Source organism: Acipenser ruthenus, chromosome 3, assembly GCF_902713425.1.
Source record: "Acipenser ruthenus chromosome 3, fAciRut3.2 maternal haplotype, whole genome shotgun sequence".
Classification (NCBI taxonomy): domain Eukaryota; kingdom Metazoa; phylum Chordata; class Actinopteri; order Acipenseriformes; family Acipenseridae; genus Acipenser; species Acipenser ruthenus.
This window is the reverse complement of record NC_081191.1, coordinates 96,962,427-97,106,605: the sequence shown is the minus strand read 5'-3', so window position 1 is coordinate 97,106,605 and position 144,179 is coordinate 96,962,427. Positions and strand designations below refer to the sequence as shown.

The following is a 144,179-nucleotide window of genomic DNA, read 5'->3' as shown; positions in this document are numbered from 1 at the left end:
TACACTCAGGAGAACACTTTGTGATTCAAAATTATCAGAATCAGTAACCAGGAGTGTAGAAAAGAACATTTAACATTGCATAAGGTAAGATTCATCTCTGCAATGTGTAGTCTCTCCTCATATAATATTCTGTACAAATACGTTAACCAGTAACACAGGGCATTTCACGTATTCTGAAATTCATTTTAAAAATATATGTGTCCTTCAGTTGCTGTATGAGCTCTGAATAACAGGGTTTGAGCATATTGCTTATATCCATGTGCAACATCAACTGACCATGAAAAAAGACAACTGATACAATCCATCTAACTGCATTCACAGTGCTAATCCAGTTCTACAGCAGTTAGATCTTATCTAGTATTTAAAATTATCACTGTCGACTGAAACAGGTACAAGCCAAAAGTGCACTATAACCTATTAGACCTGCACGATTTATTCAGTTTCCATTAAAGAGATCAGCTGCCACAAAACAAACCAATGCACTGGCTTTTTAACTGTCCTGCTCTAAAACCTAATTGAGCGCTGCCCACAGGCCCCATGGGTTTATAGGATCACTCTTTGTTCATTTTCCACTAAGGGAACCATATTGAAGGAACATAAATCAATTACCCTCTCCCCCACTTGAAAAAGCTTTCCTTTGTCCAGAGGTCAGATTATTGGTTAGCGGTTGAGTTATGAATTCATGAGCTTTAAATCATAGAGCCACTTTTCCATTATAACACTTATTAAAATATATATTTTTGCAAGACAGGTTTTCATTTTGTTTTTTAAATTTACAATTTGGATTAAGGTCCTTCATACTTCCTGTTGCTTCACTGAGCAGCAAAAAGTTATTTGAAAGCAATTTACAAACCTTATTTTGCACCAGTTGGTTTTCATTGATTTGGATGCACATATTTTAGTGTACATGGATCCTGTGCCACTGACACATGCCAGAGGTACTTTGCTTCATTTACTTCAAAATTGGGCGCCACTAGAACTAGAAAGTGGATTGAATGTAAAAGAAGAAAAAGGTGTTAGTGCAGACACTCAACATGTGAGTCATAACTTACAGGAAACCCTTTTCATCTAAACTGCTCCAAAAATTTGAAAAGGTTAATATGAACAAGCGTTTGGATGATTCTGGTTGAACACCTCCAATTATGGTAAGAGTGCCTTGACCTTTATAGGTCCTGGTTTCTGCAATACAGAAAACTGAAGAGCTTGGTGAGGTATCATCTTGAATTAATCAATTCAAATATTTTTTTCTTTTTTTTTTGATCCTTTAGACCATGCAGAATTCAACAAATAACATAAGTATCAGTGTGTGGCAAAGAAATTAATCAAGGGTTTCCGTGTGGCCTCATTTGTTGGTGTTCTAGTGCAGAACAACCTATTAACTGCCATTAAGGCCTTCCATTTATAATGGATTTAGTGTCAGAGTAGCTTACTGACGTGAGTGCCTTCCATAAAGAAGGTAGTGGGTTCTCTAAATAACAAAGCTTTTAATGACCTCCTAGTGTAAAGACAGGTGTACCTAAAGTACTGACCACGGTACCCTTTTACATATCAAGGCAACATAAAAGAGCAGCTTGCAGATGAGACTTCTTGCAGGCTTCTTCGAACACTAATTTAACACTCCTTTCCGCTATGAATGTCTTTGTCTTTGCATTTGCTTAAAAACAGGTCCATTGATGTTGCGTAACTGGTATCCATCAGCTCAGGAGGTTCATTTAAAGTGGTGGTAGATAATGAAATAAATATAGTGTTATGTACTTCACTATACAGGTCTCCTTTGGACAAACATGTATTGTCATTTTTATGTGCTATAACATGTGAAATGAGTAGATAGTTGTACAAATAAATTAAGTTTTGGTGTTTGTGTGCAAAATTGTTAGAATTGTGTTATAATTATCGATACATGTGCTTCAGCAATTGATTAAAAAATGGGGTGTCTTTCAAAACTGCACGAGACCGCCACTTAGTGTATTCGGTGTATGCTTGTTACACGGGCTGATGAAAGATGTCAAAGTTCTATGCACATTTCTTTGCCTCCTGTATCTACAGTCATTTCAGTGGACTAATTGTTGGGATTGATAAGGGAAAGCGACAACAAACGTCAAACTATTTATTCACAAAACTGGGCGATTTCACAGTTGTTGAGTATGATACAGACGAAAGTTTCGGTATTCACCCTAGCAGTGCAGCAAATTATTAATAGTGCAGATTGTTTTCACGTTATAACTTATAACTTATCAGCAAAGCAACACTTTACAAATAAGTAAAAAACACTTACTGGTAGATAAGTCCTCCCATATTAAGTGTTTACTGCCATTAGACCATGCTTTTTTTTATTTATATTAAAATATGAACTATTACCATTTAATTTACTGAGGTTTTAAAACACACTAATGACTTTTGCCATCGGTTGTTTAGGACCACCTAGCTGCAATGCGCCTGTGTTTGTTTACATCCGTGATGCAATGTTATAATCAATGGTGCTATTTTCTAAAATGGCATCATCTGACAGCACATCTGAGTTCAGGCAGAGTTTTGATAATAAAGTGAGTTGGTAAACAAAAAGCAAGATGACAACAACTTTTTTTTTAACGAGAGAACAGTACAGCAGCACGTTGCAATTTGTGAAGGAGACGAAAGTGAAGCAAAATAAAGAAACTCAAGACTATAGAAGGGTGGCAAGGTATGATGTGCTTGTTGTTGGCGTACAGGAGAAGGTGATAAAACCGCTTAGCGAAAACAACTCAAACATACAGTATTATGTTACCATTGACAAGCTTTTCGATGGTATACATAGTACTTGTGTTTCAATTGGACATGGTGGAAGAAAACCAAATGGTACAGGAGATTAAAAACAAATACTGTAACATCACTAAAGATATGATTATGGTTTATTCAAACTTTTGCAAGCCATGCCAGCAAAAAAAAAAGGTCTGGTTTCTAAGCCAATTTTAAGCAACTACCTTGTTCTTGCAAAACGAAGTGTTCTACCAATAAGTGTACACGTAAAGCTAGCTAATGGCAAACTATGGTATTCTAAGTGTCACGGTAGTCTTTCATGCTGCAATAACTAGCCTACACTGAAAAGAAAGACAAATTGTGGTGCTGTTATAAAAAAAAAAATGTTCTTGCAAAACGAAGTTTTACCAATAAGTGTACGTAAAAAAAAAAAAACTAATGGCAAACTGTGCAACTGTAAGTGTCATAGTAACCTGTCATGCTGCAATAAGTACACTGTAAAGAAAAAATGTTGTGTTATAAAAAAAAAAAAGGTCAATCGTGTTGATTTTAACACTAGCTCTGTGTCATTGGTTCTATTAATATTCAATACATTTGGTTGAATACAGCTATATTGTATAAAGTATAAAACACTTCTACACACTGTACTTTGCCAAATCTCATTTTTGGTATTTAAAATGAAAGATGTTATCAGAGCATTATTTGGTTGAATAAAGCAATACTTTTTTTTTTTTTTTTAGTCGTAATAATATGATTTTTTCAACACTTCTGGGCAATGTCATCATTACCCGGCCAATGTTGTTATTTAGGTCTTTATAACAACATTGACCGACAAAATTGGGCAATGACGTCGATGCCCGGTAAATGCTGTCATTGGCCGCTGCTCTTGGGCACTGACAACAATGAGTGAGTGAGAGAGAGAGAGAGAGAGAGAGAGAGAGAGAGAGAGAGAGAGAGAGAGAGAGAGAGAGATGCTATTACGAAAGGTGACCACATTCTTACTGTGATGTGCAAGGTGACCACATTCTTACTGTGATGTGCAAACATCACTAGCAGTAATTTTTGTAACTGCACAACCTCAGCTTGACACTTTTATGATTATCCAATCCTCCCAGAGTGCTGCAAGCAAGAAGTGTTTCCCAAGCACCTATTGCAAAAATATATAGGTTTGACATCTACATCTTATAGATGTCGGTTGCAAAATGAAGAAAAAAAAAACATTTCCAATTGAGTAAAGCTGCCTATGACAGCAATAAATTGTATCTTAGCTCCCTATGTCTCCGTCACATAGCTGACATTTCACTCCTACTTCAACAAATATGTAATTTTCCCAACCCCCCCCCCCCCACAGTAGGATCAAATGGTGCATTCCAGGTTTAGGAAACTGGCAGATCAACTAAATTGCTGGCATTTTAGGGGAGGCTGAAGAGCTGCAGGCCATAGCTGTTGAACTATACAAGTCTGGATAGGTCCTTGAGTATTGAATGAATTGTAATGTAAAGGACTAGAAGCTAATAAATGTATTGGATACGTTGCAGCTATTCTCTTATACGAATAGTATGTATAATAGGGGACGAAGAAAGAACCACACTTTATGGGGTACCTATATTATATAAAGTTCTTGGGAAGTTTTGGTTCGGTGTTACAAAGCTAATTATGTGTTATACTGCTGCTGCCTGTATTTCATAAAAAAAAAAAGAAAAGACATGTGCATCTGATTAGTACAGGCTACTGAAGAATACAAAGGCATGTGTATAAACCCTGTTGTTTGGGGACCTATATAAATTAATCATGCATAAAAATTGTATATTTTTGCCTATAATTACTAATTTGAAAATTATAGAGCTCTGTATAGTCCATGCAGTTCTACCCCTGGTTCTTTTCTACACTTATTATCTTCTAAAAATGGCCAATGATAGTGGATATCTGGTATACAAAGAACAAAAGCAGCAGGGTTCTCCCCCACACTATGGGCATATATTCCACTTAAAGCCTATGTGTAACATCATAGTGAAATGTGTGTGAGATGAAAACCAATGACACTCGCATCCAAACATGCACTTGCTTGTTCTAGCTTTGCATTATCCACTTGTAGATATCTGGCATCTTTCCAAGCACTGACATTTTGAAAAAGCAAGGCATTTTTGTGTCTCCTATCTTAAACGAATAAGCGTGCATTGTCTCTGAAGACATCATTTCACTTTCCTCAATGTGCCACTGCGACTATATGTCATTTGTAGTACACCATGATGGTATGCTGGTAAACTGGCATATATTTTAATTTAAAACATAAATAAATAAATACAATTAGCTTGAACAGCAGTTCTAAGATAAAACAAAAAAAATAAATAAATAATTTGTTCGGTGACTGCAAAAAATTGCAAATGTATGCCATTATTTTATTGATATTTTTTAATTGAATAACTGTCATTGAGGTTGTTTATCTATTCTATGTAAGTTAATTTAAATAAATCTGGCTAGATTAATTACTTGGTGATTTGCTTATTTCTTGCAGCTAATGGATTCAGTCAATTTATATTAATCATCAAGGAATGAATTTCATTGTTGTTAACTTAAAAGTGATTTTAAAAGCTCATGCATTTTTCATTACCTAAGTGGTAGTATCTTAAAAAGTATTTTTGGGAACCATTTTTACATGTAAAGGAAAAATATGTGATCACAACTAACCTAGAGGAAGTCACAAGCTTATGCAATGTTTCACAAAGCTTTATCCTCTGGTTCATTTTGAATCATAATTAAGGAAAGGAAGCACAGTCCTGAAGAAATGCCTGTTTCTGTTTTTCTTTGATTTTAACTTTGTTTAAACTGTTTATCAAGGTTGGGCACTGTTGATGTTCCCAGACCAGCCTTTTTTGTGTTCAGGACAATTATAGTATTAGATTGCAGAAACACCCGACTCTCATCACCACACCTGCAAATGGTTGATAGCATGCAAACCCGAAAAATACATTTCTATTTGCTGAAGAATAAACCATCCATTCCTGTTCCCTATTCAATACATGCTTCCAAGCCTGAGGCCATGCACAGCCATGTCTCATCTAGTTTGAACAGATCTAGACTAGCTGATAGATATATTTTTTACAACTATATTTCTTTCCAGAATACAGCCCTTCTCAAAATGCCCTTGGTAATAAACAAAATTGAAGCCTCCAAAAACAATGTTGTAGGTATGTCTAGAGTGGGTTTATGTTTCTTTATTTTAACATTAGAAATAATGGGGGAACTGTACGGTACATTTTAAGCACCATAGCAAATAAGTGAAATTGTAATCAGTTTTACCAATCCATGCTAATTCATTATAAGAATGTATTTGACATCTGATGTGGTTATTTGGTTATCCCTTCTTGTGTAATCATGCTGTACTAGAACATGTCTATACCAGCAGGTAGGGTTGAAAGGAAGCCATGAATAATATTTCATATATTTGATATGAAGTAAATGGCACTGCAATAACAATATTTCTATTGTTTGAATGATATAAAAAAAAGCCTCTATAGGCACAAATCTGCTTAATTTGTGTCAGTTTTCTACCACACACCCTCAATTCCCACCCCCCTCGCTAATCCTAACAAAACAATAACTGCTTTATCTCTGTTGTTCACTGGTTGGAAGCGTACAGAGGCCCTTTATTATTCATACAAATGGAATTTCTAACACACCCATGTTATTGTATCCCTTGCTATGTTAAATGTTTATTTTGTAAGTTATTTTCCCAGTCCACAGTTGATGTAAGTGTTTTCAATCAGTTTCATTCATATACTTGGGTGAAACCGAAAGCTTCATGATAATGCTGAGGTTTTCAAAAACATGTTTTATATCAATTGCTGAATTACCAATACTGCCAACACAACTATTAAAACATTTAACACAAAAACTAAAACAGTGCATTTACAAAACTTAACATTAGGTGTATATTTCAAATGTATTCACACACTGAAACATAAATAACACATCAATTCTTCAAATTTACGATGCACAAACACACATGACTGAACTTGAGAACACTATCTGCTAAACTTTAACCCTCTTTGTCATTGTTATTGTATGGGCGGATTGGGCAGCTGATGATGACAGGGTATTTGGGACATGGCAGTGCACTAGTGATGTCATGTCCACAGTGGCATGCTGTCTGATCAGGTTTCATCATCATTGCTGCTTTTTGTTTAAGTCAAAACCGACAAGAAGATGAAGATGTCTTGAAGAAGCTTCCTGTTTGCATTGGGCTTCATCATTCTTTGTGTGCAAAATTGCTGTTACAAAAAAATGTAGTTATATTTCTTAACATACTGTACAAGACTAATGCATGCAATGAATGATGACTTGGTCAGTAATTGCTGCCCATAGTTTGTTTGAAACAGCATTACGCTATTGTTTTATCAGGCCTGGCTCTCCACTGAATGACAATGAGTCCTATATCAACACTCACAAATGCATCCATCTTCTCCTGGCTGCTCCATGGCTCAACAAAGTTGGGTTTTTCCTTTTAAAGGTTTATATCAGCAGTTCATAGGTCCCAAGTTTCATCAACTCGAATGCTGCTCCAGACTATTATCTGCAGATGAGTGGGGTGGTGGGGGATGGGGGGCAGGGTATCCCCCTTCCTTGAGAAAATTTGGGATATTGATTAATCTGACTTAAATGATTACAATTACATTTTGAATCAAAAAACGAAAAAGAACACAACACTAGTTCATTTAAAATGATATCATTTGCAACTTGAATTAAGAACCCATCAATGAATGGAGTGTACATACAATCATTTGTTGATATTTAAAATCAGTTTTTAATATTACCAAAATAGTTTAGCCAGGATTGAGCTTATGTTTTATTTTGTTGTGCAATGACTGTGGTGGGTCTGCTGGTTTTAATATCAGTTTGCGGGTCTGACCCACGACATGTGGGTGACTTGGGTGGGCTGCAGTTCTAATTTTCTAGCTGGGACCCCTCTGAAGTGAGTAAGGACTGGGACGAAACCCATGATAAAAAAAAATCAGTTACTAAAACATTTTGTATTATTTCACAACCATTATTTCTCAACACTTTCTTCACAATTTATAACAGGCCTACTTGGAAGTGAAACTGGGACACTGTTTAAAGGCTTTTCTAATTATATAACAGCGATGCAGTAACTGCTTCTCAGTTTCATTTTCTTTTTACAGTTCATTCATTCCAGATCACTCTAGGGTAATGTAATGTGTTTTCTTTTATTTAATGCTGATTTCTATATGTTGCAAGTTATAGAAATCACTCTATGCATCCACTCTTGTATGGCAGCAAAAAAAGAGTTAAAAGCGAGGCTTTTAGTCTTACAAGTTTGTAGCACACGTTTTTATTTTAAGTACTCTCTCAGTTATACATTCCAGTAAATTTAAGGGAGGTTTAAAAAATGCATTTTATATTGATTCTGTTTTACATTAATGTCACCCTAATATATAGAACTAGTGACACATGAATTGATTCATATTTTAAAGGAAGGCACAGGCTTTGATCCACAATGCTTTTTCTTTTGAAATTATATCAATTACTGACATGTATTAAATTGCTATCAGAATCGGTTGGCTTAGAAAGCAATATTTTTCTTTCGTACCAAGTTAATTTAATCAGTATTGCAATATCTATTCATACACAATGTCCAGATGGACAGTGACCACATCATGTGTTGGTAGCAGATACCACGGAATTGAAAGAGCATATTGCAAAAGAACCTTTGTTTTAACATGTAATAATTATACTTACCCTGAATGACTGAGCAGTTTACAATGAATGCTGAAGGAAATGTTTTGGATGTTCATATTTCAGCGCACACAAATAAAACAATAAATCGCATTGGTCGGTTATATGATGTCATCATTAGTGCAGTGGCATAGTCCAAGCTACACATTATATTTGAAGCGGTTATAGGTCCACGTGTACTCTGTGCTAGAGTTCCAGTAAAGCATGTTGCATTCCAAAAGGAAGACCTAAATACATCAAAACAAAACAATTCTTTTTCAAGACCATCTTATTCTTTAAACTTCCACGTTCCTCAGCTGGTTTCATGTACTTGACATACAGAGCTGAACATAACTGGAATACATCAATTGTGAACAATAAAAATGCTCTTGGTGATTTTATGAGTACCGTTATGTTAATTATTGACCTAAATAAGCCATTTACAGCTGTTATGGTGGGCTCACCTCTAAGTGCGGCAGGACATGGCAGATTGCGCACTGTGAATGGAAAGTTGACAGGTAATGTGTATGTATTGGTAAGGCCTGTGTGAACACCCTGTCTGTTTTGATTCTCCTTTGTTATGCTGTCATTCAGGATACCATATTATGTGGCTAACTAAACTACTATAAAAATTATTGAAAGAGACTCATTTAAATAACACAAATAACACAACAAACAATTTAAAAAAAAGACTTTAACTAGGCTTTAGTCATTGATCATTTGATAAATTAAATTTAAACAATATAAAGAAAATGAAAAGTCGTCTCACGGTGTATCCATTTCTCAGTTTTGTTACATTAACATGGAATGTTCTCATTTAATAAAAGAGGAGTAGCTTTTGGAAATATTGTCTAGTGAATGAAACACTATCGAGGAATAATCCAATCAGATTACTGTCTCAGTGGACAGCAAGTTCATGCTGCCATCCCCAAATCAGGGTTCACTGGCCTTGGGCCTAATCACCACCCAGGCATGCATATATTTCATGAGAACCGACCGTGGTTTATACATTCCATATATTAGGGGTTTTAATCAATTCATGATTAATAGACTGAGCACACATGTGGGCTTTGATCGATTACAAAAAGAATGAATAAAAAATCAATGCAAAAGGGCAACTGGAAGGTATACCCAATATTTCACATCTCAAAAAGAAGAAAAAAGACTGCAATTTGCAACATTTACTCATCAGTGCTTTCCGTACGCAGCAGTATTACGAGTTCATCGTATTATCTTAGTCACAAGTATGTTTTTTTCAATGTATTTCTTTCAAACGGTATCAGAAAATTAATATTGAAAAACATGTTTGTCTAAAAAACTTAGTGATCTGACTACAGTGTATATAGTTAGTGTTTGCTGTTTGGAGCATTAAAACTTAAGCTGGAGAAAGCTAAAGAAATGTCCAATGCTGGACACGTTTTTTTTAACTTTTAATTAAAAAGAGCCAGGTGTGAATCCTCCCAGCCCATAAAATACCACAAACAGCAACTCAAAACTAAGTTACTACTTTAAATGACTTTTAAATTCCAATTACATAGCAAATATTTTCAAACTGTCAAATTACATGTAATGAAATATATGCATGTTAAACATTAGCTGGCACTGTCAAACATTTACAGTAAATAGCATTATGTTAATACTTTGTATTACTTGTAATTGTCTTTCGATACCGTTTCGTATCAATAGCAACAGGTGTGATTAATCGACCACGTAGAGTGGATGATTAATCTATCAATAGGAAATGTCAAGATTAAAAACCCCAATATAAATATATATATATACAGGTAGTGGACAAAAAAATGGAAACACCAATGTAAAGTCACTTAATAAGGCGTTGGGCCACTATGGTATCCCGCTCTGTGGAGTTCTCGGCGGACCGTTTTTTGATGAAACTGGCTGCTCGCACCCCAGGTTGAAATTTGCAGTCAATTGATCTGCAGTTCTTCACCTGTTTTGCCTTGCACTTCGAATTAATGCACGGATATCACGATCCTGGAGTATGCGCTTCCGCCTACTGTTGTCCTTTGCTGATGATGTCTTTCCCTCGGAGTTCCATGCCGACATCACCTTAGACACCGTTGCTCGTGAAACAACAGCAAGTTGAGCTGTCTTGGTCACTGAAGCTCCTGCCAAACGCGCCCCAACAATCACCCCTCTTTCAAAGTCCCTGAGGTCTCCTCTTGCAGCCATGGTAGCCATAATTATAGGCAACCAGGCCTGTCCAGCATTTTTATACATGACCCTAAGCATGCTGGGATGTTATTTGCTTAATTAACGCATGAGCCACACCTGTGTGGAAGCCCTTGCTTTCAATATACTTGGTGTATATATATATTGCTTTTTCTCACCTTAACTTGAAAGCTACTTTTATTTACTTACTCTCCTGAGCTTGCACTGCACTGGTGAGCCCCAGACAGGGCGAAACATGTATGCAGGTCCTGTACTCTGACTTTTAAAATGCTGTGAATGTAGAAACCTTTTGTCAACTTTCACGCTTTGATTGGCTCCCGTAATGCTGAAATTACACGGTATTCACATGTATGTGATATGCAGGCTTGTTATAAAATGTTGTTAGGGTGAAGATTTCTAGCCTAGAGCACTCTGAGTTACTGATAAAAACTACCCTCAGTGTATAGCATCAAATTACACATTTCCTTTAATGGCATTTATATCTTTTGTGGAAAATATATACAGTTTATGCAAAATAAAGAAAATAACGATTATGTGGCAATTTATTTGTAAAATTCTCTTGGGACTGTCATACAGAACATTGTGTGGTTTGTTATAAATTAAATATTCCATTTGGATTGACTCCAGCTGGTTTCATAGTGCTTCCACTGAACAATGAAAAGGTCACGCAGCATCATTCTAATCAAACAAAATGTACTACTGTGCAGTTCCTGTCTCAACATATTTGTGCTGTAAAACGGTCTGCAGTGTAACTTTGGTTAACCATTTACAACCACCCATTGAAGAGCATTACAGTAAACGTGAATTAATTCTAACTATATCTCACTGTATTTTATTGTGTTTAATTATTGCTTTTGTGCCTCATAATCACTGCTTTTGTGTATGTATAATTAAAAAGCATTTCCATTCTCAGTAAGAAGTATTATTAAACAATCCAAAAATATACTACAAAATACCTCAGTGTGAACTCATTTAAAACAGTTACAAATGCATGCGGATATACTCATGGATATATAATCTGGTTAAATGCATAAACTGCTGATATTCTTGTGTCTTGCATACAAATGTTAAGCAAAAACTGCTTTAGAAAGTCTGTGCGTGTGTCCTTTGCATAGAATGGGACATTACAGACATACCTAAACAAGTTTGTTCACAAATACATGGGGGAGCCATCATCACTATACCGTGGGAAAATGCATGGTACCATAGTATAGCTAGTGGGCGATTCCAGGTGTGTCACTGTAGTGACATCATCTTGCATGTGAATGGGTGTATTCAAGGCAGTACCTGAATACTGAAGCCGATTGGATACTGGCGAATGTGGGTGGACATGTCTTAAAGAGAAGCTTGTAAACTATTAAGATTGAGTTGAAACACAGCCTGGTTATTGGATGATGGATTCATTACAGTTCCCTTGAAAGTGAAACTGGCTGGGTTCTCTTGATATCAAATGGATCGACAAAAATGGAATCAGCTAAACAATACCTGTATATCATTATGCAAAGCTCTGTTTGTGCATTCACTTAAATTACAGGCATTGTTCTTGTTTAGTTTGTTTTCCAATCCGAAGCATCAAGAGCTGTTTATTGACTGATACATATTTACAATGCATATCCTCTGTGTGGTTTTGGAGCAGGCAAAATCCACTCTAACTGCAGATTTTTGCCCTGCAGACAAAGATTAAGAACATGCGAGAAATGTTGGGTATGCTGCTAAGGTATGAACATACCATCCTTTACACAGATACTCCACTTTTGATATAAGCCACATTCATGATTTAGTTTGCATGAAAGAACTGGTAAACAAACTGCTCACTTATCAGGAATCAGCTTAATCTGCAACAGCCATTTAGCCTACAAATCTCTAGTGCTTTTGTTTGCAGTTCAATAGAAACAAGTTGTTCACTGCTGAGTCAATATTTACAGCCTAATGGAATGTGTGTTCCTATGTTTGTTTTTTTTTTTTTTTTTAACACAGATGTGTAGTTTCTCCACATGTCCTCTGGGGATTTACCAGCCTTTTCACCAGTGTATCGCTCCAATCAAACTCAGTATTGTAAACAAATACAAAAGTGGATTGCCTTATATGGCAATAGCTGGGCTCTCGGTGGATGTGTCTGGCTGCCCACATGAACACCAGAGTGCATGCAGTCATGAATGATACTACCGCTAAATAACACTGCTTAAAAAAAGTACTCTGTTACTCAATTGTAATAGTCTTCACTGCATAGAAATAGTTCACAGATGAGATCACTACATTTTTTTTTTAGAAGTATCAAGTATCATTTGAAGGTGGTGGATAGTTGAAATGGGTGAAACCAATGTTTTTTTTGTAATAGTCTGAGAAAAATCCCTGCCTGCATGTGTTGACTTCCTTGGGGCTCTGCTTGTTTCTTCCAAAGTGCTGTATTATTTCCATACCATCTGAGATGAGGATATTAACAGGAGTAGCAAGTGTGTTCATTTTCATGGAAATCATGATGAGGGTATGCAAAAAAAAATTCCTTGGGGAAATTTGTCAGAATGGCAGGGCGACTTCTGTCATGACCCTTTGTCTCATAGGCAAGCGCAGCACCTTCTAATCCCCCAACTAATACCCAGCCTATGTATAATGTAACTATTTTGCACTTGACCTTTTTCCCCTTCTGTGTTTCCCCAGCTGGAAAATCAATGCATATAAAGGCTACAATGTGACCATTAGTTTTGCCATTTATGTTCTGCCTGGAGAGCAGCATTTTATGCTAAGAAAAAATCTGGACAGTTCTTGTTGACCTCATCAATTACATATTATCTGAAACTCCCATATTTGCCGTACTAAACTATTTACTATGTATACCATTCTTTTGTTAGCTTAATTTGTATACCTATGTGTGTCTCGCCAAAGTATCTTGACTTAGCAAAGCAATGGGACTATGATGGTTCTGTATAGGGTAGCAATGCTATAAGCCATTAGTAGATTGGCCCCACAATGTATCCATTTTCATACCAATAGTATCACAATGGTATGTTTTAACCAAGGGGGGTCAAACTCCAGTCCTCGAGGGCAGCAGTCTTCTGGTTTTCTTTCTTCATTAAGCTCTCAATTAACTTAAGGGTGTCCGGAAGTATGGGGCAAGGGACCGTACCCAGAGGCACCAGACTGAATCTCAGGGGTGGTAGTTGGGGCTGTGGTGGAGGTGGTCTCCTCACCTCCTCCCCCTTCTCTGTAGCCAACAGCAGCAACTGCTGCTCCACCACAGGCAATTCTTGCTCTGCTGCCGGCGGTTTTTGCTCCACCCCCAGTGACTCTTGCTCCTGCAGCGGTAAATCTTGCGCCGGAGGCTGCAACTCTTGCTGTGGTGCAGGCCACACCACTCTTTCCAGCAGCAGCTCCAGCTCCGACACCTCCGGTTCTGGCAACCCCCTCTCTTATCTCCATTCCCAGTTGGCCTCTTTTTGTGCTGCCGTGGCTTTGATCATTCCTTTTATGTCCATTTTTATTTCTACTGGGTCCGTAGGGCTTTTTTCCTCCGCCACCATATGTGAAAGATTTCACTGATTTTAAGGTTTGATTGCCCTTTTTATGCAGACCCAGACACAGAAATGGAAGGTTTTTAAGCACTTTCGTGCAATTTTATTATTTACAGAAATAAAAAGAAATAAACAAAGCAAAAACTAACTCCCACATGGCGTACTAACTAACACTTTACGTGAATTCTTCTAAACTAACACTATGGACAGCTAAGATGTTTACCAGACACAAAAACACTTTATATTCAGGTTACAAAAACAAACACAAACAAAAAGGTTTACACACTACCTTTTTTTTTCTTTTATTAAACCACACAGGTCTCTTCAAAATGACAGCCTCTTGTCTTCACACCGACTGCAGACTGCCCTGAACAAACATTTGTGAACTTATTTTATACCTGCCTGCTTAATCACAGGCAGCTGACACATTAATTATTAGAGCCGGGTGAGTCTCATTCTGGCTCCCTCCCATGGCATTCTGGGGGAGCCCCTCCTGGATTACATATGTCTCCCCTTCTTCCCCCTAGTCCGCCACTGTTCTGTGTTTTATTTAGCACCAGTTTAATCAAAGCCTTGGTGATTTATTTCTGATAAAGCATGAGTGCTGTTACTGGTAGACTAAAAGAAAAAAACAATTGTATTTCAAAACAGTGACCGAGGGCACTGCCTGTGGGTGGCAGGCAATCACTTCACCCTCAATAAACACTTTTTTTTTTTGCAGACTTCTAATGTAGCTTGTTGCACTCCGGTGTTTCTTCAATAATCTCCTGCTTTGCTAAAACAAAAACACACAAGACATAGCTGTAGTCCAAGAAAGTATGTATTTTCAGTTAAAGCTACAGTGTCCCACTATCATGTACAATTTCACAATAAAATAATAAAATACTGTGTGATTCTTGGAGAGACTGTTATACACACTCAGGAACCAGACATTGTTGGCTTGCCATTCTGTTTAGTTTTAGCTGAAGACACACTTAGGCTTCCTCCATTTATGAAGCTTCCGGGCTTTTCTGTTACGTACAGTGACAGGGTGTATTAATGTAACCGACTCTTTTAAGCTCAGGGAAACAAACACAAAAAAGAAGAACCATGGAAAAGGGGAATTCTTTTTGAATACTGATAACATTTTACAAGAAACACATATAAAGCTTACATTTTCAACCCTTTGAGGTAACATCCTTCTTAAAGAGCAAGAATTTTCTTTACATGCCCTTTGCGAATGCATGGTGTTTGCCATCATTCTTACTGGCTCTGGGTTGTCCAACATTGAAAATGGAAGCTACGTAGTTTATATTGTTATAAAAAAACAAAAAAAAATAGGCATTTCCATGATACTGGTTGCAGCATTTGTTCATGACTTCATCAAGCTCTATATAAATATCAGCAATGAACACCTTATGTTTTATTGGGAATACCAGTGGAGCCATGGGGCAATACCATAAATGGAATAAAATAGTTCAGTTGCTAATATAATGATGCCAGCAAAGCATTTGTGTTGCTATCCTACATTAATCAGTTGAACTTGTTTTAACGTCCTGTAAACATCTACAGTACATTGAACTTGTATAACAATACACATACAATTATTTATACATATCTTGAAACACTGGAGACATAATAACATGATTCAATTTAAGGAAAAAAGATACACTAGGCATATGTATGTGGGCAAAATCCTCCTCTGCTTCTATTTACATTTGTAATAGTAAAAATCATGCCAGTTTTATTATGTATTATTTCACATTTAACATCAAAAAGACGCTTACGTACCCTGCAATCTTATGAGACACTTACAACACTTAATGGCTCGTCTGCTTGTTATTGACATGAGGCAGTCTTAATAATTGAGTGATGGGTTTGATATGCCATTTTATAGTATTGCTTAAGCCACAAGTACTGTAGGGCTAGAATGTTTTAAATTGCAACTATGAGTTTGCAGAATGTGTGATTTCTATACTATATAGGGCTTCTTTTAAAGAATCAGTTCCCTTATATCATGTATTATTTTGCAACATCTGTTTCACACCTTTATCACAACATGGATTTATCTGAACGGATAACACGTCGACATATGGAATAACAGATTTCATTAAAATAAAGAAATGATCCAGAAAAGCAATTCTTCCATTGTCATGTCACATATGATAATCCTTCTCGGTCAGGTTGCTGTTGTAAATGTTCAGGTCTGGTTTCCCTGTCATCTCTTTCCACTACACTGTGCACAGGTACCACTCTAAATGCATGCTGTCACCACACTGTACAAAATGTATTGCAGCAGATGCTGGAGGCTTTGTTAATACAAGACATTGCATTGCTGTTGCTTGGTTCTGGAAAGCCAACTATGTCATAAGTCTCTAGAGGTTAAGGGATTTGAACTCTGCAGTTTGAACAATTTAACATTATTATTATTTACAAAAGGTTTACCTAGAGGAGTCCAGCTGGGTAGAACAAAGCATAAGCAGACACAGTGAGTTACCATAGCAACATAACCAGCTGAACAGTGATTCAGAAACAGATACCACACCAGCCCCTAGACCATGATTGACAGATCATAAATACATTGGGGAAAAAAAAAACATATTCCCAAACATGTGTAAATGCATTCCAAGCTTGGAGGGTGTAGGTCTCTTCCCAGTGTTGTCACAGTTTTGCATTCACCGCTGCTATTGTGTCATCACTAGTTCAGCCCTTTTTCATCTAATTTGTCATTGCCTCATATGACCAATCTACAGTGCTTTGAAAAAGTCTTCACACCCTTGAACATTTTTCACATTCTGCTGCCTAAAAAATACAATTCAAAATGCATTAAAGTAGGAGTATATTTCACTGATCTACACAACACCATCTACACTTTCAACGTGAAAGAACAATTATAGGAATATTCAAAAAAGCCATTAAAAATAAAAAAACAAGAAGTCTTGATTGCATAAGTCTTCACACCCTTTCTCATAGCAAACCCAAATTAGCTCAGGTACAACAAATTGCCTTAACAAGGTACATAATAAGTTAAATAGAGCCCACCTGTGTCCAATCACAGTAGTTCAACTGATTCAAATACTCCTGGATGAAGAATCAAGCTGTTTCTGTTGTATGAAGTGAATTTGAAGCAAATGGCAAAACATGCCGAACAAGGAGCTGCCAAAAGAACTCTGGGATAAAGTTATTTAAAGTTACAGATTGGGGGAAAGCTATAAGAAACTTTCAATGTCTTTAATATCCCTTGGTGCACTGTCAGGTCCATCATTGTAAAGTGGAAACAGTTTGGCACCACCAAGACACTGCCTCGATCAGGCCGTCCCTCCAAAGTCAGTAGCCGTGGCTTAAGGAAACTGCTGAGGGAGGTCACTGTGAGGCCTAAGATTACTTTAAAAGAACTACAGAGGTCTCTGGCTGAGATTGGGGAAAATGTTGACTGTTCAACAATTTCAAGAGGACTCCACAAACATGGCCTGTATGGGAGGGTGGCAAGAAGGAAGCCACTGCTGAAAAAAAGCCATATGATGTGCCGCATAGCTTTTGCACAGAAACACTTAGGGGACACTGCACGCATGTGGGAGAAGGTTTTGTGGTCTGATGAGACCAAAGTGGAACTTGTTGTTCTCAATGCTAACCGATATGTGTGGTTTAAACCAAACACGGCACATCATCCTGCTAACACCATCCCTACAGTAAAGCATGGTGGTGGCAGCATTATGTTTTGAGGATGCTTTGTAGCAGCAGGGACAGGGAGGCTTGTGAAGATTGAGGGAAAGATGGATGGTGCAAAGTACAGGCAGATCCTGGAGGAAAACCTGTTCCAGTCTGCCAGAGACCTGGGACTGGGGTGAAGATTCACCTTTCAGCAGGACAATGATCCTAAGCACAAAGCAAAATCAACAATGGAGTGGCTCAGCAAGAAGAAAGTGAATGTCCTCGAGTGGCCTAGTCAAAGCCCAGACCTGAATCCTATAGAAAATCTGTGGCAAGACTTGAAGACTGCAGTCCACAGACAATCCCCAGTGTGGAGTAGTGGTTAGGGCTCTGGACTCTTGACCGGAGGGTCGTGGGTTCAATCCCCAGTCGGAGACACTGCTGTTGTACCCTTGAGCAAGGTACTTTACCTAGATTGCTCCAGTAAAAACCCAACTGTATAAATGGGTAATTGTATGTAAAAATAATGTGTAAAAAAATAATGTAATTGTATGTAAAAATAAAAATGTGGTATCTTGTAACAATTGTAAGTCACCCTGGATAAGGGCGTCTGCTAATAAATAATAATAATAACTTGAAAGAGCTTGAGCTATTCTGACAAGAAGAATGGGCAAAAACTGCACATCACGCTGTGCTAAGTTGGTAGACACTTATCCAAAATGACTCATGGCTGTTATTGCTGCAAAAGGGGCTTGCACCAAGTATTGACTCAAGGAGTGTGAAGACTTATGCAATCAAGACTTTTTGGTTTTTAATGTTTAATTACTTTTTGAATATTTCTATAATTGTTCTTTCACGTTGAAAGTGTGGATGATGTTGTGTAGATCAGTGAAACAAACTCCTACTTTAATGCATTTTGAATTGTATTTTTTAGGCAGCAGAATGTGAAAAATGTTCAAGAGTGTGAAGACTTTTTCAAGGCACTGTATGCCCAGCCACAGCTAGATTTTATTAGAGCATCTCACAGCACTGGAGGCATCAGCCACCTCTATATACTGCAAGGTTACCCCTAAAAATAAGTGGCTGATACAATCCAGGGTGATAACCCAATGTTGTAAAAAAAAAAAACTTTAAAATATCCAGCTTTGGCCGATCCTATCAGGGTACCAGCACCATTGTATTACTTATTTGTATAATGTCCCCACAGTAGAAATATTTTCATATTTTGACACACCAATGATATCAACCAATACCAAATGGAGCACCATGGTACCTTATCAGTACCAGTTTAACAGGCAGTGTTGTGAGAGGTCCATCATAACTGCAAACTGTACTGCATCCATGGCTTGCACTGCTGTAAGTGGGCAGTGCCAATGAATCCCACTCTGACACCAGGGTGGTGAAATTCACTGGACACAACACAGTGGTAAAGGTTTTGAACACCCCGCAGGGGTGTATTTTATTAATTCTACCACAAGGTGGCACTGCACTGCTGGCTCACTCGAATACCATCAATGGTAAACGAGGAGCCAATGATTAACGCACACACACACACACATGTGCGTCAAAATAATAATACAAACAAAAAGCAAAAGCAAAAAGGGAAAATAAAACACAGTAACAAAACTATGAATAAAAGTTGCTGCTTTTGCAGTGTTGCCCCACCATCGCTACCTATACGGCTTGGGTCTTCAGCCTGCGCTCTGGTATTCCTTAGCTATACTTTATGGAGTTGCCCAGGGTTTCCCCGTTAACTATTTCAGACCGCCTGGTCTTCTATTCACGGCTGTCTTGCCTGTCTGTCTCTCCTCCTCGCTCCAGACACTGGTGTTTTCGTAGGGTATGGACCGCAGTTTCCAACCAGAGCTCCCGCTGTTATGCTTCCTAAAGGGGCAGAGCTGAGGAATAGCAGAGCATTATTTTTATAATGCAAGGCCAGCCTCCCAACCACTCAGAGAGAGAGAGACAGAGCCTTCACCCAACCTCTTCGTGTCACTGCCATGATTGACAGGCAGACTCTTCCCAAGCTCCTCCTGCAGAATCATGCACGCATCAGAGCCAGCACAGATCTCACCCTGTTACATAGACCAATTATATTTTTCTTATGCAAGCATGGCAGCAGCATATATCTGATGATGACTAAGATATCATTCAATTCATATCTTAGTTTTGCATTACTTTTCTGATCAGAGGTATTCTGTAAATGTCGTCCTTTCACATCTACACAGTATAGTATGTACTGCTATATTTTATGGCTAATTACAGGCACTGCTATATTGGGGTGTATATAATGTGGGTTAGAATGACTTCTGTACAAGGATGATATACTGTAAGTTACCTGCAAATGGATTGTGGAGTTTAAGCTATTGTTTTAAGCATGCAGATACTTTTTTTTTTTAGAATGAAATATGTTGAAGTGTACTGTACATATCAGGCAATGTATTACTTTTAAATTGTTGCAATAGAAAATATATACCATACTGTGAATGTGGCATTTTAGATCACTTTGAGCAAAACACTTAAAAAAAAAACGGACATGTCTTAACTGAGTGTGTTGCGGAATTAGAAGACCACACCAGACAAAATCAATACTCTACCACAAACCACAAAATAGTATGAGTCAATGTCACACGAACCCAGAGGATGGAACTATTGCCTTATATGTACAGTTTAGAAAGTCTTATTTACTATAATGCACTGCATCTTTGTATGCAGGCTGTTATTTATTACAGTTCTGATTTCAAAACATTGTCGTTCAGTACAGGCTTAGTTTTAGGACTGTTATATTCTCCAGTTTCTAGGAGAATACAGATACATGTAAATATTACTATACATATATATGTTTTTATTTCATAAGAAATGCTCACAGAAAACACAAGCTGCACCTCCGAGACTACCCAGTACTATGGTACAATTGCTTTAGTTTTATTCATGATCAGTGCCATACTGTACTGATATTGGTGATCATTGCAATATATTATTTATCAACCTAAAATTATTGAAATATTATTAAAGCACTTTGAGTATCTTGGTAATTATTTGATTCACTTGCCAATGTGATATCTATCAAGCAGTTAAACTTGTTTTAAGCCTGAATTAACGTATAGCTATTGCGCCGCCATACCCTGTTTTTTTCGGACACTTTCCCAAAGTGGTGCAAAGAGTTTGGCAGAGTTGTATTGTGAGAAAAATTAGAGCTTTCAACAGGAATAAAAGATATGTTTTGTTAAAGAATGCATATGGTGCCTTTGCTTTAAATGAACTACTCCCTCCTTTCATGTTTGTCCAGTGCAGTGTGTTCTCAGTAACCACAGGTGATGTAATATATTTACATTTCACTGGTGACTTCATTGTCTCAAAGAGATGCAAATATTAACACTCCTGATGAGAACCTGCAATTATATTACTTTGCATTATGTTTCATGTGATCGACTTTGAACAGGTGTTCCCAAAAAAAGAAAATGAGCTCATCGCTGATTACCTCACCATCTTAGCACAGGACAGATGATTAAAACAAACATTGACTGAACAGAATTCTCCAGAAGCCACCTGCATAATCAATACAAATTACACACACTAACTCAAAATTCAAAGGGGAGTTTATTGCTGTCTATCCACCCTGTATCTCACAAACACAGAGGTCATTCACACGGTTAAACACTCAAGGTAACAGAACACCGGACCAATTCTCTCTTTTCAGCGTTCTAACTATGATCCAGTATGTCTAAACTTGTATACCCTAATAGGGGTAGGGGGTTCTATTGCTTCATTTGGAGGTCATGCCTGTAATATTTAGCAAGACACAGTGTAAATGCTATGTTAATGTTTTTGTTCTGTATAAGGTAAAGTCTGCCTGTACCAGAACGCATGATTCTAATAATTTGTGTAATATTACAACTATACAATAGTACTACATATTAACAAGCAGAGAAGTGCAAAGTTTGTATTCTCTTTGACATATACATTTGCATTGTCGATCAAAAGGGGATTTTTAATTCAAAACACAGCTAGTTTGTATTTTTAAATAGAAAACTAAGGAGACAGGTGCGTTCTGAGAAGTTGCAGAAATTGTGTGGGTTCCCAGTTTGCAGTTTCTCTTACGCAGCATCAAATAAAACAATTCCTGAAATTTTGGGGAACTGAAGTTGCAATCAGACCCACTTTTATTTCAATAAAAGAAGTGGAACTGCACAGACACCTGTGTTAGTAGCATGGCAAAAGCAGAAGGGAAGAAAACATGTATTTTACTGACAATTTAATCACTGATATTTATATATTTAGAAGTATACTATCCTCTTAATTATGGCTGTAGGCTAGATTACCTTTACTTTGTAGAATAATAATAGGTTGTCTCAAGGACTTGAAAAAAGACAACAACGGAGAGTTCCCAAAACCCATAATTTGTAGCAACCGAGAGTTTATTTGGATACTGCCTCTTTAAACAGTTAACCCTGTAATGCCCATTTCTGTATCAGCTCTGATGCAATGTTTAGCCACCCCTCTATATTATATATTTTTTTAATCCAGCCTCACAAGCCAGAATTTTTCACATGCAGTACATTATGTGTCCAATTACTAACAGACACACGTGAGGTTACTAACACACCTTGTGAGAGTCATGAAACTAGCAGGGTTTATCGTTGCAGGTGCACCCCCAGCACCCCTAGTGCCCACGCCTCTGAATGTCTGGAAACACCACCCATCACTTGCACACATTCACTTATCTGGTGTGGATCAACTTCAAAGGTTTACCAAGAAGAGATTGTCTGTGTCCCTTTGGAATATCCCAGACTAGAATACTGATTTAATGCCCCTGGAAGATGTATCTATTACACTTTGCTTGGCTGACACAGGTCCTGTAATCATTAATCCTACATGAAAATCTCTATTTTCATATAATCAGTATTTAAAGTAGTATTCCTGTCTGGCAGAACCACAAAAAAATACATTATTCCCACAAAATTCATCATTCCCCTAATCCGATTTTTTAAAAACCTGTCTATTAAGGCCATTTATCAGAAAATAGAAGACAGCTACTGTTAATGAATTTCCAATAGATTGTGTTTTCACATAACCATTGTTTAAAAACACGCTGTGATGGAAATAATTGTCTCTGTAACTACAAATGATTTAAGCAACATGTTTGAAAAGCTTAAAAGATAAATATAAGATGCCAACCACAATGTTTTATTAGTTAGTTAGAAAAGCTATCAAACTTTTTATTTACATTAATGCATTCACTTATACAATCTCTCCATATGCTTACGTAGCATATATATTCCCATAGCAACAAGACCAGCTAATTTTTTTTTTTTTTTTACAAGGTTTTTATAATGGGGCACAAAAATCGGCAGTAATTCAAAACAAGGAATACATTTTTTTTCTAAATAAATGTGGCTTTTTATTTCATTTATTTTATATATTGTTTTGTATCAGGAGTAAAAAGTAACTTTCCTCAGAAACATTGCCAGTATTTGCTGTACTGCTTAGTGCCTGCCATCTCTTGGGAGATGGTAAAGTGCTTCTGATGACTTATTTTCTAGGAATCTCACTGATTAAGTAAAGAATCCTTCATTTATGATACAAACCAGACGATCCGCTAGAGAGCTAATGCATGTACTAAACCTGACATAAGATGAGTTAAAATAAATACTATCTGTAAATAAAAATGTCTTGGTTTGGAACACAGCACAGGTTTCATGCAATTAAAGTGGAGTTCCTCATCATGTCTCCCATTTAGACAGTGCCTGGGGATTACACTTTTAATTTGTGATATCATAGATCAAAATTAATCTTCACCACTTGCAACAATACTGTAATAATTCAGAGGTACCTTCATGGATAAAAAAAGTCGGGGGGCCACTAGACTAATTTTGGACGAATAGACCTGTGCATAAAGACCCTTAATTGACTTAATGAGCATTTCTTTTTACCCCAGAAAAAAAGGGCAAAGTTTTATTCGTTTCATTTTATACAAAACTGCAGGCACTTATCAAAATAAACAGACTACCGCAGGTTTGTTTCTTAACAGTAAAACAAACGTGGTCATGCAAACCTTGACATGATACTTTCTATCACTGTTTAAATCTGAATCGATTAGTATTTGTGTCTCACAATGATATAAATAAATAAATCTAGTGGCGACACTGGTAGGCTTATTTACTGCAATTGTACTTTTCTGTCTGCTCTTAATCGCTCTCAATCATCACTCTCCTGCTCTGACATATTCCCCTGCCTTATACCCTCCCAGCCTAAGCCCACCCCCTGACCCACTCTCTCACCAATCACTGCAGCACATCACTCTCCCCGGCTGCCTGGCAATGACTGGACTGCTATAAACTCACGAACCTTCCCCACAGACACACACACACACACACACACACACCCACACACCCTCCCTTTCCCCTTCATTAACCCTCACCTAGCTACTTCCTCTCTCCCCCTATTCTAACCCCCCCCCCCCCAACATGGTCCCATCCCAGACAATACATGCAGCTATTTAACAACAAACAGACAAACAACATGGAAGAGTGCCTTCATGGCGCAGCGCCCTCTACAGTCCCTCAGGTATATATATATATATATATATATATATATATATATATATCCACTTTCTGTCATGCAGATCAGTACTGCTGATTTAACCTGCTGCCCGCCTGGTGTTCTCTCTGCCTTGCTTCGCCCACGCTACTCCACTACTCCGCTCGCTCCACTGGCTCCCGATCACCGCTCGCATCCAGTTCAAGACTCTTGTACTAGTCTACAGATGCCTTGACCAGACTGCACCCAGCTACCTCCAGACCCTCATCTCTCCCTACACCCCCACTCGACCTCTCCGCTCCGCCTGCACTAGAAGACTGGCTCTACCTCCGCTACGCTCCCCTGCCTCCAGAGCCCGCTCCTTCTCCACCCTTGCTCCGCAGTGGTGGAATGACCTTCCTACAGATGTCAGGACTGCCCAGTCCCTGACCACATTCCGGCGCCTCCTTAAGACTCACCTCTTCAAACAGTACCTGTAGAACTCCTCTGTTTGTATCCTGGGACACTATCACCCTTCATTTAAATGTGCTTTATTTTGCTCTTATCTGCCCCCTATTTTACTGCATTTAATTCTGTACTTCAGAATACTGTAATCTGCCAAGTATTTAACCTGTAGTATTTTGTATTTAATCATATCCTGATGTAACTATCACTATTTAATCATATCCTGATGTAACTATCACTATTATCTGCTGTATTATTGAATTGTGGTTTGTCACACTTGAACAAAAGTTATTGTATTTCTTGCTCTTATTGTATTACTTGTATTGTAACACTTGAAATGTATTTGCTTACGATTGTAAGTCGCCCTGGATAAGGGCATCTGCTAAGAAATAAATAAAAATAATAATAATAATAATAATAATAATAATAATAATAATAATAATAATAATAATAATAATAACCTGGCCAAATCCCACTAAGAACCTGTTATGTTCACTTCCGTTTTCCTTTCCCATAGCCAATGGTGGTCTATGACCATAAAAAGTGTGTTCTAATTTAAATTAACCAACTAGGTATGCTGTAACTGGGTTGTAATTTAGTTTAATAATAGGCCTTGTGTGCGTAGGTTTAATTTGAGGAGCACTGATACTAAACCCTTAAATATTACAGAACATGTAGATGTGGCCATGTATTTAAAACGTTGACCTAAATTTTATAATCTCCACTGCCCAATTGGCACTGGGAGCACTTTAATGCATTTTAAACAGCAAAACCATGTGCTGCTGTACAAGTTAGGAGTAATAGGCTTTTTATTCATGTTAAATTGTGCTAATAGAAATAGGTAAGCTTAAGTACTCACTAGAAACACAAGAAGTTATGTTGCTATAAAAGAAGGCTTAATAAAACCACTTGAATTTCAATTGAAAGCCTTTGTACCATTTGTTAAGAACTTTGATTATACTGTGGTTTATACAGTACATGTTTATCATGCCCATAAAATAAATAAAAACATGACCTCTAATACATAGTAATTGAATACCTGATAGTTACATCAACAAGAAAATGAAGGGATGCTTAACTGAGTCCCTGCTTCACTGAATCATTAGCTTGATAAAAAGTGATAAAAGTGAAGGAGTACAATTGTGATAACATTAGGAGATTTTTACTGTAGTTATAGTTTGACAAAACTTTTCACGTAGCTGAAATCAAATCCAGTATTATTTTTGAAACTATAATAACCCTATAAATAGAGAAAGGCTACAGTTTAGGTCACGGTTTTCCCAAGACTGAACATGTCATCTTACAAGGAATGTAGTACAACTGTTTATAAACATAACCTTCATCTAAATGAATTGAAAGCTCCTGGATCCACTACACACAGATGGGTCTGATTACTGTTAACCATGAGCACAAGATCTCACACAGAATAGCAGAAGGATATGACTACAATAAATACATCAGTTAGTGTTTGTTTCATGGGAGTTTAGCTGTTTGTCGTGATAAATGTTGGTCTATATTAGTGGTGACAGTTGTTGATAAATTGGGCTGTTATGTTTTAGAGAACCATTTTTTAAGGATCCGTTGCTTATTTATCAAATTATTCTCATGTGAACTTCCTGTGAATAGGCTTCAGATGAAACACGCAAATCACAATGACAAATGTTGGCATGTGGATCGGATTTAACACATTGCAGTACAAGGAAATAAACCTGCCTGGCTTACGTGGTCCATCTTAATATTGCTTTCCATTCCATTTAATATAGTCCTGACACATACTGTACCTTTAAGTAGCAAGACTCATATACAATTAATAAGGGTTATTGTAACACAACTAGTAAGTCAAGTAAATTTGTATCACTGAGTTCATCATATGCATGTCATATGAATCCAAACTTGGCATTGCTTCAATGTTAATTTTTTATGAGCTTTAAGTGCTGAAATCCATTGGCGGGAATGTTCCCTTTCAATTCAAAGATGACCACCAAACAATACTCTTGGGACATGCCTGCCACGGGTCAGGTATTGACTGAGTATTTTATATCAAAGCTGCCGATAGGCCCCTCCATGGAGTGACGTCCTCGGTCTCGCCTACCGAGGGAATAAGTAGTCACTCTGCGGAGCTCAAATCCTCTTTTGCTTCTCACAATCAGGTAAGTAAGCTGGACATAAACTAACCTGTTTCCAGTTGTTGATTGTCTCTTTTTAAGAGCCCTTCTCTCTGAGTTCTTTGTCAATTTTATTGCTGGAAGTCAGCTTGCCACTTCCCTGGACTCAGAACTTGGCAGCTGAAGCCTGAGTGAAACACTGCGCAACAGCGCTCCATTTTAAAATAATTATTTTCAACAGCCTACATCGCCTAGCGACTGTAGTCTGCCTTTACTAACTTTGCAGTTGCAGCCTGTGTTTTCTATTTTCCACTGCCCTTGGCAGCTTTTGAAAAATACCGGAGAGAGAGACGTTTTCCTCCAGTGAGACCCAGCTCTGCTGTGTCCGCTGTTGAGTTGAGTACTCTGGGCCACCTTGGCTCACTGTGCACGGCCTAGTCTACCCCTAGAAGTTGTTGATTACTATGTATTACTGCTCACAGAAAGAAAGAGAAAAAACCCTTACACTCCAGCTTGCTGTTGAATGTCTGTGTGTGTTACTTGCAGTAAAAAAAAAACAACAACAACCGTGTGCTCCCTCCATTAGGCATGGTAGTACCTGGTACTACTGTTGAGTAGTTTCGTTCTTTCTTTTTTTCTTTTTTTCTCTCTGTCTCTCTTTTTCTCATGCCTGTAGGCTGTTCCTCCCCGATGCAAGCTACGCGCTGCACTGGCTGAGTACTGCACGCGATCCAGACTGTACCATCTGAGGACTGCTCCACTCTACTGTAAGCTTTGCGCTGCACTGGTTGACTGATTGGCCGGTTGACTGCACGCAGACCAGACTGCAACTGTCTGTAGGCTACACTCCACACCATTGCGTCGACGCACTAGCCAACGAGTGGCCCAAGGCACTTTTGTACGCATTCCCACCACTACCTCTATTCCTCGCCTTCCTCGAGAAGATCCGGAGAGACAAGGTGACAGTTCTCCTGGTGGCCCCCAGATGGCCCAGGAGAATCTGCTGCAGGGCCAACCACGGGAGATCCCGCTAAGCATGGATCTCCTCTCACCTGAAAGCCGGAGTACAAGGAGGTGAAGTGACTTGTTCAGGGTCACACAATGAGTCAGTGGCTGAGGTGAGATTTGAACCGGGGACCTCCTGGTTACAAGCCCTTTTCTTTAACCACTGGACCACACAGCCACCTCAGGAAATGTATTATATTAAAATGAATAATACATTTCCTAATCATTAACACATAATTGCCCAGTTGTGTTATTATTATTATTATTATTATTATTATTATTATTATTATTATTATTATTACTATTATTATTATTATTATTATTATTATTATTGATGTTTTATTTAACTGCCTGTTTTCTCACAACATGTAAGATACAAAATAGATACAAAAAAAAAAGTTTATGTTTACACACCATGCTTAGGGGGTGAATAATGATTACAGTAGTTATAGTGATTTTGAGAGTAATGATTAAAAATGAAACCAGCATAGCGGATTTGGGAGCTAGTCCCCCCAAGTTTAAGTGTATTTCAGGTAGGTTTATTTGTACATTTTATTGTTGTTGTGGACTATTTGGCTGTCACTGTAGTTGCTGTTCTGTCTCGATGGCAGCACGCTGTCTTTATTCATTTTTAGAAAGGGAAACGGTGATGCAGTTTGATTGCAGTTTTCTAATGTGACAGTGTAGGTGCTGTGAAACTCAGCAAATAACAAAAATGAGGCACTCTGATAGGCTGAAACACTTTACAGCACGATGATGCAGAGTCGTTATCGGCATGAGATGGGATGTCGGTGTAGTTCAGTTTTGCGTACCATGTGAAAGGTTTCTGGGGGCACTCCTGAACAGTGGCATATCTAAATATTACTGCTATTTAACTTTGCAGTAACCATGAAAACATTACTACAAGTACATACAATAAGAATACATTGTAGGCTGGCAGTACTGAAACCCTCCCCAGTTTAAATCAATAACATAGAGCCTGTATATTGTGGTTTGGTATGATAGTAACAACACATCACACTCAAAAGGAAAGTGCCATATCATTTTTTAAATATCCAAACGGTATTTTAAATCCCCAAATATTTTATTGTATTCATTTCTTTAGAGTAGTTTATTTTTTTTAAAGAAAAATTACATTTAATAAATAACAAGGGGTAAATATAAAGGACTGGTGAACAATGCAGCATGAACATTGCAGTGCAATGCAGGTCGTGCAATGCTGTACATCTTTATTCTCCTACAGTAACAAGGGGTAAATATACAGGAGTGACATCTGCAAGATCCTCTTTGAAGCTTACATCACTTTTCATGTGGTTATTCTTTCCTTCAAGAAAGGAATAGCATTGGGAATTGACTAGAAGTGAGATTTTTTCAATATTTCATCTGCAATTAAATGTGGCTTCCAGGCATGCATTTGGCTTGATCCTTGAATAAGAACTTTGCTATTCATAACTAAGACCTGCTTTAGAAAGATAATCAGGATGTGCTTGCAGTATACATCAGGCTGCAACACAATTTTCAACATTTCATGTCTCACTATCCATGTCATCATACAGTAGCTTGGCTTGTCATAGTAGCTCTACTATCTCCCATACATGCATCATGCATATGGGTGTAGCTACCACTATAATAACAGTACAGCGCATGTTAGTCTGCTGCAATACACTGTTGAATGCTGCTCTTTATTAAAAAGTGTTTAAACAGTACTGTTTGAATATACAGTACCCATGTGTGTTAGAAATAGACAATCTGGCTTTGGACACATTTTTGTGGGTAATGTTAATGGTACAGACACCTCACTGGCAGAAGTGTTACTAACTTGCATTAACTTTGAATGGACATTTGTTGCAAGAACTATTTAACAATCTCCAGTACATTTGACTGTAAATAAAATTTTTAACATTGCACACTGTTCTCTCTCTCTTTCCCTGTGGGTGGAGAATACTGCTATGCTACATTAACATACAGATTTCCATATGTATGTAGTTGAACAGAGAGCGTGCACTGCAGTAAATAAGACACAATCATACTGCAGTATATTATACAGTGCAGATCTTACACGTTTACAGTTATGTGTGTGTCATGCAGTTTAGAACACTAGACTCAGCAGGATTTTCTTAACCCGAGTTCTCTCAGCAGCCACTGTGTTTTCAGCAGAACCTAAATGGCTAGCTTAGGTTCACAAGGGGTTGTAGACATGAGGACTTTCAATCTGAGAAACCGAATGCACATTTTATACATTTACTGCAGAGCCCATGAAGGCACACTAAATGGGCAGCTAGGGCAGCAGTGTGGAGTAGTGGTTAGGGCTCTGGACTCTTGACTGGAGGGTTATGGGTTCAATCTCAGGTGGGGGACACTGCTGCTGTACCCTTGAGCAAGGTACTTTACCTAGATTGCTCCAGTAAAAACCCAACTGTATAAATGGGTAATTGTATGTAAAAAAATAATGTGTAAAAAATAATGTAATTGTATGTAAAATAATGTGATATCTTGTAACAATTGTAAGACGCCCTGGATAAGGTCGTCTGCTAAGAAATAAATAATAATAATAATAATAAATGAACACTCAGCAGTGATTACTGTAAAAAACCCTGTTAATCAACATTCAGAAGCCCCCCAGACTTCCTGTATGTTTTAATGAACACCGATATTATAGCAAACCCTTATTTACTGGTACCTAAACTAATGAGCAATCGATTTGAGTTCCACTTTGGCATCCTGAAATGCTAAGCGATGAAAATGAAGCCAGCACTGATATATGTGTAGGCATTTTGTAGAAGTGATTGGATATGGAATGTTTTTTAAAAATAATATTTGAAAAAAAGATCATTTCAGGGAATTTCCTACCAGTATTTTGTTACTATTGATTGAGCATATTAGCTAAGGATATCATTCATGAATATATGCTGTTAAATTCAAATCCAAAGATTTTCTGAATATTCACATACACTGGAAGATGCTTGATTTTCATAATCTTGTTACACAAATAACTTTTAATGATGGAAGCATAGGCAGAACTTATATCCAGTGAAGTTTAGATTAATGTAATTGACCCCAATACTGTATGTGTCTGTGTAACATTTTAATAGGAAGCTAAGTGTAATATATTTACAGGAGCTACAATTATCTTATAAATTGCTGGATTAAAAAAAAGAAAAACTGTACAAAAGAAGGTATTTTTGTATGGGACATAATCTACAGGAAGTGGCAACTAAATACAAGAACATGCAAGTTGTAATGCTGAAACACTTGTATCAACCCTTTCTAGTTATGATTTTCAAAGCCTATCAATTATTCAAAACCATTAATGTGCATATGACCAATTAGCAAGCCTCGGAAGCACTCTGTGTCACGAAGCATTGTATTTCCATTAGCATTTGACATAACAGCAATTAGCATGCATACCACAGCATCGAATTATAGATACCATGTTTTTAACATAATTATATCCAAATGGATATAAAACCTGTGCTATCTGGGGTTAATCTCAAGATCTTTGAGCTTTTAAAAAGTAAGGATGAGAGAGTGCATTTATCAATACTGGATGAAAAGGAAGGGGGGGGGGTGTTTGTTGCTTTTGTCCAGGAACTTTGGCAATAATATACCTTGTTTGAATGGCATTTCTCAGAATCATGTTTTGTTGAGAAAGGTGAATTGATTCAAGGGAAACATGGAAGGAAGAGATGAGTTTAACGCCTGTGAGTGTGAAGTGTTATTTTTTTATTTATTTTTTTAATGTAGTTTTTTTTAACAATTACAACAAAAGAACATAAGAACATAAGAATGTTTACAAACGAGAGGAGGCCATTTGGCCCATCTTGCTCTTTTATTTGTTAGTAGCTTATTGATCCCAGATGTGTTAGCTCTCTGAATGTACCGATTATTCTTATAAGTGGATTGCTTGATTCTTACAAGCAGATTATTTTACATTGGTTAGTATAGAAATAAGAACATAAGAAAGTTTACAAACGAGAGGAGGCCATTCAGCCCATCTTGCTCGTTTGGTTGTTAGTAGCTTATTGATCCCAGAATCTCATCAAGCAGCTTCTTGAAGGATCCCAGGGTGTCAGCTTCAACAACATTACTGGGGAGTTGGTTCCAGACCCTCACAATTCTCTGTGTAAAAAAGTGCCTCCTATTTTCTGATTTGGATCCAGTGGTTTTGATCACTATATGTGGTTGATTCTTATATCAGTGATTCTTATAAACGGAGTGCACTGTATTTCAAGCCAGTGGAGCTTAGAGTTTGATGGATTTCTGATTGTGACCCACGCTGTGGACACAGTGCAAACTATTTCAAGCCAGTAGAGCTTGGATTTTGATGGATTTCCTAAAACCACCACGCACTAATGTTGTCAAGGTCACTCTAGTTCAAGCAGGGCTGCTAACTGTACAGATTTACAGTGGCATGCGTCACTGATGCTAGCATTCGGTCTGCACATTACAATGTTTCATGACCATGCATGTTGTGTTATGTTTAGCATAAATGAGTAGAATGAGACTACAATAGGCTAACTGTGCATCTACCTCAGTTATATCCATAGTCTCTTATAAGTACAGTGCATGGTACTGCACAAAAGAAAAAGCAAATATAAGGCTTGCATTCACAATAGTTGATCAGTTATGGTTATGTTTTGTAAAATCAGAGCCAGTTGCAGCCATGCAGCATCCATTACTTAAGCCAGTACCAATTAACTGTACATGAATAATGACCTGATTAGTAACATTTCTTTGAATTCTATTGAATTCTATCACTGAAACCTTATCTCTGTAAAAACACTTGTTCCTATTCTTAATTTGTAGAGGGTGTCACCAGTGACGAAGTGTCACAATGGTATTTGAAAAATGTACAATAGCATTATTGGTAGGACACTGACATACATTATTTTCCTGCTTTCAGAGAAAGTTAAAATTGAATTAAAGCAATAACATTTTTTTAATCTGAAATTGCTTAAATTCGTTACTGCTGTCTGTACTAATAGAAACATTATCCCCAAGTACTGCTGTAGACTATTGTCACTAATTTAATTAACTGCTTGAATTTAATTTAACCAATGCATATTGAAAAGAAAAGCTAAAAGCTATTTCAGATTACTCAGATGTTATGCCAAAGAGAGCATTAAATGCTTATGATAATTGAAGCCCCATTAATTATGTTTTACTTAAAAAGATTTCCAAAATTAAAAAAAAAGAATGTTAACCAAATATATCCATTTATACAACGTGTGTGAGGACACATTTCCACAGATACACCATGTTATTCATCATAATAGAAGTACGTTTTGATCCAGATTAGATAGATTTTGAATGTATTTCAGTTTAATACTGTAAAACTGGAAACATATGTGGAAGCTACTGTAAATCAAAGTCAGTACATTAGGCCTAGAAACAAAAATGTTATCCCTTCCTTATAAGATCCGATACATTTGTGTTTACAAATGAACCCCTGCTTTTCCGGGTTTCAACTGACTTTCTGATGTTTCCATGTATCCACTATGATTTTATGCACATTACTTTTATAATGGTACACAGCAGTAACTTTTTATTAGCAGACATAAAAGGATTTCCAGATCTGAGGTGCCCTTGTCTTAGTGTGGGGCCAGGCTCCATCAAACATAAACATCCAGGAAGCTGAGAAAGATTCAGTTGATACCCATGCTATTGTTGACTTTTGCACTTCTGTTTCCTTTAGAAAAACTGGAATCCTCCATGCTAAATAAAAAGCATGTATAATTCATACTTCTATTTATTTGCCATAAACAGCAAAAAAAAAAAAAGTAAACATGTATAAAAATATATCTGCAATATACTATTCTTCCAGCATTACTGATACCCGAGCAGAATCCATTTTTAAGGTTCAGTGATTCGCCTTCTGATATGAAAGGATATGCTTGAAAGAAGGAATAACAAGCCCATTTCCTGGTGTGACAGGTTGTCATGGAGATGTGAAGAAACAGCCATTCTTCTTTTCTGAAAAGTGTTTCATGACTCGACGTCTACAAAGAAAAGGAAAGCTCCATAAAAAAAGGAAAAAAAAATGGACAAATTATCTAATGGCCTATAAAACATAAAGATAACCTGGAACTGTTCTGTATGGCTGCTGTTAAAAGTTCTGAAAGCCATTAAATACATTAGAAAATTAACTCCAGTTGTATTCCGCACATACTGTAGTGTAAAGTATATTAGCTGATGCTAAGAGTAATATAATAGAGGTCGGGCTTGACCAAAATAACTGTTATAACACATTTACACCATCTCACACAGCCCATAACATAAGTTCATACGCAATGTAGACTTAGTGCTTAGATAGGCCTTTATTGTAATTGGGGGAAATTAGTTATACACTTCTTTGCATTCTAATACCAACATATATCATCTGTGTGTCTGTGGGGTCCTTTTCAATGAAAACGGACATGTGGCCTGGTGAATGAAAGTTTGTAGTGCACCTAGTGCTCTGTGCAAGGCTGACCCCTGCAGTTTAAAGGAGGAAGTGCACCTACGGTAATACTTCAGGTCTATAGCTGCTCAATCCTTACAAAGCCGGGTCTTTGGTACAGTGGTTAAGATGTGGGCTGGTAAGAGCAGATATCAGCCACCTCACCTGGGAATTCTGTTGCCTTGGTCTATCAATTCCCATGACTGCATTAGAAACACTGGCATCTGGTGGATCTCCTAGCAGCTCATGACTTCATGATAAGCCGTCTTTGAACTGCATGGTTTGTGCTTTGCCTCCAGCCCTTGCCTTTCTGTTCAATGTAATGGGCTGAGGTGCCAGTGTTGGTAGTAGCACAGTTATTTCCATGTTATTACATGCATGTAAACCACTATTGTTCAGAATATTATCTGCAGAATTGCCCACATGTGCAGCTTGTACAGAATAACATGTGTATTGCACACTCTCCCTAGAAACATATTTGCACATCTCCCAGTAAAGGCAGTGTATTTGTATACATATCTAAATATTGACTCACAGGAAACACATGCTATCTGTGTGACTATATTGTTCTTCACCAATATACCACAGCTACCATGTCCTGAATTTTACAAAAGTACAGTATCAAATAAACAAAATCAAAAGCAAAATACAATAAGCCAATGTGTCCCTAAGACATCATTTGATTGAAATGGTTGGTTTGCTTCTGTAAAGAAAAGGATTCTTGGGAGTTACACAATGAACATTTTAATACCAAGGACATGTTTACATCTACTTTTGAACTGACATGGTATCCAAGGCAACGGGATGCTCGCTATTGGAATCACTCCCTTTGTATGTGTCTACCATCCCTGATTCTGTGGGATAGCAGTTCAAATATTACAGCTTTGGGCTGGTGGCTACAACTGCTCTCATTTTGATCTCTTATCTAGTCTAACCCTAATGCCAGTGGGAATGTGAAAGCATATCAATGCATTTTCTCTTGTGGAAAAATACTGCATGATGCCCTGAATCATAACATAGTGCCTTACATGATAGCATCTTTCAGGCATAGTTTAATATGTATCACATATTTTAAAAATACCATTTATGAATATTACCACAGATAACAATACCATTTATGAATATTACCACAGATAACAATACCATTTATGAATAATACATTTTAAGCGTGTTATATCAGTACATAGTCTCTCCAAAAGCCTTGTCTAGATATCAAGAAAGTATTTTTAGTATCTGTTTTATTCCCAGTAGTAATACATATATGGTAGATCTCTACCAATGTTTTGTAATATTTGTAAAGACACTGTGTCTTACATACCATTGATGATGGTGCAGTAAAGCATAATTAATGTGTTATATAGCATTATACAAGCACGGTAAAATGGGAGAAATGTTTATGAAAATAATATATCATAATATAGAACCAACTTTTATTAGGAAATTGCTATGCGAGGATGAAAAATATATTTACACTATATTCAGCAAACCTGATTAAACATGAGTAACTATAACCACGGCAAAGGTCATTCAGCCGTATTGCATTTTGCATTCAAGAATTTATGAACTTGAAGAACCAAGTGTGGATAGGACTGTGTGGCAGTAAATGATAGAAACAGGAGGGCAGTCAGCCTCCAGACACCAAAGGTGAAGAACACGAATACGCCTTTTCTTTAATCACTGGCAGTAATGCCATATACAGTAAAAGCAGGAACATATTTTGACCTTTGACTTTTGTTGTGTTATCCATGTTTGTGTTTTGTATGCGCTGTTCAAGTTTGACAAGTTTGACTCATAAAAATATGACAGTTGATCCTATCTTGTCCTGTGGGTCAATATAACCCTTTTTCATGCATACCTTCAATTATTATTATTATTATTTTATTGTGTTCCAAAAAACCTGAAAGAAAAAAAATATATATTTATGAAGAAAGGAATTACTTCTATGACTAATGTTTTAAGCAGTTATTAATTAATGGGAATTATATATTTTACAAAGAAATAATCTGTAATAGTTTGGGGTTCTGATAAATACAAATACAATTATTAACACTGGAGGTCACAATTAATGATAAAGTGCAGTGGTACGCATAAATGTGGAGCGACAAAGGGTGGACCTTTTACTGACCATAAGCTCATGTTTTAGAGATGCAAAATAATGTATACACGTCATGCATTGTGAAACAGGTTGGTATTAGATGATGCAATCTCAAAAGACTGAATGGTACTATGGTTGTAGTGTGTACTAATTTACATTTCTGAAGTGCATGAGCCTATAAAAACACAGTATTTTCAGCCTATTTGCTTTCCAATGTGCAGTCATTGTTCAAACAACATCTATGCACTGCCTTATTTTGCAATTAAAGCTACAGCCATCAAGAAATAGTTACCCCCAGTATGCAGAAATGACTCACCTACTGTAAATGTCTAAGAATTCCCGAAACTTACCTTTATATCATGTCAACATTTCATTGTGAAAAAGAGGCTTTGTAGCTGACCTGTGAACACCAGTGCATTGCATAACAGTGCAATTACATTCAGTCTCCAACACACCTTTCCCTTCAGAAAGGCTTTACAAGACACACACATGCTGCGTGCCAAAAAGTACATGATTTAATTTAATTATGCATGATGCACATAAGATATTGAAGTTTGCCCCAGGTTTTCCATGGCCGGAGATGACCTGGACAGGTTTTTTGCAGGTAAGAATATAATTTGATAAATGACACACATAGTGGTTAACCCTACACAGCTGCTAGTAAGATAGTCTATCCCTCATATCTTAACCCTGTTAGCACCCTTTGGGACAGGGGTTCATGTGTGCTTGATCGCACCGGATCTCAGATCCGCTACCTTTTTTACAATTGAGAATTTTTAAATGATGAACCGTATGAAGATTATGTTAAAACATGGTGAGGCAAAGGTCAGTTTGTAGTTACCAACACCAACAATAAGGCATGAAACCCCGATCCGCAGGCAGACGAGAACTTGAAGCATATACGGGAGCTGTGACAAGATAGAGTTGTGGGCCCAGATGTTACTGGCAGGGAAGGAGGCTGAGACACAGAAAAACTGCAGTTTAAGCACTTCAGCGCACTTTGTTTAAGCACTTCAGCGCGAATGAGGTGAGATTACGTTTTACAGGCTGGTTTCATGGTGCTTATGGAAATGTGGCATATGTATATGCATGTGGTTGTAAATCCTTTTTCAGTATAATAAAAACAAAATAACATTTTTAAAAAACATCATAAGACAGCTGGGCAGCAGAGAGACTGGCATAGGACTTTTTACATTTATGGTTTAAGGTTTTTTGAATGTATATACAGGGGTCATGTAAAGGTAAATTACAATGTGATTTTGACTTTGAAGTATAGTTTGACTAAAAACTGCATATAAATCAGCATATTTTTAACATAGATTTAACAGTATATTCAGGGCTCCGAACCACTTTTTTTTTTTTTTAAATACCCACATTCTTGTATTCCAGATTTAAAATCAATAAAAAGGGCTACTGTCACTGATGTATTTTTTCATACTATTTTATACTTCTATATATCAGGGCTAGAACCACTGTTTTTATGTATGTATATATGCTTGTATATGTTTGATGATAAAACTGTTTACATGTAAATATGTTGTCCACTAATGTTTTGGTTCAAATACTTATTGAAACAGGTGGTTAACTAGATTATGTTTTCACAGTATTTAATCTGTGCCCTATTAAAGTTACTTGATTAGTTTCTTCCATATATAAATTATTTTAACTGCATACTAAAACCTCTTGGGACATGTTTTCGTTCTGGCATAAATTAATTGTGTGCAATATGTAGCCTAGAGGCCCTTAAACATCACTCTTATTAAGAGCACAGCGACTACAAACATTGAGGCTGATTCAGACATGACAGATAAACCGTGGGGTTGCAGCCACTTGCCTGAATGACTTAAAGGCATAGGTTGCGCCCCCGTATAATTGCCTATTGGGAATTTTAATACCAGCCAATTAGTTGAGAGTTGTCATGCTAAGTAATTACCATATTATTGGAAGAGGCAGGTGTGTGTGAGAAGGGGGGAGTATAAAATAAACACATCCTCACACATGAGTCACACTTCCTTAAAACATCTATTGAATTTGTGAAATCTGGTTTTAAATAGTTCAATAAAGGGGGGGGGGGGGGGGGGGGCAAACCTTCCTGTAAACATCTGTTAAAAGAGCATTAACAGATATCCAAATATACTTTCTAGAACTAACCCCTAAGGAGCAGACAAGTATGTAATGAAATCCAAGGTCTCATTTGAATCATTTAAAGCATTTTGTTTTAGGTGTAAAATATATTGAAAGTGAATTGCAACTGTGGTGCCAGATTTAGTGCATTGATAATAATGAACGGCTCAGATTCAAATTATTTTGCAGTGCTGCCTTCAAGGACACTGAACTGTGGGGAGGGAGACTCCACAATGCATGGCTCTCTATACAATATCATGTCAGGTACCCCCCATCCCTAGGTTTAGGTTGGTTTCCATGGAAACCTAGACACCATCTGAAAGACTAAGTGCCCTACTTTTTTAAATAGACTTCCAATTGTGTTCATTTTTGTTATATAGTACATGCCAGTTATAGCAATTATTCTTAAACACAAGTAACATGCATATTAGACAGTCTGTTAAATTCACAGGACTGCTGTTTTCTTATTAAATCACTGTATCAAATAGAATACACAGACTTAATATCTGTTTTAGCTTTCATAACGAATATAAGGTTGTAAATACTTCACAGTGTTCATAATTTTAGACATAACTCTATACAGCAGTCTCCAGCACGGTTACTAAATATATTATATTTTGTATGATAAATGGGGTTTACCCTTAATTATACTATCTGTAATACGGTATACTAAAACTGTTTTTATAAAATAGTGTGAGACGTCATTATAAAAACTGGGAATGTACTCCAAAGATGATAGAAGTATATTGTATAAATGTAGTTGATGCTGTAGATATATAGCTTGGTGTTTGGGTGCAAAGCCATCATTTTGTCCATGAGAATCATGTGATCTATCGCTGATCATCTATTATGTATATAATAATCTTATAATAATAATAATAAAGTTCTGTATTATTTATATTTTAAGACCAAATGGGTACCTTGGTTATATCATGTAATGTAGTGGAGGAGTTCTGTGATCCTTTTAATTTCTTTTCACAAAATAAAATTCCCAAATGCTATCTGTCAACCAGTCTCTTAAACCTTTAAATACAAATGAAAAAAAATCTATTAATGGTAAATGTAAAGTTTGTTTACTACAGCACATAATCACCAATAATTGAACCAAAAAACCTGTATACATACAGCCCACAGAATGGGGAGTATGGAGGGCCGATGTAATTATATTATCCTGTCTTGATTGCAAAGAGATGACCAAGAGGGATAATGAGTTGGTTTATTACGTTTAAAAGAAAGGAATAATCTTGGTTCAGATCTGAGGCACACCACCGAGTCTGGAGGTGGGATGTGGGAGGGGGTAGTCCATTGATTCCATTGTGCATTGAACCACTGTTTCATCCCAAACTGATTATCACAGAGACTCAATACACTTTGCATGCAAATCCACTACTTCTAAATAAATGTCTTTCCTTTAATTGACCTGGTCCTGCATTTCAGCAGCATCTACAGAGTGATGAGTCTATTCCAGCTTTAGAACAGGAAGAGGAGAGTATTTTAACAGTATGCTCTAAATGACTTGTAGAAAACCACTGACAACAGAAATGTCTTAGTCTGGCTTCCATAGCAACCTATTTACATAACTATTGGACCATTATATTACTAGAAGTAATAATAATAAAAAAAAGATTCTCATTAAAATGTTGGAATGCAGCTCAATATTCCCACATAAGCCATTTATCATATAGCTAATAAATACATTCCTACTACATACTATACAACTCCACTTCTCATTTTCCAAGTCACATTTATATTCCTGTAGAAAAGAATAATGCAATTTTATAATGCAGTCAATGTTTTATTTCACTGCTGTAATACATGTCTACAGCTCCAAGCATATTAGCCTCTAAGGAATCTAACTACATAGCTTCACAATGCATGTCATGACGTTTTCTATTCCTATCTGTAGGGCTCAAAGCTGCACAGAACCTGAGCTTCATAATTCTTTCTCAGTCTATCCTCTGCAGGCTTTTTAATGATACTTTGTACAGTTCTGTCTGCATGTGTTACAAAGGAATACTGACCAGAATTATTTTTTGTAGTTACAAGGGATGTATTGCCAGAATCAAGTACAGTGCCTTACTCTACAGCATATACAAAGCATGAACATCCAACACTTTCATACATTATCTTGACATGTATCTAAATGTTTAATATTTTTCCACTTTGTGTGTAATTGCTACAGAGGGATGTTACAGACGGGTAGGCAGCTTAGGTATAGTGGCTTTTGATTAACGGTATTAATAATTATTATTATTATTTGTTTATTTAGCAGACGCCTTTATCCAAGGCGACTTACAGAGACTAGGGTGTGTGAACTATGCATCAGCTGCAGAGTCACTTACAATTACGTCTCACCCGAAAGTCGGAGCACAAGGAGGTTAAGTAACTTGCTCAGGGTCACACTTGCTCAGTGCCTTTGACACTGTCGATCACTCTATCCTACTATCCTCTCTTGCTGACCTGGGAATCTCTGGAACTGCTCTGACCTGGTTCTCCTCCTACCTCTCCAATCGCACTTACCAGGTAACCTGGCGTGGAGCAACCTCCACAACTCGCCCTCTCTCAACAGGAGTTCCCCAAGGGTCAGTCTTGGGTCCTCTCCTGTTCTCTCTCTACACCCGCTCCCTGGGCTCCCTCATCGCATCCTATAGTTTCTCATACCATTTCTATGCTGATGATGCTCAGATTTTCCTCTCCTTCCCCACCTCTGACTCCACCATCCCCTCCCGTATCTCTACCTGTCTGTCTGCTATCTCCTCCTGGATGCACTTGCATTACCTCAAACTCAACCTCTCTAAATCTGACCTCCTTTTCTTTCCCTCCTCCTCCTCCCCCTCCTCTGATCTCTCTATCTCTGTTCCTCTGGAATCTACCACACTCTCTCCCTCTTCCTCCGCTAAGAACCTCGGAGTCACCCTGGACCCCTGCCTCTCTTATTCCCAGCACATCTCCACTCTGGCACGCACTTGCCGATTCTTCCTGAGCAACATCCAAAGAATCCGACCCTTCCTCACCAACTACGCCACCCAGCTCCTGGTCCAGGCCTTGGTACTCTCCCGCCTAGACTACTGCAACTCCCTCCTGGCTGGCCTCCCTGCGTCTGCCACCCGTCCGCTCCAGCTCATCCAGAACTCCGCTGCCCGCCTGGTGTTCTCTCTGCCTCGCTTCTCCCACGCAACTCCACTGCTCCACTCACTCCACTGGCTCCCGATCACCGCTCGCATCCAGTTCAAGACTCTTGTACTAGCCTACAGATGCCTTGACCAGACTGCACCCAGCTACCTCCAGACCCTCATCTCGCCCTACACCCCCACTCGACCTCTCCGCTCCGCCTGCACTAGAAGACTGGCTCTACCTCCTCTACGCCCTCTACGCTCCCCTGCCTCCAGAGCCCGCTCCTTCTCCACCCTCGCCCCGCAGTGGTGGAATGACCTTCCTACAGATGTCAGGACTGCCCAGTCTCTGACCACATTCCGGCGCCTCCTCAAGACTCATCTCTTCAGAAAGCACCTGTAGAACTCCTCTGTTCTTCGCCTGGGACACTTATCACCCTTCCTTAAATGCGCTTATCTGCCCCCTATTTTACTGCATTTAATCCTGTACTTCAGAGTACTGTAATCTGCCAAGTGTTTAATCTGTAGTATTTTGTATTTAATCATATCCTGATGTAACTATCACTGACACTTATCTGCTGTATCATTGAATTGTATTTTGTACACTTGTACTTGCTTGAACCAAAGTCATTGTATTTATCTTGCTCTTAATTGTATTATTACTTGTACTGTGATACTTGAAATGTATTTGCTTTCGATTGTAAGTCGCCTTGGATAAGGGCGTCTGCTAAGAAATAAATAAAAAAATAAAAAATAAAAAAACACAACAAGTCAGTGGCTGAGGTGGGATTTGACCGGGGACCTTCTGGTTACAAGCCCTTTTTTTAACCACTGAAGCACACAGCATGGTCGTTAATTGTGTCTGTAGTTACTAGGCTTTCAGCAGTAGATATTTTGAATCTTTCAGTTGTCTCTCAGTTTCATTCTCACTCACACTAAGAGAGGAGGAGAGGGAATGGGGGGAAGGGGAGTAGTGGGATTGAATGCTTAGAATCAAAATGTTGCCCTATTAGTAATCTGTGTCTCTAATGCATGATTAGTTACAGTGGTGTACATGTTGTCCCTTATAAGTAACATATGGAATTATCCTTTACATAGGGGCAATGGCAATCATAAGAGCAGATGCAATGGTATGAGCTATTTGTAGCCATAGTTGTAACATTTTTATATTCTGCGTCTTTTTATCCAGTGTATAGTGTGGCACAGTAGGGGAGAGAAGAAGCAAATATAGTCCTGGCAAGTGGAGAGACTGCATTACCCAGAAGGACACGGGGCTGAAAAGCCTATAAGAACATAAGAACATAAGAAAGCTTACAAACGAGAGGAGGCCATTCGGCCCATCTTGCTCGTTGTTGTTAGTAACTTATTGATTCCAGAATCTAATCAAGAAGCTTCTTAAAGGATCCCAGGGTGTCAGCATCAACAACATTACTGGGGAGTTGGTTCCAGACCCACAATTCTTTGTGTAAAAAAGTGCCTCCTATTTTCTGTTCTGAATGCCCCTTTATCTAATCTGCAGTTGTGACTCCTGGTCCTTGTTTCTTTTTTCAGGTCGAAAAAGTCCCTTGAGTTGACATTATCAATACCTTTTAGAATTTTGAATGCTTGAATCAGATCGCCGCGTAGTCTTCTTTGTTCAAGACTGAATAGATTCAATTATTTTAGCCTGTCTGCATATGACATGCCTTTTAAACATTCTGGTCGCTCTTCTTTGTACTCTTTCTAGAGCATCAATAATCTTTTCGTAACGAGGTGACCAGTACTTAACACAATATTCTAGGTGAGGTCTTACTAATGCATTGTAAAGTTTTAACATTACTTCCCTTGATTTCAATTCAACACTTTTCACTATATATCCAAGCATCTTGTTGGACTTTTTTTTATCTCTTGCTTGGCCTTTCTAACTTCCTTTTTGACTTGCATTTGCAGTTACAAGTACTCTTTCTGTGTACTTTGTTCTTGGTCCCTTTTAAACGCTCTATAAAGTGCCCTTTTCTCTGAATATTTTATTTTAATTTATCTATTAAACCATTTTGGCCATTTTGTTTTAGATTTTGATTTGTCCACTGTATAATTTGTTAATTGTGTATTCAGTGTTAATTATAATGACCAGCTGGCGATCATTGAATATTTGAGCCAGCTACAGAGAATAAAAAGATAGAAGCCATTCTGTTGTGGGTGGCTGCATAGTGAGAAGCCTGGTTGTGAGGGTGCAACTGTAAAGAAAAGAAGTAGGAAAACCTGTCTGTTTGTGTGGGAAAACTGTGTTTGTGAAGTGTATTTGTGAAACCGGTAAGCAGAGTAGCTGCCCGGTTTGAGAGGAAGGTTCTAGAAAAAAAGTGTTTAGTTGGTGCTAGGTTTGTTTTTGTTTTGTTTTATTTTTGTGTTTTGTAAATAAAATAGTGCAACCTTGCTGTTAAAACAAGTTCCTGTGTGTTGGGTCAGTGTTTACGTGCTGGAAAAGAGAGAGTGTGAGTCTTTCACAATAGCCATAGTACTATACCAATACCAGTGTTTTACAGAATCAGAGCCAATTTTCATGTTCATTCCAAACATGTTTCAGCATTCATTTAGTGTTAGAGTAATCAAGGGACTAAGGGTATACAAGGAGAGCATGATAAAATGGCCAGGCAGTGTATATTTCACTTTAACATTGTGATAGGTAATTGTAATTCATATACCCTTTTTAACACGGGGTCTCGGTCTCCTGTTTTGGGGATGTGGTTTGTAATACAAGAAAATAATTATTTCTCATTACCAGTACATGCTGTGGAAATGTATGGAGATCTGATAACTTCCAGCTTTACGTTAACCCCTGAGATAACCTGTCACCTGACCTTTGCTAACAGTTTACATCTGCTTACCACTGCATATTCACCTCTGATCATGGCTATGAATACTGATGGCAAGTTTTGTTTATGAATGCTGAGTGACTTCATGATAGCAGGTTCAATCTAGCTATTACTTTCTCTGATGAGCCTTTTGTTAGGAATGCCTGAAGTTTGGATTCCTTAATCAACATGAAGTCATATACTAGCATCTGGAATGTAATTAAGAAATACCAAATATAATTTCATTTGGTTAAAGAACATTGAATGGTAATCACTATGGATTGTCTTTGCTGATAAGGAACCCACAGGATGATTCAGAATTCACCCAAATTATTAGATTTGTTCATTTAGTTTCCTGGATTGCATTAGAGTTCATAGAAATTGCCAATGTCTTAACTCTCAACAAGGAATTGGAAGTCCTTTGGGTAGCCAGCACATCCAACTCAATAATGTCTATGAAATCTGCTGTTTGGTTTAGAAGCAGATCGAAATAATTTACACATTTAATACATCTAGTATTTGTTTCCTAACTCAATATAAACACTTAAATTATCAACAGTGAAAATACGGAATCTCCCATAAATGTGGCTTCTGTTTTTCGGTTTTTGTTAATTTAATTTTTCTGCTGCTTGTTTTGAGCTATTTTCGAGCTATATGTATTTTTTTTTCGGGGCTTTCGCTTTTTATATACTGTATGAAATTATTGTTTTCAGTTACTTTGTTTTTTTTTCTGTCACAATATTCAGCAGTGTGGAGTAGTGGTTAGGGCTCTGGACTCTTGACCGGAGGGTTGTGGGTTCAATCCCTGGTAGGGGACACTGCTGCTGTACCCTTGAGCAAGGTACTTTACCTAAATTGCTCCAGTAAAAACCCAAATGTATAAATGGGTAATTGCATGTAAAAATAATGTGTTATCTTGTAACAATTGTCGGTCGCCCTGGATGAGGGCGTCTGCTAAGAAATAAATAATAATATTGTAGTGTTTCAGCAGGAGGCAGAAAACAGGAGAGACATGCTTTATTCTTGGTTCCAATATTGACAATGTTGACCCAGGGGGCTTTTTCTACCTGAAAAAAGAAACAAGGACCAGGGGTCACAAATGGAGATTAGATAAAGGGGCATTAAGAACAGAAAATAGGAAGCACTTTTTTACACAGATAATTGTGAGGGTCTGGAACCAACTCCCCAGTAATGTTGTTGAAGTTGACACCTAGGGATCCTTCAAGAAGCTGCTTGATGAGATTCTGGGATCAATAAGCTACTAACAACCAAATGAGCAAGATGGGCCAAATGGCCTCCTCTCGTTTGTAAACTTTCTTATGTTCTTATATTCACTTTTATTTTCTCTGGATGGTCTGTCAGCACCCAAGCAAGAGTCCACTGCTCTGCCCGCTTCACAGCATACACAAATTCAGACATTATCTCAGCGCCTGCCAGAGTCCACTGCTCTGCCCGCTTCACAGCATACACAAATTCAGACATTATCTCAGCGCCTGCCAGAGTCCACTGCTCTGCCCGCTTCACAGCATACACAAATTCAGACATTATCTCAGCACCCACCAGAGTCCACTGCTCTGTCTGCTTCACAGCATACACAAATTCATACATTATCTCAGCGCTCGCCAGAGTCCACTGCTCTGCCCGCTTCACAGCATACAGAAATTCAGACACTATCTCAGCACCCAAGCAAGAGTCCACTGCTCTGTCTGCTTCACGACATGCAATACAGTAATACAGGAACACAAGAATCATGGCAACCAGAACAACAAAATGGTGACGCAGCGCCTTTTTAGAACTTTAGCTCCGACCCTTTATTCAAATAGGGTACCAGAGCTTACACACATCCCGTTGGTCCCCAGCCGCACAATAGGACCAATGGGCACAAACAAACAACAGCCAATAAAGACAGACAAACAACAACCAATTACAGGGGAGACACAAAAGGCACAACACACGGGCTAGACGGTGGTAAACACACCAGCGACAAGAAACACAGAGCGGAAGGGGAACACAAACACAGTAGCCCAGATAGCTACAATATGTACAGTAATTCGACAGTACTTGCACACTTTTTCAATTGTACCTTATTACCTTTGCTGTCTTCCACAACAAAACCCCTTTGGTCACGGTCATATTCTTCTGGGGTTTCTGTGTGTTTAGGCATTTCTTTTTACATTTCACCACAATTTGCAATTCTGTTTTAAATTCTACGAGCATGTAAATATTCTCTATCAAACTGTAATATAGCTTTAAATCTCGTGAGCATGAACAATCCTCAGTTTCTTGTTATCTTGTTTTAAATCTCGCGAGCGTGTTACAATCATAAGAACATAAGAAAGATTACAAACGAGAGGAGGCCGTTCGGCCCATCATGCTCATTTGGTTGTTAGCAGTTTATTGATCCCAAAGTTTTTTGTGCAGGTTATTTATTTTTTCAATCAATCAATCAATCTTTATTTTATATAGCGCCTTTCATAGTGGACCACCATCAATAAGCGCTTTACAAGATACAGTGTAAAAAAAAAAGCATAATGCATGAAATACAGTGAAAAACAAGGCATAATACATAAATACAAGGCTAGGGTATAAAAAGAATTCTAAAACATTGTGGATGCAAGAGAAAAAAAAGTAGCAACAACACAACAGCTAACAACAGATATCAGGGTTAAAGAGCATGAAAGCAAGAGAGAACAAATGGGTCTTGAGAATTGATTTAAAGTGAACGACAGTGGGAGCATCAGGCACCAAAGCTGGGAGAGAGTTCCAAAGAGTCTCAGCCATGAAGCTAAACGAGCGATCTCGAAGTGTGGTGCACTTGTACTTATGGATAACAAGCAGGCCAGAGTGGGAGGACCTGAGCTTGCAGCAGGAACATAGCGGATCCGCAGGTTGAGGAGGTACACAGGGAAAGGGGGTCAAGTCACCCTGAATTGCGTAACCATTTCCAGTGTTTTTCCGGTGTTTATTGGCTATACACCAGTTTCATTTACTTATTTAATTTTTTGTATCAGGGGTGTTTTATCAATTTGTATCGGTTAAAACTGAATATCAGAAGCCCTGATTATAAACAAACAGAATATAACAGATACTGAGTTTACACTAAGCCTTTATCACATGTGTATCTGCACCTGGGGTATTGTTGGCATTAGGGTGTTGGGGTCAAAAACACACTCAGTAAAACATTTCCCTCACCCACACCCAAGAAATAGCATTTGTAAATAAGGTACAATTTGAATGCTGTATAACTGTATTTTACACAACATATTAATACAGTCACTGTGTCTGTAATCATGCAATCAAAGAAACTACAAAATGATATTGCAAAAGTCTACCGGAAGCTATAACAGTAGGACAGTGTTTAGATTTCGAAATATCCCATTTTTCTATTTGTCAGTTTTTCATTAAGTATATGGAAAACTAGAAAGCGCTACGTAATTCAATATGTTAACGTAACATTATTCAGCTGGTTTCTTTCGACTTTAGGAAGCAAACTTAGTTAATTCTATAGGATGATGCAAAACGTTTAGCCATAGCTGTATATATACAGTAAACACAAATGCAAACATACGGTATTATATAATTTCATACAAAATAAAACTGTATTCATTTACAACAATATTACTGACCACATTTTCTTTAGAACAATGTTACTGCATTTCAGCCTATAGCTCTCTGCTGCCTCCTAGTGTCAAATGATGAGTAAACACTTTTATTTTAACCAGTATTTAAAAACGAGCTCTTCTTCTTCTTCTTCTTCTTCTTCTCAGTAACTGAATTTACAGTGTGGAGTCAGAATAAATGGGATTCAGTAGAGAGAAAATAACGTTGCCATGCTGTTTTTTTTCTTTCTCTGCAGTCAAGTGGCATCCCATGGGCATGTGTCCGCTACACAAACACACCACACAATTCAGCACAATTAGTCAGTCCCTGATTTATTTGTTCACGATGGAGGGGTTTCCATGCAAAAATAAAAAATAAGCCGCACCTTTTTCTCACACTATTTAAATGGTTCTGTTGAAGAACTGCAGTGCAGCCTGACTCATTTGTCCACCACAAAAATATAATACAAAAAGCAAGGGAAACAAAACCAAACCCCAGACATAGCATTACATACAATAAATAAATACATAAATAAATACATAAATAAATAATAACCTTTAATGATCACTAAGTGCACAAAAAAAGTTTACATAGGCACTGCATACACCCCCCTTTCTCACAGTAAAATCTACCCTGAAAGAACAGCACTATTAGTGTTTGCATTCTTGTATTGGTCGCATTACAATGATTGTGTGTATGCTGGCTATTGCACATACAGTAGATAGTAGCCTTGCATCACTAGGGTTGTCAGGAGGCAGGGGAAAGTGGCATTATCACTATGCTTGTCAGGAGGCAGGGGGAAAGTGAAATTATCACTAGGGTTGTCAGGAGGCAGGGGAAAGTGAAATTATCACTAGGGTTGTCAGGAGGCGAGGGGAAGTGAAATTATCACTATGGTTGTCAGGAGGCAGGGGGAAGTGACATTATCACTAGGGTTGTCAGGAAGCAGGGGGAAGTGAGGTAAATCCAGTGTCTGGGTAAAGAGGGTAGAGGAAGCAGAATCCAGTAAAGTTTTAAGGTTAAAAAGCAATAATAGTGATAACAGGGAAAATGATGTCATTGTGTTTATTTCAAATGAGCTCATTTTTAAATTGCGCGATTCATTGCTGCTCCTTTTCTTTTTTTTCCGGCAGCAGTTTGGTAAGATATAGAACTAATATTGTTGCGTACTGTTTGAAGTTGCAATCATGTTGCCTGGGTCTGGAGTTGAAGTGCTACATGTATTTTTTACAAATCAAGAGGCCACTGAGGTTTGATGGTTTCTCCAATATACTAACGTGTGCATTTTTTTTTTTTTTTTTTTTTTTTTTTTACAATAAATAATGTAAACACAGTTATTCGTTGATAAGTCAAGTGTGACAGACAGACCCAATATACCCGCCTACCCCGACTCCCGCCCCGATAAATTTTGATATCCTAAAAGACTTATCGGAATAGAACAATCAATAGTTTTTCCAGATAAATGCAAAACTATAAAGTGTGACACATGTACAGACGGACACAGATTCTGGGCTATACTATGGAGGAAAGTCTAGCATATTTTGAAGCCATTTGTAAAAATAGCTGTTTGTGAGTTCCTTGCTCAACAAACTTAAGAGAAGTCCGCGCTCACGGGTGTTGATGACATTCAGGTAGCACGTAGAAGGTCATCACCACCCTCACATAACTTTGTTTTCTTTGCAATATTTACTTTCTGTCAGTAGAGGGCAATTTCAGATCAAATAGGATTATCGGCATGTGAGCGTTATGTGAGCAATAGCCAATGGGTTCCGTTGTACTATTCATATCTGGCCAATTGGAATTGAAAATACTACGAGGTCTCTGTAAAGTGACAGCTGCAGAGAAGCATGCGACAGTACTGCATGTGTTACATATAGAGATTAGTATTTCCGTGCAGTGAAGTGTAAATTTAGAAATGCGTATATTTAAATGAGTTACAGACCGTCTTCAGTGTCTAACTGGTGTCGTTACGTCTCCACAATGTTTAGGCAAACGACAGGTTTGTTAAAGCAGCCTAGATATTTAAGGTGAGTGTGTACTGTACTTGAAATACTACGTCTTATCAAACTTATTCACATCATCCTTTCTGTACAAACGTTGGGGCTTTGAATGAGAGAAATATACGCAATGAAACTCTGTCTCGCTTCTACAAACCACTGTAGAGTTTGTTAGAACGAAACATCGTGATTGTGTTTCATACTGTATTGTTTTGTGTTATGGTGTATATTGTCTCGTATTGCATTTGTCAACCTGTGAATCTATATAATATATGCATGCGCTGCTATGTTTGCTAATTATATTTGAACACGTGTGCTCCTTTTTTAAACAGTTTTTTAGGTCAGAAACCATGGAGGTTCAACAGTAGTTCTGCCAAAGAAAGAGCATTGCTGTACAAAGCTGGGGAGAAAATCCATGGGTTTACAGTGAATCAGGTATTTCATGTTCTTTTGTCTCTCTGATATGAATGGTTGAAGGAAGCTGAATAATATAAAATGAGTAAAAAATAAATAAAATAAAAAAAGCAGATACCATTTAGGTTCTATAGAACCAATCTTCTACAATTTAGAGGTACAGTCAGATGAGAAAATAAATCAAAGATGGTTTTATGATCCGTTATTTAGGGTGAGACTGTCTGAAATGTGTTTAGGCTGAGGAGATTTGGAGCCATGATAATCGTGTGTAAACAGTTCAAGGAGGAAGAGCCTAGGGGCATACTGCACTGTAGAACTCAGTGTGCTGGCCTTGAGTGTGCGGCTCTTAACTGTGTGACTGCTGGAACCGATATTACTAGTCTTGAAGTTGTTTACCTTGTTCTGTTGTCATAGCTGAATTACTTTGTGTGTGTTGAGGGAGGGAGGGAGGATCTGCACTGGACCTACCACAGAGCTGTCCATAGAGACAGTTTCTCTTGGTACTTTAGTGATTTGTGCAGTCTTGAATACTATGAAATTCTGTCAAATCTACTGTCTTAATTGACAAATCCACAAGCAAATGACCTCCTTCATAGTAAATGATTCACATGGACGGTTTGTCCAGGGTGGTACACAGTTTTTTTCTACGATTATCTCAAAGTTGTATTACAGGTGATGTCCAGTGAACATTTACCATTTCAGTGCCACATTCTTTTAATCTCTGACCATATTAATGATACGGACCACTCATGTTCTCAGACAGTATCTTTACAAACTGTATTCTGTGATTATCTCAATAAAGTTCAGTTACAGATGGCGTCCAGTAGAAATGAACCCTTTCACTGCCACATTGTTTTTAGCCTCTGTAGTACAGTGATGCAGTCTTTGACACATTTTATTTTAAGTAATGTTTACAAACCATTCTATCCGATATGCCGTACTCCATAGATTATGTGACTGGGCACACTTTGTTTTTGTTTTCCAAAACTCCCATTTCCTTTAATTTGCTGTCACCATAAGCTTTGATGTATTAGTATCCAAAGAAGATTTGATATGGTAATGGCCCCAATCCTTGGGTTTTATTTTCATGGGTAAAACTTTAAAAAGGCTAATTTATTTAATTGTTTATCTTACAGGTGACTGATGTTCCTGACTTGTTTCTTACTGCTGTAAAACTGACCCATGATAACACCGGAGCCCGGTATCTGCATGTTGCAAGAGATGATTCCAACAATCTGTTCAGGTAGAAATTCCAAATATTCCTGTGCCTACAAGAAAGCTCTATTGCGCTGGAGTGACTGAAACCAGAAGGGTAAAGGCGTGGCAGGCTTACAACTGTAAATTTGTTTTAGCAAATATAAAATGGCAACTGTAAATAAGAAAAAAAGAGAAGTGTGTTACCAATGGCAGGCTGCATGGAATAACTTTTATATTAGAAAGTTTCACCTTCAGACCTTTTAAAATGTGTTTTGCAGTGTGCAGTTCAGGACCACTCCAATGGATAGTACTGGAGTACCTCATATTCTAGAGCACACAGTACTATGTGGCTCTGAGAAGTTTCCCTGTAGGGACCCCTTCTTCAAAATGCTGAACAGATCCCTCTCTACCTTTATGAATGCATTTACAGGTTAGTATTCAGATTCTCACTCTGGTACCATGTGGATGCCCAAAGTTTGGGATCCAATACATAGATGTCCTTTCTAATTATGTTTTCTTTTACTTGTAGCCAGCGACTACACAATGTATCCATTTTCTACACAAAATGGCAAGGATTTTCAAAACCTTCTCTCTGTGTATCTGGATGCTGTCTTTTTCCCTTGTCTCCGAGAACTAGATTTTTGGTAAGGCTTTTGTAAAGACGTTTCTCCATTATTATAGAGGCAGCTGCACATTTGTCACAATTTAGAGTTTCACATACATCTAGAGAGCCACTTTTGTAAGTGTGAGCTAAGTTGGTTAGGGTATCGAAAGAATGTGTGCAACAAACCTCAAATGTACATTGTGTGTGTTCCTTGGCTTAACCGTGGGGGTCTTGCATACATCCTGTGACATAATAATTGCTGTATTTTATTTACTATATTTTTGTTGTTCCAGGCAGGAAGGTTGGAGGCTAGAACATGAAAATCCTACAGATCCAAATGCACCTTTAGTGTTCAAAGGAGTGGTCTTTAATGAAATGAAGGGATCATTTGTGAGTAATCCGTCAAGATATGCAGCTTTCTTATCTGTTGCTTGGAATGTTTGTAAATAGTTAATCACTAATTGTGATGATGTGTGCTGTCACTGTTGTTGTTTTGATAAGTGTGTGTTTATGCTGTTTGACTTGGTGTCAGCTGCTCTTCTGTTCTTGTTGCCAGCAATAGACATGTGTGAAATAGGCTTGAAAGACAGTCAAAGTGTCTTTCAAGCACCACTGACATAGAATAGTGCACTGGAAAACAGAACTGAAGAGCAGCTTCTGAACTCCTTTCTAAGCACTTTGAATACAACAGGAACCACATGATTTCAAACAGCATAAAAGGAAAGTGACAATGCATGAACAAAGTATGAACATTCAATTTGAAACTAATTTTTGATAATAAACCAAAAAATAAACACCTGTTTTGTTTTTAATCATTGAAGACCGATAATGAGAGACTATATGCACAACACCTCCAAAATAAACTGTATCCTGACCACACTTACTCGGTGGTATCAGGCGGTGAGCCTCTTGACATCCCGGAGCTCTCCTGGGAACAGCTAAAACAGTTCCATGCCACACACTACCATCCCAGCAATGCCAGGTACTGTACAGTGTCAGAGCAACATATTTACTTGTGTTCCAATTTGTATTAGTATTGCTAATACTTTTGATATGTATTTTGTGGTCTTTTTCAAGTATACATTTTGCATTTCACTTTCTTTTTGTTGCCTTTGCAATCTTTAAGAATTAAACGTCATTGTGTTTAAACTAACCTAATTCAATATCTTTTTTCATCAATAAAACTTGCTATTTAGTGTTAAATACACAGCATGCATTTATAGTGAATTCTTTATGGTAGTTTTCATTTAATTAACTATTTAATTTTTTTGAATAGTTCAGGGGTGTTTGGGTGTGTGTATAAAATTCCTTTCACTTTAAACAGCGATATTTCATTTCCCAGGTTCTTTACCTACGGGAATCTACCTCTAGAGCAGCACTTGAAGCAAATCCAGGAAGAAGCTCTGTCCAGATTTCAGCGCACAGAGCCACAAACAGCTGTCCCACCACAGACGCATTGGAGCAACCCTGTACGTGAATGAGTCCACATCCGACATAGCATAACCTTGAACACACATTTTAGATGTATAGTTTGTGTATTAAGTTCCATGACTAAGGTATATATTAGATACAAACACTTGCAATGTACATACGGTGAGCTAATTAAGTGTGTGTGTGTGATATATTGCTGTGTTGTGTAAAATGTTATTGTGTTTAAAATGTTTTACAGAGGGAGCACCATGTGACCTGTGGGCCAGATTCACTTGCTCCTGATCCTTCCAAACAGAATACAGTCTGTGTCAGTTACCTGCTTGGAGAGTAAGTAAATACAGTGTAATCTGTCTACAGTGACCACCAAAGAAACTAAAGGTCTCCCTGTATTAGGACCAACTTTCTATTGAGACCGTTTTAGTTCATCTGCTTGATGTAATATAAAAAAAATGATTTGAGTTTAGTTTCTTGTTTCACTTGACAAGCATGAAGTCAGATCTATAAAGCGTTGGTTATAACTGGCTCTTTATTGGCAGGGGTTCACATGCAAATCATTGGGTATTCTCGCATGTGAATCATCAGAATGGTTTGGTCCATTTGAGATCAGAATAATAATAACAATGAGATCAAACTGCCCTGTTTAATGGGAGCTCCCAGGGGGCGGCGCACAATTTTCCGGGTGCTGCCCGTGGGTGGGGGGTGGGGTGGGTGTGGGGGGGTGTCCTCGGCTCACCGCACACCGGTGACCCCTGTAGTCTGGCCGGGCGCCTGCGGGCTTGCCTGTAAGCTGCCCAGAGCTGCGTTGTCCTCCGATGCTATAGCTCTGAGGTAGCTGCACAGTGAGTGCAGTGTGAAAAAAAGCTGACGGCACATACTTTAGAGGACAGCGTGTGTTCGTCTTCGCCGCTCCCGAGTCAGCGCGAGGGTGGTAGTCTATTTTTTAACTCTGGCCTACATGCGGACCTGTGGGCCCCGTGTTTGAATCCCTGTTTGTTGTCCTTCATGTGCTTATTTAAGAGCCCTTGACAGAGAAGCAGTATGTTTCATGATACTTTCTTGTTTAGTATTACAGATACCTTTGAAGCCTTCACATTAAATCTTTTGTCTTCCCTGATGGTTACTGGACCCAACTCCCCATTTTACAAAGCCCTGATTGAGGCCAAGATTGGAACAGACTTCTCTTCCGTTGTTGGGTATGTGGCAAAAATGATGTTCAAAAGAGAGGACATAACACTCAAAAAAAAAAAAAAAAAAGTAAACCTTGTATTGCCTGGTGTGAATGATAACAGCAGCAGCTGAGAAAACAAATTACTGTTTCTTTTCCTTTCTGTTAGTTTTGATGGCAGCATCAAAGAGGCCTCCTTCAGTGTGGGCATGCAGGGGATTGCAGAAAAAGACATCGAAACAGTTAAAGAAATAATCTTCAAAACGGTTAATGAAATTATTGCGTAAGTAATCTACATGGTAAAGTAGTACTGTACACATTAAAAACAGAATTACAATAACTTTCTTAAAATAAAGTCTCAAATTAAATTTCCTGTCTAATATCCTGTCGTGTGTTCTGTGTGACTAATTATTGTTCTGCCTAGTGTAGATCATTAATTTCCATTATTGCTGTATCTACACATCTCTGGCTGTAATAAATTGAAATGAAATGCCTGTACCTGTGTTTTATCTAAGCAATGGATTCGAGGAGGAAAGGATAGAAGCACTTCTTCACAAGATTGAAATCCAGATGAAGCATCAGAGCACCAGTTTTGGTCTTTCCTTGGCATGTGTAAGTTGTGGTTTTATTTATTTTTTTTTAAATGATGTAACATAATGATAAACAGCACCCTCTTCTCCAATGTTTTAGTAATAGCCGTAGCTTTAAATAAATGTGTTACATTCTCTAAATAATGTTATTTTCCTCTAAGGTGATATAATGGAATGGTGGAATGCTTCTTTTTTTATTTGCATACTTTTTTAGTATATTGCTACTTGCTGGAACCATGATGGGGACCCAGTGGAGCTTTTAAAGATCACTGACAAAGTGACCAGGTTCAGGCAATGCCTTCAGGATAATCCACACTTTCTTCAAGAGAAGGTCAAACAGTACTTCAAGGTAAATGTACTATGTGTAGCTCTATACAGATCATATAAAATGGGCATGCTCAATAGTGACAGGATATTGCTATAGATTATTCCAATTTCATGACGTATCTAATCTCTAACTAGGATAACCCTCATCGGCTGACCTTGTCAATGAGTCCAGATGAGTCTTACTTTGAGAAGCAAGCTCAGGCAGAGGAAGAAAAGCTCAAACAAAAAGTCAGTGCCTTGTCTGAAGAGGACAAAAAGCTAATCTACGAAAAAGGCAAGTCAAAGAAGCACAAAGTTAAAACTGCAAGATACTACCTGCTACAGACTTGGTCTTTTCACCCTGACGGGGAAGTAGTGTATGGGATAATACAGTAGTGGGATATGTTTTCAGATGTAGCTAATTTAACACAGCACTGCAGAATGTAGATTATGACATGATGGGACAAAGACATTTGACATTTGTGTTGCTGTGTACATTATGCTTGTTAATTGTGTCTCCCAGGTTTACAGTTGATGGCTGCTCAGAGTACAACCCAAGACGCCTCTTGTCTGCCCGCATTGAAAGTGTCTGATATTCTGCCAACTATTCCATTTACACCTGTGGAAATGGGAAATGCAGGTACTTTTAAAACAGTTTGGTAAAGGAGAAAACAGTGATTTAGAGCAGAAATATTTTGTAGGCAATGAACCCTTACTAGTGGTGCTTTATAACTACTGGCCAAAGGGAAAACTGTCAGAAAACTCGAAATTCCTGCCAAAACCAACAACAATGCAGTGCAATGACCTGAATGAGAGGCACCAGCTAGTTACTGTTACCAGCACCTTTTGTTAGATTGATTTGGGGGTTACCGAAGGTCTTCTGTGGTGGCACAAACTCCTTGTGGTGGCATTTGAAAAACACAGTTTTAGGGACATGGTCCATTCATAATTCATGGATGAGGCACAGGCGATGCTAGAAGAGGAACACGGTTTGGTTTATTCCACACTTGAAATCTATAAAGAATAACCAGTAATTTGATTTCTCAGGTAAAACTAACAGCTGGAAAATATATATTGTACTAGTTTGCTTCCCAGTCATTTCTCATTTCTAGTGGTTAGAAAAAGTTCCCTGATAAAAGCTTTAGGGTTAAAACCTGTGTCTACTACTCCACTTAGTATGTGATCGTTTTTACCTGAGAAATTGAATGGCCTGTTACTCAAGCTCACTATTCCACAGCATATGTTTGGAGAAAAGGTGCTTTTGTTAAAAATCCTCAAAAAGACCAAGTTAAAAGATCTGGATGTAAGCGTGCATATTGAGTGCCAGTGGGATTGTGCTCGGATGTTTAATATAACTCCTCCTTCACACCTGCAGGTGATGTCCCAGTACAGTACTGTGCCCAGCCCACAAATGGCATGGTTTATTTCAGGGCAATGTGCAGCCTGAACACACTTCCCGAGGAGCTCAAAATATATGTTCCACTTTTCTGCAATGTCATAACTAAGTAAGTAGGTTAAGACCTTCAAGCACTCGCATTCTTAACTGATTAAAGTAGCTATTCTTAACATAAATTTTAAAAAGGTTTTTCAAATGAATGTAGTGTTTGTCCTCAGGAGTTTAATTAAATCCTATAATAATGCTAAATAAATTAATCGCCACACCAATGAAACCACGAAATATTAGCATTGACTAAAGGCCAAAATAAGGCCAGTGTAAACCACAGCTGCTTCATCCTCCATTTCGGATCTTGGTATTTTGGAAAAGTGTTTTTAGACATAAAAACAAATACTTGATTAAAGAAGTCAGTGAGGAATGTTGAGTGGTTTGGCACGCAAGGCATTTTGCCGCCTGTATCACTGCCGTTGCTGTCATGCGGTGTTGGACAGATTAGCGGGGGACGATACTGCTAGTCCCATGGTGACGCTGAGCGGTACCGCTCAAATCAAATCCAGAGCAATATTTTTTTTTTTTTTTGCCTGCTGTGCGGTACCGTCAGTGGATTAACCAATCACAGCCAAGTGCTGACAATACGTGCTTGCCAGGAAAAATCATGAATGAAACTGTTGTCTACGGAGGTGTCCAAGCACTCTGAAGTGTTTGATCCCTCCTATATTTCATAAAAGGACAGGCAAGTGAGTATTTTATTCATCACCCCTGATAAGCATCCTTCCTGCCTTTGTTTTATTATTTCTATAGTTCACTAAGTTTTTTTTATTAAATAACTGGCTATAAAATTATATATTTTCTAACACTTTAGTAGCAGGCTACTTGCTGTCAGCAATGTATTGTGTGTTTCTTTGGTAAGTTCAGATCGCTCATTCCATACACCTGCATATAGATGACAGAAAAATAAAGTTGAAAAACAAGCCAGTGTTTTTATTTAGTAGATTTATACAGGGGGGGCATTACACCTATGGCCAAAAGTTTTGCATCACACCCTATAAAATTAATAATGTTGCGTTGACACATTAAAATTACACATCGCTTTGTAGTTTTCTAAAAATTGAAAAATGTGAAATTTCAGAAACTAACATGAAATACTGTACCACTATTTGTTGTTTTGGCCATATATGTAAATTTATATTAGAGTACAATAGTGTACGGTGTGGTACTGACAGCTACTGTATTAGACCATTACATTTTTCTATATTGTAAGAAAAGTCAGTCGCGCAGTGCATACTGCTGCTGCGTGCCACGCCTGTCTGTCTCGGGCTTTAGTCTAAGTATAATACTCTGATGTTAAAAATGTTATTCATTTCAGGCTCGGATGTGGAGTCATGGACTACAGACAGCAGTCTCAGCAAATTGAGCTGAAGACTGGAGGAATGTCGGTTTCTCCCCAAATTATTCCAGATGCCACCGACCTAGATGTGTATGAACAGGTAATGTAATAGATACAATAGAAGCAAAACAATGTACTGTATGTTGTTTCATTGAGTTGAACTGTATGTTACACATTTCCCCAACAGGGGGTGCTACTCTCTTCTTCTAGTCTGGAGAGGAATGTGCCTGATATGATGCGACTCTGGAGTGAGATTATTAACACGTGAGGTTCCCTTTTGCTTTATCTTTAGCAGGTTTCATAATGTCAACAAAGTCCTTCTGGGGAATTTTAAATGAAGAGGACCAGATTACAGTGTTGCACTAGTGCTAGAATTATTGTTTAACATATCTAGAATGTTTTGTCAAGTTGCATTGCAATGTATACTTGATTGTGGTCCCTAGTGCTTCCATTACTATTGTATATTTTTGTCATTTTTCTAAATATGCATTTATTTATTTATTTATGTATTTTCTTTATGTAAAGGTGTTTTTTTTCTTCTAGTTAAATTAAAAAGATTCAAATTTGCTTTAATACAAACATAAACTGTAAATAATATTTGGGACAACATACCAAGTGTATCTATTTAATTTCTCAGAAGACTTGCTGCTCTTTCTGTTGCAGTGCCTGTTTTGATGATGAGGAGCGGCTGCGAGTGCTGGTTATGATGTCAGCTCAGGAACTCGCCAATGGGATTCCAGATTCCGGACACACGTATGCAATGATTCGAGCTGCTAGAAACCTCACTCCAGCAGGAGACTTACAAGAAACATTTGATGGCATGGACCAAGTAAGACATTAACAGAATGCATTTTAAGCACTGGCTTGGTCATTACTTACACCCTTAATTTTGAGTTTTGATGATCGAGAGTACAGGTTAAGAGTCTTTTAAAGTCTGAATGTAGGCATGGCGACAGAACAGCAGAGATAATAACACAGCAAGTCTGCTTTTTTTTTTTCCCATCAAGGTGAATATTATGAAGAGAATTGCAGAGATGTCCAATCTCACCCCAATACTGCGCAAGTTTCCGCGCATAAAGAAACATTTATTCAACCCAGAGAACATGAGGTAAGTACCATGTGACAGGGTGAGTGGCATCCCCCTTCTCATATTATCTTGTTAAAGACTAGTGGTTGCAAAGCCAGACCATGTGCAACAGGCAGCGTAAGTGTGTATATATGGCAGCAGGGTGCCTGCTCCCACACAGATACAGCTGGGCAGAGCTGTGTGACAGTGAGGAGGCAGAGAAAGCTGTAGTGTGTGGCAGAACAATAAACTCAACAGTGCAAAAATTTGTTACTCTCAGTATTTTAGTAATTACAGATGTGACTGTGAATATCACATTACTGTCTTTCCCGTGTTAGTCCGGTCCTGTAATTAGTGCCTGCGTGCACTGTGTTATTGTTGTTATTATTATTGTTGCCATTGTTAATAATGTGGTACTGCTAATAATTATGATATTTATGTGTCTTCTATTTGTACCAGTATAGTAATTGCATGTAGTTGAAGCTCACTATACAAGTCATTCATCAAATCTAAACAAAAGGGTCAGCTAACATCATATGCTGCTACTGCCCATATTAAGTTGAACAGCGACACCTGGGGTTGTTCATAGGGATTTTCACTGAGGAGCTGGTCTCTCCTGTATCATCATGGTCAGTCACATTTTAAATATAAGCATGTATATATGACTGTTTGTTTATTGGTGACAGAGGATTGGCGTGTATTTGAATGGTGGTTATTGTTATTGTTTCACAGTTCCACTGTTGTTTTAATGCTTTTAAGCACCTTCAGGAGTGTGCTAGGTTGTATAAAAGGTGTGGAAATAGAGCCCTAGGGATCAGTGTTGATCAGCCCGCGGGCAGAGCTGGACCAGGCTGTGTTAAACGCAATCGGTGAAGAGGTCAGAGTGGGCTGGTCCGATACAGTTGCTGGGGTTAGCTTCACGCTCCATTCAATTTTGTTACTGCTGCAATTTTAAACTTTTTTTCTTCGTGTTTAATTTTTTGTTGTTGATGTTGTGCACATGGAATAAGATGATGAACGTCTATGGGCTTAAACTTTTTTTTTTTTTTTTTTTTTCTTTTTTAAAACCACCACACTACTGCGTTGTTCCCCAATTTACTATATGTTACAAAGAAACAGCGACTGCACGGCAGAAGGTTCCTGTGACAAAAGACCACAAAAATATGCTGTTGGTTTTTATTTTTTTAAAGCTGCAATTCATGTGTCATATGGCTTTATAATCTTCTGATTCAGAATTTGGATTCTTATTTAAAAACATATTCATTAACTTTTTTTTACTGTTAATATTAACACTCAAAGTATGTATCATACCTATATCTCTGACAGAAACTATTTTCAAATTGCAGAGTAACGCTTTGCTGTTAATAGTATTTGCATAAGCATATTATAAATTCTGTTCTGTTTATTTTGACAGATGTGCTGTTAATGCCACTCCTCAGATGATGTCAGAAGCATCCTTGGAAGTGGAGAAGTTAATGAATTTAATTGCTCGGAAGAAAAAGGAAAGAAAACATGTTCAACCCAACATTATTGAGGTATCTGTTTTAAACTTACCTAAAGTATTGTATTACATAACTTATCTGTCACTGCATATCTTATTTGCAAAAAGTTTTTATCTAGCTGAAACATATATGATTTACAGAACTGTGTGTACAATTTATTTTCTGAACCAGGTCTTGCTCCATATATATGTTATACATCTATTGCAGTAAAACTGAGGCCAATGAGATTATATGTATACTGTTCTTGTTGATCATTTAATACACAGGAATTACCAGATAGAAGATGAAGCTTTTCCAACACAGAGGCAGCAATCCTGTAAAAGTTACTTTTATTGAAAGACCTGTTCATGTAATATTGAATGAGAAACTGCCACATCACAAGCAGACCAACTCAGTTCTTTCTTTTACTTTTTGTATACCTGCTCAGTCAATTGCAGTGATTTTTTTTGTAGAGTTGATGAAAGTTATGTGATATGGAATAATAATTAACAATATATCTACAAAATATATTAAGGGACTTCATTATATCATGTACCTTAACTAGCGTTATTTACAGATGCTAGTTAACTAGGCCATTTCTGGATGAATGCGGGAAGCATGAACTGTAAGGTATAAATTGCCCTTTGGTGTCCGCATCTGTCCTGACGGATTCCAAGGCAGGAGAGGATGGGGCAACACACCCATAAGGAGACATTGTTGGAGAGGTTGCAGAAGGAAGGCTTTGATGAAAAGCAATGCAGGTGGAAAACCAAGGCATGCTACAGGTTTAAATAAGGAGACTTGTTACAATGCCTTCAGAACCACATGAAGGTTATCACCAAAAGTAGTCACAGTCTGAATTATAAGGACGCACTATACAGAACAACCGATGTGAAACTTTCCTGTTTCCAATAAACCTTTATTTTTACAGAAACCACTGGATCCACTGGTTGGAAGCAGTTTTAGTCCAGGTCCTAGCAGGAAACTCATTTCTGTAAGTACTGGCAGAATAAGGATACTACATTTACCCTAAACTAGCCAGTTCTTTCTTCCTACCTCATACAGTACTTTCAGGGTGGCTATGAAGTTAATAGGCCACTCTGTTATAATGTTTGTCATTCTTTTAAAATGTGGATCACATTTTTAGAAATTGATTTTACTGTCGTGAGTAAAGTTGATGAGATGGAATTGACACAATTGACATATACAAGTCTAAAGGCCGGCACACATGAGACGCAATGCGATTTTTCATTAGGTGACCAGATACTTTCGCAGCGACATGATCATACACACCAGAAGTGACACAGAGGCGATGCAACAGATTAGAAAACTGCCAGATCAATAAAATGATATAAAAAAGACTGGTCCATATTCGTCAACATGATGTAGTAGTTATGAGTGCCTTCTCTGAAGGTATTTCAACATATGCCAATAAATCACACATACCAGGCTTATCCAGTGCCTTCGAAATGGACTCCCATATATTACCTTTCAAATCTGTATCTTTATAATTGCGAAGTAATATTTTTACCTCCGTCATTTTGGATACAGCTTCATCCTGCTGGACTACATGCATTGAAGCTGTTGTCTGATTGGTCAGTTCAGTAGCTGTCGCATGACAAATTGGTGTCGCCTTTCGTGTCACGTGTGGTGTGAAAGATACTAATCAAAAGTGTAGGTTCTATTCATTTTGTCACATCGTTGCTCAGTTTCGGTTGTTGCTTTGTGTCCTGTATGGTGCAGCCTTAAAGATATAGGTCTATTGAGAAACGTTTAGAATTACTGTACCTGTGCCTCCACAACTACGATTTACTATTCTCTCATAAACCATTTTAGCTCCAACTTCAGGTTCCATTACAGGTAGTAATGTCACTGTACATGTCACTGTCGCTTCTTCATACATCCATTTTACTACATGTTATAAACCATTTGATCTAAAGCCATTCTCCTTAGTTTCTGTTTAATTGTCTTTAACAGCATGATTTACATATTTATTCACATTTTAGGACCCAACTTTTAAACCCTGCCAGATGAAAACATATTTTCAGCTTCCTTTCCCTGTGAATTATGTGAGCGAATGTATTCGTGCTGTTCCTTTTGCAGACCCGGATTATGCCAGGTAACTGTTTTAATAAATAATAAAAATAATCTTTATATAGTGCAATTCAGCACATCTCAAAGTGCTTTACAATCTAAAAACACACTAACACATAATCATAAATAATGACACAGACTATACATATTAAAACATAGCGCACAGAACACACATACTCTACAAATTCATAAAAGCAGATCCCCTACATAGGCTGATATGCCAATTTAAAGAGATGTGTTTTTTAAGTGACTTCTAAAAATATCAACATTTTTTTTAATCCTTAATTGTCTGTGGAAGGGCATTCCATAACATGGGTGCATAACAGCAAAATGCTCTATCTTCCACAGACCAGAGCCAAGTCCTGTACTAAAATAAAACAGTATTTTGTTAAATAAAATTATGACCCTTAATGTAATAGATTACCTGTTTCTTACTGATTTTTATTTGTTTTAAGTCTTCAAATACTTGCACGACTGATGACAGCAAAGTTTCTGCATGGGGAAATCCGAGAGAAAGGGGGTGCTTATGGAGGAGGAGCAAAGATGGGTCAGGGTGGATTATTTGCTTTCTACTCTTACAGGTAATAAAACATTTGTGTGATAAAAAGCAACATATTATGCAGAGAAGTGTATACAGTTCAAATTATAAACCATGAGTGTTCTTTCCCTCTTATTGCCATTGCATAGTGAGGTCAGTCTTGCTCTGAGCTTTAATGTAGTGTTTGAATAAACATACTATACTTCCCAAGCAAAGTAGCATATTGGCGTCTTGTGACTTACAGATTGCTGGATGATGGAGACTTAGTGCTTCTGAGATTGGCTTCACAACTGTATTATGTAATTCTATAGGTCAATTTTGATAGTGGTTTTTATACAAGAAAAATCAACTCAACCTGGTCAGTAATTTTACAAACCTGCCACCACCACTGTCAAAGCATCATATCGCATATATCCTGTATGCTAAATTTGCTGGTGACCTTGGACTTGACCTCTGAGCTGTAATAGCTACCATATTGAGGTAATGTAGTGCCACATGGTTTAATCATGGTCAATTAATTATACAGATATTTTTTACATATCCATTTCCTTTTATTTAAAAAAAAAAATTGGATCAGATATACCATTTTTTTGTTGCTTGTGTTAATAAACTGTTTCAACAGATTTTACATTTCAGCAGGTCTATACAAGCAACAACTAAGTAGTATGGTATTCAAGTTTATTAGTTGCTTCCAATGCATTTTATACTGGATGTGTTTTGTTTAATATAATTGATAGTGAAAAAAATATATAGCTTGTAAGTTGGTTTACCTTGAGACATAACAAATAATTATATTTAAATGTAGGGACCCAAACTCTATAGCAACACTGACTGCCTTCAGGAAGGGGGTAGAGTGGGCCAAAGCTGGAAAATTCACACAGCAGGACATTGATGAAGCCAAACTGTCAGTGTTTTCAGCTGTTGATGCACCTATAGCTCCTTCCAACAAAGGTACTGTATACACATTTTCTTCTCACAGATCGGTTTGTCCAATATATACAGTGCCTTGCAAAAGTATTCAGACCCCTGACCAATTCTCTCATATTACTGAATTACAAATGGTACATTGAAATTTCGTTCTGTTTGATATTTTATTTTAAAACACTGAAACTCAAAATCAATTATTGTAAGGTGACATTGGTTTTATGTTGGGAAATATTTTTAAGAAAAATAAAAAACTGAAATATCTTGCTTCCATAAGTATTCAACCCCGACACATTAATATTTGGTAGAGCCACCTTTCGCTGCAATAACAGCTTTAAGTCTTTTGGGGTAAGTATGTACCAGCTTTGCACACAGTGTCGGAGTGATTTTGGCCCATTCTTCTTGGCAGATTTGCTCCAGGTTGTTCAGGTTGGTTGGACGACGCTTGTGGACCGCAATTTTCAAATAGTGCCACAGATTCTCAATGGGATTGAGATCAGGACTTTGACTGGGCCACTGTAGGACATTCACCTTTTTGTTCTTGAGCCACTCCAATGTTGATTTGGCCTTGTGCTTGGGATCATTGTCCTGCTGAAAGGTGAATTTCCTCCCAAGCTTCAGTTTTTTTGCGGACTGAAGCAGGTTCTCTTGCAGTATTTCCCTGTATTTTGCTCCATCCATTCTTCCTTCAATTTTAACAAGATTATTATTATTATTATTTATTTCTTAGCAGACGCCCTTATCCAGGGCGACTTACAATCGTAAGCAAAAACATTTCAAGCGTTACAATACAAGTAATACAATAAGAGCAAGAAATACAATAACTTTTGTTCAAGTAAAGTACAAGTTTGACAAACCACAATTCAATAATACAGCAGGTAATAGTGATAGTTACATCAGGATATGATTAAATAGTGATAGTTACATCAGGATGTGATTAAATACAAAGTACTACAGGTTAAACACTTGGCAGATTACAGTATTCTGAAGTACAGGATTAAATGCAGTAAAATAGGGGCTGATAAGAGCAAAATAAAGCACATTTACATGAAGGGTGATAGTGTCCCAGGATACAAACAGAGGAGTTCTACAGGTGCTCTTTGAAGAGGTGAGTCTTAAGGAGGCGCCGGAATGTGGTCAGGGACTGGGCAGTCCTGACATCTGTAGGAAGGTCATTCCACCACTGCGGAGCAAGGGTGGAGAAGGAGCGGGCTTTGGAGGCAGGGGAGCGTAGCGGTGGTAGAGCTAGTCTTCTAGTGCAGGCGGAGCGGAGAGGTCGAGTGGGGGTGTAGGGAGAGATGAGGGTCTGGAGGTAGCTGGGTGCAGACTGGTTAAGGCATCTGTAGGCTAGTACAAGAGTCTTGAACTGGATGCGAGCGGTGATCGGGAGCCAGTGGAGCGAGCGGAGTAGTGGAGTAGCGTGGGCGAAGCGAGGCAGAGAGAACACTAGGCGGGCAGCAGAGTTCTGGATGAGCTGGAGCGGACGGGTGGCGGACGCAGGGAGGCCAGCCAGGAGGGAGTTGCAGTAGTCTAGGCGGGAGAGTACCAGGGCCTGGACCAGGAGCTGGGTAGCATAGTTGGTGAGGAAGGGTCGGATTCTTCGGATGTTGCTCAGGAAGAATCGGCAAGTGCGTGCCAGAGTGGAGATGTGCTGGGAATAAGAGAGGCAGGGGTCCAGGGTGACTCCAAGGTTCTTAGCTGAGGAAGAGGGAGAGAGTGTGGTAGATTCCAGAGGAACAGAGATGGAGAGATCAGAGGAGGGGGAGGAGGAGGGAAAGAAAAGGAGGTCAGATTTAGAGAGGTTGAGTTTGAGGTGATGCGAGTGCATCCAGGAGGAAATAGCAGACAGACAGGTAGAGATACGGGAGGAGATGGTGGAGTCAGAGGTGGGGAAGGAGAGGAAAATCTGAGCATCATCAGCATAGAAATGGTATGAGAAACCATAGGATGCGATGAGGGGGCCCAGGGAGCGGGTGTAGAGAGAGAACAGGAGAGGACCCAAGACTGACCCTTGGGGGACTCCAGTTAAGAGAGGGTGAGGTGTGGAGGTTGCTCCACGCCAGGTTACCTGGTAAGTGCGGTTGGAGAGGTAGGAGGAGAACCAGGCCAGAGCAGTGCCAGAGATCCCCAGGTCAGCAAGAGATGATAGTAGAATAGAGTGATCAACAGTGTCAAAGGCAGCAGAGAGGTCGAGGAGAATTAGGACAGAGGAGAGAGAGACAGCTCGGGCACATTTAAGTGAGTTGGTGACAGACAGGAGGGCGGTTTCAGTAGAGTGAGCAGAGCGGAAGCCAGATTGGAGAGGGTCAAGCAGAGAGTGGTTGGACAGGAAAGCAGAGAGCTGGCGGTGAACAGTCCGCTCGAGGGTTTTGGAGAGGAAGGGTAGGAGGGAGACAGGATGGTAGCTCTGGAGGGAGGTGGGGTCGAGGGTAGGTTTTTTGAGGAGGGGAGTGATAGAGGCTTTTTTGAAGGCAGAGGGGAAGATACCAGAAAGTAGAGAGGTGTTGAGGAGGGAGGAGATGAAGGGGAGTAGAGCAGGAGCAGCAGCTTGAAAGAGGTGAGTGGGGAGGGGGTCCAAGGCACACGTGGTGGGTTTGTGACCCTAGAGCAGGGAGGAGAGGTCAGAGTCTGAGATGCCCAGTCCCTGCTGATGAGAAGCATCCCCACAGCATGATGCTGCCACCACCATACTTCACTGTAGGGATGGTGTGTCTTGAGGCATGGGCAGTGTTAGGTTTGCGCCACACATAGCGCTTTGAGTTTTGGCCAAAAAAGCTCTATCTTGGTCTCATCTGACCACAAAACCTTTTCCCACACCGCAGCTGGGTCACTCTCATGCTTTCTGGCAAACTCCAGACGTGCTTTCAGATGGTACTTTTTGAGTAACGGCTTCTTTCTTGCCACCCTCCCATACAGGCCAGTGTTATGCAGAGTTCTTGATATGGTTGACTGGTGCACCATTACTCCACTCCCAGCCACTGAACTCTGTAGCTCCTTCAAAGTGATTGTTGGCCTCTCTCTGGCTTCTCTCACAAGTCTCCTTGTTTGAGCGCTGAGTTTTGAGGGACAGCCTTTTTTTGGCAGTGCCTGGGTGGTGTGATGCAGCTTCCACTTCCTGATTATTGATCCAACTGTGCTCACTGGGATATCCAAACACTTGGATATTATTTTGTACCCTTTCCCTAATCTATGCATTTGTATTACTTTATCTCCAACTTTTGTAGAATGCTTTTTGGTCTTCATTTTCCTTCAGATTCACAGCCTGACCAATGATCCTTCAACAGTGGGGTTTTTATCCAGAAAATGTGAGAGCAACTTTAGTGGTTCACAGGTGGAGGCCAATGGTAAGGTAATTGTGTCCTCGTTAGGGCAATTTCTTTCATCGGTGTAAACCTGGGAGCTTCCACAGCACAGGGGTTGAATACTTATGCAAGCAAGATATTTCAGTTTTTTATTTCTCTTAAAAATATTTCCCAACATAAAACCAATGTCATCTTACAATAATTGATTTTGAGTTTCAGTGTTTTAAAATAAAATATCAAACAGAACGAAATTTCAATATACCATTTGTAATTCAGTAATGAGAGAGAATTGGTCAGGGGTCTGAATACTTTTGCAAGACACTGTGTGTGTGTGTGTATATATATATATATATATATATATATATATATATATAATTAGTGACCTAGGTGTTGCTTGTTTTTAAAACATGGTATTTAATTACCCTGTATTAAGTGCAATATAGTTACAGTGCCTTGCGAAAGTATTCGGCCCCCTTGAACTTTGCGACCTTTTGCCACATTTCAGGCTTCAAACATAAAGATATGAAACTGTAATTTTTTGTGAAGAATCAACAACAAGTGGGACACAATCATGAAGTGGAACGAAATTTATTGGATATTTCAAACTTTTTTAACAAATAAAAAACGGAAAAATTGGGCGTGCAAAATTATTCAGCCCCTTTACTTTCAGTGCAGCAAACTCTCTCCAGAAGTTCAGTGAGGATCTCTGAATGATCCAATGTTGACCTAAATGACTAATGATGATAAATAGAATCCACCTGTGTGTAATCAAGTCTCCGTATAAATGCACCTGCACTGTGATAGTCTCAGAGGTCCGTTTAAAGCGCAGAGAGCATCATGAAGAACAAGGAACACACCAGGCAGGTCCGAGATACTGTTGTGGAGAAGTTTAAAGCCGGATTTGGATACAAAAAGATTTCCCAAGCTTTAAACATCCCAAGGAGCACTGTGCAAGCGATAATATTGAAATGGAAGGAGTATCAGACCACTGCAAATCTACCAAGACCTGGCCGTCCCTCTAAACTTTCAGCTCATACAAGGAGAAGACTGATCAGAGATGCAGCCAAGAGGCCCATGATCACTCTGGATGAACTGCAGAGATCTACAGCTGAGGTGGGAGACTCTGTCCATAGGACAACAATCAGTCGTATACTGCACAAATCTGGCCTTTATGGAAGAGTGGCAAGAAGAAAGCCATTTCTTAAAGATATCCATAAAAAGTGTTGTTTACAGTTTGCCACAAGCCACCTGGGAGACACACCAAACATGTGGAAGAAGGTGCTCTGGTCAGATGAAACCAAAATCGAACTTTTTGGCAACAATGCAAAACGTTATGTTTGGCGTAAAAGCAACACAGCTCATCACCCTGAACACACCATCCCCACTGTCAAACATGGTGGTGGCAGCATCATGGTTTGGGCCTGCTTTTCTTCAGCAGGGACAGGGAAGATGGTTAAAATTGATGGGAAGATGGATGGAGCCAAATACAGGACCATTCTGGAAGAAAACCTGATGGAGTCTGCAAAAGACCTGAGACTGGGATGGAGATTTGTCTTCCAACAAGACAATGATCCAAAACATAAAGCAAAATCTACAATGGAATGGTTCACAAATAAACATATCCAGGTGTTAGAATGGCCAAGTCAAAGTCCAGACCTGAATCCAATCGAGAATCTGTGGAAAGAACTGAAAACTGCTGTTCACAAATGCTCTCCATCCAACCTCACTGAGCTCGAGCTGTTTTGCAAGGAGGAATGGGCAAAAATTTCAGTCTCTCGATGTGCAAAACTGATAGAGACATACCCCAAGCGACTTACAGCTGTAATCGCAGCAAAAGGTGGCGCTACAAAGTATTAACTTAAGGGGGCTGAATAATTTTGCACGCCCAATTTTTCAGTTTTTTATTTGTTAAAAAAGTTTGAAATATCCAATAAATTTCGTTCCACTTCATGATTGTGTCCCACTTGTTGTTGATTCTTCACAAAAAATTACAGTTTCATATCTTTATGTTTGAAGCCTGAAATGTGGCAAAAGGTTGCAAAGTTCAAGGGGGCCGAATACTTTCGCAAGGCACTGTATGTGTTCACTTTGTAAGACACTAAAGTACTACTATATATAAATGACAGCTGCAACAGCATGCTGTATGTATAACTGTGCTCTTGATTCTTTGTGTATTGTAGGCATCAGCCAATTCCTGAATGGCATCCCTGATGAAATGAAGCAGAAACACAGAGAACAACTTTTTGCAGTCACTCACAAGTCCCTGGTTGAAGTGGCAAACAAGTGAGTTTGTTTATTTTTCTGCTTAGGTTGCAGTTTAAAGTCAAATGCTATAGAAAATCAAAAAAACATTTCTGAAAAATAAAATTATGTGAAACCTGGTTTGTACTTTGATGTTCCATGGACATTTGTTATGAGATGATTTATTTTTTTCATGTTTTGGCCGAGTCCCAGTTACTGACACTGGTGAGGTGTTTTTGTGTCTTTTGCTGGGGATATGCCTGTTGCCTACATGCAGTTCCCTTTTATTTCAACAGGTATCTGGGAATTGGACAGAGGACGTGTGGATTAGCAATTCTGGGGCCACCAAATGAAAGCATTAACAAGAATCCTTCCTGGGTTGTCCGATAATTAAAAGAAGATCTGCTGCTGCTGCTACGTTTTGATACTGTTGTAGACACTCAAGATTTAACCAGAAAACAAATTTGCTATTGAAAATAGAAAGACTCACCAACAAATATTTTCCTAATATCTCTTCTGCCTGCAATATCTTATAACCCAAGTATGTGTTGTAGTTACCTGGTGTTTTTTTTTTTATACAAATGTGTTTTGTGTATGTATTGAACTATACATAATTTAAAATGAAAGTAATAGTGTTTAACATTAACAAATAGATATTCTAATTTGTGGTTCTGTTTTACAATCTCAACATGTGAAGTTGGGTTAATATCGAAATGCATGACCTCACTTTTATATAGTGTACAAGTGCTTTTTAATATTTCTGAAGAGTTTATGATCTGACGGGAAGCACCATTTGGCAGACTAATAAAAGGTGTGTTTTATAAGGTGAATGATAGTTGGTGACTGCCTTGTTGGTGTATCAGTGTCTGTGATTTCAACTGCAACGGTGACATCATGCAATACTGTATCCTGTGCCTGGAGGGGAAAACACTAAAAAAAAAAAAACTAACTAACAGTCTATATGTGATCGTAACCAGCTTCCAAGTCAGGACACAAGTTTGGACACAAAATAATTAGGCAGGATGACTGAGGGAACCTCTAGTTAGAGAATTCAATATGTCAGTTTGCTTTCAATAGTGCAAAGTGCACTGTCAACAAAATGAATTAACAATATGGTTGTATTACAGAGGGTGGTTACACAGTACAGTATGTGCCATGATATACAGTAACCCGTCGCATATCCGCCTGCCGTGGGACCAGAGTAAGGGCGGATATGTAAAAAGGCGGATAAATGAATCCTGTTTTAAATACCATTATACACAGCTGTAACAATTATTATTGTAGCGACCCGGACAAGTGGGGGCTCAGAAGACCCGCTGCTGTGGTTGTTATGTGTTGTGGGTATTGTTAAACTGGTATGCATGCGAGTGTGTGTGCGCAGCTGGGAGTGAATGGGGTTAGTTAGATTGCGCGGCTCCGCGTGTGAATGGTGGAGGAGGAGCCGTGACAGTGTGTGACAGTTTTTTGAGTGAGAAACAGTACCTGCCTACAGTGTGGGATTGGAAGCCAGCTACAGTTGTTTGTGGTTAATAAATAAAAGACACTCACCTTGTCAGTGACTTTATTCAAAGAAAAGGGACAGCGGTACATTATATTCACACAATTTTGTTTTGAGTTTTAGCTTTTATAAGGGAACTCCCCTAAATCCCTTGTTTAGAAAGATGAACGGTATTAATGCTTGTGACAGAGTAGCCGTCTGCCGTGTGGACGCGTGTGCTCGCTGCTGAGTGACAGGCAGGAGAGCGAGACGGAAGTTGATACACCCACCGCAGGACAACAGGATTTATTTACATATCAAGTCAACACACTGAACAGCTCACGTGACACTTCCAGCAATGGTTGCGCACGGAGCACATACAACACAGTGTACAAAACCTCTGACGGGCAGACACGCGACGGATTACTGTATTAATAAGAGGTGTGACCTTGGGAAAGTTTCTACAAGTGGATCATTATACTGTATGACCTTGTACATTGTGACAAAATCAATTTACCACAAATTCAACTTTGGTATCAGTATCTAGATGAATCTGGACCATTTCCTTAAGGTAGCAATATTAAACGCATTCTAATTAAATACTATTGCACGATACGTAGAAAATGGAACACATACACACTCAACACAAGATTTTAAACAAGTTTGCAGCTGTATTATTGTACTGGTGTCACTAATACATCACACAAACTAACATCTGGTACAAAGTGCAATTACATGGATATTCAAAATGACACAAGTGGAATAAAGCAAGTGCTTTTCTGCACTGGCAAGCAGTGAAGAACATCTTGTAAATGAAAGTTTATCAAACTAGTTCCTGGTATGTCTACATTTGTTTTATAACAGGATAGAGAATAAAATGAAAACTGGAACCTTTGTATCCCATATCCTCCTCAGTCCCTGTATCAATTTAAGTGGATGTTTGAATTTTCAGTATAAATCATAAACTAGGTTTTTAGGTGCTGGAACCTAAAATGCATTTAAATGCAGCCTTTACAGAACCTCCTAGTGTGGTTTATATTGTATTAAACAGTTTTTTTGTTAATCTTTGGAAACACTAAAGCAGGGCTACTCAACCCTGGTCCTGGGGGGACTCTGCCCCTCATGGTTTTTGTTTCTACTGTAACCTAAATTACTTAATTGGACCAATTAAGTGCTTATTGGGACCAGGGTTGAGTAGCCCGGCACTAAAGTATGACCAGCTTATCACTTTAAATCATGGGTAGGCAACCTTGGCTGTTTCAATCCATCTCACTACAGTACTACCTCCAACAGGGTCAATTAAATAATTAGGGTCTGGTTGGAACAAAGTTCTGCAGTGGAATAGATTGGAAGAGCCAAGGTTACCTACCCCTGATTTAAAGGGATGTCTGGCCCCAAAAAATGAATGTAGAAATTTAGTGACCCTTATCTTTAAACTCACATACAGCTTAAGGTCAAGAAAATATCATTTATTAAAAAAAATAAATAAAAAAGAATTACCGGGACCCTTGAGTCTGAGGAGGATAAAGTGCTGGTACATTAACCGTTAAAAGCTATTTAGTTTTTTTTAACGCTCTTGCAAAGTTGATGCTAAAAGAGATCTAAAGTAAATGCTTGTGGTCCATCCATTTAGGCAGGTACACCTTCAGACTCTATTGGCCGACGATGGCGTACCACATGTTCCAGCTGACCAGACTCCGAGACATCCAAGCTGGTCTTGTACTTCGCCAGGATCTTCATCAGTGGGCGGAGTTTCAGCCACCACTGCTCTTTTGGAATTCTGTGACTGGTGACAAAACAGAGAAGACTCTTACAAGTCTTATTTGCAACAACAAAAAAAACAGAACAGCATACTGTTTTACAAAGTGCGCTTTGAAAATATAACATGTCTAATTCTAGCACATGTACAACTTTCGATTTATATCATCTAAAGCTTAACATTTCTAAAGCTTAACGTGTTGACAACACGTGCTTGCCAGGAAAAATCATGAATTAAACTGCTGTCTACTGAGGTGTCCAAGCACCCTGAAGTCTTTGATCTCTCCCATATTTCAGAAAAGAACAGGCAAGTCAGTATTATATACATCACCCCTGATAAGCATCCTTCCTGGCTTTTTTTTTATTATTTCTGTAGTTCACTACTATTTTTACTAAATAACTAGCTGTAAAATTATATATTTTCTATCACTTTAGTAGTAGGCTACTTGCTGTCAGCAATGTATTGTATGTTTCTTTGCTAAGCTCAGATTGTTCATTTCATACACCTGCATACAGACAACAGAAAAATAAAGCTGAAAAACAAACCAGTGTTTTTATTTAGTAGATTATATGGGGGGCATTACAGCTATGGCCAAAAGTTTTGCATCATGCCCTATAGAATTAATAATGTTACATTGACATATTGAAATTACACATCGCTTTGTAGTTTTCCAAAAATTGAAAAATGTGACATTTTGAAATCTAACATGAAATACTGTACTACTATTGTAGTTTCCGGCAGACTTGAGATGCCATTTTGTAGTTTCTCAGATTGCATGATGTTAAATAAAATAACAAAATTATGTTCATAGAGGTTTTTTTTTAAATTATGTCTGCATCCTAATATTCTACTAGGTGATGCAAAACTTTTGGCCATATATGTAAATTATATTCGAGTACAATAGCCTACGGCATGGTACTGACAACTACTGTATTGGACCATTACATTTTTCTATAGTGTGAGAAAAGTCAGTCGCGTAGTGCATGCCGCTCCTGTGTGTCCGGGTGCAGACTAGCGGTACCGCACCATGAAAATGCCCAGCGGTGCCACGCCACGCCTGTCTGTCTCGGGCTTAAGACACTTACACAAAATCTGTCTCATTCTTGAGCTCGACAACTGGTTGGAAGACAAGAGCACGACGGCGCATTCCCAACAGACAAGCCGTATCATCAGTATTAGCGAAAACTTTTCCTGCAAGGACACAACACCATTAGTAAAACAAATACCCAAGACAGTACAGTTCAGCAAAACATTTCAAGGCACTGTACAACTATCAAGTAAACCACTTAGGTTACCAGATACAGTGCAGTACAACATGCTAATATTAACACTGAATCTATCTGTTGTGTAGAACTGGCAAACAAATGTATTCCTCCATTGACAGCGAGCAATTTAAAGACTTTCAACAGTCTGTTCAATCAATTAACAACAAACATGAAACTGGCTATATAGATAAAGAACTTCATTTTAAATTGAGAGGCTAAAATGCAGTCACATGTTGAAAAGCTTGGAATGCAGCACTGTAACGTACCGAGATGGAATTACAGTGTTAAATATATATATATATATATATATATATATATATATATATATATGAATCAATGCAATGAATCACTGACGCAAGCGCATATCTCAAAATAATCCCAAGAGTGCTTAATGCAGCATGCAAATAGCATTTGGTATCTTGTAAGTAAATTCTGAATGGAAGAAAAAAAATAAAAATAAATATATATATATATATATATATATATATATATATATATATTAGATTAGATTATTTAAGCCCTTTTTCCTGTTTATTATGGGTTTTTTGTGTTGTTTGTTTTTAGGTGTGTATACCTTTAAAAAAGACAATCCTGTTTCTTAATTAGTTGATGCTTTTTGAAAACAGGACATAGTTTCCGGTAAGGGATTGGCCAGTGAGAGGAAACAGATGAAGAAACGGGAGTAGAGCACACGAGAGAGGGTACACAAGTAGTGGATTTGTTGTTTTTCTTGATTTATAGCTATTGAATGTTGGAAATACATTTGTTCGGGTTCTTAGAAGAAAAAGAAGAAGAAAAAAAAATGCCAATCAATGGAATAAAATGGTTAAATAATACTTTAGTGTGAGGTGTTTGCCTACGAGACTGACAGTGATTGGTATGTACAGGGTTTGTTGTATCTTAATATAAATTGAGCTTGATTATCTGCGTCAGTATTTTTAGCAGTATTAGCAATAAAAAGTATGTCTGTGCGAGCCTACCTGAATTTTTTTTAAATACCACGATATCGCGATATGGAAATTATTAGCGATATCGAACAATATCGATACTGGTGCCCACCCCTAGTTATTAGTTTAATACAAGGATGCTTACCGTTAACGGGATGTAATATGATTTCTAAATCATTTATATTAAAATGAAACATGTTTTTAATAAATACAGTTTTTTACACATATCATTAAATTGGATGAATATCAATATTATTAGCGCTGTATTTTTTTCACGGTAATAAATGTCACTGCATTTCCCAGTGTAAAAATAGGTATTTCAATATATTTCACAATTAAAAACATTGTAGAATATTTAGTTTTTATGTCCACCTTTTAAAGACATTCTATTTTCACCATTATCAAACAAAATAAAAACATAAATAAATGTAAAAATAACAAGACACATGAAATGCCCCCCTTCTTGTACTGGACAGAGTGAGCTTTAGCAGACAAATGTTGTATCTTTGATGCAATATGTATATTTACACTATTCTTTACAAAATTGATCATTTTCATGGGGAACTACATATTACACAGCAATGGATATATTTCACATTTCACAAATACAGTTATTATTGGTAATATTTAATCCCTCAACCCTAGCAGCAATAAATGAAACAATTTACCTTCATCTAAGGCAATCCATGCAGACCGCAACGAAAACGAGACAAAATAAAAAGGAAGAGCAGATTTAACTACAGCCTCAGTTACAGTGGAAAACATCTACAAATTAATTTGTGACAACGTGGGTTAAAACTACTTCCTGGTAACTCCTAGTTAGTATAAGATACAGCAAATATATACAGTAGATAGCAAATAACAACACACACATAACATACAGTAAATCCAGCAAAGCACGTTATTAAGCATTTGCATAAATCATATACATATATAAATAATTTGACATGTCATAAAACTATTCCTTGGGTTTAATCATGCACACATGATGTAATGTGTCAAGTGTGTATCCAGTCACTGAAACACAAGTGAGCAGTATTGCATGATAATAGCTTGCAGTGTTTAATGTGTTGTGAAATACTTGCACAATACTTGCTCCACCTCCTCTGAGTCAATACAAACACTGTACCTTTTCTGTAGGTCTCTTTGAGTTTCCGAGAAATCCATAGCATAGCTTTAGCTGCTATCTTTGTTCCAAAGTTTCTGTCAAATGGAGAAGGTGCACCGCCCTGTAAGAATAGGATTTATGGAATACATATTAAAAAAGAAGACAGACACATTTAAGTCACAAGAGTAGCTTTGAGGTAATGTCTAACTTGATTGTAGTAAAATAACGGTGTGACTTTTGTGATTCTCCAGTGTTGTTATACTGGCCCATCAGTAACCTCAGGCTCAACAAGTATAGTATGGTTTGTTTAAATTTATTTTAGTTTGGTCAAAACAATAAATTACTATCTGAAGTAATGTGGTACCACAATTAAAAGTTATTTAGCACATAAGCTATTGAATCTATTGGCCAACTGCACAAACGATTGAATGACATTGACCTCTGGAGTATTTGAAGGTATTTATTGATCTTTAATTACCACAAACATTATGAACTGAAACAATGAAATGCTTTGTTTTCCACAACACCACCTTTAAGATTTTCACATATTTAATCCTAATATGCACATGTGTAGTCTTCTTGATTTATAAAGTGTAATGCCTAAACGGGAATGGGAGGTTCTTACATACCTGCTGCATGTGACCAAGAACATTCTTCCTGCAGTCAAACACACCCTTCCCTTCCTCAGAATAGAGCTGATAGATGAAGTCAGTTGTGTAGTTCTCATTGGAATTCTCGTTTCTGCAAAACAATTGGGAATACACATGACTTAAACAAGATAGCGTTTTTTAGGAACAAACTTGCCAAAATACTGTCAGACAAAACATTTTTTGGATTGTAGCGTCAGAGTGGGTCATAATATCATTCGGTGTATGAAATTAACAGAATTGAAATATACAAAGGGGGGGTCTTAAGCCGTTCTCTATGTCTACTCGGTTTCTGCTCACAAACTCCCCCATTGAAAAATAATCCTTTTAGAAAGAGTTGTAAACTAACTGCTGGGCAAGTGTTCTATCTTTTTCTCTCACTGAATGAATCATTTAGGCGCCAGCAGTATCTTGCAGAAGGCAAGCCAGGCAGTTTTAAGTATGCTTTGACACCTCGGACAAAGAACAGACAAATACAGTCAACAGGGGGCGAAGCCACGGACCAATTGAGAACAATGGGCTGTCCTTGATCGAGAACAACCAATGAGAAACACCTCACGTGGACTTGGGCACAGCCCAAAATAACCAAACTAACCAATCACAGGGTGGAAGTCAGGACAACAGAACCAGCCACGCGACTTTCAGAAACGCTGGGGTTTGCCCATGAGAGAGCTTCCCGTGCTTGCTTCCCATACGAGCTTCCCATGAGCTCCTCACACTAGAAGTGTGCTCCAGAGAAGGAACAGCGCTCCAGACAAGAGAAAGAAGTGAGCTTCATCCACTAGAAGTGGCTTGGAGTTCAGAGGAACGAAATGGAAGCTAAACTGCTCTGAAGAAAGTTTCTGAATCATGGGAGCATAAGTGCTTGAATTCACGGAAGGCAAGAAAGAACCAATGTTCTGAAGAATGGCTAAAATCAGCTTTGAAGAGAGCTGTAGCTCTTTGCCCTAGAAGAGACTGAAACAGTAAATGGAAGCATAGCCAGCAGCTAAGGTCATGTACTAGCCGTACAGAAGAATTGCAACGAGAACACTTCTACGAACTACATAATTTTTCAATTGCAACGCACTATCTGAACTGAGTTACGTCTGATCAACGGAACTATTTCCAGTTGGAAAACTGCCAACAACTATGATGCTGCTAGACATGGAGATCAACAATGCGTACTTCAAGCAAAGTACCATCTTCTTTCATTGGGACTTCAGAACCAAAGAGCTGCAGTGTTCATCAACAGAGATTGACTTCTTTATATGGAAATCGATAGGTATTCAACATATCTAATAATTACTTTATGACTCGAGAAAGTAACTGAAACAAATGCTATCAAGTTAAGTGGATAAACTGTTCTCAGAATAGATTATTACTTCCTGTTTTAGAGTGTGTAAGAAATGTATTTTGTTTGTTGAAATGTGCAACTCAAAGGAGTTGCCTCGTAAATGCAGAGAATTTGATCATTGCCCCATTTCTGAGTTAATTTGAATATATAATCAATTGAGGTTGATAACATATTAGTTTGGAACATCACGTCTAAACTAAATTAACACGGTACAACTAATTTGCTGAATTAGGTACTGGAATGTTGGATTCTGGAATGTTGGATTGAAAATACTAATGCAAAGTAGACACTATGTGATCAGCCATATTTAATATTAGTATATTAACCATGTATGCTAATGATGTTATGGTTGTTGTAATCGTTTGACTATGCGATCAATGAACTGTATACTATTCATGCATATCTCTAACCAATAGCCTTTCCTATCTGTGCAACAATAGTTTTCTTAAATAAACTATTGTTTTATATTTCTGACACGTTGTGTGAATGTCCGTTATTGTCTAAGGGAATCCGAGTTCTACATGATCCCAAACTTAAATATGAACGTTCTTAAACAGGGCGTCTAGAGACTAATTTATATTCAAATAAATTGTATACCTAATTCACTACAGGATGATATTATTATTATTATTATTATTATTTATTTCTTAGCAGACGCTAGCGACTTACAGTCGTAAACAAAAATACAAACATATGCAGTATATCTGCTCACCTGAGCACCAAACCTCGCTGGATGCTTGTTTTCATCTTCGCTGTCAAGTGCTCCACATTTGCCTGAAATGCAAATGTAAATATTGGTTAATAAACTATTCTTGTTCCTTAAGATCTGCAACGTTGTAAATGGACTGCGCCTTACACAACTGAGTATTGTGCAATGCTAATTAAATCCAGAACATCTGCACACATCTGAATCTCCCTGTTGCTTTAAAAGTAATGGAAAATAATTAAAACGTAGAGATTGCATTAAATATAGTTTGAGCATTAAATCCAAACCTAGGATTCGCTACTGTTTAAATAACTTGGCCATGGGCTGACATTCAAAAAGACATGCCTAGATTCTATTTTAGCTCCTAGTGTTCAATTATCCGAGCATCTGAACAATGATGACAATGGTGTCAAATTTAGGCTGGCGGAACAGAGCTTGAATGGATTTTTTTTCTTTCTAATAATAACTTGTTGAATCCCAAGAATTGGGTCAGCTATTTATTTTTCATACAATGTTTTTTCCAGCGTGTCCCTGCATTCTACTTGAAAAGGCCCTTAACCCAGGAGCAAGACCTCTACCTAAAAGTGATATTGAGTCCCTCCACTGGTATTTGCTGGGAAATCATTTTCATTTATTTTATTTTAATGGTAAAAAAGAATAAGAATTTAATCAAAAACATACCTGAAGGTCTCGAATATCAAAGGGCTCTTCAAATATATAGGCTGCATCAGCCCCTGCAGCCAGACCCCCCACACTGGCCAGGTAACCACAGTATCCGCCCATTGTCTCAATGATAAACACACGACGCTTCGTCCCACTGGCTGACTGCTTGATGCGGTCACAGGTCTAACACAGAAACAGAGTGTCGTTAAAAGAAAAAGAGCATTTTCTCTAAACAAAACTGAAATCAATTCATATAAATATGTACAAATGTCTGGTGTTTATGTTACCATTTCAGGTGCTTCTAGGTCTCAACTCAGGAAATAAAGCTATTAACTCTAGCAACATTTAAGGACACTGGGTTAAAGCTAAACGCACACCATTTAAAAAATGTAAATGATTACTGATGTGACATACAATACCAGTATTCACCAGTTTCAACTGCATAAGAATACCAGTATGATCAGTTACCAGTATAAGAATACCAGTATGATCAGTTACCAGTATAAGAATACCACTATGATACTGGTACCGGTTAAGTCAGTTCATTACCTAACTCGGTTGTTGTGTGCAAATCAAATTCTACAATTATTTGTTGCATCTGTTACAGTAAATACAGAGCAGTTTTCCCAGTTCATTATCAGGGACCAAGAAACTAATGCCATTTAGGCACACAGAATGTTACAGAAAGCCTGAAGCCAGTAATAGCTGTTGTATTCATATACTACTGTATGTATATGCTGTTCTATTTCTATACAGCATTTATTTACTAGCATTGTGTTTATCCAATCATATTTCTACTCCATGACGTTCTACTGCACATAAATTTTGTATACTAATTTCCATATTGAAAATGCGGGTACTTCTAAAATAATGCAATGTTATCTCTTACAGTAAATAATACAACATGTACAGAAACATGTTTAGTATACAGAAAAATAGGTACTAGGTGAAAGGTCTGCCTTACCTGCACAATGGCATTGACTGAAGTGTCAGCACCAATAGTTAAATCAGTGCCTGGCACATTGTTACTAATGGTAGCAGGCAGCACACACATAGGGATGCAAAACTCCTCATAGCGGGAACGTGCCTCAGTTAATTGCAGCAAACACTCAAATGCCTGAAGCAGCAGTATAAATGCATTAGATCCATTGGAAAGCATCACCTTATTGTGACACATACATATTATTTTGAATATGTACCCTGCTTGCGGCTCTTTCCGTGTGACAAGAGGTTTGGCTTCCCATTGGCAAAAAGGAGACTAAGAATGCTGGGCAAAGACATTTATGCAAGGCGTGTAATGTTTGAAGCAAAGCTTTGTCACATTGCACTGGGGGCTCACATTGGCACATTCACAGACTGAAGTGAAGACTATGACTGGTAAGCACAGGTACTGGTTAGTTAATGGCATGCCCACACAATAAAGACAGGTGGGAAAGGTTGGAAGGTGGTCAAGCATAAGTTAAGGCAACAATTCACTGTACCCTGAATCTGTTATATGGCAGAAAACATGTACAAAAAAACCCCACTGTATTACTTACCACAGAAGATGTGCTTCGCCTTACTGTCTTTTCTTTAGTGACCTCAAAGGGTTCTCACTGAGTCTGATCCTAAGCCAGTCATTAGCCAGTACAAACATGATTCTGGACTACACAATTCTAGATAAGGAGACTTATTTTGTCACCTTTCAGAGTTCATTAATTGTTTATAATAACTGAACAATCGTGCTTCCGATCACCGGGAGACACAACCAGCTAGAGCTGAGAAAGGAAACCACTCCTTGGATCGCTAGAAAGACTAGAAATTGCCCTTGATGGTGGTCACATAACACACATTTGCAACAAAGATCCAAATTTTCTTCATCTTTGTTTAAAAAGATCCAAATTAAACTCCTGACACTCCTAAATTTAAAAGGCATGTATAATAACCAAAGGAATGCTCTTAAGTATTCTTAAAATGCTGGATTTTTACAGAAAATCTGTACATTTCATTTGAATACATAAGTCATCCTTGTCCACAGTCCTATTGTTAGTTGCAAGGCATGCATGATAAAGGAGTTCTTAATTTAATTGCCTTTCAAAAAGTTGCTGAAGTAGAAAGAATTCATGCAAAGTGTTAATAATTGTAAACGAGCAGAGGAATATGTTGAGTTAAATCCTTATGCTGACCACAGACCTTTGTTATGAAACAAGTCAGGTGCAGGCAAGCCAACATTGAGGAACAGAACGTGCGACTCCACTGCATGCCTCAATCGCAACTTACCTGACACTGACAACTGAACTTTTCTTTACCAGCTTCACCACGTCAATACATTAGCATACATTTCATAGATTTATTCTGACATCTTTGCTTTGCAACATTTGTGCTGAAATACTAGTGTATACAAGTTAAGTTCAGTGACATCACTTTGGTCCCTGTCAGGCTGACTTGCAAATGGTCTCAGGGAGAGAGAGCTGATAGTGATGCTGGTAAATAAAAGGGTGAGTTGCAGTGACCCCAGTCTGGTTTAGTGGCTGTGTCAGTATGCACACCTTCCCAGACAGACTTACATCAGTAATAGCGTTCAGAGCTGTATCTGCACCAATGCTGAAATCTGAACCCGGTACATTGTTGGAGACAGTAGCAGGAACCATAACGATGGGGACACAGAACTCGTCATATTTCCCACGTGCAGCTAACAATTCCACGAGTCCCAGGTAGGCCTGCAGGGCAGAGCCAGGTCAGTGATGTGAAAAATGACACTTTAAATGACTGGAGTTACTGGCAGAGACATGGCAGGAGCCAGAGGGAGAGCCATTTTTATCACAACGGACAGGATGACACAGAGAGGTACCACTCAACATTTACTAAAACATTTTAAAAAACAACAAAATGCATGTATTAAAAAAATATGACAGGAAGTAAAACAAATACAAAATAATAATGATACCCTTCTGCCAACATTAACAGACATTTTCGTTTAGTATTTATATGTGAACTTTGTAGTAGTTAATTCAATTTGGAGTGTAATGCTGCTTTCATTTCACTAGATTGTATAAACAGAACTCAATCTTCGACTGCTGTCAGGAAACAATGCCATCCCCATAGACACTGTATTGATCATTCTTTTTCTACATGTGTCATATTCAATGGCATGGTTTCATTATCCATGTAGCTATATTGCTGGTGGAAGAACAAATTATGGTATTATACAAGTCATTTATAATTGTGACATTAATGTAAAAATTTTAAACAGGTAGAGCAATTGAAAATACAGAACAATGATAAGGTATAGAAGTGAGATGTAAGCAATGAAAAGGATTTGCCATGTTTAACATTACTGTACTATACAACATTCATTAAAGATGTCCAATGTCTATTTATATATAAAACAGAAGCATGCTGATTACAAGTATTTTGCTACATATTATTAGTATCAGTGGGCGTTTTTTTTATGTTTGTTGGAAGAACACCCTAACGCCAGTAAGTGTTGCTTAAATTGGAATAATTTTAATAAACCATTTAAGTTTATATATTCATCATTCTTATAATATTGTAGTTATCATAATTTCCTTTACCGTACTCCAATCTTTACAACTACTGTAATAACATGGAAAATGCATACCTCAAATCCACCAATCACCAGCAATGCATTTATTTGATTTGCTTTCATTTGCTCTGCGATTTTCTCCAGGTGCTTTGCTGGAAGAGTTCTAAAAATTGAAAGGGGGATTCCAGTAATATAAATAAGAATGAAACTACGGAAACATTTCTGGTGACCATCGCTTTATTATTATACACGATAGAAACTGACGAGACAAAAAAACAGACAGGGCTGATTTGTTTACATTGGTCTATAGGATTTTCAGAGGTGTAGAAACTAATATTAATCCTTGGCTTCCATAAATATAAACTTGGGTTCAGTTATATGTACCAATAACCGTAGGACCCCACGCTTAGTGTACAGTACAGCTATGGCCAAAAGTTTTGCATCACCTAGACTTTTGGGATTGAGACATCTTTTTTTTTTTTTTTTTTTTTTAAACTATATGAACATAATTTAGATATTTTATTTACCATCATGTAATCAAAGAAACTACAAAATGATATTGAAAAAGTCTACCGGAAGCCATAATAGTAGTACAGTATTTCATGTTAGATTTCAAAATGTCCCATTTTTCAATTTATGTCAGGTTTTCATTAAGTATATGGGAAACTACAAAGCGGTATGTAATTCAATATGTTAACATAACATTATTCATCAGGTTTCATTTGATTTTATGAAGCAAAAGTAGTTTATTCTATAGGGGGATGCTAAACGTTTGGTCCTAGCTGTGCAGTAGATGCAGCAGGTCAGTTTTAGGGCACGTCATATGCAATAGGGAAAGTGGTCAACATGGCTTTGTGGTTAGTTCCTTCCTTCAGTGTTACCTGTTACTTGCACTGTCCTTTATGCAGTTATGTGGGCAAAGTCTGTTGTATCACACCACATCTGCTTTAAGAAAAGAACATTATACTGCTACATCTAAGGTGTTGAGCTACATTAAAGCTAATTTGGGGTGCAAGTGTTTTACTGAGTATGAACAGAATCTATCATACTTGTGTACAAAGTTACATCACGCAGCCTATGTGTTTGACTAGTATAGCACTTAATGAAGGTGCAACTCTGTATATTGTAATTATTTTAAAAAGTTATCACAAGTGAGACTTTACCGTTTTGTGCCTAAAAGGGAACCACCTTGGCCAGTCCAGCCACCAACATCCCCCCACTTGATCTCCTTAATCTATTGGATAAAAAAATAGAAAACAATGTGGGTTGTCTCAGTACTTCTGGTGTGTTAATACTTACATACTGATAAGGTTTAACACAGTTAAAAAGATGGAAATTAGTTAGAATATACCTAGAATAAAAGAGAATATGAATTCCAAGCAGGTATTCTCACACTCTGCTGTATTCAATACAGACCCCTGGCAGCTGTAATCTGCTGACAATTACAACATAACTTCTAACACATTACAATACACATTAGGCTTATGAATTTTACGCTTTTGTTCCTTTGATGTATGAAAATCTCAAAGCAGTTAATAAAGATATTAGTAAAACAAAACGCCTCATTACACTCGATAATGTCACCACATTTTATTTTTCAATCTCTGATTTAATGTTTTGTTTCTTCCAGTATTTTGTACTGTCTCAATATAGAACACTCAACTCTCTTCATGGCTGCTATCATCTTTAAGATTTAAAACAATCATCTGCTGCTGAATTCAGGATTTCAATCAATGAACTCAACTTAATGTTCATTCACCTACGCAGCAGTAGATTACAGGAAGGTCAGTGAAGTATGTCATAGCTAGGACTGTGCTATAAAAGGAACTTGCTGGCATGTAATTGGTTTGCAGTAATCTGTCAGTTACTTATGTTATGTGCTTATCATCAAATACTTCCCGTCTTACTGCAATAAGGGCAACATGCCCAGTGTACTGTCATCAGCATAGACAAGGTCACATTAATCTCCCCCACTCTGATAATTTGCATAATACATTGCTTTAAGTCAGGTGGTTTTATCTGATTTGTGTATGCGCTGAATGTTTAAAAAATAATCTCTTTGTCAGGACAATTAAGAGTATTTCTACCCTAGGTTTTAAAATCAAATGTCATGCCTCTTATTTGCACTGGTCCCTCTTCTCTGTTGAAGATCATATGGTTCTTTTCCTTGAAGTATTTTATACTTCAATTTGGAATACACAGTGATTTCTAATACAATGCTATAGATGAAAAGTTGCTGCTGCTTCCAAGTGCTTAATCACTTCATGTGTTGTAATTCTAACTTACTCTCATGGTTTAGCTGTAATTAGACCATGTGACCTACAGCAGAGGTACCAGGCTGTTTTTCTATAGTGCTGTATTTGAAACATTTGTTATCATAAATTAACATAACAAGAACAGTTCACAGCACAATAAAAAGGGGACAAGTAACAATATTAATAATGCAAACAAGAGGCAAGAAATTTGATTTTAAAGCATTGGTTTAAAAAACACACACGCATACAACTGAATACAAACCTGCCCCTTAGCGAATCCTTCAAACCCGTCATTCACAGCAAATATCTTGTGCCCCTCAGTGATGCCCACCCTCACAGCTGAGCGGACTGCAGCATTCATGCCCGCAGCTGGGGCTCCCACGTTCAAGACAGCCACATTAAAGCTACTCTGGAGGTACAAATCAAAGTAAATAGTTACAGCACATCCCTCAATCTGTTCTTCAATACTAGAGACAATAGAACAGTGTTACATTTTATAATGTATTAGACAAAAAAAGCAAGGTTCTGGGCGGTCAAGAAGTCAGGAGGCGTGAAAAAGAACATTTTGTTTAAAAGTCATAATAATTAAATCAGCTTTCAAATGCAGTCTATGTCACAGACTCCACTGCACACAGTAATGAAGGGGTGGATATGCTACTGTTCCATATTCATATTGCAAGTAACAGTTTTCAGGTAGGTATACTGATGGAAAATGCTAGGGATTTACTAGTGCCAGGCATGAATCTGCTTGCTGAACAGGATCAGACTAACATGCACTAGATTTAGAAACTTCTCTTGTTAGTGCTGCACTGATTCAGGAATCACTAAGTGGCCTAATAACTAATTGCAAGGCACTGAACTACACTACAGGGAATGAAAAACCAAAGCAAATATTTTGAGTGATTATAAAGTAGGTAGGCCACTTTAGCATGTTATAGCTGCAAACATATTGATCATATGATTGTAGTGAAATCTGCTAGGTTACACTAATGGGTAATTACAACTATTACTATTCATTTATTTACAGGCATGTTCCAGTATATTTTTAAACAATCACTGAGATTGTATAAAAACATACAGGAGTAGATGTACTAAAGTGCTGCAGCTGTCACAATTATTGCAAACGAGTCGGAAGTCTAGGGTGAAATATATACGAAACAAGCGCAATGCTATTAGTGATTTTTTAGGAAATGCTTTGCGGCAGACAGTTTTTCTTTGCAGTTTAGCCACAGATGAATATGTAATTATGGGCGTTCCTGCATAATTTGTTAAGAACTTTTAAAAGCAGTTTAAATAGTAGCAATTAGCAAACCTTTAAAAGGCAGTATGAAAAACAGTATTCCCTAATCATGGCTGCTCTGATTGCAGCAAGGAGACATTGGCAGTGTTTACATGCAAGTTTTAATTGCGCTACTATAGTGCATTCATGACGTGTCATGCGCAAATGACGCATGATTGTGCTCGTTCCAAAAGTGCACGACAAAAAAAGTGTGTGACTTCAGTGACATTACACTTTGGTAAAGCACAGTAAAGTGCGCGCTAATTGGCCTAATTAGTCCCAAAGCAACAAACTCCACAGTCGTGCAAAATACTTAACAATAGACTTTCATGAAATAACACGATACCTCCTCCACTTCCCCTATGTAAAAGAACGCTCTTCTCTGGAATACGGTCTTTCTGTCCTCCTCTGTAGCGTAAGTAAGATTTTCCTTATCCCAGTCTTACTAATACAAATCAGTTAAATATCCATCCATCCATTATTATCAATCCACTTCTCCTGATGAGGGTCGCGGCTAAATTATATATAAATTGCATATAGAGATGTTGATTTTATTCCATTATTTATTAATTTCAGTGTATTATGAACGATGCATGAAAACTACTAGATCGTTATGACCAGCATTATTATCATAATAATAATAATACAAATAATGTAGCTTTTTTTCCCGCAGGATGTTTCAAGCTTCCACCCCTTCTGACAGCAGCAACACCAGCTCCGCTGGATGGATGAGGAAACTCGTTCCCTCCTCCACATTATTGCGGACCTGGGGGTTATGGATGAACTGGATCTACCTCGCCAAAGAAATGCCACTATTTTCACCAGTATTACCGGTGCTTTGGTTGAACTTGGCATAAATAGAACGCTCCTGCAGGTACGAGATAAATTCAAGAAACTGCAGTCCTGCAGTCAAAGCTCGAGATCCCAATTTCGGAAATGCACCGGTTAATGGGTGACCGGCCAGTGGCAGTGGCATCGGACCATTTGCTGGAATCCTCATCATTCCAGACGTCCTGTGAAATACCAGCCCCATCAATACAATATGGTAATTGCGCCAGCCATCATTTACTTTTCTAAACTAAAATATGCTACCTCGGTAAAGTTAGCTTGACGTTTGATATTCGTTTGATATTTGACTCAAGCTAACCCGACATGAATGAAAATGGCTGCATCTCGCCAACCACAGAAGCTAGAGTGCTCAAACCAACTTTAATTTAAAGGAGACCAATTGTGAATTGTTTCAAAGTCTCCGTTTTACATGTGAATCCTAAGAATAATTTATGGAAAATAATAACATACCACACATACGCACACTTAGCCTCAGCCACGCGTAAAAGGGCTTTATCTCCTCAACCACAGTAGCTAGAACGTCCAAACCAACTTTAATGTGAAGAAGACCAATTGTGAATTGTTTCACAAGCTCTCCTTTACATGTGAATCAAACAAATAAATTGTGAAAAACAATAACATACTGCATATACGCACACAGCCTACCTGACACGCGTAAAATAACTTTATCTCCTCAACCACAGCAGCTACAGCGCTCAAACCAACTTTAATTTAAAGGATTCCAAATGTGAATTGTTTCACAGCTTCTGTTTTACATGTGAAGCCTAAGAATAATTTGTGAAAAAACAAATAGTTGGGGATATCAAGCCATTTTACGCATATCGGGCTAAGTGTGTGCGCATATGCGATATGTTTTGTTTTTCACATATTATTCTTAGGATTCACATGTAAAACAAAAGCTGTGAAGCAATTCACAACTGTTCTTCTTTAAATTAAAGTTGGTTTGAACGCTGTAGCTGCTGATCCAGGAGCATCGTCTGATCAACAGCACCAAGAGGTGGTTGCGTTGCACGCCGAATTTTTGCGCACAATACGATTCCTTTCCTGCAAACCCATTGCATGGGACTGAAGGAGTTCTTCCCATACAAGACTTAATCTAGCCAGTGTTTGTCTGCGTCTTCACCATCCATCCATTTTTGTCTCAACTACGTTGTAAGTAGGCCTATGATTTTATATATCCTTATAACTAATTAGCAAATACACACAAATTATGTATTTATTATATTAACAGCGTTTGTGTGTCTCCACATTTTCTGCATAATTAATTTTAATATTTCAACAAAGTACCTGTGTTTGAAACCAACACATCATGAGTTGTTTTTAATATATTTGTTCCACATTAACGCATACAGTATGTGTGATTGTTGAACGCATAATCCTTTTGTTTAGCACATTAACAGTTACGCAGTTGGCTAAGACTAATATATATGGGTGTGTGAAAGGACATCAGAAGCCTAAGAAGCAGTAATGGGAATTGGTGAGTGCTGTCGGTTTTTGTACACGTGCTACTTCTACCATTTCTAGAACAACCAATTCTAAACAATAATAGTAATAACTATTATTATTTTCTTCTTCTTGGCAGCATGAACCGTTTTAACTGCAAGCCCATTGCATTCTAGACAGATGGGGGGTAACCTTCTCTTCATCTCTGCCTAGCGCGTAAAGCCTCATGTAAACCCCTATGCATTATTTTAACGATATCCTTTATCGCGCAGCATCTCTTTTCAGCGCATTTGGTGATATTTAAATAAACCCTCCCATTATTTTATTATTAATGAGGTTGTTTGCATCTGGAAGACTAAATTCTCTCTCTAAAATAAACTCTCATGTAAACGTGGAAGCAGAACTGTCATGACCAAAAAAGCGTGAGAGATCTGTTGTCACGCTTTTCAGTTTTTGCTTGTAAACTGCCCCATTGCCTTCAGCAAGAACAAATGATTTGTAGGATTAGAACAGAAAGGGTATTACCCGCATTACCCTCTGTGATTTTAATGAAGACCAAATTAAGCACAGACAGGCTCGGCAGCCATATAATTCTTGAGCTGCTGTCTGTTTTAAAATATGACCTGGAGTCTGTCACCCAGAGAACTATTGTCCACCCTGCATTATCTTGACTCTGTGTCCTTTCAGGGGGCTGTGGCAGCTGTTGCTAGTATTTCCCAGTCCGCTTTTTCTTGGGCGTTGCCAGTTGTGCTCAATGAATTTTTGAGGCAAACACCCAAATACCTATTTTTCCCTTGAAAAAAAAAAGCCTTGAAAACATTTTGTGTTACCGATAGTCTACAGGCTAAAGTAAAAAGAAAGTGCGTTAGGTATTTGTCACAAAGACGGCTGTAGTGGGTGACGTCAGACCAGAAACAGGAAGTAACACACAGAACAGACAGAGACAGTGAGGGTGGTGAAGCTGAGCACTTGGTTGTGCTCAGCATTTAATAAACAAAATAAGAGAACACAAAAACACAGGACACGGCACTTACGCCAAAATAAATATATAAACAAAACGGACTAACACACAAAACAAGTGGACGAACGTTTAAACAAGTACCTTGCTGGCACTTCCAGCACGCTGTAACAATTGTTATTTCTAATAATTTCTCATTAGTTCTCCTCCTCTCTCACCCGTTCTCCACTCACGAACACCCAACCCCGAGTGAATGAAACATGCATCTATATATACTGTTGTGCCGGGATTCAATTACTAATTAATTATTCACTTGAATCCCAGCACGTGAATTAATTACGTGCAACCTCGTGCTCACATATTAAATACTTTAAATGCACGTGAAGTGATGTGCAATCCTGTGCCTAAATACAATTACATTTTAAATCACACGTGAAACACTGACCCGTTTATATCCCGTGTACCAACTACAATACACCAACATTAACACATGCAACATACAACATATAACACAGAAATGCACACAGGGGCGGAGCACATTGCCACAGTATTCATTTGATTTTACTACTGTATAGGCCTACTATACAGATTTATATTTTTACATAATGTAATGTGTAGCCTTGATCGATTTCCATTACATGAGAGTAAGTGTTAAAACTTCATGCTGATATTGGACTCAGCTCTCGTCAAGGTAAGCACCAACTAAGACACAGCTTCTTTTACTGTAAACAAATGTGATCCATTTGCGTTTCCTTCCATCTGATGATGTAGATATCCTTCTGCCTGGTGTTGATGGCTGAAGTGTAATGCTGGCTCCAGGGATCAGCCTATTCTGCCTCCCTGGCACATCAGCACACACAACGGCTGCAATGCTGACTCCAGGGATCAACCACAGTGCAGCCTCCCTGACAACCGTTTGGACTGAGCTGAGTAGGGTACTTCTCTGGGGTCTTCAAGTGGGCACCTTCAATCCCTGGTGTTTCGCCGACTAGCCCACAACACCTTAAGAGGGCTTGACAGTGATTCTAGCATCCCAGCATCACCCCCCTCCGTCCCCCACTCAGCTAAGCCCAGCTTACTTACCTTTCTTTACATCTATGTTGTTTTTTACTGTGCTTGAGGTCCCCAACCAGAATCTTTTCATCTCAACCAGAGCCAGTTGCTGCTCCTCTCTGCTACTTCAGATAAGTTCTTCACTATGCGTCGCAACTCTTGAACACTGAATCCGATGTCTCTGAGAAACCGGGTTGAAGAATGTGCCACAAATCCTTGACAACCCACCTCTACTGGGTAAACCTGGACTCTCCATCTTCACTGTTCCGCTTCAGCAGTTAGTTGAGCGTATCGAAGTTTCTTCCTTTCATGCGCCTCATCCACAGCATCCTCCCATGGCACTGGTTACCAGGTTAAAAAGGCGTACTGATCCACACCACAAGACAATATCAGATCAAAGGTTAATGGTGGCAAACTCAGGCAGAAAAATAAGCTTTGTCCAACATCTGCCACTGAGCACAATAAATGTATGTGTGTACAATTTTATTGTATTCTTTTAAACCTGACACCTCCTTATGTCGGACAAACATGTTCCTGTTTAGCGATTATGAAAAACTTTCTGATATTTTTTATTTGGGTGTGAACCCTTTGCGGTCCATTTATTTAGCGCGTCAGGTCCAATTTATTTTCACACGTGCAGTTTATTTTAGATGCGCTGTTTAAAAGTATTTTTTTCACAGTAAAACAGGTTTAAAAGGCACTGCATATCAACAGGACACTCAGTACTGCATCTCCAGCCCCACCCAAACCCTTTGTTCGATGTATTTTTCACATACCTCTTCATAGTCGTACATACCGATAAATCATCACCAAACTCCTCAATAATGCAATCCAAGTCATTATTTTATAACTATAACATCTCAAAAAGCTCTGCAAATGTCTGTGATATTCTTTGAGCGCTGGATGTAGAAGCAGCTATCTTGTTTGTTTATGTCTGTGTTATCTCTGTGGTGCCGGGGCTATGTGTATTGCTCAGATCCGCCCCCCTTTTTTTTTCGACTTCTCTCGGCTCCTATCGGTCTCACTCGGCCATTGAATGGTTTTCTCAGCTTTTTCTGGAGATAGGGTCCGACATTGGACCGGAAAGGGAAAATTGTAATGTCGGACTTGGTCCGACATAGGTCCGCATAGGGTTAAACTGCCTTTCATTATTCAAAAAAATTACTCGAAAAATATTCGAGTCTCAATGCTAGAGATCTCGCTAAGATGACGCAACAAATATTTAACTTGGTATAATGTGGCTCTCTTCATTAACATACTTTCTCTTAGTACATATGACAACATTTATACTTTCTGGTATGTTTGCGCTGTGACTGGCCCATCTTAGTACATCTACCCCATAGTGCTTTAAAAATATATGCAAAAAAATAAAAACACAGGGCTTAAAAATCACTTAGCCAAGTTTCTAAGGTAGAAAAAAAATGTTGAGGTACAACATCAGTTGCTGTGGAGACCAGGTGCCATGCTGCTTTTTAAGTCACTAAAATGACCTCTTCCACATCATGAATGGTGGCTATAACAATGCTTTATAGGGATCAGAAACAGTGCTCCCTGTAGCTCATCATGGTAGTTCTAGAATCTTGTTGCTCGTCTTTTCCTTAATATCTAACAGGATTTATTGGTCTGCAGTGAATGACTATTCCTGAGGAGAACTGTCAATGGCCAAGTGACTAGACACCCTCTATACAGTATGTGTGTTTGTACATACATTTTTTTAAATAAAATTGTCTTCTCACCTCAGTAAAGAGCAACACAGGGCAGCATACATGTGTATATACTTATTGAGACTTCAGTTTGGAATCAAGCTTATACAGTATTTTGATGAAGGCTTGAAGCTGTATGAAAGCACAGCAGCAGCAGTAGCAGGGTACTGTCATGCAGTGGGGATGCTAATTTCTTAAAACATACTAAAGTCTACTTAGGTGTCTAAAGCTGAACCATTGTGCAAAGAATTACGTACTCTACATGAGGGATCGTCCTGTCAAGCAGAAAGAACAGAAACATTGCACTTCTATTAGTATCAGACAGACACAAAATGGGCACAAACATGTTTTTTGGTATGTGTCACACAAATTCTGTAAACGTTTTTTCATGTTTGGATCCAAAGATGTTTCTGTTTATCTTGTAAACAAACACACACAAAATAGAGGAATAAATCAATACTGAAATCATAAAACTAATATTCATTGAGTACATGCATGGGATATAATGAAAGCTTACATACACAATACACCAATTAAAGCACATAAATCAAACATAAATTCTAAACCTATATGCTTAGATTTTGTGGACTTATATTCTCAAATGTCAATTAACTTACAATTGGAAGTTCTGATTGTGGTTTCCGGTGTGCCAATAGCTTGTAAGTGTTTAAATTGTTCTCAAAACTCCTGAGATAAAAGAAAAAAAAAACAACTTGAATCTTCAATAACTTATAATAATGTCAGTGTCATTCACTGTAAAGACACTTTGTACTCTCTAATGTATGTCATGACATCCTTGCTATGATTATGATTTCTGCAATTGTAAAACTGGAAGCATCATAAGTATGACAGCAATTATAGCACAAAATACTGCCTTCCTTCTGCTGGCAGTTTCTCTTGGCTTCATAGCACTCTTCTGTAGGGGCAGCTGCATTTTGAATGTGTGTATTTTGTTTGGATATTTCTACAGTATATAAAACTGTTAAAAGATTAATGGTCAGATTGGAGTGCACAGCCGAGAGCCATCAAATTATAATAGGACTGACAAACAGAATGTGACAACCAGAAAGGAAGCATCTAAAAATATATCAATTCTGAATTATGTAATTAGAAACTCTTCTTATCACAAAGTCAATCATACTCCTGAGGTACTACCCTGCACTTGAAGCTTTTAAAAAAAAGTGGGGCATCCAAGAGCCAAAATGGTTTCTCAACTACATTTAATTTACAAAAACGTGGTTTAATAGTAAATACTGGTAATACAAACCTCCCACGTAGCCGCACAGCTTCCTCAAACTTCCTTTCATCCATGGCTTTCTGCACTTCTTGAGTCTACATGAGTACAAATATATATAAAGTTAAGGTAGGTTGCATGAACATTTTTATTTTGTATTCTATGTGTTACTACTGGCGATACTTTCTGAAAATAAATCACAGAAATTGGGATACAAATCAGTCAATACAATTTGGTATTCCTTTATAGTAAATCAGTATCATATTTAATACATTATTTTAAAAATACATTTCATATTTAAACCTTTAATACTTAATGCAAATAAAACATGTATTTAATTGATCTAAAATATTGAAAGGGATGCTGTCATTATTTTAATTATATTGCAAAAGCTTGTTCTAGCAAATGCCACCGTAATAAGTATTTTAATACAGTAATTAATTGATACACTTGACAAATGCTTGAAAAAAAACAATTCTTGAACTGGCAGTCTCCTCGAGTGGTGCAGCCTACACAGGCCCCATTATCATTAATTAATGAACACAGCCAAAGATAAACTGGTCGTTCTCCAAGACCTACCATCTGTACACACTCCATTAGGGGTAGTCGGACGGCTTGGTTTCCGCAGAGAGAAACAACGCATGCTGGAGTGTCAGCTGATGCTTCCAGCAGGGCAAGTACAGCCTCCACGCCCATCCTACTGGCCTAGAATAAAAAACTCACACTTTTATCTGCTGTATGATTACACAGGTTTATGTCATAACATCAAACATCTGCTGCATGCATACTACAAGTGGAAAGATCTAAAAAAAAAAAAAAAAAAAAGAACAAAAAGCATGCCAATTCAAACAGAGTAGGTATATTATGTGGCTATTAAAAAACAACTTAGTTACATGGAAGGGGTTCATCTTGGCAAATGTCCCTTTGTCTTTACACTTGATTCAAGGAGACCTTTTGTAAACATAGCATTGTTTCAGCCACCATCTTTTGGTTTGGTACTGTTTTTCTTTCAAAAGGAAACACCAAAATATACATATGAAATAGGAAATCCAGGTTTCTATGAAGAGCCTTTTTAATGGTGTTCGCCAGATCTTTCCTTTATCAGCCAGTAGTTCTAAAATGAATTACCATGGCAACTTAGACGGGATATGTCTGCCTAAACAACTAACGAAATACAAAACCAGTAAACACACATCTCTTGTAATGTTAGGACAAGAAAATCATTGCCATGAATCCCCACTTGTCTATAAAGATCTATCTGAGACTGTGATGGGATTTACACTAATCATGTCACATACAGTGCACTGATGCAGTGGTGTAAGATGTTTATTCAACTCACCAGTATTCTGTCAAAAGCAGATGGGGTTCCTCCTCTCTGGACGTGGCCCAGTATTGTCACTCGTGTGTCGAATCCCAAACATTTAACAACAAGCTGGGGAAGAGGTTTTGGATCTAATGAATTGCTCAGTTATACTCTCAGACTTTGAGTTACATCAATGTCAGTTTCAGGAGTTAAGAAATCTGGTAAATTTGCAGCAAATAAGATTGGTTGCCTTAAGCCTAGATAAGTGATAACCAAGGATTCAGCACAGGTTTTATTAGCATTAGCAACTTATACTTGTGCTTATGCTTGTGCTGATGATTTTTTACATTTTTGGGGTATGTGCAGATTTTTCAAGATCCACTCTATAGCACTGAAAGCTCAGAATGATCTTCCTAGTACCAGGGTATCTGGATATCGTTGCTAGTGCACATTGCCTGCGATGCGACGAGCGACACTGAGGCGACACAGAAGTGATGCGAATAAAAATAGGATTGGTGTCTATTTTTTACGATTTTGTCATGCAGCAGCTGGGCAACTGATCAATGAGGAACAGCTTCCCTTCGTACCTTCAGTTAACAATGGAGGAAGAAAAGATCATTCTTGCAGTATCAAAATACCTAGAGCTGTGCAATATATATATATATATATATATATATATATATATATATATATATATATTCATAATTAAACCATAGATATGCATGTGTGTGTATGTTTATGTATTTACGCATGACTCGATTATTTGTAATATTATATTGAAAAACCCGAACCTAATTTGAATACATCTCTCATTTTGTCACAAAAATTAGATTTTTTATTGGATGACAAGATACTTTCACAGCAACATGACCATACACACCAGAAGCGACACAGAGGCGATGTGACAGGTTTGAAAACTGCAAGATCTATACAACTGTTATAAATTGCTATTGACAAAACTATGATCAAGACTGGTACATATTCGTCAACTTGATGTGGAAATTATGAGTGTCTTCTCTGACTGTATTTCAACATATATGGCAATAAATCACACATACCAGGCTTATCCAGTTCCTTCAAAATGGACTCTTATATATTGTCTTTCAACTCTGTATCTTTATAATTGTGATGACCTTTGTCATGAAGCTCTGGGTATTTTTTCAACAGTAAGTATTATTATTTCCTCCGTCATTCTGGATACTGCTTCATCACAGAGTTGTTCTTTGCAGTGGCGGCTCGTCATAAGAGGCTATGGAGGCTGAGCCTACATATAATTTTGTAAAAGTAATACAAGCTTACCTTACGTCATGCTTTCCAAGGTCTACTGTATTGCTATTGGCTAACATGTAGCCTCAAAATGGGTGGGATTCTGTATGGATTCCACCTGCAAGTTTTACTTGACTTTTGACTTATTTGTATTGGCTACACGAAGCAAGCTTGCAGCTAGCCTCTACCACTCATAATTAGACTTAATCTTGACGTGTCTGTTGAGGCAGGTTATGGGTCACAAGTGGCTACTCCCTTAAGTTTTGATTTCCATATACAGTACATTGTAGATTTTTTATATTCATACGCCATTTACTTGCTTTCAATTGAGGAACAAATAAGTACAAAAAATAACAATAAAGGCTGTCCAAAGCCTAAATTGGACCGTCTTCAACAGGGAGGACCAAAACAAAATTGCCTTTTTAATTGCTCATGGCCCAAGAAACCAAAATGGTTAATCAAGTAAATCCACAATGTTTTTGTTATATATATATATATATATATATATATATATATATATATATATATATATATTTAGGTTCCCCACTTATTAAAGTCATGAGCCGCTACTAGTTCTCTGATTGGTTAATTCCCTAGTTTTCTCACGACAAATCGCAAAAAATAGGATTCAATCCTATACATTTTGCATCGCTCCTGTGTCGCCCTGGTGGCACTCCCACGTCGTCTGAAAGATACTTATCAAAAGTTTAGGTTGTATTTATTTTGTTGCACGTCTGCACAGTTCTCCTTTGTTGCATTGCGTCCGGTGTATAGAGGCCTTCACAGTTGTTGCTATTCCTTTATAGGTTTAAAAAAGCACCTCCCCCTCCTTTTTCTAGACAGAGCAATGTTTCTCATTTACCATGAACACATGGTCAAATCTATGTTTATAATTATTATAAATTATTAAATGTATTTGGTTATAGGCCTACATCACTGAAAATTAAGAGCTCACACAATTAAAACAGCATCTAACCCCACCAGGGAGTGTAAATTAATATTCTCCATGGTGGCGCCACACCCTATTTGAGTAAAACACATCTTAGTATACTGAACTTCACTTCAGTATACTAAGATGGGTTTCATATTGGTAGTGAAGAGAAGAAACATTATCAAGATGCAAGGTCTGGGAAAAGGAAACTATCCACATGCACAATTTAGAGCATGCATTCTGCTATATTGATAAATAAGAAACTGTATTACCAAGGGCCTTCACTTTACTGCATGCCTGATAAAGAACAAAATAAGCAGGTTGGACAAAAGTACTGTGCACATCACTAGTTCAACTCCTGCAAGACCAGCATGTTTAATGAACATGATTATGATATTGCATTGAGAATAACAAACATAGCAATAACATATGGCTAGCCAAGACTGATAATTAAAAAAAGCATTGTAAAACCATGCAGTAAAGTAAAATTAATGAGGCATGTTTATAGCTTAAATTACACCAGCTTTTGCCACACACAAATAGCAAAAAGTATCATGTTGTAAATTTGCTGTAAATAGCCAGACTAATGAAAGTGAAAGCCCCTTAAAAATGATGCATTTTGAAATAAAAAAAAAAATAAAATAAAAAAAATAAATAAATAAATATATATATATATATATATTATATATATATATATATATATATATATATATATATATATATATTATATATATATATATATATATATATATATATATATATATATATACCATACAAGATGGATTAACTTAGTTAAGGTATCGTAAGTCAGGTTGTAATAATTGAAAGAGGCATTCCACAAAACAAACAAATCTGATTGTTCTTATTTAAAGCATTAAACAGAGAAGTTGATTATGAAGTCTGCTACTGTCTATAAGGAAATTTCACATCAACTTATATATCTTAAAAAGGTAATGATATTTTCAGACTTTTCCTGTATAAGACAGTTGTATAGCTAGACAGCTGATGAAAGTAAATAATAAATGCAAACTTGATTCAACCGTGGCAAACTTCTTACCGTAGCACACGTGAGCAGTAAAATATGAAGGAGCTAAACGCAAGGCAGTGGTCAGTGCAGGAGCTGTACTACAAGGTGGTTAGTACTTACATCCTTTATGTGTTCTGAGGTAATAGGTTTGTTGGAAGTATCAATCGCCCCTTCCGATATAATAATGATATTCAGCCTTTTTTTTCGTGCACGATTCTAAGAGGATAAAAAAAAACATCACAAGACAAAAAATGTTTTGCATAGGCTTCTAAAGTTGGAACACCATTCTGCTAAAATAGTTTACCCCAGGATTTATAGAACAGTTCATTTTAAGTTGAGTCCTGAGACAATTCCACCTTGCCGTAACGACAATGTGAAACTGTCAGAAATTGGTGCTCATGTTTTTCTTCTTTTGACTGGCAGTTCTGGTGGACCGGGGGTGAAACTATTCTGCAATTCTGGGCCCCACTTTGTCTCACCTGATGCTCATTAGCATGTTCAGGTACTCACATCCTTGACAATATTAGAAGTAATAACTTGTCCATGTCTGTCCATGGCTCCTTCTGCAACTATGATAATGTTCAACCTTGAACCACGGGATCGGGTCTAAATAGTGAGAAAAACACTGCAAAAATAAAATCCCTAAATCCCAGTGTGTCTGGAAGACATATGAAACATTCTGGGTAACAGAAAGTAACATACAAAATGAAAATAAAAAACAGCACCTTCACAAACCTGAAAAAAAGCAATATATCAATTACATCTACAAATCAGTAACAACATTTTAAATTTAAATTTAAATACCAAAAATTAAATTTCTAAACATTACCTGTTTATCTCCATACATTAGCTCTCACATAGCTGAGAGTCAGGTCTCCAAGAACAAAGAAGATTACATTATAATTTACAAACTATCATCTACACAAATACCAATATAACATTTATTGTCCCTATATTGTAAAGGCTGGATAATCTTAAAAAAAACCCTCCAATTTAAACTCCCAAAAACGTTTACCTCCGAGAGTTTGGTGCACATCTGCTCCTCCCACCCATCTGCTGGGGGCATTTCAGGGATGAACATCCAGTCTGCTCCACAGGCTAAGGCGCTCACTAGAGCCAGGTATCTAAACCACAGGACCAACAAGATCCATTTACAATTAATCAAACCATGTACCAGAAGCATTTTCATATCACCTTACCCAGCTCAGAATTCTAAAAACTATAATACAAAAACACTTACCCGCAGTGTCTTCCCATGACCTCCAAAACAAATGTCCTTTGGTGACTACAAACAAAAGAGCATACCAGTTTATTCCCCCAAGTTAATTGTATAGTGTTTGATTCTTACAAGCAAGTACCAACAAGTTCTTGAATGAATGTTTTAAGTTGCAAATCCTGTGCCTCCAGATAGTACATTTTCATAGCAGTGACCTTATTCTGCAAAACAAGCAGGGCCTTGAGCCAACTGGAAGCTTCATATTTACATTCCAATCCTCATGCTTCAGAAAGTGTGAAGTAACACAAGGAGACAGCAGCTAAATAGTGATGAGTGCAAACAGCATCAAACAGGCATGTTAGTGACATACACCCCCTGTCATGGCTGTAAATACAAAATTAAAACTAATAACTAAACAGACGTAGTGCTATTTGTGAATAGCACTCACACTGTATGGTTGTGAACACCCACCTTTGTGCAGTAGTCACGATTGCATCCACAACTTCAATGATTCGATGCAGGGCAGAGTCTGTACCAATAGTCATATCGGTGCCACAGAAGTCATTGTCGATAGATCCTACCATCCCCACAATGTTCAGGTGGGAGTATTTCTCAGCAGATTCTTTGTCAATTTTTCCTGTATAAATGTTAATAGAAAACTACTAATGAAATATTCACAACTCAACAACTAACATCTAAGATTTTTTTTTTTTCTGTGAACTTTACAAGGCTCTGCTGTTCTATTCTGGCAATGAAAGTCTATGCACTTTACGACCCAATACAGTAGACTGTAGCTAATCCAAACCAGGTGGTTTTGGACCTTTAAGATTAGTGATTTATTAGTGATACTTACATTTCAGAAATCATTAATTGCACTTTCAAGAAAAGTACTGAGACAGCTGTTTTGCACTTATCATGAAGTTGTGATTTTGAAGTTTAGTTTCTACAGTTTAGTTTCACAGAGTGCATTTATTGTGACAGCATTGTTCACACTACAGGTTAGTTTGAACTGCAGTGTTCGGAATAGCGAGAGTCTATTATAAAACTACTGCAACAGAATGTTGGATTAAGACAAGTCTACTGCAGAGCTACAGCTGCAGAATGTTTAGTTTTTGTAAATCATGTGGAAATCTGATTAATCATGAAACACATGCAAACTAGGTCTATCACAGAATGCATCTTTTTTGACAATTCTTTCACCTTGTTGAACAAGCTCGTCAAGCAGTCCGCTCCACTCCTCACGGAAAAGGTTTGCTCCAGTTAAACTTCCATCTCCTCCAATCACACACAGGTTTGTGATCCCACGCAGCACCAAGTTTAGGGCAGCCGCACGGCGCCCCTCATGGGTACGGAATTCCTTACAGCGGGCACTCCCAATGACAGTCCCGCCCTTAAAAAAGAAAATAAATGTTTGATCCCCGGCAGTCTTCTTGTGCAGGGCTCCCCACATCGTACATTAACCCATTAAGTGCCAATGTCCACATTTGAGGACAGGCTCCTTTGCAATTTTTGGAGCATTTTAACTGACATCTACCTGTTTGAATTTTCTCTTTAACTATATTGTTTAAATATCCTTTAAGTACATTAACAGCCCATGCTGTCATTTTTTTTAGTGATTTGTCAATATTAGTTTTCTTCTATTTCATTTAGCTGTTCCTCATCTACTGTTATGTGTCTGCTCTTGACAGTTGCTGGTGCACTTATTTTATTTATTTATTTATTTTCAGGTGGACTGCTGTCTTCATTCAGCAAGTTTATCTTGTACCAGTTATCTGTTTTTATCCCCAAATATATTAAAGGAAATAGGTGAAGTGTCACTCATTTTTGGCAGTGGTTTTGTAACTAATAACAAATAAAATGGCAGATTGTCACGGAATTTAGAATGTAGTGGTGCGTAGTGATTTATTCAGTGTGAAATGGTGTTACATTTAAAATAGTTCCAACAACAACAATCAAGCACCAAACAGTGTATGTCCTGTGAACCCTGGCTGGCTTGTAAGGTCTCTTATAGTATATTTGCATGGTAATGTGTCTTACCATGGTTTGCTATGTTTTGTTCACATAACTCTCTGTATTACACTTTGCTATGCCTTTACCATGATACATTTAAAAGGTTAAACTCTCTTATTTTTTTTTTATTTGTATTTTTTTTTTTTTAAACCATTTTGATAACTTATTCTATTTGAGACAGTAATTTCCAAAACAATGAATACTGTCTACAACGGTCCAGACTGCAGTTTCTTGCTCCTCACCACTTGTAGCATGCTTGAGACACTTTCCCATTTGGCCTCTTCAATGTTTTCCCCACCGTCCACCAAACCCTGGTATCCCTGTAGACAAATACAGAAAAGCTAATGTAAGAAACAATCAGTAGAGTAGAAAGGGCTCAGCTGTAACATTGCTGTCAAGTCTCTCAAACAGTTTAAGGTGAATAGTAGAAATAAAATACTATGCACTCAGCTCGATGTGATGCTTGTGATGTATTATTAGAAAGGCTTGCTGCACTTCTGACAGGAAACAATTTAGCTTGTGGTCACAAGACAGTTTAACCTTTAATAAGACATTGTAACTTTCAAGGGTTCACATTCAGACAGAGGAACAAATGATCCACACTGCCCAGTAATTCTAAAAAGAATCCATTTCCTTAATTGGTCATAACAGCATTTATAGCCTTGTAAAGAGTGCAGCATGCACTTCCTCATATGTATCACTGTTGGCTTTTCCATAAAGACTTTCTTTAAAGAAAACTACTTCCTAGAACAAGTTCTAGTTTTAGAGAGGTTAGCAACCAGGAGAATTAATTTGAATGTTTCTTGAAAAAACTGCCAAAGATAAGGCATGTTACACAAATGCTCTTGAAAAAAGGTTAACTACAAAAGGAATCCTGCTGTGGGCCAGTTTTACTGTAACAAAATTAAAATGGGAGTAACTTTACCAAATGCTTAAAAATAGGTGTTTGCTTCACATAGAATTGGGTTGGAGAAAACATTAGACAAGCCTGTTATATGTTGTCTGGTGCCCACGGTGTGTCCCTACATTCTAGTGTTGTAGCAGGTATTTTTGTAGCATTTGGAATATGATCAAATCAACACACCTCGTGAATAAAATATACTTTTGCTCCAACATAGATTCCCACACGCACAACAGCTCGAACAGCAGCATTCATACCTGAGGAAATAATATGAAAAATTAGCATTGGCACAGGGCTTTGCAGTGCATACTTAGAATGTGGACATTACACCCTTAATGCACCCATACATCGTTCTGGATTTTTTTCTTTTCGTTGATACATTATGCTTAAAAAAGGGCTATAGGCCAGGTTAAGTTTGGGAGGTTTGAGCATTCTGAACTTAAAAGAAGAAAGGACAATTATGTTAAAAATCAAGGGTACAAGCAAGGGTGACCTGCATAAAAACATGTATTGTATACATCAAATGTGTTTATTGTTCTCTGCAGCCACGCAAAGCAAGGCTCATAAGACTATAATTATGCTTTTCGGCATCTTTCCATTTGTCCATCCTTCCACTCATAAACTATGGGAGTTCAAGAGTAAACTAGGTCATTTATAAAGATGGGTTTTGACATTCTAATAACAGAAGAACTGATGATGCAACGTGCAGTAATTACTGAGTTTGTCCCTTCCGACATGTATGCTGGTTGTAGATAAGTGCATTCCTCATACCTGGTGTTTTGCAGCCTTTTTGAAATTCCTCTATTAAAATATGCTCATATAAGTAAGGATTTAGATTAAAGTTTACTTCCACCTTAAAATAACTCATATTTTGTGATGATCAGCGTTTTGTAAACAGTGTTGGTTTTAAATGATGCCCAGTATGCTTAGAAATAGAGTGTATTTGAGGTGCAGTACGTTACAATGAAAAAAAAAAGATCCAGTCATTAACTTTTCATGATATAACATAAAACTAACTCAGGGGAATTTAGCCACATGAGTGGTATAAACCAGAATTCATGGATGATTCTAGTTTTTTTTTTTTTTTTTTTTTTAGTATTAAGTACCTTAATACTAAATATTCCCTATGTAATCCATTTTAGCTTGGTACTTTTCCACTGGAAAAGAAACATTATTGAATGGTTCACTGCATGCCACAGCTAGCTCTTTGTTTGCATTGCATAACTGCTGTTGTATTCATCCATGCAGTGGCAACGTAGTTAAAACTACAGTCTGGCTTCCAGAAATGCGACCCCTTTATTTTATTTTTACACACACAGGGAAGAATTTTACATGGAGGATGTGTTTGTGAAATGAAAATAAAAGTGTTCATGTTATCTGCCGTACAGTTAAATTAACACTCCATGTTTCTTATTAGAAAGTGTAGCAACATTACCAGCTTTGTTTTAATTTCACAATAAAATGGAGCGCACTGCACTTGACATCCTTCATACATCTGTTCACTTTGAGGGAGTACTGTACATAATGCAGAACCGATGTTATGGTGATCTGCATTGGATATACTATTTCTAAGTTCATATCAAGGTTAAATAGTTACTAGAGCAGGGCAGACACCTAGTGCATTCAAACAATAAACTATTTTTCTTTTTTTTATAAATTTAGTCGTCGCCAATTTTCTACCCGGGTTTTCTCCCCAATTTAGTATGCCCAAGTATTATCTGTATCCTCCGCTCACCGCTCGCAACCCCCCCACTGACTCGGGAAACAGCGGCTGGGACACGCGTCCTCCAAAACGTGCTCCTGCCAAGCCGTCATTTTTCACACTGCAGATCCACAACGATGCCACCAGACCTATAGTGCCGGAGGACAACACAGATCTGGCGGCTCCACTGCAGAACCACAGGCGCCCTATCGACCACAGGGGTCGCTGATGCGCGTTGAGCCGTGGATTCCCCTGCCGACCTAAGCCCTCCCTACCCGGGCAGCACTCAGCCAATTGTGCGCCGCCCCCTAGGAACTCCCGGTCACGGTCGGCTGTGACATAGCCTGGATTCGAACTTGCGATCTCCAGGCTATAGGGCAAATCCTGCACTCCGCACGGAGTGGCTTTGCTTCAATACATCTTCACAGCAATATTTTGCCGTCTTTGTGAATTCACTGCCATATACGCTTTTCCAAAAAAAAAAAAAAATCAAGTTTGGTCACTGCTATATATATATAGTAATCATAGATGGCTAAAAAAAAAAAAAACAATGCACCATTAAACCTCAATAAGAAACATGGTGTGGCGGGGCTGAGCTTCTAAGCTTTCCAATGATACCGCCCCTTTCAGTCTAGCTGCTACAATGACGGAGCAATAGACTCAAAACCTAGGACTATATAAAGAAGGATAGGACAGTCAATCGCGTGATGCAGTTCGGTACTCAATTACAGGCGCCATTTGTGGAACCCAGTCAGTACTGAATACATTGCGGTGGTGCTGTGTTGCAGCGCCAGGACATACCGGTATTTTTTTAATAACAATACAAAATATTGTTAATATAAAGTGACTGACTGTTATTTATGCAAATGAATGTTTGATTGTGTTATGTTAACGCTGTTAAAGTGCTCTACGGGCTCCAGAAATGGCTCCATTGTTTACTAATTCCGCCCACTTATGACAATTTTCCTATCGTTCTTTATATAGTCCTAGCTCAAAATGAAACCTAAGCTGTGAACTGTGTCACATGATGAGAGGCTTAACTTCAGGCAGTCTTAGTTCCAGCTAGGAGTACCGCATACACACATTGAATACGTCTTTGGAAAGCCCAGAATCTGTACTTTTAAACAAGCCATTAACCTGCCTGAGTAATATGTGCGTAACCTTCGGTGCACTGGCACCCCAAAATGAATGGGGCTGAGTTTTAAGAGTCAAAGCGAGAGTTACCGCTTGCAAAACAACACCTAGATAGACTAAATATCGTATTTTGGTTTTTTTTTTTCCAAAACTGTTTACTTATACTGCAGTGTACTAAGTTTCTATAATGCTTAAAGATAGCGGCCAAGAATCACGTACGAGAGAATAAAGTCTTGCATCACTTAAAATATCCAGCAATATTTTTTAATTTATTTACTTTAACCAGAACTACTCAGAATGCGGCTCATAGTGCTTTCGTCACTGACACCCACTTCTTTAGAGATTGTTGGTGTTTCAGGCATTCTAAATTGTGTGAAAAATACAGTAGCTTGGTGTCTTAAAATATCTCTGCGGGATTTTCCCGCACTGAAAGTTGCAGATATGCGGGAGCAACTTGGTTGCTCCAGTGATCCCGTGCTGAAATACAAGCACTGATACACACACACATATATATTTAAATCACATCAGTATTATTTTTCTTTTTATTTACTTTTGGTACAGCATATAATGGGAGTCATACCCTATCACATACACACAGTGGAAAAATCTTGTTCTTGTTCTCCTTGTTGAATGAAATTTGTCAAATCTGTAGCACTTGTATTATTTTTTATATATACTTTCCCATGTTTTTTAGATTGACATGACCTATGTAACAATCTCATAAAATATGTATAGTAGTAACTCGACAGTACTTAAACACATAGCACACTTAAGTTGTACCTTTTTTCCTTTGCTGTCTTCCACAACAAAATCCTTATGGTCACAAGCACATTCTTCTGGGTTTTTTGTGTGTAGGCATTTTTTTTACATTTTGCCACATATTTGCAATTCTATTTTAAATCCTCTGTATCTTAACTCTAATACAGATTTGAATCCTGCGAACAAGCCTCCATTCCGTTGTAATCTTGTTTTAAATCTCGCAAGCAGAGTCTTCAATAGAAATGTAGGAATGTGCTGCCACTTGGTCAGGGTTTCCCCTGGGTTCTAAATTTTTGTAGTCACTTGTGACTAATACTTTCTAAAAACATTAGTCACTCCAGATATTCAGTAGTCACTACTGGCGCACAGCTCAAGTCTTCAAGGGTGTTATGAATCCTGTTTTTTTATGTTATACCTTAAATCACTGTATTGACCAAAACAATTATTTAATTAAACCATTTAAATAATGCTCTACAGTTTAAATAAATTGGTAATTTACAGCTGTAAAGTTTTAGAACATTAAAACTCAAGAACCAGATTTTTTTGCCCTGAAAAGCTACATACAGACACAGAATGCATTATGAATTACTTATACCATGTATGTCTTTTTACAATAAAAAGAAAAAGTGTTAGAATATTATATACAACCCATGGAAACAGAGTTTTGCAATAAGGCTGAAACTTTGCTGCTTGTTTTCTTTTTCTTTTAGCCGACGTATGTGAGCTTAGTTTGTTCTTTTTTTTCTGCTGTTCCGAATCCAAGTCTTCATTTTCTACAACTTGTTGTTCTGTTTGTTCTATTTTACTCTTGCTGAAAAAACGAGTGGATTTTCTTCTGCGACATTTTACAGTATTGGCTAATTCGCGCGCACAAGTTTACCGCAATCATGTATTTATATTGATGATAAAGTTATAGAAAAGAAGGCAAAGAAAAGTTCACTATCCACGCATCTCTACAGCTGACCTCAATATGAAAACATATTACTGGCATTTTTAAATTATTGGTGACTAAAACGTACAGTACTGATGCTAATTAAAAAATAATAATAAAATGCTTACCTAGTATCAGTGTGATGGATGTCCCTGCTTGTTACCACACAAATCACTGATGATGACAGGGAAATTGGAGAGAGCTTCAGTCGCAAGACATTTATGGCGTTTTTAATCTTTGATGGTATTTTGTCTTGATCGCCCTTTGCTAGTAATGTACTGGTATTGAGCAAACAATCCACATTTTTTCACTGGATTGAAAGCTAAAAACTCTTACTACGCTCACACCAGACGTAACGGCATGTCAAACTAGACGGTTTCTGACTGGCCATACATTCTGTATTTTGAAATGAACCAATAATACTTAAGTTACAATAAACTTTAGTCATTGAAACAAATAAATATCGACTTGCAGGCATGAACGCACACAGGAAATAAAATGAGTTAAAGACTAGGCTTTTAGTTTTTAATCCCAGACAGACTGCAGTAACCGCCCAACTGTTTATTACATTTAAACAATAGGGCTTATTTAAAATGTACATATTTACTATGTAAATTAGTCGTGTGTGCACTGAACGCTCTGTCACAGCACATCAGTCTGGTGTTAGCGATTAAACGTTGATTGACATTTTTCATTCTTGGCCACCAAGTAAATATTTTGGACAGTTTTCAAAACAATTGTTGCTTTATTTTTACAACACACGTTGGTGTTGTTGATAATATGATAAACGCGTATATCTGCTTCAGGTTAAACGATAGGCGTGTTACACAGAACACTACAAATAAAATGTCAAATATACACTATGTATTTCGTTGGTTTTGTGGATTTGCTATGTTTTTAAATTATTTTAATACTGCACATAATTATATAGTTTAGAAAATGCTACTTACCAAAACCATGCTGCACGTGAACTGTATTACATAATAATTTCCTTTATTCCGATTCCAGTGGTGTTTTCTCAATGCAAGATGTATTGTAGGCATATAGTGCCGTTTTATCATGCTCGATAGGCCTACTGGCGAAATGGTCAAGAGACAGTGCTTAACACATACAGAATAATTTTGGCTCTGAATTTTAGCATTTTTGGTCATAGAAAAGATACATTTCACATATTTTATAACTTTACTGTCGGCTTTTTTTTTTTTTTAGTTAATGATGCGTTTTCGGTTCACAAATCTTCTGCACACAGTATTTTTAAGCACAACTATAATAACCTATATTTCAGCAGTCACTGCCGAAGCTTATTACTTATTCTTCCAGAAGTAATGGTCGGGTGTAACAGGGATACGAGGTTATATTTGCGCCGGGCTATGTTGTTATTAACAAGCCTGATGTTGTCGTCCAAGCTTTACTATGAAACTGCCTGTAACCAGGGAGGGTGTGAGCGCATTCTACTGGACTGGAGAATAAAACACAGGAGTTTAAATTATGAAAACACAAGTTTAAACAAACAAGTAAAAAAGATCAGCCTGTCGTCAGACATGTCATGGTAATACAAAATGCATTCATATACTGCGTATGGGTATTGATTGCGTCTAGTCAGGGAAGGGGGACACACGGGCCCGTTAAGAGAATTTCAGCGGGACATTTTTTATTTCAGCGGGGCATTGGCGCAATGGCGCGAACACTGCGGATGCAAAGGTTTGAGCAGAACTCTGTAATCGTGAAAGCGCAGCAGCAGAAGCTGTCAGGTTGCAAAGAATCATGTAAGGCTGAAAGCTACAGCAGCACCTAGTACAGCCTCATAAAGTGGTCTGGGTTACCATGGTAACTGACACGCAACATTAAACTGAGGCGCCGATTGGCTGACTGCATTTACGTCGTCTACCACGGGATGAGAACGTTGCAGAGTCAATGAATCGAGAGGCTGAGGCGCTGATGGTTTAGCGATCCCTTCTTTTGAAGAAAGAGACGTTGTGTGTCACTTTAACAAAAGGGATTTTTGTTATAGTACAAACAGAAACGATCGTCACTAGTGACGATTCCACAATTTTTTTTGTCGTCACTTTCAAAAAACATTCGCAAATTCCGAGAGTGACGAGCGACAGCAAAACCCCTGCACTTGGTACGTGGGGGGAGGGGTTAAATTATTCAGAATGAATCAATTATATATATACAAGTTAGGAAGGAGGGTCATTGTCCAGCTGCATTGGGAAAGGTATATATATATTTGTTATTTTTATAGTAGTTTTTATTTTTTTTTTGTTTGTTTTTTTTTAAATGGGAAAGGGGTGAAGTCATTGTGAATTGAGTAACCATTTCCACAGTTTTTCCGGTGTTTATTGGCTATATACCAATTTCATTTTTGTTTTGCATAGGGGGTGTTTTATCATTCTTTATCAGTTAAAATCAAAAAACAGAAGCCCTATATATATATATATATATATATATATATATATATATATATATATATATATATATATATATATATAACATAAAAGAGAAGAACAAGAGGACAGCATTGCTTGCAGTCTAAAGCACTGTTGCTTCTAGTTTCTAATGCATTTATTAAAGTCGGATGTTTTTGTACATTTTGTTCCACCAACAGACATATACCGTACATACATATTGATATCTACAAATGACATCACTAGATTTAATCATTGTGCTTAAAACAAGACTCGTGTAATAAAATGCATGTTGACAATAGTTAGACTTTAAACAGCACAAGCCCTTCCCTTTTATTATTTGTTTATTTAGCAGACGCCTTTATCCAAGGCGACTTACAGACTAGGGTGTGTGGACTATGCATCAGCTGCAGAGTCACTTACAACTACGTCTCACCCGAAGGACGGAGCACAAGGAGGTTAAGTGATTTGCTCAGGGTCACACAGTGAGTCAGTGGTTGAGCCGGGATTTGAACCAAGAACCTCCAGGTTACAAGCCCTTTTGTTTAACCACTGGACCACACAGCCTCCTAAGACATGTGTTCTACCACTGTAATGTGTCTTGCTTTTAAAATAATTTAAAACCCCTGTTGTGGGATATCAGTATTTACTATTACAGAGACAGTGTTTTTCTGCCATAACACGTGCTGTTGAGTTCACATTCCAACTTATACAGTCTCAAGCTGTTTGCCAAGCTGTCAAGGACCACATTTCCAATTACAATTCCACACAGTTAATCAAATACTCTACTACTGTTTACTGTTACTACTTGGTTACCAACAGTACACAGAAAGAGCCTATTATGGTTGTATTTGGCAAGGTTGCTGCAACTGTAGCTAACATTCAAATACTGCATAGAAAGTTGTTTAATAATGTTCAATAGAAAAGCCACATATCACTTGCAATGAGTGCTAGGCTATATCCCAGGAAGTATGCAGCTTTTTTCACCATGTTTCCTAAAGACTTATAGTCACTGGCCAATGCAGTGGGGGGCAAGCTGTATATAATAAATTTGTATTAATCAAACAAGCATTGTTGATATTAAATTCAAACAGGGATTTATCATTAGACTTCACAATGTGTGTATTGTACTGTAGAAGCAATCTTGTTAGTAATCCACAGCCATGGCTATACCTATTCCACATGCAGTACTCCCAGGTATTTTTCATCTTGTCAAGGCACAGCTGCATCCTTTTGAGCCCTGAGAGGCTAAAAACAGGCTGCCCCAATGTATAACCCTGCAACAGACTTCAGATCATGAAGACTGGTCCATTTTATAGTCCATTTACAGTACTATGTGTTTACTGATTAATACAATTTTACCATTGGTAATTATGTGCTTTTGGTGTTCTGCATGGTTTAATGGCATTGTATTAGGATTGGTAATTCATGAAATGTAAATGCCATTTTATGAATTAAATTCCTGATTAGATGATAACCTACCCATCAGTCAATTCAGAAAAGAAGTGTTAACAAATTGCCATCTAATCAGATGAGTTTTATAAAAAAAAAAAAGTAAAAAAAAGTATACGTATATGCATGTTGGCAACATGCCAACAGGCACATTGAAGAGTACATTTTAATTTGAATGATGTAGAAGTGCAATATTAAATACAACTTTAAGTTCTATACATAAGGTATAATAACAAAATCTCTCACTTCATGTGGCTCATATTCTGTTCTGCTTAAACAATGTTGCATGACCTAGCAGTGTGTACTCATTTTTTCTGGCTCACATGCTAATGATATACGTGTGACTCATGGTTGTCTTTTGAATATAAAGTCAGGGTTAGAAACTCCCGCTCGTCCGAGGCAAATTAAATCTGATGAGGTCTTGTTGATGTCTGTGTCTCAGTAGTCCTCTAGGCGAGTACTTAAAACAAATGTACAAATATGCTCTCACATTCAGTCTTGTATTAAAAAATGCAGGGAAGTCAATTTTCTAACGGGGTGTAGCAGTGGTGAATAAGCATTCACAAACGATGCTTAGAAAACAGTCACTCGGAACTGAAACCTCCCCTGCAATGCCAAGCCCACTTAGTGATGTTTTACGTTTGTGTTCTCCCTCTGCGCGGGATGCGAAGTTTATCATTTGACTCTACTGAAACACGTTGCATCTATTGAAGGAAGTGTAAAGTGTAAAGTCGGGCTCAAGCACCAATGGGCGAAAATAAGGTCACAGGAACAAATGACCTTATTATGACATTGTCTAGCAACAGTCTAAATTGGTTGAAAAAGGTCTTGCAAATGACAGTTCAAATCAATATTTTACAGCTCTACAATTGCAACCATACCAGTTTTGCACCTTACTGAAATCTGTACACAGTCCCATGAAAAACCATAGATTACAGTAGCTCCGGCATTGTTCTGGTACATATTAAACATCCCTTTCTGACCACTGTACATGCACACAATATACAGTAGTTTAACCACATTGCTGTTGTTGTTTTAAACCAACTATTTCTATATCTTCCTAAGAGACGATGAAAGCTATCACGGGTGATCACACTCCCTCTTAATCATGTGTTAAAGTAAATTAATCCAATCTCAAGAGATACTGTACAGAAGATTATGCATACGAGTAGTGGTTAGGGCTCTGGACTCTTGACCGGAGGGTTGTGGGTTCAATCCCTGGTAGGGGACACTGCTGCTGTACCCTTGAGCAAGGTACTTTACCTAGATTGCTCCAGTAAAAACCCAACTGTATAAATGGATAATTGTATGTAAAAATAATGTGATATCTTGCAATAATTGTAAGTCTCCCTGGATAAGGGCGTCTGCTAAGAAATAAATAATAATAATAATAATAATAATAATAACACAAACTAATCAAATTACAAATTATACAAAGACAAAACTGCAAAACGAAAAAATGTACTACATACAAATGGCATTTTCTCAGAGGTCTGGTCATGTTTGGGTCTCACCTACATAAGATCACCTATAGTACTGTAAATACCTACTAAGCCATTGCCCTGATCTGTTTCAGTAGTAGAATTTTCATTTACAAAGTTGGAATACAGGGCGTTCCTTGTTGGAGGGAAATGTACTTGGAGTAACAATTCCAGATTAGACTTGAAAGGATAAAGCCCTTTGACTAATAGACTATAGAACTACAGTACTTCCGAAATGCCTACTATAGATGCCTATACTTTTTTTTTTTTAAACGCACAGTATTTTGTTTTCTTGAATTAAGAGAGCTACAGCTCAAGGCATTTTCTGCAGAACTGTCATTGAAATAACCTTTCAAATATCCTGAATGGAGGGGTGGCATCAAGACTGAGAAATGCCACTACCTTAATCAATATACTGTCTCCTGGGGCTGCAGTCTGCACACTCAACACACCCCCTCCCCTGCCCCAAATGTGTCAAAAAGGGATTAATAACGGGGCTATAATTATAAATCAAACATGAGTATCATATTCTTTAGACAACCCCATTACAAAATGCTAACACTGGATATCCGGGACCCTGAGCGAAATACAGTGTAGATGTACAAACAATACAGTTTGATTCAGCAAAACATTCCCTTTTGCCCAGCTCAAGTCATTAAATCATGAAATATTGTATTAATACCTTACATAGTTTAAATAAGGCAGCTCAGGTTCTAAACATTATATCTGTATTTCTATTTTCTGTATGACATTATTTTGTAATTGGTACAAGCCGTCCGTTACTAATCCAACATAACGTATTTAATCGAGTCAGACATCTTTTCGTCAGGAGTTGATACCAATGCTTACACAATTTTCACTTTACCATTCTCTCTCGGAACCTATAGTTTTAATAGCTTAAGTGTAACATTGGTGGGGTTCCTGCACAAGCATATTATTGCTTACTTGTGTAGACATTCTAAAAAATCATAAACATTGTACAAGACTTCCACCATGTCCTATTTTAGTTTAGACTTACTTCAATATGTTAATTGCTTAATATATATATATATATATATATATATATATATATATATATATATATATATATATATAGTTTTTGAATATCCTGCAGATGTATATGGAGAACTATCCTCATACGGTTGTATATCTATCTTTATTTTACATTGTTCTGTGCAACGCAATTCCAAGGCAAATATAGTGGTATAATTTTCCAGACAGTTTTAACCTTTTCCAAGTCTGGTAATGATTCATTTTTATATAAATTCGTCTTTTCAAATTAAATGCCGATCTTAGCTGAAGGAAATACTACTGTAATACACTTCCATATCCAGTCATTAAAATTTCACAAACTGTTATGCTGCTTTTCCGCATGCGTGACGCAGTGTCTGAATCCACAATGACTTGCATCACGTACACACATCTCGATGTTTTTACAGCAGCATCTTATCTACCATCCAGTAACATTTAATAACGAATACATTGAAATACACCTTTCCTTGCTGAACAACAAAGAATAGGATTTCTTCGTTGTATGTGCATACAAAACGATTGTGAAAAGCACAGATTACACAATTTTCATTGGAAGGTAGGTTATATTAATATTGGAATGTAAGTAGCGTGTTATGATACACATAGTCAAATGACTACTATTTGTAACTATTGGAATGTATTGTTTTACAATACTTCATGTTACCTAATAATACTCAAACCGTATTTTATCATATCCTGTTTAGCAACACTTTTCTGTACTACGGTAATATGACACAGTATTTGCAGCCACTAGTACAAAATATGGCAGAAAGTGGAATAAAAAATAAAAAAACACGTCTGCATAGACCGTACGAGATCAATGCAATGCAGTCCTCAAACCTAAAGCTATTCTCTGATGTTTAAAATAAAATGAAGAATTGACCTATGAAACAATATAAATAAACGAAAAAAAAATTAAAAAAAATCACACCGGTGGTCTACATGTTACTGTATTTATTTTAAGATCCGGTGGGTACTGAATCTCTAATGATGATAGTTATGATATTAAAAAGGAATTTTCATAGTGGCAAAAATGTAAAAAAAAAAAAAAAAAAAAAAAAAAAGTTAGAAATAAGTTCGGCTTTTGATGACATTAAAAGAATGTCATACGTTATTATAACGACACTAAATAGATTTAAAAAAAACACACACAAATTGTAGTAGGTTCGCTGTTATCAATCAATCACAAAACCTACCTACTACGGGAACAATTTATTTCTCTACACTAGGCCAACCTACATGTCTCAGTCTTTCTTGAGGTTTCTTACTGGCAGTGGAATGCCAGAAGATGCCAGAAGATTTATTTGAACTGTCACCCCGTTTAATTTAAAAAACCCAGATTACCTTGCGCATCTCCTCCACTTGTCAGCACCGCTATGGCTTTCCCTGCTCCGGAGAGGTTTTCAAAAAACTTTTTCTGATCCGGCTGCGCCATTTCCTTTTATTTTCAGACTAAAAAAATAAATACTAAAATAAAATACTGTATGTACTTAATATATATTATAACTAATATATACGACGCATTTATACGCCTATTCCCTGACAGAAGTTTCTCTAACCGTCTCAGCCTCCCTTCCTCTTTCTCACTTGCTTTCCCTTTTTCACTTGGTGAGATTTCCTTGAACAAACTGTGACCGCCCCAAATTAAAGTGACAGCACCTAGGAGCCAACTGAAAGAAAGAGCACGCGTGCCCTGGAAAGAGAACATCCAATCAGATATGAAGTAACTGGCGTGTAAGGTGACTCGAGATGTAAAGAAATGTGCATTACAGTTGGAGGAAGATTTACCTGTGTTGCTAATACTAGTTTACTAATATGCATATTTGTCAAATAGTATTACAATAAGTTACATTTACAGTGCTGCTTGCTATCATGAAAGGGTTGAAATGCATGCAAACTATACCACTTGTTGCTGCACATAAATAATTAAGTATTGAGAACATTTTACTGGGCAAGGCCATAGCAGACTTGCCTTTGAATGGCTGGAGAGGTACAGTTTTCTTGACATTCACAGCAGCAGTAGACTATAACAATATACATTTCAACAGTATATTGACAGGTAAATGGTAGCCGTATCAGTCCAGAGATGATAGACAAAGAGGAGAGGTGAGCTTTTATTGGACTAACTAAACAATAATTATAAGCTTTCAGGACCTCAAAGGTCTCTTCTTCAGGTGAAAGTAGAAAGAGAGAGTGACGTTTACATTTAAAGATGCCTTCAGTTCTTTAAGAACTGTTACCCATTTTCCTTACAGTATTAGAATTGTAGTCATTCAAAATTGGTTCTTTTTGTTAAAGTTCTGATGCCACCTTTAAATGTAAACAATCTTTTTTTTAAATTCTTAAACAACTCACTGGACATTTGTCATTTATTCACATTGAGTACATACATTACCTTTTTGATTTATTGCAATTATATAGCGCTTTTTTTATACAAAAGTATCGCAAAGCACTGTACAGTACATAGCAGAAAAAACAACAAACCACAATACATTTGTATAGCATGTCACACATACAACAGTATACACATAATACAAAAGCAGCAATTTTAAAGTTACATTAAAACCCACTAAGATAGGAAACCCATTTTATAAAAGTGTGTTTTTTTTTTGTTTTGTTTTTTTTAGTCTTGAACTTAAACTGTAATGGTCCCAGCTTCCCTGACAAACAAAGAAAAAGCCCTACCTCCCGTGTTGCTTTTGTTGACCCTAGGAATAACCAGCAGCCACGCATCCTGTGAATTCAGAGTGCAGTTTGGAAGATACTGGGTCAATACCTCCTGCAAATAACTAGGTGCTAATCCATTCAGGGCATTTTAAGTTAACAGCAAAATCTTAAAATCAATTCTATACTGTACTGGGAGCCAGTGTAAAGAGGCCAAAACAGGAGTAACATGTTCACTTTTCCTGTTTTTAGTCAGAATTCTAGCAGTGATATTCTGAGCAAGCTGCAAGCGGGATACTACATGTTTTGGGACACCAGAAAAAAAGTTCATTACAATAATCAATTCTTTATGAAACAAAAGGCATGTGTGCTAAGGGGTTAAGTTAAATCAAGAGGCAGTCAAAGGAATAAATTCTTTATGAATATAAATAGTTACAGCCTGACTACGCCAGTCTCAGTCAAGCTGGGACAACTAAATAGGTCAATTTAACTTGGCCCACACACAGGTTCTTTATATTTGGAAAATTGGTGAGGGGGTTGCACAGACACAGTTTACCATCCCAAAAACACAACACACCGTGGCCATATAATATTTATTAAGAAAGAATAAAACAAGATTAAGGTTTAAAACAATAAAACTATTCAATACACTACAGTGCCTGCAAATCTTAATGGTGATGCCCCAAGGGAAAATCTTAATGCACCAGGTTGCACCCGTTCCCCTTTATAATAAGGAGGCGCCAATCCTCAACTATACTTTTGGCCTATATATTGTAAACTCCCAATTCAAGTGACATACTTTGACTACAGAGTGCGCTCGTGCATGACAGACAGCTCTCTCCCCCTACGAGCAGCTGCACGAAGCACGCACCCCAGGACACCGAGCACAAAGTGTTATTTACAATGAGCCACACCCACTAATGCAGACCCCGGTTAAAGTACAATCACACAGTAAAAAGGCCCTTCTAAAACCCAGTCCATTGATTATAAAATCCCCAGTTACAAACAGGAATACAGCAGCGCACAAAGTTATGAAACCAGTTTAAAGCAAAACCAAACAGCAATGAGTTTTAAATACTTAGCCGGGTAGCTATACAGCTGGAACTTTCCCCGTCTCTCTGTCTGTTTGGATAAAGGAACCAATTTAGGAAGGCCCACATTCAGCCAGAGTAGGGAGTCCAAGGAAAATCACTGGAAACACTGTCCCGTTAATAATACTTTGTAGATCCAACAAGTCAGAGTGTATGTGAAACACAGCTGGAGTACGGAGTTTAACCCAGAGGCAATCCACTTCAGCAAGCTCAACAAAGACCAGGTACAGCATCCAAAGAACGTGCAGCAATGTCCGTGTAAAATCAAATAGTCAATATCAGAAAACCCTGCTTCAGGAATGCTTGTCTGCTGTAACGTTTTGTTAAAACAATTATTTAAACCCTGTACTTTGTTTCATACTTTCATACAATTCCTCCCCTCCCACTATATGCTTTGGTGTATATATCAGAGCGCCCTGCTGCCTTGCATGTATTAGAGCCCGTCTTTTAAACCCAACCTGTCATTACATGCAGGTGTTTTTAATATCTCTATCTTGTTAACTTAGCACCTCATTAGTAAAGCAAATGGCTGGCAACATTCTACCCATGAATATAAATGAAATTCTAACCATGAAGTGAAAAACAACCAAAGAAAAAATAGTGTCAAGTAACTGCAAAACACATTTACAAAATGTGAAAAATAAAAGTGCATTAAATAATCATGCCACTACAAATAAGTGCTTGCACGTGTTACACATGCATCAGTCTCTAGGCATTAGATACAAAAATATTTCATCTTTCTCAGATGGTAAAAAGATACTTTAGTAACTTTCCTAATATGAGTCTCAAATGATAGATCAGGATAAAAAAATGACCCCCAAACTCTTAATTTCTAATTTAAGTTTTGATGAGAGACTGCAAGGGTCAAGCTCATGTAATCCCACATTTCCTAAAACCCCCAAAACAGAAGCCCTACATATATAACAACGAGGGACCTAGAATAGAGCCCTGTGGAACACCACAGACAACTTCCAATAATGCTGATTTTACCTCCCCAATAGAAACGAACTGAAACCTATCAGAAAGATAAGATTTGGACCAGGATAGGACAAGACCAGACAGTCCTACTGTGCTTTCGAGACGATTCAGTAGGATGGAATGGTCTACAGTATCAAAGGCAGCACTTAGATCTAGAAGAATTAATACTGATGGAAAGCCTGAGTCAGAGCTTATCAGCAGATCATTCACAACTCTGACAAGGGCTGTCTCAGTGCTATGTGCAGCACAAAAACTAGATTGAAACTTCTCGAATATAACATTAAGAGTTATAGACTTTTATAATTGAATTGCAACAACTCTCTCTAGAACCTTATCTAAGAATGGTAGGTTGAAGATTGGCCTATAGTTATTGAGGACTTTAGGATCCAAATTGTGTTTCTTAAGCATAGGCTTTACCACACCTACCTTAAGTGCTGAGGAAACTATACCGGAGGAAAGTGAACCATTTATAATTTTATACACACTTTTGTGCGAATGTCTTAGACATGTTGCATTTTTCTACTCTGATGCATTATGAGCATCAACAATTTACTCAAAGCATCCACTAGTGTTTTATACTATTATAACAACCGTGACTTGCATCAAGAAGGAAAAACATTGAGTGAAATAGCTCACATCACTCGATTTTCAAGGTGTGGTATTCAACAAGTACAGAGAAACATCATCTGTAATTGACAAACCCAGGACTGGAAGACCCAAAAAGCTGTCTAACAAGGACGAAGGTCACTCTTGAAATCAGGACTTAAAGGATGTGTTGCAGTAAGAATACCTCTGTTAAGAAAGGGGATCTAGACTAAAAGGCTAAAATATGCACAAGAACACAGAAATTGGACTATGGAACAATAGTCAAAGGTACTTTGGACTGTTGATGGATGGACAATGACACTTGTGCCTTCTGCCAGTTTTGTTGTCAATTCAACCCTTGTCTTCTTTCTATTCTTTAAGGATGTTATCTTCAAGTATTGTTCATCCTTGTCAGACAGCTTTTTGGATCTTCCAGTCCTGGGTTTGTCAATTACAGATTATGTTTATATGTACTTGTTGCTTATGCTTCGGATACCACACCTTGAAAATCAAGTGATGACAGCTATTTCACTCAATGTTTTTCCTTCTTTACAAGTCAAGGTTGTTATAATAGTAGAAATCACTAGTGGAGGCTTTTAGTAAATTGTTGATGCTCATAATGCATCAGAGTAGAAAAATGCAACATGTCTAAGACTTTTGCACAGCAGTGTATGTATATATACCATTAAGCTTATTAATGGTATATAGATTAAGGATATGGCAAGTTTACTTTTAAATAAATTCTTCATGCAACAATATGAGGTAGATTACTTACAGTTACTTCATCAAGTTTCACTAAAAGTTATTTCACATGCAAAGTGTGCAATCTAAATAATTAACAGTTCAATTCTATGTGAATGTGTTACAACTCATTAATTTAGTTCCATGAAAGGAAAATGCAACTGGAATTATACTCAACGGTTCCTTGAAGCTTAGACTTTTGGTCAGCTGGTTTAGAAACTCAATCCGTTGAAGTGTCCAGTACAAAAGGCTCTCCTCTCAGCAACAAAGTCTTCAATCCCACGTTGGATCAAACTCGGCAGCAAAGCTTTCAATTCTCAATAGAATCAACAAACAGCTGCAACAAAGTCTCCAGTCCTCTGTCACAGATGGTTCTGGCACATCCCTTTTGTGCTATAAGTCATTAGATCCTTTTGCATGGAAGGCCTCGGTTGCAAGGGTGTGTGGTTCTTTGATGGACCCAGATTCAGTTAAAATATGTTTGCCCACTGACGATGGGAAAGAGAATGTAGAGATGGGAGCCCAGCTAACAAGATTTAAGTTTTTGCAGGTATCAGGCTTTTAAAGACTGTCACCCACACCTGTGAGCAGAAACTGACTCAATGAGAGCAGGACCTGACCCAAGATTGTCGCAGCTACTGGAAGCAGGTTGATCTTTGGGAAACAAATTGAACATTTGTGAAACTGCAACAAATATTGTAATGACTGTAATGTGTTTTAAAGAATATAAAACCAGTAGAAAATATTATTAGCAGATCTGTGTAAGGCCTGTGAGAAGGAGCTCATTGCATTGAAGGTCAGACTGGCCTGCTAAAAGTTCCAAACCTCCCTTATGAGGCAAACCCATCTTTGTTAATTAGACTCAGCCTCAAAACATTCTGATCCAGCGAGAGCAGAATGGCAGAATCTATGGAGCACAGTTAATATGCTAGAAGCCATCAAACTTGGTTTGATTATAGTAAGAACAAACAAAAGTATTTAAATAAATAAGAAACCTAATATAATAACATTAAGTAAATGTATGAGCAGCCCTAAGTTTAAATATTCAATTAATATTAATATTAATATTAATATATAATGAGCGATCTCGTTAATATTAACAAACGGAAATACCTTTCGGATAACAGAAGATAGGAGTTTAAATTACAATAATCATTTTCTATATATAACAGAAATGAATTAGAACCTGGCAGGAAGAGATGGGAATGGAAAGTGTAGGACGTGTTAAAACGTTAAGTTCAATATTGGTTTGAAATAATGAGTATTGAAAAATTCTTACGATAATGTTTCATATTGTTATTATTATTTATTTCTTAGCAGACGCCCTTATCCAGGGCGACTTACAATTGTTACAAGATATCATATTATTTTTACATACAATTACCCATTTATACGGTTGGGTTTTTACTGGAGCAATCTAGGAAAAGTACCTTGCTCAAGGGTACAGCAGCAGTGTTCCCCTCCGGGGATTAAACCCACAACCCTCCAGTCAAGAGTCCAGAGCCCTAACCACTACTCCACACTGCTGCCCTAACAGCATTTCTATTGGAGACTCCGCTTGTGAGATTTAAACTAAGATTACAATCAGGAATGGAGGCTTGTTAGCAGGATTTAAAGCTGTATTACAGCAGCAGTGTGGAGTAGTGGTTAGGGCTCTGGACTCTTGAACGGAGAGTCGTAGGTTCAAACACAGGTGGGGGATGCTGCTGTACCCTTGAGCAAGGTACTTTACCTAGATTGCTACAGTAAAAATCCAACTGTATAAATGGGTAATTGTATGTAAAAATAATGTGATATCTTGTAACAATTGTAAGTCGCCCTGGATAAGGGCGTCGGCTAAGAAATTAATAACAACAGAATATTTAAAACAGAATTGAAAATGTTGGCTAAATGTTAAAAAATGCCTATACACAAAACCCCCCAGAAGAATGTGCCCGTAACCTTAAGGATTTCATTGTGGAAAACAGCAAAGGAAAGAAGGCACTTAAGTGTGCAAGTACTGTCCAGTTACTACTATACATATTTTGACAGAAAAAAAAGGCCCAAGCGTTTTGGAAAGTTTCCAAAAACAATAATTTCATACAGTATATAAAAAGCGAAATCCAAGAAAAAACTGAAAAACAGCCCCAGTTATAATGAATAACTAAAATCCAAGTCAGGCATGATCAAGTCCAAGACATGCATAGAAGTAATCAGGGGTATTGGCCAAATTATATTATTGTAGCGATTGAGGGCTTGACTGTGCTTGTTCTGCTTGGTGACCGAGACGGTGCCGAGCTGGTTTTACAGTGTTGGCGCGGGGTTGCTCGGGACTCCATGGAAAATACAAAGGCACCCTGTAACAATATCACCAAAGAACAGGCTGTGCTTCAATACTCTGCATTATTTATACAGATATTTTCTTTATCAGCATTTGGCACTGTGAGTTTGATCCTTTTTTTTTTATTGGTATTGATTTGTGTTGAGGTGTTTAAAAGGTTTGGTACCTTCTTATTTGATTGCTCCGGAATAAAGGGCTAGCATTGGCTAAAGTTTACACTCTCGAGATTCTGTTCATTTGGCTGTTCCAAGGGTTCTAACACGTACGGGAGAATTATCTTTTGCATATCAACTCCCGAAGACGTGTAGTTGTTTCCATCATAGTAGGAAGACGGAATTTGATAATCTGTCCTTCTCTGATTTAAAAGATTGTATTAGGGAATTGTTTAGAACCTCCTGCTGGCTAAATCTGAACCAAACATGTTTTTATTGTGCTAGTCGTACATTGTAAACAAGGTGTCATTCTCAGTGGTTAAATCTCCTGGTTAAATAAATAAATAAATAAATAAATAAATAAACCTTGTAAGTGTCACATCAAAGAATAGCCTGTGCTTCAATACTCCTTGCATTATTGATAGAGCTATGTTCTTTATTAAGGCTGTGTGGTCCAGTGGTTAAAGAAAAGGGCTTGTAACCAGGAGGTCCCCGGTTCAAATCCCAGCTCAGCCACTGATTCATTGTGTGACCCTGAGCAAGTACCTTAACCTCCTTGTGCTCCGTCTTTTGGGTGAGACGTAGTTGTAAGTGACCCTGCAGCTGATGCATAGTTCACACCCCCCTAGTCTCTGTAGTCTCTGGATAAAGGCGTCTGCTAAATAATCTAATAATAATAATAATAACATCTGGCACTGAGTTTGATCCATCTTTTTCTCCTTCCTTGTACAACACATTTATTACCTCATGCAGATGTCATGTCGAATGGGTCTGTTTCTGGTACAACTAGTTATGTTTGTTGGGATTATGATGCTTTTTCACCCTTTTAAATTGCACCATTATTATTATAATAATAATATCTAATGGCCTCCTTCTAATGCACTGCAAGAATATTAAATATCGTTTTGATTCACAGGGCTGTAAATTAGTCTTGGGTTAGGGGTTGATTGTGTGCAGGGATGTAGTTGAGCCTAAACGTGCTGGAACACCATTCCAGTTCTGTTTTCTGTAGGCTGCAGTGGTGATCCTTGCTCGGTGGTTAGCAGAGGTATACTCGAGCTGGAATATGCTGGAATGTCGTTCCAGTTCTGTTTTCTGTAGGCTGCAGTGGTGATCCTTGCTCGTGGTTAGCAGTGGTGTACTCGAGCTGGAACGTGTTGGAATGTCGTTCCAGTTCTGTTTTCTGTAGGCTGCAGTGGTGATCCTTGCTCGGTGGTTAGCAGTGGTGTACTCGAGCTGGAACGTGCTGGAATGTCGTTCCAGTTCTGTTTTCTGTAGGCTGCAGTGGTGATCCTTGCTCGTGGTTAGCAGTGGTGTACTCGAGCTGGAACGTGTTGGAATGTCGTTCCAGTTCTGTTTTCTGTAGGCTGCAGTGGTGATCCTTGCTCGGTGGTTAGCAGTGGTGTACTCGAGCTGGAACGTGCTGGAATGTCGTTCCAGTTCTGTTTTCTGTAGGCTGCATTGGTGATCCTTGCTCGGTGGTTAGCAGTGGTGTAGTCGAGCCGGAACTCGCGTTATAGGCAAGCCAAGTCACATGACTCACATCTCCCGCACAACTATCTGATTCCACTTGATGCAATGAAATGAGCATTAGGAACTTCTTCTATTACGAATTACTCTTTAAGAAGACAGCAGTGCATCTACTATGGCTGTGGACCCAAACACAAACAAAGCCACTGACATACACACAGTAAAGTAAAGCATTCTGATTAGATGGAGAAAGACACTTTGTGGAAATACTTGTAGAAATTAAATCAATTAATCACCTACTATATGTGTTACTAGAAGTTCAGTATACAAATAAAATGTGGATTTGTATAATAATTCTTGTTTAAGAGCATCTATATTTTAGTGGCCTTCCAGTACCTTCAGATTTAGGACTACACCGCTGATTGTGTGCTGCTATTAAATATTCTGTGTTGCCACTACAGTCCTTTGCACAGATGATGTTACAGCAATAACATCAGAAGATCATGAAACAACCTGAAACTTGGCAAAAAGTCAGATTGACTGAACATTCAGAGAGTAGTTGGATTGCACGTTTCTAATTGGGTCAGATTTAACACTTGAAGTGGCCATCTGATAACTAAAGGATTTTGCTTCCATACAAATGTGGTGCTTTGTGTAATTACCCTTCAATATTCTGAAATACAAAAGCTGGGAACTAAGCAATGAGGGATGCCTTGAGCCCACTGAAGCATGCAAAAATTTTGGAAGATCCCAATTCTGAGTGAGCATATCCACAACCAGAGGCCAGCTACTGAACATTCAACACAGTTTACAGAAGTTTAAAGGTAAATCATACTATGCAGTCATGGAAGCCACCAAGGAACCTCAGACAGCGTGTATGTACTGTATCTACAGCACATGTATTTTCTGCATTTCAGTAGTGCAGAAAGAATCTTGTTTTAATTATTTCAACACGGTGGTCCACAAGTTAACTTTGTTTTCATTGTTTCTGTCAAGAAGGTAAACTACTTGTCATACTATCAGGGGGAGAGCTTGCAATGCATCATAATTCACCATCCAATACATTTCAGGTCGGCTAATGTCACAGGTGAAATGAGTCTGTTGGTCTCAGCTCAGCCCTCAATACAAATTCGTCTACTTTACAAAACCAGCACACAATCAGGCACAATTGTTAGTCTCTGCTTTACTCAGCAGATACCCTGTATGTTGGAATTTGAGGGCTCAGTTCAGCCCTCTGTTAAGTAACATCAAGTTACATAGGCTAGACAGCACCCTTTATGCGTACCCTCCTAGCTACTGCCCACCTACCTATTTGTGCTAATATCACTGTACCAACACAGACAGACAGACAGGGTACAAAGGTAACCAGTAGAATTTGATGCTCTTAATAACTTATCCTAAACAACAGCTTTTAAAGTTTCATCAAACTAGGATAAGCGGTTCTCTAGCTATATGCAAAACTCTTAAAACATATACAAAAATACATGGCTGGACAGACAAACAGACCCCCATTTATCTTGCAATTTCGACACATCTGATCTGTTCTAAATAAAGTCCTTAGCAAGTTTCATGACAATTGGACACGCAGATATATGCCTTCCTCCACTATACCCCCCAGCACTAACAGTCTAGTTTGCTCTCTAGACAGGAGAGTATTAGTGCACTCTTTCATGACCACTAATCTCACAAGCACCAATTAATACAGTAGCACCAATAAAATGATTTGCACAGCACTATAATTACATTTACAATACAACATTCTTAACATACATTTTATGTAATTGTGAATGTTCATATGTATATGTGAAGGAGTTACGAAAATACTAAACAGAAGAGTTTCATGACGATGGCGGATACCAATATCAAGTCAAAGGCTGACTGTTTTTCTGTTGTATTTGGTCTGGACCCATAAATCAATACTTCTTTAATAATGCTTGACTTGGCAACAGTGGATCACAGCAGCATGTATCTGCATGCTAAGTTCACACAAGCTAAAATTAGAGGGGTTTACCTCTTTAAAACTACAGCATTTAAGAGTAATCAATTCATATTTGATCAATGAATACCCAGAAACAAGAAACTGAAAATCAGTGAAGAATCTGTTGCCTATCGTCACCATTTCACATCCTGCAGATACTTATCTTATACAGGGTTAGAAGTAAGTACAACTCCCTTATCAAAATTGCTCTCTTATTTGGGCCCCTAAGATTTTCAACCTTTATTAACTCAGATGGCCATACCCAATTTCATCAGAATCTCTATGTGTGCATATTCCATGCTCCAATCCAATTTGTATAAAGAGCTTCTGCTGAGGTTTGTAGAGTAGCTTCAATGCAGATGGAGTTGCATGGCTAATATACCACATGTCTGTACACTGTACACTGAACAAATGTTTCTACTTCGTTTCATTTCTGTTTCTATAAAAAAAAAATTGTGACAGGCCTTTCTTTAAATATTACCTTCCGTTAAACATGGGCCTGTTTAAGTATCTATTTCTGATGCTAAATTGTGATGCTGGGGTTTCCTAATGACAGAGTTGTGTTTTAGGTCATTGTGGTGTAGCAGTCTTGATCAAGGCTGGTGTGCATTCTTGTAATAGTACAGACTCACAACTGCAGTTCAAGCACTTCTTGCTTACTTTTATTTAATCAAACAAGCAAATAAAAGCTTTAAACCAAACAAAATAATTTAAACAAAATCCCTCTTTACTATTCAGGCTGGGCAGTCACCTTCATTAAATCATCTCTCCAGAGCAAAGGGTCTGTATTGTATTTTTATACCATGTGACCATCAATTAATCAATCAAGGCCCAGCCACATTCCACACGTGAATACTTTCATTCAAAACACTTAAACTGCATTTACACCAAACACACCAAAACCACACTATTTACATGTGCAGGGCTTACACTCTGCCACAGTCATGCAAGCACGTACACTCATGTCCACATGTGTTGTAATGACCTCTCTATAGTAACTGACTGATGTCTGTTCCACAAATAGAGCCTCCACTTTTGTCATAGGGGATAGCACTGGTCGCAGAATCTGAAGCCAGGGTTGATGCTCAGTCACTACTGTACCTCTCCTTCAAAATCATGCTACCTTTACCTCTACCGTAAGTTTTAAAAAGCAATATTTTCAACATTTTCTTTTTGTTTTGGTTTTGCAGATTTATTTTCACTGTCTTTCATATGAAGCCATGTGTTATAGCCACAACAGTATTAATTCACTGAGAGAAGTCTAAAATTGACTTCTTGTGTTGCAGGTATATTCAGACCACCCACGCAAGCTGCATTTTGCAGGTCAGACCCACAAATTCACATTAAAATCATCTGCAGACCCGCGACAGTCATTGTACAACCCATCATACATGTAAGATCACTGCTTGTGTGATGTAAAAAAACTGAAGTTTGTCATTATCAACATATGATTGTATGTACACTCAAGTAATTCAAGTTAAAAATTACATAAGTTTAATTTAACCAGTGTTGTTGTTTTCTTTTTCTTTTATTGACTTGAAATGTATTTTTAATAATTTAGGTCAGATAAATCATTGTCCAAAATGTTCACGAGGAAAGGGGATACTTCTTAAAAAGCATGTTATACACCATGCACTCTATCCAGCTTCTGGTCAATGCAGGCACCTGTGTGTGTCTAAAGAGAGGAGTGGAGCGCAAACTAACACAAATAGATCAATCCTTTTTTCCCATCCTCGGTCCCATCCAAAGCAGCAAAGTAAGATTGTGGAACACAGAATGCAATTATATGTACTTGCAAAGTGGATCCTTCTGCCACCTTGTGGTTGTAGGTATGAATGAAACAAACAAGTACATTACGTTTTATTAGAGGCTAAAATGCAGAAAGAGATTGCATTGTTTGCAGCTTACAGACCATTGTTTCAACATGACTCTTATCCTTACTAGAGAACTGCATACTACAGGTATTTTAGTATGACAGAACCTTGACATGGGCTGATTGCTTATGCCCGTTGTACACAGTGACTCACTGTCAATGTTACAAACAATTCTGTATTAGACTAACACACTCATGAAAGCGTTCAAGACCTCAAAAGTCATTCAAGTCGAAATGTCGTGGTTCCATACTTCTAAAGTAGAAGTGGTCACTTTGTAATAGATTCTTTAAAAACAGTGTGGTCGGCAATAGATTGTAGTGTTCTTATAAGCACTTGCATTCCCCTGTTGGAAGCAGTTCTTTAACTAACATTCAGTTTTATCAACCCTGAGAAAACAGCAGGTCCAAGTGTATCAATAGGTCACGTTATATGAGTGTTTGTTTTTCTCGAGACATCATATATATATATATATATATATATATATATATATATATATATATATATATATATATATATATATATATATATTCTATATGGGTAAATATAAGGACTTTCTTGCCATCCATCGGGACGCGGGACAGTTGCTAGAAAATCGGGACTGTTCCGACCATATAGGGACTGTTGGCATGCATGCATGTGTAAGTGGGCGTTGATTTCACGAGCTTTTCCTGGAATCGCACAAGAAATGGAGACTTTCACGGTAAAGTACTGAGACCGTTTTTTGGGACACTTTCAAGAGCTTTCCCTGCCAAGTTTCACGTGTATTGTTGATTCACGTGAAATAATCACACATGTAAACTGGCCTAATGATTTTTTATCAATCTACTTATGGTATTAATATACTGTACTTTTCATTTGAAGAAAATCCCGAATCAACTGCGGATTTGGCTTATGGACCGTTTAGCATATGCATATAAATTATACCCATACACAGAGGAATTTGTCTTAATAATTTCTCTTTTTTTATTTAAAATGTGTTATTTTCTATGTGCAGTGACCTGTCATGTTGAATCAGTACCATCATGCTGGACATCCATGATAGCCCTGCCTAAACCCTGTACATACTGCTAGTGACTGTACATACTGCTAGTGACTGTACATACTGCTAGTGACTGTACATACTGCTAGTGACTGTACATACTGCTAGTGGTAGAAACTGTAAGTATAAAGTTCTGCCGGGTTTATGTTTAGTAACTCTTCAACTACAGAAGCACAGTACTAAAATGGATCTATCACACCTTAAATAAATTGCACTCTGTTTTGGGGATTGTCATATTAGAAATAATAAATTATGCATTTTTCATACATGCTAAAGTAAACAACAACAAAATCACAAGATTGTACTACAATGCTCCCGTTAAGCATTTACTGCACCATCTCTTGAACTATATGTCAACTTGGTATATAAGCCTTACCGCTATATAAGTCACACTTCTGTGTAAGTCACTGCCACCCTTTTCAGGACATCTTGACTAGAAAATAAACTTACAGTATACACCAAAGTATACAGTGTGTGTACTGGGGATACAAAGGGTTGGGGTGCTGTCGTTTTTCAGTGTGCTGTTCTAGATTGCCATTGTATTATAATAACACAGTGACACTAACTTGAAAGTTACTTTATATTCCTAATATTATGCTAGTTATTATGTTTAAATGTTTTGAGTTTTGGATGTATTTCACTGTTCATTTCATTGCCATAGAAGTAATTGCAGGAAATACTCCCAAAGTAAAGCCTTTGTGGCTTTAATATTAGTATTATTTGTATATCCAACACAGCATAATCCGAAAAGGTTTGCTAATCTAATATTCAGTGTATAGAATATTTATTGATCTTATATTATGAAAATGTATGCACATTTAACTAAATGTTTTTTCATCCATCCAACACCTCTCTTACAAATAAAAAAGAAAGACATTTCAATTAGATTTGTTTTATTAATTGTTTGTTAATTATAAAAACATATAAATATATATTTTTTGGTTTGATGAATTTAATAAATATATAAACTTTCTTCATTTATTTTCCCCCCAAAATAGTGACAATTACAAATAGTATACACAAATATTAGCTTTTAAAATATGACATATTGAAATATAATTTAAGTGACAAAAGTATTACAGTAATAAATCAGCGTCTGCTCCCTAGACTGCATCGTTCAAGTCTCTGAAGCATCTCTCTGGTTGTTGCATGTACAATTTCCCAAGCACAGCGACTGTTAGCCTGCACAAAACAGGAAAAAACGAATGCTTTCAGTTTTTTATATGGAGGTCATTTATAATGTAGCTTTCTTTTGAAAATGTGTAATATTGTGGTGTTACAAAAAATGACACTGAGGACTTCATCAATGTTATTCGCTACCATAGTGTGTTTATTAATACATTTAACAGGTAAATATTACTATTTGAATACAAGAAGATTCAACTAATTTCTTAAGAATACAGAAAGTTGTCTTAAACAGTGAAAATAATTAATTGGTTTGTAATAAACTGTCTGAATACTGGCCATAGTGCGGTTTTAAAAAACACACTGGGCCCATATTTTATTTAGTAAGAATCAACAATGTCATTATGAGGACATTTACTGTAATGACACCTGTCTTATATTTTATTTCGAAATTACATTTGTTTCCATACTACCTAAAGCCCCTAAAATGTCGCTAAAGCTATGATATTTAACATAAATGAAGGATACATGTGCAATATTGAACTTACCTTCATTGTTAGAAAGGTATCCATTTTGTTGAAGCATTTGGTCACTGGATCATGGCTGATTCGGGAAGGATGATTTCCCTATGAATTCAAGAACAGTTATAATTAAGTGAAACCACTCAGGGTAATGGGACAATGCGTTGCACAAACAGAGTTGTCTTTCTTGGAATATTAAACTCTCTTATAACAGAGAAAAGCAAAATAGTCCCTAGAATTAAGAACAGCACAACCCACCAAATTCTAGACAATTTAAAAGGTGTCTTTATCTTTCAAAAAGCACTATGAATTCTAAACATTAATTAAATGTAATTCTGGTTACATCTTTCTGCTTACATGTTAAAGTAAAGTGTAACAAAATCACAATATTATACTGAAAACTGCAGCCTTAAAGTATTTACATACATTAGACCGCCCATTAGCGACTATCACAGGCAAATGAATACAACTGGGAACCATTGTACTTACACAGGGATGAAGCTTGATTCGTGCATTGACCACTCCATTGATGAACTTCATAGCAGAATCATAGGGGAAGGGATGTTCTTTCTTGACATAAATCCAAGCAGTCTTATTCATGATTTCAGTAATCAATACTGTGTCATGTTTAACCTGTATAAAACAAGAATACAAAAACCTGTAACTCCAATACTGCAATCCTTCACATTCCTGTTGAGGCTTATTGCTACACCCCTATTATATATATATATATATATATATATATATATATATATATATATATATATATATATATATATATATATATATATATATATATAAATAAAAAAAATATATATATTAGCTTACCATTTTTACCATTGCTTCGGGATCACATAGATGCGTCTTATCATAATCAAATATGCAGTGTGGAGAAATGATTCTATTCTGTTGAAAAAATCCCCAAAAAACAGAAATTAGCTAAACCAATTGGTTGTTCGATCATACAATTACAACATTGCATCTCAGAATTCTATTTGCAGGGTTTATTAATCATGTCTTAATTTCTATGTATACAGTAATATATAAATACAGCACACAGTGCACTCTTATTAACATCTTCAGCAGTTTTCTGGTTTTGTTTTAATATTTCAAATGATCTATTTACAAGCTTCTCCAGGTCCTTCAAGAGATCCTTCCATGGAATCATTCCAATGCAGTGTTTGTTAGCAGACAGAGCAGAAGCCGCCAGGCAGACGAGAGCAGCAGGAAGAGCAATGTGGACCCAGCTCATTTTTATGTCCCTGAACAAAATATAACAAGTTAAGTTAAGAAGTACAGCAACTTGATTAGGAGGTTTCATTTGCAAAGAAGGGGTTATACTTAATCACCACAGTACTGTACAGACTGTGCTGTCCCTAACATTCTGTTTTGTACTGGTGCAATTCATCACTAGATATGCATAGCACTTATTGAACTGTACATTAATAACCTGATAACCTGTACATTTACCTAGCATAGAGTAACGTTGTAGAAAACAGTCTTTTGTATTAGCCTCAAACTCAACTTGAAATGGGATGCAAATAAGTGGATTGCACCATATAGTTCCTAAGAACAACATCAAAAATCTGTATTACCTTTCAGGTGGTGTTCTTCAAATGACTTGTCTTGAATGGCTTGTCTAAAGCTTGATCTTGCCCCTGTTGTCACGGGTCCTTTTATACATCTTACTCCTCCTTGGGGGTAGTTCACACCTTCCAGGATTACCTAAAGTGAAACACATTCCTTTTTTTCCACCTGTGGATTATGCAGGTACAGTTATTTCCTGAAAGCAGTCCCACACAGGAAATCTGTGTAGGTGGAGTAGGAGTTTACTCGTCCATAAAAAATTTCACTTTACAGTTACACCTGTATCTGCAAAAACATAACTTAGGGATACCATTTCTTACTTATTTAATACATTCATCTAGTTTCAATACAAAACCATATGTTTCTTTTATTGTTTTGCACATATCACTGAAACAATTGTTTTAATAATAACACAGGTGGGATATTAGTTTTTTAAAGTAATGACTTAATCCAGTCTGGAAACAAAGAAACAAACTAACTGAATAAATAAATATACACAGAGGTGGGAAGCTGAGATGCAAAAAAGTAAAGCTGCTGTGGGGAAAAAAACCCCACCACAGAGTAATGATAACAAAAATGGTAAAACCAAATGATTAGTAACAAGATTATAAGACTACAACCGTGGCTCATAAAAGGCATTTTAGCTGACAGCTGCAAGTGTTATTGGCCTAACTGATTACTATTTGCACCGTTTGTCTTGCGGATTACAAGATTAAAAGTGGCAGCACGTATAATTTTCACAGGAAACACAATAACTCTCGGTAGATTCAATTATTTAAGTGTTTTAGGAATATTTTCTATTGCACTTCATACACATATAAAACACATGTACTACATTCATATCTAGTGGCTCCTCAGGAATTTACAGTTATGCTGTTTGAATCTCCTCAATATTCCTAATTCTAGTTGGATCCTCACAGCAGCCAAAGTCTCTTTGTCCAATCCCTTCTTAAACTCATCAGAATGGAAAATCATGTAAGGGGATAACAATAGCTGAGGTTGGCAATCCAACATGTACTGTATACCTGTTACACAGGGATGTTAGCTTTTATTGTTATTAACTGTTATCATTAGGACAACCGACATCAAGGTTGGAACATTTTACGTTAAAGAATATATTTGATTTGAACATTTCTTCTTAAGTAAATACTGTATATTACCAGTAAATATATTACCACGTCATCCTATAATGTTACTTTCCTCACAACTGGTCCAAAGATGTCAAACATATCCTGTCCAAGAGCTTTCATTGTGGTTATAACTGACACACTAGCGCTCTGCAGTCAGAATGAAACTGGAAGAATATTCCCTCTTTCATGCTGGCAGTGCTTGGCTACTAGCAAAGACCTGGCGGAGGCCCATGAAAGGAATTCTTGTAAATAGGATGGGGATGCGGGCAGAATTTGGGTTCAGGAGGAAATGACTGTTTGTAACCAGCACCATGGCAACTGATGTCACACCTAACTGAACACACTTATTACCTGCTCTATCAGGCTAAAATAAGTGCTATTTAGTACCAGGTGGGCCAAAATGACCATCTCAAATAAGTTATATATTTTTTTCAGCTTTATTTGATTATTTTCTTCAGTTTTTATTTCATTGTCAATATGCTCAGCAGACTATGCCACCTTAGTGTTTGATTTTGTGGTTTGCGAAAAGTATTTCTTGAAAAGCATTGACATACAGTATATATATATATATATTGCTTTGTTTATTATTCATATCATTTCACCCCAGTTGTTCAAGGTTAAATCGATCAGTTGTACATTCTTGTAAACATGTTTTATAAACTGCAAAGGGCTGTTTTAAAAACACAATCTGACTTTTAAGTAAAGATGTGCAGTAGAATTTAGCTAGGGGCCATCCATTTCAAAGCAATGAAAAAATGGTCAGAGGCCCTTGGAGGCAAATGTTGAACAGTGGTTTTGATACTGAAAGAAATGATGGACGGGTGAATGATGCAGTTAAAGGACAATCAACAATGATTTGTTTTAAATTAAAAAGTGAAAACTCAAGTTGATTTTAACAACCTTACTATTACTCCTATATATTTAAGTAGCAATGTGTTAGTTGCTATGCCAGTTACATGAATATGAACAAAATTCAAGCTTTTAAAAAACAAAATATTAACATTGTGTGTAGGTTCTGTATAGCATGCATCACCCAGTTTAATTTCACTTTTCAACTCTAATTCAAAACAAGACAGACTACTCTCTGTCCTGCATGTAGCATTTACGATATGAGCTAATGCTAGCTGCTTGAACCTGGCAGTGGCAAAGGGGGAAATAGATACAAGCGAAAGACAGGCCAGGCTGCTCGGTAAAAACACATCTTTTATTACAGCAGCATGTATGCAGAAGTAAACAGGCTGTAAGTTGTTTTATAGTCAAGTTATAAAAAGTGAAATATAACAATTTTCAATGATGCCAGTCAAAGTGTTGTGCTGATGTTGCACTTCAATGGCTTCGCTGGCCTCCCTTGACACTGCAGAGTCAGTTTCATTTTCTTGCTCCTCACAAGGAATTCCTCAACCTGACGTTTGCAGTTTATCCCCAGGGAACGAGACCTTGTTGGCACGGCAGGTGTGTTCTACTGTAAGTCGCTTCCACGCTTCCGCTACAACATGAAACCGCTGACTTTCACTTTCATTTTCCAGTCTCTACATGGATTTCTTTTAAGTAGAGATTAGAGAAAGAGGTTGTTAGAACTAGACTCCTAAAGCTTTCAGCCCTTAAAGGTGTGTTCCATTATGTAGTATGTGTGTGTGTGAGTATGTTTGTGTTTTATTCTCTTTGTTTTAACTCTTTAGATCCCAATTTAATTTTCATAACGTTCTGGGAAATTGTGCAGGGGAGATGCACAAGCAACTTACCTCAACACATGCTTCATATATGGTCTCTAAAAGTATACTTCAGTTATACTATACTGTTATATATACATACTATTGTGTTGTTGTTGCTTGTATTGTATAGAACAGGTGCTTGTTACAGGTATACAATGAAAGTAATCCAACACTGCTCAGTCATGCAATTTACATTCTTGAGTGCATGTTGGACTACCCTGTCTCACCCAGTGGTTATAGAGGGGATAGGCTGTGGGCTATCCTAGTCATCTTCTCTTTCAGCGAACCAGGGCTACATCCGTAACCTAACAACAACAGCAGAACATGGCTAATAGATATATCGCAAAGAATCCTGCAGCATGAAATGCATTTAACATAAATAACTATTCAAACTGAGATGTTTATTATGTTTATTATCCCTCCAGAGCTACCGTCCTGTCTCCCTCCTACCCTTCCTCTCCAAAACCCTCGAGCGGACTGTACACCACCAGCTCTCTGCTTTCCTGTCCAACCACTCTCTGCTCGACCCTCTCCAATCTGGCTTCCGCTCTGCTCTCTCCACTGAAACCGCCCTCCTGTCTGTCACCAACTCTCCTCTGTCCTAATTCTCCTCGACCTCTCTGCTGCCTTTGACACTGTCGATCACTCTATTCTAATATCCTCTCTCGCTGACCTGGGAATCTCTGGCACTGCTTTGGCCTGGGTCTCCTCCTACCTCTCCAACCGCACTTACCAGGTAACCTGGCATGGAGCAACCTCCACACCTTGCCCTCGCTCAACAGGAGTCCCCCAAGGGTCAGTCTTGGGTCCTCTCCTGTTCTCTCTCTACACCTGCTCCCTGGGCCCCCTCATTGCATCCTATGGTTTCTCATACCATTTCTATGCTAATGATGCTCAGATTTTCCTCTCCTTCCCCACCTCTGACTCCACCATCCCCTCCCGTAACTCTACCTGTCTGTCTGCTATTTCCTCCTGGATGCACTCGCATCACCTCAAACTCAACCTCTCTAAATCTGACCTCCTTTTCTTTCCCTCCCCCTCCCCCTCCTCTGATCTCTATATCTCTGTTCCTCTGGAATCTACCACACTCTCTCCCTCTTCCTCCGCTAAGAACCTCGCAGTCACCCTGGACCCCTGCCTCTTTTATTCCCAGCACATCTCCACTCTGAGCAACATCCGAAGAATCCGACCCTTCCTCACCAACTACGCCACCCAGCTCCTGGTTCAGGCCTTGGTACTCTCCCGCTTAGACTACTGCAACTCCCTCCTGGCTGGTCTCCCTGCGTCCGCCACCCATCCAGTCCAGCTCATCCAGAACTCCGCTGCCTGCCTGGTGTTCTCTCTGCCTCGCTTCTCCCACGCAACTCCACTACTCCGCTCACTTCACTGGCTCCCAATCACCGCTCGCATCCAGTTCAAGACTCTTGTACTAGCCTACAGATGCCTTGACCAGACTGCACCCAGCTGCCTCCAGACCCTCATCTCTCCCTACATCCCCACTCGACCTCTCCGCTCCGCCTGCACTAGAAGACTGGCTCTACCTCCTCTACGCTTCCCTGCCTCCAGAGCCCGCTCCTTCTCCACCCTCGCCCCGTAGTGGTGGGATGACCTTCCTACAGATGTCAGGACTGCCCAGTCCCTGACCACATTCCAGCACCTCCTCAAGACTTCAGAAAGCACCTGTAGAACTCCTCTGTTTTCCCCTGGGACACTTATCACCCTTCCTTAAATGTGCTTTACTTGCTCTTATCTGCCCCCTATTTTACTGCATTTAATCCTATAATTCAGAGTACTGTAATCTGCCAAGTGTTTAATCAGTAGTATTTTGTATTTAATCATATCCTGATGTAACTATCACTGACACTGTTATCTGCTGTATTATTGAATCGTATTTTGTCATACTTGTACTTGCTTGAACCAAAGTCATTGTATTTATCTTGCTCTTAATTGTATTATTACTTGTACTGTGATACTTGAAATGTAAGTCGCCCTTATCCAGGGCGATTTACAGTTGTAAACAAAAATACATTTCAAAGAATCACAGTACAAGTATTAATACAAGTATTAGTATAGCCTTGGATAAAAAGAAATATCAGCACTGCAAAGCCATAATGCAAAATAGTTTTGAGCAGGAAAAAAAAGGGATGCAAGGCACTGCAAAATAATAATTAAAAATCGTGGAAGAAAGTGCATGTTTATTGAAAGATATATTTCAGATTGAATAAGATCGGGCTGCTATAGATATACAGCTCAACATACGTTCAGCAAATAAAGTGAAAAGTTGTATTGTAATTGAACAAATGTGTTTGATTTTTCTTTCTAAAAGTAAAGTTTAACAGAATTCAAGCTGAAGAGTTAGATGTACAGTGTGAGTCGGGGGTGACAAAATGCTCAAAGTCACATGTGTTCAGATACTGCCGTTGATTTGTGGGTGGCTGTATTTTTAAACACACAAACTGGCATTTAAAAAAAAATGCACGTAGAAACCATTGGAAATCTAACAAAACACACAGAAACCCCACCTTAATGTGCAATCACACGATTAAGAATGTTGTTTCCATGGATCCAATGTCTCTGTGCAGGTGATATCATTTCCTATACACATTTCCTATAAATGAATGGGAAGGGCATTTTTAATCAAGGTTGATGATTTCCAATCAGAGTAATGCACAGTTGGACTGGCCACATCTTTTGTGAATAGGAGTGCCCTCTGGCATACAGTACTTCCAATATGCTTGCCCTTGCCCTTGCACATTAGAGACACATTGAAAACAGAGAAATATAAGAACATAAGACATAAGAACATTTACAAACAAGAGGAGGCCATTCGGCCCATCTTCCTTGTTTGGTTGTTAGTAGCTTATTGATCTCAGAATCTCATCAAGAAGCTTGAAGGATCCCAGGGTGTCAGCTTCAACAACATTACAGGGGAGTTGGTTCCAGACTCCCACAATTCTCAGTGTAAAAAAGTGCTTCCTATTTTCTGTTCTGAATGCCCCTTTATCTAATCTCCATTTGTGACCCCTGGTCCTTGTTTATTTTTTTCAGGTCAAAAAAGTCCCCTGGGTCGACATTGTCTATACCTTTTAGAATTCTGAATGCTTGAATCAGATCGCCATGTAGTCTTCTTTGCTCAAGACTGAACAGATTAAATTCTTTTAGCCTGTCTGTATATGATATACCTTTTAAACACGGAATAATTTTGGTCGCTCTTCTTTGCACTCTTTCTAGAGCAGCAATATCCTTTTTGTAGCGAGGTGACCAGAACTGAACACAATATTCTAGATGAGGTTTTAACATTACTTCCCTTGATTTAAATTCTACACTTTTCATTATATATCCGAGCATCTTGTTGGCCTTTTTTTATAGCTTCCCCACATTGTCTAAATGAAGACATTTCTGAGTCAAATAAACTCCTAGGCCTTTTTCATTGATTCCTTCTTCAATTCCAGTATCTCCCATATTGTATTTATAATGCACATGTGTATTGCCTGTGTGCAGTACTTTACACTTTTCTGTATTAAATGTCATTTGCCATGTGTCTACCCAGTTCTGAATGCTGTCTAGATCATTTTGAATGACCTTTGCTGCTGCAACAGTGTTTGCCACTCCTCCTATTTTTGTGTCGTCTGCAAATTTAACAAGTTTGCTTACTATACCAGAATCTAAATCATTAATGTAGATTAGGAATAGCAGAGGACCTAATACTGATCCCTGTGCTATTCCACTGGTTACCTCGCTCCAGTTTGAGGTTTCTCCTCTAATCAGTACTTTCTGTTTTCTATATGTTAACCACTCCCTAATCCATGTGCATGCATTCAGTTTGAGAATTCATCTTTTATGTGGGACTTTGTCTAAAGCTTTCTGGAAATCTAAATAAACCATGTCATATACTTTGCAATTATCCATTGTCGATGTTGCATGCTCAAAAAAATCAAGCAGGTTAGTTAGACACGATCTCCCTTTCCTAAAACCATGCTGACTGTCTCCCAGGATACAGTTACCATATAGGTAATTTTCCATTTTGGATCTTAATATAGTTTCCATAAGTTTACATATAATAGAAGTCAGGCTTATTGGTCTGTAGTTACCTGGTTCGGTTTTGTCCCCCTTTTTGTGGATCGGTATTACGTTTGCAATTTCCCAGTCTGTCGTTACAACCCCTGTGTCAAGAGCATGATCTTGGTTAGCGGCTTGTAAATAACTTCTTTCATTTCTTTGAGAAGTCTACTATCGGGAGGATCTCATCCGGTCCAGGGGATATGAAACACTCATATTGGCTACTGAGATAGACAGATACAGAATGAGCTGACTCTGAGTTGGAGTGCTTCAACTTTGGTCTGCGTTCATTATGGGACTCCTCCTGGAGTGCAGGACCCATGTACAAGAGCTCTGGAAACTTTTTGTTCACTTTTTGCTACAAAGAAAATAATATTTAAAATATCACAATGTGTGCTTCTTTCATATAGGAAAATGTGAGACCTACAAAGTCACAGTAATTCATAGTAGATAGGATTTACTGGAAATTAATGCATTAGCTCTGTGTTAAACCTGTTAGTATTTTATATTTCTTTAATTCAATTTGATATGAGATTTATTTTCTAAGATTCTTGATCATTTGATCCCTTCTCTTTTATCCATAATGAGAAATGTTCAGTTTCTTTTTTTTTTTCCAGCTTTCATAAGAGATGGAAATGTTTTTGCTTTGTGGGTGGAAAGTGGTCTATGACCAGCAAGAGTGTATTTACTGTAAAATACTTCCTCTTGCTTGATTCAATGTGCCCATGATGTGTTGTTGCTGCTCAGCTTCTGCGCATTTCTAAACACTTTCTGGTCTGTGAGTGTCATTAATTTAGGCAACAAGCAGCCAATATGTTATCTATACTGAATACTATTGTGTAGTGTAAGACCAAACAAAGAAATACCTGTATATTAGAGCCCAGTTTACTGGCAAAAGGTTAATAAGCGGCCACGCTCTCCAAGGCGCCCTCCCACCCCATGCATTTTTTCAATATCTTAAAATATCATGTTATTATTAAATTAATGCAGTATTACTGATGTATATTTTGTTTAGTGTTTATTTATAATAACATCACATTTTAAACAATATTTTGCCACAGTGAATCGAGCCCACAAACAACCTTGTATATGTAATACTTTTATAAACATAAAACATGCCAAGACAAGTGTGCAAGAGCAAATCACTTAACCTCCTTGTGCTCCGTCTTTCGGGTGAGACGTAATTGTAAGTGACTCTGCAGCTGATGCATAGTTCACACACCCTAGTCTCTGTAAGTCGCCTTGGATAAATAAACACATATTCCCCCACTGCCACTTTGTCTGCAGCTCACAGACAAACCTTTAGCAGTGTCCCTTATTGTACCAGTATGGCAGTGTTTCATTTTAGCCATGCCAGTGTAACGGGAAGTCTTGTGTGATGCACTGCTCTTACGGATTCTGTACGAGTCCCCTGTTGGTGAGATGAGGTTAAAAGGTCTAAAACCACAGAGGCAAATCAGCCTGGCTCTCTTGCATTGCGGTTAAGATGCTCGCTTGGGGTGCTGAGGGTAGTCGATTCACGCCCCGCCTCCGCCTCGTCATACCTTGTAATACCTCATTTATTTAAAATGCATAAAAAGCTTTTGTGGGAAAAATCTATTTAAATAATTGACTTAGCTAAACGAGAGCAAGGAGCGAGTCACCTCACTTGTCTTCAGTAGGGCAGTTTTTCTGCAACTTGCAATATAAGATTTGCTACTGCTGGATACTGCTGGATTTTGCAGGTTGTACTTTTTTCCAGTCACATTTAATTCAGACATGGCCAATGCTGTCTGCAGATTCATAATTTCAACAATATTTTGCTAGATATTACGCAACATAAATCACCAAGTTTAAAGTCTAGAACAGGGGTGTCCAGTTGGCCCTTCCAATCCCAGTCTTTGTCCCAACCCTGTTCTAGATTGTTTCATTGAACCAATTAAACCTCCATCCAGACCCTGAAGTAGTTAATTATCTATTTTTACTGTGATTGGGACACTCCTGGTCTAGAAACTAGTGCTAGCAAGTCTGGTTAAAAAGACTGCCAGGAGATGGTGCTAGATGGCCATGATAAAATTACTACCCAGGTCATACTGTAAGCATGAGACTGGACATCCCAAGCTGGTCTTCAGCAGTATGGTTGTAAAAATATCAAACAAAGGTAGCTGTACGAAAAAAAAAAAAAGTACAACGTATATGTTCCTGATTTATATCGTAATGAATTGTAAGGATTGTAACTATGCTTTATTACTACAAAGCAGTTTCTTTAAGGTATCATCATGTCCATTGTGACTGAATTTAAATGACAATTTAGTCAAGTGCTTATTTAGTCTGTCAACCAAAGATTATCTGGCACTCTGTGGATAAACACTTTTAACACTGGTTGAGGTGTGTTGCACAGGTTGGTACTGTAGTATATTATTGATCTGATCATCAGAATCATCATACCCTAAATATAATCTAATCAGAAATGACATGCATATGTAATACAAAATAAAATGAGTATTATACATTGTTAGTGTTTAATGAACAAAAGGGTTATTGCTGCTCTAGAAAGAGTGCAAAGAAGAGCAACCAGGTTTAAAAGGCATGTCGTATGCAGACAGGCTAAAAGAATTTAATCTATTCAGTCAGTGATCTGATTCAAGCATTCAGAATTCTAATTATTGACAATGTCGACCCAGGGGACTTCTTTTCGACCTGAAAAAAGAAACAAGGACCAGGGGTCACAAATGGAGATTAGATAAAGGGGCATTCAGAACAGAAAATAGGAGGCACTTTTTACACAGAGAATTGTGAGGATCTGGAACCAACTCCCCAGTAATGTTGTTGAAGCTGACACCCTGGGATCTTTCAAGGAGCTGCTTGATGAGATTCTAGGATCAATAAGCTACAAACAACCAAACAAGGAAGATGGGCCGAATGGCCTCCTCTCGTTTGTAAACGTTCTTATGTTCTTAGAGAGTGGTGAGGGTATGGAAAGGGTTACCTAGTCATATTGTTATCACTTGGATCCTTTAAGACACAACTTGACAAAATCAAATGCAATTAATGCCACTAGATGAGCATCCAATTCATCATTCAATTTCTAATACCAACAATTAAACAACAATATGGTGATATCAGCATTACCTCAAACTCTTCTCGGCTGTTTAGTAGCTAGGAAAGCTTAACTGGATAATGTATCATTCTGGACTTGGCCATATGTCAGTTTTTTTTCCTCAGAGCTGAAGGTAATTTGGTACACATGTTTGTTTGGGCCATATCCAAGAAGAAAAGGCATCCAACCTTTTTATATCCTATGGGCTGCATAAGCACCATCAATTTAAATGTGATAATCTAATACCTCAAGAGTCCCTATATTGATTGTCCCGATTTTGTACTGTCACGTGTCCCAATGCAGGTAGACAAAATCCATTATTATTGAATTCATCACAAGTCGTTTCTCCTACAATCAGCAGCAGAGAATCAGTAATACACACCCAAGCCTGCCGTGCACTGAGAAGATTGTACCTGTTTACAGGACAAGTCCTCCTGTTACTGACAAACACTGAACAGACACAATTACATTAGAGAAGAATAGAGCTTCACCTCCGCTGGTTCAATGTGATGTGTAGCATGTCTGAAGTCATTGTATTTTGTATCTTGCTCTTAATTGTACTGTAATTCTTGATATGTATTTTTTGTATACAACTGTAAGTCACCCTGGGTAAGGGCATCTGCTAAGAAATTAATAATAATAATAATAATAATAATAATAATAATAATAATAATAATAATAATAATAATAATAATAATAATAATAAGCAGTGTAATATATTAAAGTAAATGGCATTCAAAAACAAGATTGGGTCTTCTTGCATCTGAAAGGCATTATAATAATAATAACGGCAATAACCTTTTTTTCTTAATGTGCATTAAAGTGAGTGACAGCACAAAATTGAACATGTGATTCCCATACTCCAAGGTGATTAGTATCATATTTCAGGTGAAGGACAAAAGCTTTGTGTTTACACCAATCCTGCCTGCTTATTCCCTTGTCTTTGATAAAGTCTTCTGATGCTCACAGCACTTTACATGGGAGTTATAGAAATACATGACACACTTTCTGTTCTGTCAAGCGTTTCTGTTTTTAGAATCACATTTGCACTGTTATTTTTTTCTGTTGGTGCACTGGCCTCTAATAACTCTACATGATCCATCTAGGTCACTTAAATGATTGCCTCATTATTATTTAGATGGTTATGCGTTGCAGTCATTTAGCATGCTCAACGACTCATGTTTCATTTATTTTTGGGCTGATGCCCAAATGACTATTGCTCAGGGTTTACAAAATGTACATGATATATTGTTGTTTTGCAGATGTGATGAACTTGGCTAGTGTATTTTGCATCTTACAAACCAGGCAGCTTTTATGTAGTTTAATTGAATGCTGTTTCTGCTAATGAGAATGCCTAGGATGACTGTTTGTCCCTCAGTAATTCATGGGCTTATTTGCCAACATATTAGTTTGAGACGAGGCAGATCAGATTTATGTGATAAGGGCACCTGGCACAAGAAATAAAGATGGATGCAGCCTGTCTGGGGACATTAGTCATAAAGGTGGGAGTTTAATGTTTTTTTTTTTTTGTTTTTTTTTATCAACTGGTTTAATTACGATTTAATTTATTTATTTTTATTGTATTTTAATTGTTTCTCTGGTCCCTATAATGGACGTTTTAATAAACAATATTAAAAGTATGTTGAACTCATTACCCAGGAATTTTAGTTTGGAAAACCCAAGCAGGATGAACAGAGACTTGTGACGGCATTGAGATCAGCTCCCTGTAAAGAAAAAGAAGTGGCTCAGCTGCATATGATTGCTTTACTGGTCCAGTGATGAAGAAAATCACCTACATCAAAGTGTTGTTTACCAATTATTCTCAAATCGTACTTTGCAGTATTTTTTCTTTGTGGATTGTGTGACTTATATTGGCCCTTACTTTACATTCTTCTTCTCTAAAACGTTTGGTAGTAAACACACACACACACACACACACACACACACACACACACACACACACACACACACACACACACACACACACACATATAATAGCATTAAAGTAGTCAAACTGTTATAACTTATTAAATTAATATAATAACAATACAGTTTTTGTCATACATTATACTTACAGAATATACTA

General features: G+C 37.7%; 2 protein-coding genes and 1 long non-coding RNA gene across 13 annotated transcripts; 1 reads left to right on the top strand and 2 right to left on the bottom strand.

Moving 5' to 3' along the window:
- The first annotated feature begins 49,888 nt into the window (after positions 1-49,888).
- Positions 49,889-71,057, top strand: LOC117394825 (presequence protease, mitochondrial-like). Its single transcript, XM_033993432.3, has 27 exons — positions 49,889-50,121; positions 50,424-50,526; positions 51,642-51,748; positions 51,981-52,132; positions 52,232-52,346; positions 52,600-52,696; positions 53,128-53,288; positions 53,649-53,775; positions 53,976-54,064; positions 54,802-54,930; positions 55,072-55,185; positions 55,418-55,514; positions 55,707-55,841; positions 55,955-56,093; positions 56,322-56,438; positions 57,174-57,303; positions 58,561-58,681; positions 58,769-58,845; positions 59,245-59,410; positions 59,589-59,689; positions 61,062-61,182; positions 62,060-62,122; positions 63,135-63,247; positions 63,678-63,803; positions 64,566-64,711; positions 70,167-70,269; positions 70,524-71,057. The coding sequence occupies exons 1-27, from the start codon at positions 50,024-50,026 to the stop codon at positions 70,615-70,617; spliced, it is 3,141 nt and encodes a 1,046-aa protein (XP_033849323.3). The 5' UTR covers positions 49,889-50,023; the 3' UTR covers positions 70,618-71,057.
- Positions 71,058-71,771: 714 nt separating this feature from the next.
- Positions 71,772-115,605, bottom strand: LOC117394826 (ATP-dependent 6-phosphofructokinase, platelet type-like). Of its 11 annotated transcripts, XM_033993433.3 has the most exons (25): positions 115,333-115,603; positions 103,273-103,346; positions 102,431-102,508; positions 101,379-101,568; positions 100,650-100,815; positions 100,203-100,247; positions 99,978-100,086; positions 99,473-99,568; positions 99,083-99,178; positions 95,775-95,867; positions 95,015-95,140; positions 94,469-94,533; positions 93,819-93,888; positions 93,459-93,476; positions 86,179-86,325; positions 84,825-84,895; positions 83,737-83,824; positions 82,682-82,834; positions 80,154-80,318; positions 79,479-79,540; positions 77,413-77,524; positions 76,805-76,904; positions 76,344-76,349; positions 74,549-74,654; positions 71,772-73,490 (listed from the first exon to the last, which is right to left on the bottom strand). In XM_033993433.3, the coding sequence occupies exons 1-25, from the start codon at positions 115,421-115,423 to the stop codon at positions 73,334-73,336; spliced, it is 2,484 nt and encodes an 827-aa protein (XP_033849324.1). In that variant the 5' UTR covers positions 115,424-115,603; the 3' UTR covers positions 71,772-73,333. The 11 variants fall into 11 exon arrangements, with proteins under 11 accessions (XP_033849324.1, XP_033849327.1, XP_033849326.1 ...); XM_033993436.2 differs by lacking the exons at positions 76,344-76,349; positions 82,682-82,834 and adding an exon at positions 81,100-81,252 and having other exon boundaries at positions 115,333-115,605; XM_033993435.3 differs by lacking the exon at positions 76,344-76,349.
- A 14,401-nt stretch (positions 115,606-130,006) lies between these two features.
- LOC131732985 (uncharacterized) lies at positions 130,007-131,118 on the bottom strand. Its single transcript, XR_009325978.1, has 3 exons — positions 131,016-131,118; positions 130,554-130,631; positions 130,007-130,062 (listed from the first exon to the last, which is right to left on the bottom strand). It is a non-coding gene; the product is annotated as an uncharacterized LOC131732985 (long non-coding RNA).
- Positions 131,119-144,179: the final 13,061 nt, after the last annotated feature.

Excerpts from the sequence above, each read along its gene's own strand:
- LOC117394825 (XM_033993432.3), top strand. The coding sequence starts at position 50,024 with ATGAGTTACAGACCGTCTTCAGTGTCTAACTGGTGTCGTTACGTCTCC. Across the intron at positions 61,183-62,059 it reads TTCAACCCAACATTATTGAG|AAACCACTGGATCCACTGGT; the intron begins GTATCTGTTTTA and ends TTATTTTTACAG. Across the intron at positions 63,804-64,565 it reads TTTGCTTTCTACTCTTACAG|GGACCCAAACTCTATAGCAA; the intron begins GTAATAAAACAT and ends ATTTAAATGTAG.
- LOC117394826 (XM_059019364.1), bottom strand. The coding sequence starts at position 115,423 with ATGGCGCAGCCGGATCAGAAAAAGTTTTTTGAAAACCTCTCCGGAGCA. Across the intron at positions 95,868-99,082 it reads CCTCAGAACACATAAAGGAT|CTTGTTGTTAAATGTTTGGG; the intron begins GTAAGTACTAAC and ends CCTCTTCCCCAG. Across the intron at positions 84,896-86,178 it reads AAGGATTCGCTAAGGGGCAG|ATTAAGGAGATCAAGTGGGG; the intron begins GTTTGTATTCAG and ends TTTATCCAATAG.